Genomic DNA, 137,226 nt, shown 5'->3' on the forward strand with positions numbered 1-137,226 from the left:
ATTAGCCTGAGCTCCCCAGAATCAGCTGATTTTCATATACAGCTTTAAATGTTTCATTTACCTTCATACTATGAGCACACACAGACGGGTGTCAACTGAGAAACAGCTTTAATACTGTGAAGCCACTAAAGCTTAGTAGGACAAGTCAACAACGGGAGACCATATATCCCAAAGATAATGAGGGACGTGGGAACAGGTGGGGAAAACAGCTACAAACACAAGAAGAAACGCTTACCAAAATAAAACAGGAAGAGACACAACGGAACACAAAAAGACAAAAAGACAAAGGTGAAGACTGAAAAGACAGAAATGAGGGAGGCGGGAAAAAAGCCACAAACCAGACTGAAACCAGGAGCAGAAGCTGAAATACAAACGACACAAACCAGGGCCTGCTGTAAGAAAACAGTCACAGGGACAGCTGAACATTCAGTGCTGCACTTTGTAGACGCTCCCTGCAAACAGTCCAGAGGTGTTAGTGGATATGAGAGGATGGGGTATGAGTTTTCACCCCAGAATTTTAAATTTGTGCATTTATTCCCAAAAAAAGAAGCCATGATGATTTTTTTCTTGTAAGCTTGCTTGTTTTTTTTCATGAAAGTGTCTTTTTTCACAATAATCTGTTGTTTTAAAAAAATAATAATAATAATTTAGCCTTTTTTTCATGTAAATTTCACTTTTTTTCAAAATAAAAGCCACTAAGACTCACATTAACACATTAAAGTTTTGGTGTTTGGAGCTAGGACACAGGCTTATTTTAAAATGAATGTGTGGATGTCAACATGCTGGAGTGCAGAGACGTGAGTCTCTGTTAAATATGTGTCCCTCTCTTTCTGTATCTAAATCAGTCAGACACTCTCATCGCTGATCCAGAGCCTGAAAATTTTTTTTTACACATATTTTAGTCATGAAACATGAAACTTCAGACATGTTGACACTGCTGTGTGATTGAGTGAATGCGTGTTTCTGTGCAGAGGCGTCAGTATGCACGGGTCAATACAGTAGCTCTGAAAACGAATGTCACTCCACTCCTGGCAGACACGTTGATATGGTAAATATTGGAGGAAAGGCAAATGACGCATGTTCTACACCAACAGCCTGCAGAAGTGTGAACTCCACCAAAATGTGTCTGCTTAACCTCAAATGACTTGATCTGTCACACTGGTGGAACGTAAACAGGGACAAAATAGTAAAGGTGACTCTGACCAATGGTACAGACAGCAGATGAGTTTAATAAAAAGGTCATAAAAATGCTTTGTTCATGTAAAAGTTAAAAACATTTCTGGCCCAGTTTGGTCTGATATCCTCGATAAATATGGCTGAAAACATCTGCATCTGTAAAGACATTCCTGCTGTCTAATGTCTGACGGTTTAGTTTACATTAAAATGTTACATTACAGTTAGAGTTTAACACAAGATTCATGTTCCACCTACAGGACATTGACTTTATGATTACATATGACTTCGATATACTGCATCAATGAACTTAATACTTGACAAAACATGACAAAAAATGGGTGGGACCAGAGATGGGCAGTAACGCGTTACTGTAATCCGATTACTTTTTTCAAGTAACGAGTAAAGTAAGGGATTACTATTGCAAAAACGGTAATTAGATTACCGTTACTTTCCCGTAAGCCTGCAGATCAACAATGGATAATATATCGAGTGCGGCAGATAGTATGAGCGTGCAGCGTTTAAAGCGTGGAAGTACTGACCTTACTTTGAGTTTGATTCCATAAAAAGTGACAAAAACATTAGCGTCCATCGTGCGTGGGAAGAAAACTTCTTTTTGCAGCGAAAAAAACCGCTAAACTTCCGAGCAAGCACCGAGTAGCTACGACGTAATGGGAAACTCACAGAGAAACTCGCAGATTCTTTAACTGACCGCGGCACACCTGCACCAGGGCAAACCTCCGCCTGCCCCACTCCTGCTTTACAGGTGAAAATAGAGCAACGGGACCGCTGAGTCTTTGACTTTATTTATTTTCTGCTGTTTTACTTGCATCTATTTGAAAGAGTGAGTGTAAGCACAAAAAAATATTTTATTTTATGTGCTGGAATGTGCAGAAAATTTCTTCCAGTCAGAGAATGTTGCATATAATAAAATTTTTGCTTGATGCATAAAGTTAAAAGATTAAAACTAATAAAACAGGTTTTAAAAAGAGACTTTTCCATTTGATTACATTTTGTATGATGGATTATGCAGAAAAAGTAGAATTGGGCTGAAAGATCTATCGCTTTATCACCTCTTCAGGTTGTAAATCGTGTTTTTAAAAAGTAACTAAGTAATTAAGTAATTACTTTTGAAAATAAGTAATCAGTAAAGTACATATATATATATATATATATATATATATAGATAGATAGATAGATAGATAGATAGATAGATAGATAGATAGATAGATAGATAGATATACACACACTAACTACACAAGATCTGTGCTAAGCGTTGCAAATCTGCAAAACAGAATTGTTAACGTATTAATTTTAATTTCAATTCAGGTTTGATTTTTTTTTTGTGCGCAACGCAGATTTTCTGTGCAGAGACCGTGCCAGCAGTGTGCAATTGCGCATGTGCGCAGCTTAGAGGGAACATTGGTGGGACCTGAGATAAACTCCTCTAAACTGCCAGGATGCTGTTGATGAAATACGGTAGGAAATACATTAGATGTTACCCAGGCAACAGGTACAAGTGACCAGCTTCAAAAAGATGTGCAGCGAGCCAGAGCAGACGCCCGCGCTACACTGTTACAGGGCAGGCTCAGGGATGGGCTGTTGTAAAGGCCGAGTGGGTTTTCCATCAGTGCACCAAACAGAACTGGAGATGGTGTCTTAAATGTGGCCATGAGTGATGAGGCTGTGATACTGATACTTGTGTCGGGATGAATATGTAAACGTTAAAGTGGTGGACTGAACAGCGTGAGATGGCAGCGGGATGCATAAGGTGGATCTGAGCTTTCATTTCCTCCAGGCTCTCCTGCCCTCTGTCCAGCTTCACCTGCTGCCAGTGGCTTCCTGCCCACCTTCTGTTGGTGTTTATTTCTAGCTCAGACCTCCTCCCTCCTTTTCTCCTCTGTTCATCTGTCTTCCTTGCCTTTCCTCCCCCTCGTCGCCCCCTCCATCTCCACCTTCACCTCTTCGTAGTTCACATTTTCGATCTCATTCATTTTGTCCCTCTGTCACCAGCCCTTTCTCCCCTCTGTGACCTGTTTTCCATTCTCTCTTTGCTTTCTAACTCCCTGCTCACATTTCTCACTGTCACTCTTTCCTCATTGGCATTTGTTCCACACATTGTTTACCTTCCTCCCCCTGCTGCCATCTTTTTTTTTTTCTCTATCTCACCTTTAACGCTCTTTTTTCTCCTTCTCCAACTTTATCCTCTGTTACCTCATTGCTTCTGTGTTTCTTCAGTCTGTCCAACCTTGGCCTGGAAATCCTGGACATGGCCCCGGGGAAACTTCTGCTCACCTTCTGATGCAGCACTAAAGCGAGGACAGTAGTACAAAGCTCTGTATATACATATACATGTATATGCGCACCAATAGTGAGCAACACTAACTTAAATTAGCCCAAACAATTTAGTCTATTAATCACTAATATCAGCATAGAACCGGCACAGCACAGACTGGAACACAGACTTCAGTTAAAATTTGTTTTATTTATATAGCGCCAAATCACAACAAAAGTCGCCTCAAGGTGCTTTATATTGTACAGTAGATACAGAGAAAAACCCAACACCAATTCTCAACACCAATGAACCCAATTCAGGGAATTTAAAATAGAAAGTAGCTCGTCCACAGAAGGACTGGTAGCTCCCCTTACGATAAGGGTTCAGATCGCGCGAACAGGTGTGGGATTAGAGCTCTGGGTAGCTCCCCAACTGGGTCTAGACTGGGTCTAGAGAGTATTTTAAATTCAGGGAATTTAAAATAGAAAGTAGCTCGTCCACAGAAGGACTGGTAGCTCCCCTTACGATAAGGGTTCAGATCGCGCGAACAGGTGTGAAATGTGTGTGTTTAGTTAGTTTGTTTGTTTGCTTGTTTTAATCAATTTTAAATCATGCTTTTTATTTGCTTTTGTTTCTAATGTCTCTGTAAAGCACTTTGAATCACCTTGTTGTTGAATTGTGCTATACAAATAAATTTGCCTTGCCTTGCCTTGCCAACAATCATATGACCCCCTATGAGCAAGCACTTTGGCGACAGTGGGAAGGAAAAACTCCCTTTTAACAGGAAGAAACCTCCAGCAGAACCAGGCTCAGGGAGGGGCGGCCATCTGCTGCGACCGGTTGGGGTGAGAGAAGGAAAACAGGATAAAAGACATGCTGTGGAAAAGAGACAGAGATTAATAACAGATATGATTCAATGCAGAGATGTCTATTAATACATAGTGAGTGAGAAAGGTGACTGGAAAGGAAAAACTCAATGCATCATGGGAATCCCCGGCAGCCTACGTCTATTGCAGCATAACTAAGGGAGGATTCAGGGTCACCTGGTCCAGCCCTAACTATATGCTTTAGCAAAAAGGAAAGTTTTAAGCCAAAGCTTGAAAGTAAAGATAGTGATCTGGCATCAAGCTGGCACTTCCGACTGACTGGTGTCATGGCAGAGTGTATTGTCAACCAGATGTGGGCCAGGTCTGGCAATGATGCATTATTTATGCTCCTATTTAACTATTTCAGTTAGAAGACCCAAATGCCATGTTGCAATACTATACTGCTATGGTAGCCAACGTTTCAAATGCATGTTTGACAGGTTTGTGAGTGTACACTTTATCCAAAACCTAGTGAGGGTTTACTCATCTTTGCCAGTGGGTGGCTGTAGCTCAGGCGGTGGAGCAGGTCACCTACTGATCGGAAGGTTAGTGGTTTGATCCAAGGCTTCTCCAGTCTGCATGTTGTGTGTGTGAATGTAGTTAGGAAGCACTCAGTTAAGAGAAAGTGTGTGACTGGGTGAATGTGGCATGTTCTATAGAGTACTTTGAGTAATTTGGGAGAGTTGAAAAATGCTATATATGAATCAGTCCATTCACTGACTAAACAGAGTTTTGTCATGCTACTTTTGCACTATTATGCACATGTTGTTATCACATGGCTTAATTAAGGTACACATTAGGCTGACATCTGGGGCCAGAGCTGAAACTGTTCGGGGCCAGAGCTGAAACTGTTCTGGGCCAGAGCTGAAACTGTTCTCGGCCAGCACAGGGCCAGCAGTGTGTCTGCAACTGACCCGTGGTTGCACACAACTTACACATAGTCCACATATCGCAAAGAATGATGGCCTTTTGGTGGTCCAGATCTGGTTTGCCAGAGGTAATCCACACATGGGCCAGCACAGGACCACCAGTGTGTCTGCAACTGGCCTTGTGCTGGCCCATGTCTGGGCCACATTTGGCAAACCAGATCTGGGCCACCAAAGGGCCATCATTCTTTGCAGTATGTGGGCCATGTGTAAGCACATTGTGTGGGCCATACCAATTTTACTATGTGGGACATTAATAAAGAGAACACAACAATAAATTGGATCTAAACCAGCAGGCTGAGAGTGAAGTGCTCTGTTGGGGTGATACAGTGATTATGAGGTCATGGTCAAGATGGGATTATTATAAGAGCTTGAATATGAAGAGAAGGATTTTAAATTTGATTCTGCATTTAACAGAGAGCCAGCTAGCTTAGCTACACCGCCTGTGTAGATGGCGTTGTCACATGAACTTTCTCATCGTTGTAGCTGTACACGCCAGGCGCTCAGGCGCCAAAGCATGCAGCAATGTTTTATTCTGGTCTCAGAATGGCTCAGTACTTCTGTTTGCTCTCCATCCACCCATTCTCTTCTGCTTAAGGGTCGTGGAGCCCATGCAATCTGCCATATGGTAGCTGTTTGTTCTGCTTACCTGAAATGATTTCTGTCACAGTCACATCTTTTCCTTCGGAGAGACGAATTATAGCAAACAAACTGCATAAAGCACAGGTTTATTTGGCTCACACAATGATCCCTCTTTGTGACTTCTCCTTCCAACTATTTTGACTTCAAAAAGAAAACTACAGAGGATCATTATTGCTGATAGTGTTATCATTACTGTATTATACCTCTCTGTAATAAGTTGTACTGGAGTCGACCTGTGCTGACAGATAAGTGTGATTTGTGTCCCTCACAGGCCACGGTAAGCCCTTTTCCATTTTTCAGAGTTTATATGACAGGAGAGACTTAATACGTCTTTATTCAGTCATGTAGCACAGAGCAGATACCACCCCCACAGCCCTGATTGTTCTCTGTTTCATTTCCAGCCATTAATGGCCCGGGGCCAGACGTTTGAATCTGTATGCACTCAGATTATTTGTAGTGTTTGCACAGCAGTAACACAAAGCCCGCCGATTCTCTGCTCCAACTGAAGACCACAATGACTCAACTGTTAGTCTCACCCACCACTATCAGCAAGGCAACAGAGTCACAGTCAACTTTGTTAGTTTTTTAGTAACAAGAAGGAATCGGTGGTAAAACTAAATTAAATGCTGAGCCATGAAAAAGAAAATAATTAGATGTTATAAACATTCTAAAAGCCTATTTACACAATTGCAGTCTATGTACTTTACAGTGCAACAAGAGGGATGCAGAGGACTTCTGCTTACAGTCAATCAGACAACTAATAACAGCTGTAGTATGAATCTGTCATAATTCAGTGAAATTTGCTGAGCAGCTAACTATTCATCAGGATATCAGAATATTTGGTTATGATTGTCAGGCTCACGTGCAGCCCTGTGTCACATTACAGCTTTATCATGTGGAAGGAGTGGAGCTGCACAACAGTTTAAACATAATTTTGTGTTTTGCAAAAATATTGTACTAAAGTAAAATATGTAATCCTGCTTATACAGTTCCGATTGAAAGTTTAAGACCACTTGAAAAATGGCAAAAAACATAATTTGCATGGTTGGATCTTAACAAGGTTCAAAGTAGAGCTTCAATATGCAACAAGAAGAAATGGGAGTGACACAGAACATTTTTTGAGCATGCAGTTTAATGAAAACAACACTTAAACTACAACAGATTTTACAGCTGATCAAAAGTTTAGGACCACACTGCCAAAAAAACCCCTGTAAACCCCCCAAAACAGAAATCAAAGTTCCAAACATGAACTCAGTAATGAGTAGCTCCACCGTTACTGTTCCCAAAGTTGTTGATGCAAGCATTGTCATGAGGTGAGTGGGAACATTTCTCTAAATGGTGAAGACGGCCGCATGAAGGGCATCTACTGTTTGGAACTGTTGTCCATTTTTGTAAACGTCCCTTGCCATCCATCCCCAAATGTTCTCAATTGAATTTAGTCAGGGGAACAAGCAGGATGGTCCAAAAGAGTGATATTATTGACATGGAAGAAGTCTTTTGTCCTGCGGGCATTGTGTACTGTAGCGTTGTCCTGCTGAAAAACCCAGAGGTTACCACACAGGTGAGGGTCGTGAGGACATGCTCTCTGCAACATCTGGACATAGCCAGGGGCCGTTTGATTCCCCTGCACCTCCTGAAGCTCCATTGTTCCACTGAAGGAAAAAGCACCTGTAAAATGTTCTCATTATGTAAAAATCAAACACATTATTGGATTTTTATTACCCATGTATTGCTGGGCAGCTTGAACTATATTACTGTTATTTATCACAAACAATGATGGTTTAGGCAACAAAGGACTCTTTGACTCTGCTCACATTAGATCTCTGGTTCACTCTTGTTTTATTCACTTTTTACCAAGCTGAGTTCCTCTGTGTCAGGCTCTGAGGTGGAGATTATTATTGGTGCCTTTATTTCATCACATCTGGATTATAGTTAATCACTGTGTTGTCTTTACCAACCTCCCAGGTTGTTCAGAGTGCTCACATTCAGACTTGCTGCCCATCAACCCATCAAGCCCACTTTAAGATTCTGCTATCGACTTTCAGACCTCTGCATGGACAATCACCAGAGTACATCAATGAGCTTTTACATCCAAACCTCCTCAGCAGGTCACTGAGGTCACGTGATCAGTGTCTCAGATCTGTGGATTAAACAGAAAGTGTTATCGAAATGTTTTACTGAATTCTGGGTTTGGCTGAAGGTCTGTGAGCTCTGTCCTCAGATTTGTTTTTACCCTTCAGGAAAAATCATATTTGCAATAAGAGAAATGTTAAAAATGAAGAGACTGGATGTACAGGATCAGAAACACACACATATGCACTCACCACAGAGGCTCAGTGCTGGCTGAGGCCCAAAGGCCTGAACCCACAGGCAAAGAAAGGGGGGGCAGCCCACGATCTGGGCACATGGAGGGTGTGTGTGTGTGTTGCACTGACAGAGAGGAGGGACAGTGCAAGAAGTGGGTGGAGATGAGATCCTGAGGGAGTGCTGAGGTGTGTGTCTGGTGCAGATCCTCTGAAGGCGCTCAGGCTGAGACTCACTCCTGTAACTCTGCATGTTTGTACACTCGTCTTCTTTTTCTCATGAACTTTGCACCAAACTGTGATGGGAGGACGACGGCTGTCGCCGTGCGAGCAAAGGATTTCTTTTAAAGTTTCCGAAGCGTGACGGGAGAGGAGAAAGAGGAATTCCTGGAAAAGACGTCTAACTGGACGTCAGGTAAGGTTTCCACGCTGCTTGCTGTTTATTGTGAAGAATAATACCACTATTTAGCACCTCAGTGTCACAAAACAGTAGCCAGGAGGAGCTTTAAACAGGACAGAGGAGCTGAAAACTACATGAAGCTCACATGTGAGAAAAGTTCAGTTTTTGCTTCAGTTTTAAAGCACATGTAGGTTTTCTCCGAGGGGAGGATGTCTGAGGTTTAACACAGAGAATAAATGACACGTTTTAGAAAAGAGATGAAAGTGTGAGTGTGTGAAGTGTGTGATCTGACAGGTTTCGCTCCGAGCGTTTGTATGGGAGGAGAGTGAAGGAGCACATGTCAGCGCATGCAGGCTGACGTCCTGAGCTTCAGCCAAAGTTTCTCGGCCTTGTCTTCATATTTGTCCTCAAGCTGATTTACTGTATGAGCAGTTAAATCAGCCTCTGCAGTGCGCTAATAATTTGATGGTTTTGAAATAAGGGTTAGAAGGCGCTGAGGTGCTCCCGTATCCGCCTGCAGGGTCTGCCTGCAAACTGAGTCATGGTGTTTGAAACCGATGGAGGCGAGATAACCTTTAAGGACAAAAACACATAACTTCTCTAAAAGCACACTTTCCCTTTTGCCCTGAACCTGGCTTGACCTCACAGAGTCTGTGTTGTGTCCAGTTGTAATTTGGCTGCCGTGACCCTGGAGAACAGCTGTATCTCCTTCTTGTTCTTCTTCTTCTTTTGTTCGATGCCTTAGCGGATTTGGAACAGCAGCTTGTCTGCCCGTTCTCTGGTCGGCATGTTTGACTTGGTAAGGATTTTACCCTGGATACACCTGGAGCCAGGCCGGCACATGCTGTATGTTAGCTGGTGATCCTGTCAGAGGTGGAGTAACCAGATGCCACATCTCTGATGGGATGTAATAGATTTACTAGAAATCTAGTAAATGGAGTTTCGTGTTTTTTAGGAGTGGATGTTCTGCTGGTATTTCAAAGCCAAGCGCTCCGTCTGGACCAATGGGTCATTTCTCCAGGGCCATTTAATGACAGCGTTGATAACACGGTTGTAATGACTTGTTGAGATAAAGACGTAGCTGGAAGGGTGGCTGAAACTACCCGCCATAAATGAGAGATGGATAGTTAGCTGGGAGCTATTAGTCCAGCCTGCTGGGCTCTTGATGGGACTGAGCTAATGTCTCACAGAAGATTACACAGGATCAAAAACCAGTGCTGAGAGGGCAAAATGAGGTTACATGCACCCTGATTCAAACACACACATGCCTACCAGAGCAGCGACACACTTCTCCTCCTCTTCCTCACCAAGTCCGAACGAGCCTGATTGACTGATAGCTGCTGCCTGTTAGCATCCTGTGGAACTTCTGTAAATACAGTGCTGTGAGGCAAGAGTGACCCTGTGTGATTTAAACAGTCCCGCAACCTCACATCACATGACTCATACCTTCACACAGTGGCTTCGTACCTGTTCAGGTGATCTGTTTTGGTAAACGCTGGGTGCAAAGGGGTTAAAAATGTCTCTCACAGCCACTGTAACACACACACACACACACACACACACACACACACACACACACACACACACACACACACACACACACACACACACATATCTGTGACGTGAGAGTTTTTATGAGGGCCTTCAGTGGTGCAGCGCCACATCTCTCACAGATGCTCCACCAGTAAAAGCTTTGATTGTAAAACAGAGCTCGAACAGAGTTTAACAGCAGCATGTAAAAGCTGTGGCTGTCGGGCGTGGGTGGGAGGGGAGCTGCTCCTAAACAAGGAAAAATGTCTTATTTTGATCACAGATGTCGTTAGTCTGCAGACAGAAAAGGACATGAAGGAAAAACGTGTGATTGTGCAACGCTGCAGTAACGTTCAGTTTAAAGGAAAAAAAACAGGTTAGTGTACTTGGGGCAGATTTTTGGCAAATTAAATAAAAGTGCACACAGTCGTGGGGGCTGGTCGAGTGTCAATCACATGATTTTTGAGTCATTAGGACAGCAGATAGCTGAAAAAAACTCTGAAAATTGCAGGTACTGCTATAGTTTAGTCAGACTTTTCTCCAAAGGTTGATTCTGTTCATCTGGACGTAGCGTTTTGTGGGAGAAACGTTTCGTCACTCATCCAAGTGACTTCTTCAGTCTCAGCTGACTGCAGGTTTCCCCAATCCCCAAAACAGTACATGTGCATAATGACTGAAACCAGCCCACTGAAGGAACAATGGGCTGGGAGGTCACCTTCATCATAATTATGCAAATTCTCATGACCATTGATCAACAACCACTGATCAATGACCACTGATCAATGACCACTGATCAATGACCATGAGTACCATTCACAGAGAGTTGGGGAATGGCTGCAATCACAGCACTGTAAGATGGTGAAAGATGTACCCTTAGGCCCCCTCCTCGATTCAGAGATGGTCTTTCCCTTTTCACGTAAATGGCCTCCTTGACTCTCCTGGACAGATGTACAGATGTGTACATCCTGGACAGCCTGCCTTTTGAATGCAAAATAATGCATTCTGGGTAAACTTTGAGGGGTCGTGTTCAGTGGGATAGGTGTCTGAAAAAGGTTCATTTTTACCAACACATGATAGCAGCTGTTATCCATGAACCCTCATTAAGTTGCGAAGGCTCAAAAATAAAAATAAAACCTTCAAAGGCTCCAAACAGTAAAAAGATTTGGAGGTAAAAGTTTGCATGGCTTCATTAAATATGTTAAAGATAGTGTAGGTCAGGTGGGGAAGCTCTGGTTGATTTATCAATCTTTGAACTTCTCTGGCCGTGTCAGCGCACTGTGACCACACGTGTGTGTGTGTGTACTTGAATAAAGCTCATTTGATTTGGTGGACACACACAGCCCAGTTTGACGTTGCATGATCCTGACCACTAAAACCAGAAAAACCTCTGAAAATGTTAACATTTAATAAACCACCAGTTATAAAACTGAACAGTAGAGCTCAGATTTTCCACATCCAGCCTGTTTAGTGTCTCTCTCACAGAAAACTGTCTCCGCGCAGCAGGCCAGGCCACCTTACTTTGCCCGGTATGGCAGGCCGAGGCTGATGTCCGGACCGCAGCTCTCATCTGCCTTTGGTCACGATCACCTATGACTCAGAACGGTGAGGAGTCCCACGTGTACGCTGAACCGGGGAAGATTGGACGTTTCTCTTTGAAACCCCCTGCTGAGGTTAGCGTCTCTGCTTTTGTTGTAGAGCAGAGCTCAGAGTAAAGGTCGGACACATTTCTGATCAAACCCAGAACATTAAATCATTTCACTCACTCTTTCCTCAACTCCTTATTTCTGACGGACTCTCCGTTTGAGGTTTCACTCACAGATGTCGGTCATCGAGGCCGGGTTAAGTCCTACCACACTGTAACTCACTCAGATATAACCGTTCAGCTAAAGGCCTCCACGCTCCAGCTTCACTCTGGGTGTGAATGGGGTTAGTTTGGAGGCCATGACCTTTCCAGACAGAGGTCACCATTGTAGCCTCACCCTGACGAAATCCAGCATCTGAATTTCAGCTGTGAAAGCTGCTTAAAGGGCTTAACATCTGCTTTTTAAGTTAAACACACCCCAGAAAGGCCCAGACTGCTGATTTTCATCAGATTACTGTGAGGAAGCTGGACTTTCAGCTCAAATAAAAAAACAAGCTGCCCTGCCACGAAGCTCACAGAGTAACGTTACTCTCAGCCTCATTATAAAGTCCCCCTAATAAAGCCCCGAAGCACTAATTTATATATGAGAACAGGTGAATAATTTGGGATGGTGACTGGAGCTGACCGTGCAGGGGTCAGGGGTCACAGTCATTGAGCTCTGCTAACGATCACGCAGGAAAAAAGCTATAAAGCGAGAGCAGAGCTGTGAGGCAGCTTCCATCAAAAAGAAGAAGTCATGGGGGTGGGGAGTCAGTCAGTCATACCTCCGACTGGCAGATGCCCAAGAGCCCGATTTTAATTGGTACCTGGAAGTAGGAGCGCATACAAGAGCAGCTGTCTGTTCTTATTTGAGTATTTTTTCACTTCATACCTCAACAGCCCTCAAACAGCGGAGCACGTTTCACTTCTCCTGTGAAGGTCCAAAAACACTCTGCAGACCTCTGGCTGTAAAAGAAAAAAGCTGACTGACACTTAACACCATGTAGAGTTTAAAGCCCTCCTAACCTGACACGTGGAGCCATCCTGCACCTGGTTGGTCCCTGAACTTAACCCGAGGTCTTTACAGATCTACGTGATGGAGGGATCTCTGTTCTGGTTTTGTCCTCTGAGGAATAAATCCAGTTGACCAAATGTGTCACACTGACAGAGTCTGCACTGTGTGCTGGTAGAGTCTCGATCAGTCGGACTGTTTCAGGAAACTGAGATGTCTGAATAGCAGAGAGGATGCAGGTGAAAGACAGAATCGCGTGTAAAGACGGGGCATGACTTCATGAGAAAACACAGCGTATGTATGAAAGCACCAATAATGCTGCACGTTACTGAGACAGCAAACAGATAAACTGCAGCTGCACGTGGCCGACAGGGTGGCTGTGGAAGTTCTGCCTTGTTGATAATCACTGATCACTGTGGGGTTGGCTGGTATTCGCTCTTCTTCATAGTCAGTTTCAAGTTCCAACAGGTTTGGCTTCATTGAATCCAACATTACAGTTAGGACTAGCTTTGCAGCGTCTGAGTGTCGGCCTCATTCTGGGCCACAGTCCAAGCTTCTGGAGGTTTATTTAAAGTCATGAGCCAGTGGTCGCTCTGCTGTCTGCTGCTTCATGAATGTAAACGTGAACCAAGCTGCACATTTTCACTTTTCAGAACAGTTAATCAATAATAACCTATGGTTTTTCCCTGATTGTTGGGGTTCTCTCTGCATTACTCTAGGTCTTTACCCACAGAATAACGTACTTTGGTGCAACTGCTGTTGTGATTGAAATAAAACTGAATTGAACTGAAACTGCCAGCCAGAGTCGGCGAGAGCCTTTCCCGTCATCTGTCCATCCACGACTAACAACAATCACTCTCGGCGATGGTCATGTTCGAGATGGTGTTCGTCATTTTTACAGCAGTAGCCTGTGAACTGTGACAGATCCATACCTGGACGATTCCTCTGAAATCACCTCACTAATCTGTCTGAGATGAGCCTGTAGGTGTTTTCGCATCAGAAACTATGAAATGATTGTGTGAGGGACACACACTGTGCATAGATGTTCTGCAAACAGCAGGCATTTCAAATGGCTGCTGACAATTTGCAAACAGTGCACCAATACAGGGATTAGCGGGGATTATAATGGACAACTCTTCAGGATTAATAAGAAGACCTTGAATCCCCTCTGAGGAAACTGGACCTGGCGTCGATGTTATTTTAAATGTAACTTATGATTCATGAGACATCTTCTTGTTTCATGTGCTGCGCTCTGATTGCTGTTCTTCATCAATTTTAAAACTCTTTCCATCATTAAGCTGCAACGATGTGCTGCAGAGCTGCACGTGTCACAGAGCATAAAGCGACCTTTCGTCTGAAGGCGAGCAGCTGCTGGAGCACCTCATTGTCAAATTTGACATTTGGGGCTGATTTTGCTCTTAAAGGAGGAGGAAGACATTCTTTACGCTTTGCAGTCATCAGATCTTAGGTGTTTTTTTCACCTTAAAACAAAAATGAGTACTTAATAAAGTGGCAGCGGGCGAAGCCTCCCCATCCATCACGGTCCGGCGCTGCAGCCCAGACTCATTACTGTGTGAGATTGTCCCAGTGTAACGACCCTCTGTTGTTCTTTTTAATGGCTACCAAGGAAATTGAACTCTGCAATTATGCAAATGAAGATGAAAGTCTGAAAGTAAGTTGAGTTTCTGGCAGAGGAAAACATGCCGCTGTGCCTCGGCCCAGACGACTGAGCGCATTAAAGGATAAAAACTTCAAACCGCATTCTTAGTGTTTGTGTGGCTTCAGAAGAAAAAGGCCGCCACGTTACCGGCTCACTGATGTGCAGCTGTGGGCATGCTGGGACACTGGGTGATTAGTGTCAGTAAGTGATTTGTACTCAGCTAATTACTGATTGGTGGCACAGGTGAAATAACGTGAGCCAATCAGGCTTAAGCTTCAGTTTGAACTGTCTCCAGCTTCCTGCCTGAGCTTTCGGCTGTGCCGAGTTTGCTCTGCACAGAGCTCAGCTGTTTGTCAATAATAAGAACGATCATTTTTAGCTTTAACACAGCGGTTGCTTTGTGAAGCTTTCACTGATTTCTCATCCTGAATTTGTGCACTTGTCATGGCCTCGTATTTATATGTAAACAAGTACAACATAAATCAGGTAAAAACTGCTGATGGGAACTGTTCTCAGACTTAAATACATGGTTTTGTGTATATTTCTGAACCTGCATCCTGTCGGGGTCTCAGCAGGACAAACCTCCGACCTGCTGAGCCTCTCTGTCCGTTTCCTCCGTGCGCCATTAGCAGATGTCCCACACCTGGACCGAACAGGTCGACTCACCATAACCAACACTGGATCCAGCTTTTAGATACGGGATGGCAGTGATAGGTTTGTCTGAACTTTGTGTCTGTTTAAACTTCCTGGATGAATTAACAAACCTCCACGGGAGCTCTAATATCTAACTTTACTTATGTTAATTGAACACTAGAAATGATCGTAGGTCTGCTTATTATGGGCCTAAAGTCAGCTAAAAAGGCTCCCGTGCTGTGCATGCAGTGAGACTAAAGCTCTATGTGTACCTGGGTTTGTAGTATAAATGGATGATTTAGCTGTTAGAGAAATAAATAAAACACTGTTTTCATTTATGGAAGTGAACCTCAGCTCTGTGAAACACCTACACCTCAGCAACTCCTTTATGTGAAGACTGGGATATTAAATTTCAGGGCCCTCGTCTCTGCTCGCTTTTTTCAGAATGGGGGTGTAATCACTGACAAAAAGCAGGAAGTGGGTTGGTGGGATTAATACACTCACAGAGGGAGCAGGAGGAAGAATAATGCCAGATAGTTTCCAGTGACAAAAGGAAAACCCTGAGATCCTTTCACTCGCTCTGCGTTTCACTGCAGTTTCCTGGAGGAGAAGCTTTTGTACAAACATATGGCCGTAATTATTGTGCTCTTCAGGCTGAAACAATGTGCCCTGCCCTCCTGTTATAAAATACCCTCAGGTTTTCACAGCCAGACTGGCAGCTCTGCGGATCCATGATTCAACTTGTTGCAGGAGTCGTCACACAGGAAACAAACTACTACCTTCACGCTCAGTGAAGTGACTCATGTTCAGCTCCTCGTAGCATGGATGAGTAAGAACATAAGAGCAAAAGGCTTAATTTATAATAAAACTGAACTAGACAGAGCAGGCTGGAGGAGGGTTCCACTTTATGCAGGAAGTCAGACTATAAGAATAAACCATTTTTAGAAACGTATCACTTTTCAAAGCAAAACGAGGCCTGAAAAAGAGAAAAGTGTGACGTATTTCAAGGATGAGGCCTCATGTAGTTTTTTTCTTTCCTTGAACAGATGAGTCAGATTTAATTTTTAATTTAATTTTTAATTTTGAATGAGTCTGAGACGGTCATGATCAGTTCAGGAGGAGATAATCTCCATGTGAGGACACTTTGTTCCTCTCACGCTCCCTCTGCCCAGTATATCTGGATTTTTTTCCAGAGGCCTGTGGCAGTTCTATGAATCCAGATTCAGTGATAAGACCCGCCAGCTTCCTTGTGTCTGATGGTGTGGAGGAAGTCATCTGGTTTCAGGAACTGTTTACTCTGACATGCAGCTGAAACCTTTAACTGAGTTTTCTACAAAATGCCCTCAAAGTGGATCTCTTATTTCTTTCTATGACTTTTCCAAAGCAGCTTTGCATGATTAATAGTTCAAAATAATCCTTCTTTGTGCCCCACAGCTCCTCCTCATTATTAATAAAGCTCTTTCAGCTCTGATTGGCTGCCCCCTGCTAACAGAAGTTTTAAACAGCAGGTAGGTGACGAGACCACATTAGAGAAACCTGCTCTATGTGACATCATCCAGAGCTTGGAGTGATAAAATGAGTGTTTGTATTACAGCACATCATCAGAAACATGTTAACGTCAGCATGAACCACTGGGACTCAGAGTTTTTTACATGAATGCAAATTATTCCGATTTTAAATCGGCGTGTTGAAAGGTTGCCCAGTTTGAGTTTTAAGAAGTGTTTGTGTCAGTTTAACTGAGCAAACGTTGTTGATCAATTGATTTTTTTTTTGCTTTATACTGTGTTGCCAGGAAGTTTACATCTGATAAAATGCGAGGAAATTTAAGATGAAATGAAAAGATTATGCTAAAAATAAAAACCGAGACACAGCAAAGTCGAGAAAAAATAACAAAGATCTTACAGATTGCTGAAAAAATGTACCAGCATGCACAACTGTGTTGAACTTAGCACTGCAGATAAGATGCACATCAGGCCTCTGTGCTAAAAGTGCTGAACAGAGGCGGCGACCATTAAAGACAGGAAGCTGTCTTTGACCCCATCCAGCTCGCACTGACTGACGGGGCGGGACCAGGATGCAGATGCTGCTCTGTTTGAGCCCTGAGCCATAGGGGTGATGTGGAAATGTAAGCCATGCATTTGTTTGTGCCCCAAAATGAGGTCTGAGGGGGAAGCGCTGAGCTCACTGAACGGACAGTTTGCCATTTCCTGTGCAATGGGGCCGTTTGCTTTCAGAGCAGATCATCTCTCACATTCCTTTAAGTGATTTTCGCTCAAGTTCTGCTAGGATTTTGAATCCACATGGAATTAAATTGTACCTGAGGTGTTCTTACTGATCAAAGAGCTGAGAACTTGTGGTCCTCCTCATGCATTTGCCCTTCTCCCTGACCTGCGCTTCTGTGAAGGATGACATGTATTCCTTCATTTCCTTTGCCTGTAAATTTCAACCAAAAGCACTCCGTGTGTTTTTTAAACCTTAGTCTGTTAGAAATAAGACAGCTTAAATCATCAGCCCAGAATGCACTACAGATCCAGCGTGCACGCTATCCTTCGCAGGTCAAAATGTATGTTAAACATTTACAGTTTATGGCATCCTAAGGCCCACACAGTGGTCCGTTTATCCAGTGTTTGATAAAACAGAGCACCAGTGCCACTGCAGCCCTCTGAGCAGTGTGTATGAACGCGTGCTGATGAAACAAATCATCCTGATTTGTGAGGTTCATTACAGGCCAGCTCAAAGCTCATTAGATTCAAATGGATTTCATAATGTTTTCCAGTTTCCCAGCGAAGGTCGAATCCATCTTCGTCTCCCTGCTTTGGTCCTTTTTATTTCACCACTAGATGAAGAAGCATTAGATTCCTCCTGTGACTTTTAATGTTCCCAAACTGTGTTCAATACTCTAATATGCAGTAATATCAATATGCAGGTGCAGACTGGCACAGAGCAGACTACAGTCGTACGTAAACTCCTTCAACAAGACGTGTTTATTAATCACTCTTTAATAACTAATTTTTAATAGAATACCTGGCCTACTAGTTTCTCCAAAAAAATGCTAAAATTCAAATCCTATTAGAGGACATGCTTGAACCTAAATCTGCATGATCAGGGAATTCCTGTTTTATGCTCAAAATTCCTCTTTAAAAAACACGTTACTCTACGTCCCCATGCACGTGGTTTAAATTTGTATATCTATTTGTATTTGACTGTCTCTAAGTGCTGCTGTACAAATGGTAAATATAAGACTTATCTTGTTTTATCTTATACTAAAAAATTATATTATATATTTATTTGATAAGATTGCTTTAACCTTGAAATATTCAAACTGGACTAAATGAACATGTAAATGTTTAGATTTGACTGACATGAGGCTGAATCAAACAGCTTTGTCTGAGAACACAACGCTTTGCTTTGATGTGAAGATAAAAAATAATAATATATATAAAGACATTATGCATGTGTATAGTGAGATGTTCAAGGGCCTTTTAATAATAAAGGAGAAATTAAATAGAAAAAACAAACACTGAAGAAGAGTCAGGCACATGACGGGAAATCAGATTCAGGCTTCTCCTTAAAACTTATCATAGAAACTAAAGCAGTGAAACGGGCACGTCTGCTTTCACCTCAGCTGAGCAGGTAACACTTTATAATACTGCTCCGACTAAGGGCTTAATTCTCCTGTAATTTATGTAATTATATTTACTTACAAATAGTTAAAGGTAAGACCAGGGGCGATTCTAGGATCAGAGCTTTGGGGGTGCTGAGCACCCAGAGAGCTGCCCATCCAGGCAAGGTAAACTTTCCTCATCACGATGAGACTTCTTCCCTGTCTCTGTCAGTCCCTGCATCCTTAAATGTCTCCCGTTGTCCCGAGTTCCCTCTGACTGTCCCCTTGGTGCATTTAAACCCCTGGTCCTCCCTGTCCTCGTCCTCTGTTGTCTTCATCTCCATTATCAGTCATCACAATTTTACCATCTCTGTGCAAGTCTGCAAATTTCTTTATTAAATCATAAGATTCTTAAATTCATCAAGTCTCTCTGTGCCTGGGTCCTCGTCACAAAACATGACATCACTGTTTTGTACATTTTAACACAATTTAATCCCCACATTTGTGAAAGAAAAGCAAAACACTTTTTTGGAAAGTCTGTAACAAAACCATCAAATCTGATCAAGGTTATTTAAATGCTGCAAAAGAAGAATGGATTGGAATTTTTAAAAAATACATATACTAATAATTGATGGCATTCATATAGCAGGGCCCTCAAAGCACTTTACAATTCTGGTAGAGGCAGGTACACTTGGTGACAGAAGCGAGGCTGCCATATCGCGCCATCGGCCCCTCTGGCCATCACCAGTAGGCGGCAGGTGAAGTGTCTTGCCCAAGGACACAACGACCGAGACTGTCCGAGCCTGGGCTCGAACCGACAACCTTCCGGTTACAAGACGAACTGCCAACTCTTTGAGCCACGATCGCAGTTTCCTAACCTTAATTACTGCGGGATAATAATGAATGATGCTCACTGTGAGTAAAAAGTAAGCTGGGTGCATTTTTTGGACAGAGATTCACTTTTAAAGTGTATTATAATACAATAGAGATACATAAAAATACACTCCAAAAATAGAAGAGTCCTTGAAATGTACAAAATATTATTAAAAAATGTAAAAAAACTGAGACACCTTAGCTTCTGGTACAATGTATACAATGTATGAAAAGATCTTTACTGCAGATACTAATATGGCTCTGCAGATTTTTTCTTTTCTTTTATCCTCTGCCGCCTCAGCTTGAGGTTGGCAAATCTGTCTATCACATTTTGGTGTTCAAGTCTCTCAAGCATCTCTTTCTCAACTGACATCACAGCCAGGTGCTGGAGTCTGCTTTGACCCATGGTCCTTCTCAGCCAGGTATGGAGCTGACTCAAGACACTAAAAGACCTCTCACAGCTCCAGCTGCTAACTGGGTTTGTTAGGACAACCTGAATAACAGTTTTCAGTTTGGGGAAGATCTGATTATCCAGAAGATTGTACAATGTTAACATATCTGGAATGGCACCAGCCTCACTCTTGAGCTTCAAAAAGTCTCTGGCAACCGTGACTTCCTCTGACTTAAGCTCAATATGGTAATGCAGTGCCAGGGCTGACAACCCAGTTTGTTTTGCAGACTGTGTATAGCAGCTTTAATCCGGTTGTTCAGTCTGACGTCACTAGCCGTGTCTGGGTCTAAACTCCGCTGCAGGTCCATATATCAAACGATCACTATGGCATTACTGAGAGTTGAAAAACTGTCTAAAGTCTTTCATCTTTAATAAAATGATCAGCGTTCTGCTCTACCAGGTGTAACAATTGAGTTTAACATCCAGGCATCCATGAAAATGGAATTTATGACATTTAACGGAGTTAGAAGTTAGCAGGGAGTTAGCTCGCTAGCTTCTATCTAAATACAATATAGCATGTCCTGACTGCGGGGTTTTGGAAACAAATTAAAACGTAGCCTACAGCTCTGTTATCACTTCCAGCATAAATGAAGACAGAAAACTAAACAGCAGTGACGTTTGTAGGGTTACTGAAGTTGGGCTAGCTTGTAGCTTTTCCAACTATTTATTTATAAGTGACTTATGTATGTATGTATGTATATATATGTATATATTGTACTATTCTTAGTTAGCGTATTGTCTGTCTTGTCTTAATGTTGGTTTAAAATGGAGCACTGTAACAAAAAATAATTTCCCCCAGGGATCAATAAAGTATTCTGATTCTGATTCTGATATAAAGATGTGCTACGTGACAGCTAACGACACAGCTATGTTAGCATAATATAAACAAGCTAACTTTTTTTCCACTCTATAAAAGTTAACGTGAGTGTTGTCGGTGGTCAGGAACAAATGTAATCGCATGGCAGGATGCTGTAAAAGGACCAAACTTCAGCCAGGAGAACAACTGAGATAATCCATCCACAATACGAGGTTAGTCATTCATATACTGCTGCATGGGCTGGGCTGTAGTTACATCCTAAGGTTTTAAAAACTGAGCTTAAATAAATGATTAGCGGTAATAAAAGCCTAATAAAAAAGAAGTCCTCTCTCAGTTTACTTTTAACCAAAAGGCAAATAAACAAACCACATGTACATCTAATAAAGGATACAAATATTGAAACACTGATCCAACATTATCCTTTATTGATGGATCATTTGATTTTACACTTTTACCTGAATGTGGCTCCTTTTTTTGAAAAAACTACCTCATATCCATTATGAACCTGGCTGTCTCTCTGTACACAAACAAACACACACACACAACAGGAGTTATAAGGTTAATGGGCATCCAGTCAGTTAGCTAGTTAGTACCTTGGGTTCAATATCGGCACATATGACAAAATAACCAGTTTCTCTCATTACATTTAAAACAGGACGGTGGTAACAACAGTAGGCTGCGGACAATGTTACGTTTTACATTTTAAATAGGCTGCATACATTTAAATGGGAGCAACAGGACGGTCAAATGTTGCTGATTTTACTACAAAGCAGGACGGATTGTAGGGTAGCAAACATAGTCGGAAAACACGTTTTCAACACTGCAGGTTACCTGGTGTAATATTTTTCAGCTAAAAAGAAACATGGCCTGACTCCTACCTAACTATATAAAGAGTAACTGAAGGTTAAAGGCAGCTAACATGTCCTGTTTTAAGCCAGGCACTTACACCTCTGCTCCGCTGCGTCTCAGCCACCATCGCTCTGGCAGCAACGGCGCTAGAGCCCGAGCAGGGGAGAGCTGGAACAAACCACTTTGGGAGGGGGGAGGGGTTATCTATACTTTTGTTGTTAAAATGTTCCATCTCAATTACGTACTGTATGCTTTTTATATTTTTAGTAGTGTGTCCCACAAACAGCAAATATTGTCAAAAAAAAGTAAGAAATCTTTGGGGGTGCTTTGATTCATTTTGGGGGTGCTGAAGCACCCTCAAAAATGGGCTAAAATCGCCCCTGGGTAAGACCATTTAAATAAGGAGGTAATAAGTCAGGTTTTAAGTAAGTAAGTTTTAGCGCTTGCGTAACAATATTTCCCAGTTTTACATTATAAGCATGCTTTTACAGGAAAAGAGACATTTGGACTGTGATTATAAAAATAAAGATGTCCCAAAATGTCCACATTTCCAGGCAGCATAAATATTCTCGGTGGAGAGATCAGCGATCTGTGAGGTGTCCTAAAAAAGTCAAGTCAAACCCTGAAGCAGTGCATCTAAAATGTGCCGGTCACAAAATAGACGTGAGCACCAGAAAAAAATGATGGTGCAGAAAGCCTGGCTAAATTACAAAACACCTTGCCTCTCTTTTGAATTCCAAGCTGTGACGTTGGCGTTTGTAATCTGATCAACTGTCACCATGTGAGTGGAGATAACACCCCTCATACCTGTCACCGTCCAGTGAAAACTCCAGCGCCAGCCTACCTGGAGACTCGGGACCAAACCATCAGCGCGTCCGGGAGTGCTGTTTTCCTAAACCCACATGAGTGTGAGATCGTGTGAGATACTGGTATTCATAACTTTCTGCCACAATAAGGCATCTTTTGTCTTGCCCTTTTGTGTGTTCAGATTTGTTGGATGAACTGTCAGAGACGCAGTGAGGATGGTGTGGGCATCCTCATTATTTTCCAGATTCCTTGGACACATCAGACTCTTTGTACTCCTCTAAATAAAGGGAGCTTCACTTTTAAAGCAGTTGTGTGATTCATGGTTTTAGGTCATTTGTGAGTTACTTTTAGCTTTTTGTGTCCTGATGGGGTTGATCTTTCTGCCAGCACGCCGTGTACACACCATCAATCAGAGGCTTGGACCACATGGACATGATGAACCACAGGAAAACATTAGCATAGGTAGATATGGCGATTCCAGAGATGCTGAAGAGTTATGCTACAATGCTGATGTATGGAAACATGGATTAGGTTCAGAAGGATATTGTGGGTCATGATTTTGAAAGACAAACTTTAAAGTGTAAGACAACACTGGCAGTGAAATCCTTAACTTTTGATGTATGTCTTCATCAGATTTGAGTTTTAGGCCTCTACATCATCACGGGGATGTCTTCATCCTAACCCCCTTAAATGATTTCGTTTGTATAAACAAATTGTGAGCAATACATTGGACAAAATGCTGAATGTAGCAAAAATGGAAAAAATCTTTTGATTTTTTTTGCATGATCATCGTCATCATCATCAGGTTTGGTCCAAGTCCATCTTTTCAGAACATGTTCAGCTGCTGCTGCTGTGACTCATTTATGCAGAAAGTGTAAACAGGTTAAAACCACTGTCTTTCCCTAAGGCTAACCTGGTTTAGAGTCTGAAGTTTCCCAGGAAGTCAAAGAGAAAGTAAAAAAAGGAATTATAACTGCACCATATGCCTCCAACCTCCCAACAGACACTGTAGGTCTGTTACTCAGGTCCGTTATTTCTCGCTGCAGCTGGCGCATGAATTGAATCTGATTAAAAAGCATTGTCTTTCAGAACACCTTATAATAAAAGATGCTGTTAAACTGGAAGAATAAAAGACAAAACACATATGTGAGCTTTGTAGAGTTGGACATGAATGTGGGCTGCAGGTAGTGATTGTTGGTTTTATATGTTTAACTTTTTGATCAGGTCTTCCCTGTAAAAGGTTATGGGTGTAGCAGTTTAATGACTCATGCCTCCACGGATAAGTGCTCTCAGTCTCTGAGCCACCCACCATCACCTACCACTCCTCCACACATCGTTGCAATGACTCAAGGCGATTATTGGGACAACTCTGCGCTGCTGATATTCAGCCTCAGAGAAATGATTAGGGGGTATTTGGGCTGCCAACTCTCTGAAAAAGCTTGTTGGCCTGAAACAATCCAGCGTTTTACTGGTTTTACGTTTTGTCAAGACAAGTTAGGACAAGAGTGAGACGCCTCTCCGCAGCCTCCCCTCGGCTGTTGTGTCAATGTGCTTTCTCTGTTGTACTCTTTGTGCTCGAGCTTCAGGGAAGTGATTGGTCTATTTACAAAATAGCTTGGAGTGTACATTTCATGTCTTGTCGTGTGATACAGGCAGCTGTTGTCTCTCCCTAAAGGCTTTTCTTACATGACTTTTATTCTTCTCTTTTCTGTCTTTTTTACAGATGTGAAAATGTTCAAAAAGGGGATTATGATGGCAGCTTCAGGAGCAATCCTTCTTGTTTTTGCCTCAGTCCTCACATGTGTGACAAGATCTGAAGGTAGTTATAGACTGGGAAAAGGCAGTTCTCCTCTGCTGTTTACACACCACCTCTACAACGCTGCCATCAACGAGAACTCAGCCCCGCGGATGTACGTTGAGACGCAGGTGAAGATGGGCATTGAAGTGACAGATCCGCTGTGGGACATCAAGTACAACATCGTCTCAGGTGACGATGACAGCTTCTTCAAAGCAGAGGCAGTCAAAGTCGGAAATTTCTGCTTTCTCAGGATCAAGACGCGCAGCAGCAACTCGGCTCTCCTCAACAGGGAGGTCCGAGACTCGTACACTCTCACTGTGGAGGCAAAGGAAAGCACTTTTGGCTTCGAGGCAATGACGAAGGTCTTCGTCCAGGTGCTTGACACCAACGACTTAAAGCCTCTCTTCTACCCGGCATCGTACAATGTGGCCATCAGGGAGGACGCTCCTCTAAAGTCAAGTGTCACCAAAGTCAGCGCTACAGACGCCGACATTGGGAGCAATGCTGAGTTTTATTATTCATTCACCAGCAGAGCTCATCCGTTTGTTGTTGACCCTTTCACGGGCACGGTGAGCCTCATCAAGAGGCTCAATCACACTCGCGCACAGCGCTACGACCTCACCGTATTAGCAGAGGACAGGACTAAAAAGATATCCGGTGTTCAGAAATTTGGGAATGTCGCCAGGGTCACTGTAAACATACAAAAGATGACCATGGCATCTCCAGTTATCACACCGCCCCCTGAAGCTACAGTGTCTGCAGATGGAAAAATAGATATCAATGTCCATGTGGAGGAAGGAGTTAAGCCAGTGGAATCCCTCAATATCATTGGAGGGGATCCCCACAAGTGGTTTGAGGTAATCCCCTCAGGTGTGCAGGGCAGTGACTTCCAAGTGATCTCTACAAAGAGGATTATCTGGTCTCAGGCTCGTTTTGGGTTGAATCTTTCACTGCAAGCTAAAGACAGGAGCTTGCCAAGTTTCCTCTCTCCAATCACACAAATCCACATTCCAGCCTATCATTACAGCCCACTGGCATTTTTGGAGGACACCTACATTGTGACTCTGAGTGAGTTTTCACCCCCACAGACTCATGTACTTAAGGTTTCTGTCACCTCAGTTCCCTTTAACGTTACCTTTAGTATCAAGAACAATCCAGACACCTCTAACTTTAAGATCAATCCTAAAACTGGGATTATCATAACTACAGGGAAATTTGATTATGAGAGGAAAGATCGATATGAGTTTGATGTAATGGCCAATCACGGTGAAGCTGAAACTCACATCGTGGTGGAGATAACGGATGAAAACGACAACAGCCCAGAGTTCACACAGACATCCTATCAGGCCACGCTGGATGAAAACAGCCCTGTTGGCAGCAGCGTGTTGAAAGTAGCAGCTTCAGACAAAGACAAAGGCAAAAACGGCTTTGTGACTTACGCGATTGCAAATTCAGGCCCTTTGCCTTTTACAATAGATCCATTCACGGGCATCATCTCTACCTCCGAACACTTGGACTATGAACTGATGAAACGGCGGTATCACCTGAGAGTTTGGGCGTCGGACAGCGGCGGCCCCTTCAGTCAGGTCAGCGAAAGCCCTGTGACAATAACTCTGAACAACATCAACGATAACATCCCTCTGTTCGAGCAGGTGGGCTGCAATGTTACTGTACCTCTGGATTTACCTGTGGGACACGAAGTCGCAAAGCTGTCAGCTATTGATTTAGATGAGCTGCAGCAGCTGAGGTATGTCATCGAGTCAGGGAACGAGCTCCAAGTGTTCGGGATCAACTCTGTGACTGGAGTCATTTCCCTGAAACAACCTATCCCTCTGCTGCAGGGTTCATTCACTCTGAGAGTTGTAGCCACCGATGGGAAGCATCACTCTGAAGCATCGGTTGTCAGGGTAACCATTACTAACCGAGGTGAAGATCGAACGCTGCACTGCAAGGAAACTGGCATTGCCAAACAGGTCACTGATAAACTAATCAAGTCAATCAAACCCATTTTAATCAATCAGGAGGAGGACACATTCTCAGATATCCACATCACCAATCGACATTCTCCCAAGTTTGATACAAGCATTCCCAGTTCGATTGATCTCGTCGAGAACCATCCATTAAATTCAACCATTGTTCAGTTCAAAGCAACAGACAACGACTCTGGGTTTAATAGTAAGCTTGTGTACGCCATCTCGAGTGGGAATGAAGATGGCTGTTTCTCCATTGATACGTTCTCTGGTGATCTTCGGCTAGTTTGTCCACTTGACAGAGAGAGAAAGGGGTTCTACATTTTGAACATCACTGTTTATGACTTGGGAATACCGCAAACTTCTGCGTGGAAATTCATTGCCGTTAACATCATGGATGTCAATGACAATCCTCCTGTTTTCGATCAGCCCAGGTACGTGATCCACGTGCCTGAAAACAAAGAGGTGAATTCGGTTATTTTTACATGTCGCACAGCAGACCTGGACTCAGATATGAGTGGTAAAGTCCAGTATTCCCTCCTGACAATGACCGACATGTTCAGGATGGATGAATTCACCGGAGAGCTGATTGTGACGGGTAGACTGGATCGAGAAAGCTCACCCAAGCATGATCTCCTGATTGAAGCAAGAGACCAGGCTACAGTCGGCCCTCAGCTGTTCTCCACTGTCAACCTGGTGGTGATTTTGCAGGATATAAATGACAACCCACCCAAATTTGTGCCCAAAGTGCATAAAATAAAAGTTCCAGAAGATGTTCCTGTGGGCACGCTGCTTGTCTGGGTGGACAGCATGGACTTGGATCTGGGCAGTGGAGGCCTTGTCACCTATAATCTCAAAAACACAGAGAGCGGGATCTTCCATCTCGACTCCTCCACCGGCGCCCTCACCCTCGAGAGAGAGCTGGACTTTGAGAGGCGGCCATCTTACAATCTCACAGTCTGGGCAGTCGACCACGGCCTCCCTCGCTCCTTGTCATCGTCATGCTTCGTGGAGATCGAGGTTCTGGATGTCAATGAGAACCTCCACCGGCCGGTGTTCTCAGAGTTCGTCTATGAAGCTCTGGTAAAGGAGGACTCAGCTGTAGGGACATCTGTGGTAACTCTCACGGCTTCAGACAAAGACCTGGGCAGAGACGGGGTTGTCAGGTACCACATCCATGATGGTTCTGGCTTAGGAGTGTTCACCATTGATGAGGAAGCAGGTAACTAACACTTGGTGATTCAATTTTTGTTGTTGTGATGTTTTTATCTAAAAAGTAGAAAAGCAATGTTAGCAATTTTTAGTCAGATGTGAAGCCTGATCTCGCTCTCATAGTTTAGCTTAGCAGAAAGACTGGGAAAAGGCCTTTGTCCTCTCCAAAGGTTGCACCATTAAATCTCACCTGGTAACACACTAGGTTTCCATATAGAAACAAAGTTTAGGAGCTAAGAACCAATCTGACTGAAAGCCAAAGCTAACCACCTGCTAAATAAAGCACTGTTTAGCAGAGTGTGTCTTCAGTGAAGGGTAAAGATTATAGACTAGTTCTCAGTAGAAAGGTCAAAGGTCAGAACCGTTGTGCTCTGTAAACAGTAATTAGCACTGCAGCATAAATTAAACGGCACAAGTGTTGCATGGTAACATTTGTCTTTTCCACCTCTCTGACACGCCTCGTGCTGCATTGAACTTTACAGCTGTATGCTCATGTGCTCACTCTGATAGAACGGGACGTGTACTTGCTTGAAGAAGCAGTTCTTCGTCTGGGGTTGTTAAAGTAGTTTGTATATTTTTCCATCAGCATATCCTTTGCAGAGGATACCCTGCGACCTTGCAGCGTATCACAATGTATTCCATTGGCCTGCTGCTGTACTTAAGACTCAAATAAAATCAGACTGAATGGCGTTCACTGTGACAAAAGAGTTATGCTGAAATATGTCTTTGTCTCCACGTTGCTGCTTCATTATCTCTCACTTGGGGCATCAACATTTAAACAGCCTCTTCAGACCACTGTGCAGAGGAGTACATTTCCATTGTGTTCAGGCCTCTGTGCGGGCCTCTTTTCTAGCGTATTAAGCTAACACAAATATGTCACACATTTTGCTGAACAGGGAATAACTTAAAATTTCACAACCCACGTCTGGGCTCCTTTCCAGATTTTTTTTGAATGCAAAGAGACACCTTAAGCTCAGTGACGGCGCAAGTGGCTGCTAGTTCCTCCCGGGCTGTACAGTGATTAAGCATGAACAGATTAGATGGATAAGTGATTCATTCCTGAGGCAGGGCAGCATGTTTGAAACATGTGAATACCAGTGTAGACAACAATGATTTAACTGTACCGTTGGTGTGTTTAGGTGTGATTCGTATGACAGAGATGCTGGACCGCGAGACGGCGCCTCATTACTGGCTCTCCGTCTACGCCACCGATCTGGGGACTGAGCCTCTGATCACCTGGACTCACGTCTTCATCGAGGTCCTGGACATTAATGACAATGCTCCCGAACTTTCCCAGCCGATGTATTTTGCATCTGTCCCAGAGAACGTGGACACGGTCGAATCCGTCATCAAGGTGTCGGCCACAGATGTGGACACGTCCTCTGAGGGGAAGCTTTCCTTCCAGATGCTGGAATCTCACCGATTGCACTTTGACATCGATCCTAACACAGGTGAATACTCTTCAATGAAAAATATAATCAAAGGAGACCTTGATGAATTTCAACATGTCACAGAAAGTTTTCCTGGCTCAGAAAGGTAAAACAAGGTGATATCATGTGAGTTATCTCAGTCGCAAACTGAGGCACAACATTTTAACACCAAGTTTTGAATGGCAAGCTAACCTGGAGAATTTCTTATCCATCCAGACCTTTTCTTTAACTTGTCCAATTCAAGGCTGCAGCGTCACAGGGCGAGCGGCAGAATACACTCTGGACACTTTGCTAGTCTGTCCCACAGAGAGACACACACACACCTACAGTCAATTTAACCTCAACAGTTTATTTAACGTCAGGGGTGTCCAACTTGAGAGCTACTGTCCTGCAGCTTTTAGATGCATTCCTACTCCACCACTGCTGAATAAAATGGTTGGATTACCTCTTCAGTATGCCATCAATTTTGGCAAAGGCCTGATAACAAGCCATTCATGTGATTCAGGTGTGTCGGAACAAAGACTGGAGTTGGACACCCCTGGTGTATGTCTTTGGACTGTGAGAGGAAGCGTGAGTACATGGAGAAAGGCCAAACTGCCCCCAGCTGTACAAAGAGTGTTTAACCTTAATTATGAGTACTCACCAATAAAAACATGGTCAGTACTCTGAACTCTGTCCTTAAAGTTCCTAAACCTTCATAAGATTGAAAAAATAATTTCCAGACCTAGCACTTATTCCATCCAACAGGTAGACATTGTGTTTTTAATTGCAGCTATAATTATTTTGTTATTGAATTTATTATTAGAATATAGTACAAAAGTACAATTTTCCAGTTTTCCAGCTTTGGCTCACGTCTCCTCCCTCCCACTTAAACATTTCTCACCCCTGAATCATGGTATTGAAGCATTCAGTGAGCAGCATATGTGCAGGCAAAAATACAGGAACTCTGGGATGTAATTGGATCAAGTTGCTCAGCGTCATTCTGGCATTTCACGAGCAGCTCGAGCAGAAAAAGAGACTTCATGCTCTCATTGCAATTGATTTACATCTTGATTCAAACTCCCTTTGTGTGTGCAGGACATCTGGCAGGCCTCTGTTGCAGAGTGTTTTGGTATATCTGTACGTGTTACATTTTGATTCATGGGTGAAAAGCTAACAAGCATATGCATGCTTGCAAATGCAGTGTTGCAAGCATGAGTGCAGTATGTGCTGCGGAAGCTAGGTCTGTCTATACCTATACAACAGGGAGCTCCCTGAGAGTCACTCACAGAGTCAGTCACGTGCGACCTGAAATAAAAACTGAGTTAGCATGACGGGAACAATGAGGAAGCCTAAACATCTCTGCCTTCCTCGCTGACAGTTGAAGCTGAATCACCTGGCGAGGACTTTGAAGTTAAAGCTATTGAGCGCAGCATTAGCTGTGATGCTACCAGCCGCTACCAGCCCTGTCCTCGTCCTCTAACATGCTATTTGTCCACGCCCCGAGGCCAGTGTACCGAGGGATTACAGAGATGTCGCTCAGAGACGGGGCAAAGGTTTGCTGCCAGCTGGAGTGTGTCACATTCAAACAAGTATTTTTCTATAAATGCAGGTGTATTTGGTATCCATTTACTCATGCATAGAAGCACAGGATGAATAGTGTTTTGCTGAAAAGGGGTTATTAAATCTCTGTGAACCTTTTTGTATTCTGAGGCTGCAGGCTGAGGACAGCTGACTGACACTGACCCAAATTCTTGCAGAACTGACCGAAGTTTTATTTTTTTTTATCCCTGTGCTGCAAACTAAAAATAATTAAAGTAAAAAAACTCCTAAAACCTGAAGTTCCTCTAACATCTAGCAGAGGCTCCAGCAGTGATAATAAACGTGCAAAAATAAACGTGCATTATTAGGGCTGTGGTCTCTTTGACTGACGGGTGGCTGGTGACCAGTGTTGCCAACTCCTCAGTAAGGAAAATCGCTATTGGCTGTCCTAAAAGTCGCTAGAAGTTGCCAAATGACGTCATCGCCTAATTTGCATAATTGTTCATGCTAATGTAATTGTAACCTACGGTGTTTTAGAGAGAAATAACATCGTGGAAGAGACAAAGTGAGTAAAAAACGCGTTTTCATGTCAAAAAGTCGTCATAAATAAGTCTCCAATACCACCAGAAAAAGTCGCCAGATTTGTCGCTAGTTGCTTTTTAGAAAAAAAGTCGCTAAGGTGATCTGAAAACTCGCTAAATATAGCGACAAAGTCGCTAAGTCGGCAAGACTGCTGGTGACACAAGTGGCTGTAGCTGCTAGCTGCCTGCTAGGCTTCTCCTCAGCTAGCTGGAGTTCCTGAACTGGACCTGTGGACTAGGGCTGGGTATCGTCACTGATTTCTAGAATCGATTCAATTCCGATTCACAAGGTCCCGAATTGATCCACGATTCGATTTAATTCGATTCGATTTAATTCGATTCGATTCAATTCGATTTGAATCTGGGAAATTTTGACAGTCAGAAATATTATAATTCAGATCAGTACATTTACATATTTTTGTATCTATAAAAAGGAAGCTGACACACGCAAGACTTTATCAAAAGTGTGTGCATCACAGCAGATGCCTTTAAAGGCATCTGCTGTGATGCACAGAAACACAGAAAAACATGAAGGTGATTTTCCTGGCCTGGGATTTTATAAAAATATTCTGCAGTACATCATAAACGAAAGAAATCCATTAATCAATAAATGAACATTACCTCTGAAGTTACAGCGGTTTTATTAGAGACACAGTTAAGTGTTTTGCATTTTGCATACTTTTAAAAAGTTTAAATTTGTTCAGTATTGAACGGCAGAAATTAGGTTTTCTTTTTGGAAGTATATAAAACGGAAAGAAAAAAAACGTCGGCCGACAGCGCTGTAAACAACGGCAGACTTGTGCGTAACAAGCAAGCGAATAATGAAGAAAAACTGTTCTTGAAGTACAGAGAGAGAGAGCTGTGCATCGTGGTCGAAGCAAAACAGTAAAAGTAAGAGTGAATACATGACGATGTTTATGTGAAGCGTAGTTTGGATCTTCTTTTGCTGCTGGTTCGGTCAATATTGTTTGGAGAGACATCAAACTAACAGCTTTAGAATCAGCGCATAAAGGGCGTGAACACAAAGCGCGGACCTGCCGACAGATCAGAATCAGCGAGCTGTCGGCTTTCAGCCCCGACTGTGAGAAAGGCGACATCTGACTGATTCTGATCCGCGGGTTGCGCTGTGTGTGCAGAATCCATGTTCCTGCTCTCATTTACTGTCTTAGCTGTTTGGTGGTTGTTGAAATTTTGTGAGGTTTCACCTGAGATTCTGGCATTTCGGGCAAAATAAATTTATATTAAAAAATCGATTCAGGATTTTAATGAATCGATTTCACGTTATCCAAGCCAGAATCGATTTTAATCGATAAATCGATTATAAAAACCCACCCCTACTGTGGACCACATTTGTGCTGTTGGAGCTCTTACTAATAGTTTTTACATTAAATCGCAGCTTCCACAGGTCCAGTAAACATCAGAACAAATGCTAAACAGGCTTTTTGACTTCGAGGTCTGCAACTGGTTTTTGTGGTTCACTGAAGTCCAAATCAACAGGAAACCTAGTTGCCATTTTGTGGCCTCTAGAGCTCTGACCTCAGCTTCTTTCAGCTCATACGGGATGAACTGGACTCGAACTGGGACCTCATCTTCTGCCTTCAGTGGTCACTAACACTCCTGGAGCCATGTCGGAGCACAGGCTGTCATAGCTTAAATCAAACAGACTTTTAGGATGTGCTGACATCCTCTCTGACTTTTACTTGTAGACAGCAAACTGAGCTGTCCTTAAAATCCTTTGACAACAAAGAATCAAAGAAATATCGTGTACTAGCTTATATAGATTAGAAAAACGGCGTAAGCAGAGGGAGATCATGTTACCTGGAACCTGTTCCTCTTTGGAACATGACCCACCTTGTCTTACTGTTAACAAATGAACCTCTTATTAGTAATATGAGGGTGAAACCACTCGTGCCTTGACAAGATGAAAGTGACTCATGACCACAGCGCTGTGTCCGTTTCAGGCGAGAAGAATCGAGGAAGCTTCGTGCTTTAATGCAGAAATGCACATGAAACATTGTCGTGTGTGTTTTGAGAAAAAGCATCTCGTGGAACACTTCATTATGTGTTTGTTTGTTGACAAGGCCAGGCAAGTCAGGAATGTGCCCACTTCATTAGCATTTTGCAACAGCAAATTCCTCAAATGGCTGCAGGCTGTTGATGATTCAAAAAGTGATATGATGCGATTGTGTATTTTATATTCTTGACATACACAAAGCACTCACCAAGATGTATGATATTTTTCTTACTATTAACAAATTTACATGAAAAAGAGTCCAACACCTGAGACCAACTTTTATATGAAATCTGTCTTGGGTAGCACATTCTCAGTCTCAGAGCCTGAGACTGAATTATTACGTCTATCGAGACGGGAACGATACACTGTGTAAAGGAAGGATGCAGCCAAAAGCCCAGCTTTGAAGCCTTAATGTGTTTTGGCCGTTGCCATGTTGGCTTTTCGGAGGCAGGAGTGACTGTATGTGGATGAGAGGTTGGAGTGCCAAGGCTCCACCGACCTTGTTATCAAGCTGAATCCACAGACTCAGTGGGAATGTCACACAGACACAGATACCTGCTAATTACCCCTCAGTAACATACAAACAAAAATTCTCAAACTTTTTTCTCATTGGCATTTCTGAAATAGTTCTCAGAAATTTGCGATGTCTGAATTAAAAAGCAAGTGAAACTAGTCCACATTCAAAAAAGAAGAGACGTAAAAATGTGATGTGAATCCTGCGAAAAAGGAATGAACGGCCCCTGACGCAGAAGCAGCTGTTTGTCCTCGTGTGGTTTTGACAGGCGTCCTGGATGGCTGAGTGAAAACAGGCGGTGGGGAGGGACGAGGCTTTAGCCGTGATTCCCACATCTGCACTAATGACAGGAACACACTTTCTAACGTTCCCACCTGTCCCTCCCAGCAGGGCTTGTTTGCTCTGTCATAAAAGGACTCGATGACGCTCAGTGGGGCCTCTTTTGCAGCACTTACGACCCCCTCCTCTGTCTGCAGCTCCCACACCTCTTTTGGTTGGAGACACAGAGACTTGTATTTTCCCAGCCTGTTGCTGTGTGTCTAGGACGCTTCTCCCAGCAGCTGCAGACACTTAAACACGCTGATTCAGCAAACTGTCAGCCGCGGTTTCCCTCGCGGTGTCTGATAATCACCTGTCACACAGTTCAGAGGCCGACTGAGCTCAGGCGGATGCGGCGGAAGCATCTGATTGGCTGTGAGTGACCCCTCCTCCCAGTGATCAGTCAGTGTTGTGCTCTGAGTGTAAGGTGACCCAAATTGCTAATTTCCAACTGTAGAGCAGCTTTGGATGACAAAATAGTGGTTTTGTCTTTCAACAGTAAATTCCACTGGTCCTGTAATGTGACACAGGTGCTTCCCGTATCTCCCAGCCATGCTGAAGGTGATGCCCTCCCCTTATGAGCAGCCGCTCTATGCTTCTGTCTCCTGTTGGTTATTTTGAGTTTATGGGCCTCCAGTTTTTTCCTGTTCTGCCAGCATCAGTACCGACAGCTCCAGTTTCTGTGAGAAAACGATCGAGTCCGGACGCCCCAGCCTTTGCCTGGTGGCAGCGGGATGGGCTCCAGCCCCCGCCCCCACGACATTGAAGTGGAGAGCGGAAGGAAATGGAGGTTTTTTAATGTCTTCTGAAAGTTTATTCTTGATATTAAACAATGCAAAAAAAATGGATGCTGTTTCTTTTTTTAGACAAACAGAAGAAAGTCCTTTGCAAAGCTCCTCGATGCGATCTCTGTCGTGTTGAAGGCGGCTTGTTCTCTGCTTCAGAAGTTTATCACGCGATCCATCGCTCACTCTGTCCCTGTTTGATATCTGTATCAGTCTTTATTCAGGTCGACTTCACCTCAGCACTGCATCACACCGCCATCATCATCATCATCTTTTTTTTAGCTGTTTGTTGTAATTTTTTATAGCGACATAAACAAACATTGAGTGACCCTCAAAAACAAAAACAACAGAAACAACATCAAGAGCTGTAAAATACAATGTGTTTTCTTCTGTTACTACTCAGGGACACCCGCCTCCATTCCCAACCGCCACAACACACACACACACAAAAACTCCCAACTCTGTTTGTTTATGTGTAACCTGCACTCTCACTTCCTGCTAACAGCACCTGTGTTTGGTGTGTGTGTTTGTGTTTGCAGGTGTTATCAGCACTGTCTCAGCTTTGGATCGAGAGGATAAACCGGAGCACAGTATTGAGGTGAGACTCTGATAAACAACATTTTCTCTTCCCATCAGATCGATGCAGAAACAGGAACACAAATCCAGCTCTGCTGTGAATCGCCGACGTTCCCATAAATCCAGAATACACAGCAGTGCTCGCTGCTTTACTGACACGCTGAGTCAGGAAATAGCACAACCCCCCCACACATAACGATTTTTTCGAGAAAGTTTTCAGACGAACAAATAAAACTGAAAAAGGTTTTTTGCCCCGTCCGAATGTGTTGTGATGATTATTATTTATTTATTTCCAATATTTTTTTTTTAAAGGCCAATAGTTCATCTTTTAGTGTGTCTCTGTTGGTTTGTGTTGTTGGCTCATGTTAAATATTTAAGATATATATGGTTAAAAAAAATGCATGGCATAAAATAACCGTGTTATTGTGTATATATTTATTTATATTTAGATTTCTTCATACATTCTTATATAGTTCTATATTGTGTATTGTGTATTTTGTTGTACAGTTATTTTATTTTCAACTTTAATTTATATATTTATCTTATTCTTCCCAGTTAAATTTACCTTTCATTCTAATTTGTGTTGTACAGTTATTTCATTTTTAACCTTAATTTATATTTTATTCCTTCCTAGTTAAATTTACCCTTTTTAATTTTTCATATTTATTTCCTATCTTATTCATAGCCTTTTCCTTTTTTGATCTCTTTAGGTCACGAGCAGTTGTCCAAGCATTTCACTACATATCGTACTGTGTATGACTGTGTACGTGACAAATAAAATTTGAATTTGAATTTGAATTTGAATTAAGAGTGCATGAGGCTGAGAGTATGAAAACTGGAATTCTTCCTCAGGGAAACAAGCTTTACTTCAGTTGGAAGCTCCACTTTAAAACTTCCACAGAAATGGGAATCAGTGCACAGTCATTACATTTAATTATGTTGTTGTTATGTGGACAATCGGAGGTGTGTAATGAGATAAAAGCAGAAAGAAAAGGCATGTGACTGGTAACATTTAGATGCTGGTTCAGATATTTCAACATCAGAAAATCAAACCACATTTCTGGCTACCGACTAAAAGAAATGTATCTCAGCTGCTTGGAAATTAATCTTCCTTAACTGGTGTGACATTTCAGGACAGACCCAAAGTTTCAGAGATTTGAGCCGTCCATCTGAGACCATTTTTATTTTTTCTGATATTATCTATTCAAATCAGTTTTATGTATAGAGCTCCAAATTAGAACAACAGCCTTCTCAGCCTTCTCCATTTTTTTGTAATGATACTACAGAGAAAACAACAACAGGCAGATAACTCCCCTATGAGCAAGCGCTTTGGCGACAGCGGGAAGGAAAAACTCCCTTTTAACAGGAAGAAACCTCCAACAGAACCAGGCTCAGGGAGGGTCAGGGGGAGGAAGGTGGGACAAAGACAAGCTGAGGAACAGAGCCAGAGATGAATAATAACTAATGATTAAATAAGACAGGTGCATGACCACATGGAGAACATCTCCACCCCAACCTCCCCCACTCCTAATAAAGGAAAACTCTTAGCAGCAACACAAAAATACCCCCGCCTCCAGCAATCTTTGTCGTAGCTTTAAAACCCCAAGAAATTCATTTAGTGGTTTAAAATTAAGTCAAAGTAAATATAAAGATCAATCGTGCTTTTATTATTCTGATGTTAACCCTCCAACTCTTTTTCACCTTCAGGTTATCGTGTCGGATAACGGATCTCCGGCTCTGAGCTCCACCGCCACCGTTGTGATTCAGGTTCTAGATGCCAACGACAACCCTCCCAAGTTCATGGAAAAACGTTTTGACGTCAAGCTGCCTGAACGGCGTCACGACGGTGGCAAACAGGAAGTCTGCAGGATACTCGCTCAGGATAACGACGAGGGCCCGAACGCGGCAGTAACCTACAGTCTGCAGGAAAACGTGGACGAGCAGTTTGAAATCGACCCAGTGACGGGCGTGGTCACATCGCACGGCGACTTCTTGCCCGAAAGCTACAATATTCTCACAGTAGGTGCTGCAGAAATTTTCACCACAGCAAGTTTACTTGTCCCGTCAACGTTTCATACGGCTGATGAATCTGAAGCTGTTACAAACCTGTTGTTAACGCAGTGTTTACTCATTGGATGAATTTACTGCATGTATGATTATTTTATCAAGCTCAATTTTTCCGATGTTTTGTGATGCAAACAGATCTGACCAATCAGACCACTGCATTTGGCAATAAGTGCACTCACAATACGGAAATAGTAAAATAATCGTAGGTTACCTCTGCTCCGGCTCAGTCGGCTCTCTGAACGGATTATTACATTTCCTCAGATGTGTTTCCACCTCTGACATCCTTAAATCAGGACGTCAGGATCTCATCATCACTTTTTTTCACCGTTGTTATTTAAGGATTTTTTTTACACACACTTGCGATTTGTGTCCCAAAAATTAGGAATTTCATGTCTTTTTTATTTTTCAGAATGCGCTCGTTGTGCAACACCTTCAGTCTGTCAGCATCTATGTGTTGATCCTGACTCAGTCAGAGCGCCCCCTAGAGTCAAAATGACATAAGCAGTATGCGATTGTTATTGTATGTGGCACGACTGTTACCATAGTTACCATAGGTAACCAGTGAGTCCAGGCCCTCAGCTGTTAGTTCATCTGACGCGGCGACATGAGTGACGGTGTAATCGTCATTTTTGGTGAATCTGAAGAAAACATCTGGACGTGAGCTGGAAGTGTTTTCAGTTACCTGCTGGACTGGATGTGCAGGTGTGTCACAGCTTCCTGTTTAGTTTCTCTGTTTATTCCAGATTAAAGCTACAGACCAGGGCAGCCCGTCCTATTCATCCACCGCTCGACTCAACATCGAGTGGATCGCCCTCCCGCCTGCCTCTGCGGAACCAATCGTGTTCGTCGAGCCACACATCAACTTTGCTGTCATAGAAACAGACCGCGTCGCTCAGATGGTGGGCGTCATCTTGACGGAGCCGCATCGGGAGAAGTGGTTCGATATCGTGGGTGAGTGGAACCACACACACACTCTGAGGTTTGACCTTTGATGGAAGCCGAGCATCACACAAATGGCTGTAATGACCTTGAAAGTAAGACAAATGATGGGGAGAAGTGCTGCTTACATTCACGCCTGCAGAGCGCCCACTTCCACAAAGAAAACAAATTAGAGGAATCACCTGCATCAGAGCTGGCTGAGCTCATAGTAATGATTCAGAGTTTCTCCGTCTCCGCTCCTCCCGCTAAACTCTGCGGCCATGGAAATGATATTTGACGTTCGCCATATTTCCACTTAGCCCAGAGTGCTGACTCGGAGAGTCACAGCTAACAGGGTCTCATCATTTTACAATCAATCCTCATGAGTTTCCAGATGAGCTGAAGTAGTGTGATTTTCTTAAGGTCAACCAATATAATGCAGCCCGTGCAGGACGAGAGCACCGGAGGAGGGAAATGTTTAGATGTTGGTGATTTATGTAATTTTCCTAAATGTGCCTGCTCGGCTTCAGCCAGAAGTGCCCCAGAAGTGTGTCGGCTTCACTGAAAGGCCGACATTCCCATGCGACATAACTCGACCCGCATGAGCAGAAAAGTGAGCGAGTGGGTTCATTGCTTGAAAAACTCAGAGTGACAGTCGAACCGAACCTGACTCAAGAGATCCAGTCACGACGTTTATTACTACAGTCATGTTATTGCAATAAAGAAAATTGATGCAGGCGTTTTTTTTACGTGAAAACATTTGATTGATAACTGAGGCATGGTGAACTGGTCCCAGAGCCGTGACCTGTGTTCACTCAGCGAGATGAGAGACCCCGGAGCGAGTCATCTGTGGGATAATGTTTTCAGCTTCTCCCTCTTCTCTTGATCGCCGATGTTCAGGGTTTATTTCATCGATCAATACAAAGATTGCATGAATGATTCCAGCAGGTGGCGAGGTGTCAGCTCCAGTGTTGGCATGGCTTTTATCTCGTGTGTGTGTTTGTCAGATATTTGTGATGACACTGCAGCTGGATGTCATCACCAGGGGCCAGTGTTAGAGATGGTGTGGGGTCAGGTTTACGTCATCAGTCCTTCAGATGAGCTGCTGCAGTGAGGACAGAAGTCAGAATGTAGAAAGATTTTCCTGGTGATTAAATCAAACAAAGTCTGTGCTTCTCAGTTTTCCCCCTCCTTTTGTGCTGGACTTCCACCAATCAGCAGCTTACTTTCAATTCAGCCTGTGTGTTTTCTGTTTAAAAAATCCCAGGAGTTAGATGTGACTCAGAAGGACAGATTCATCCTTCCTTTTCTGATTCGTCAGTCATGTAATCACTGAATAAACATGTGAAATTATGCTGTTACATACTGACATTTGCCTGGCGGCATCTCAGGCTTCTGTCTGTGCACAAGTGAAAAATCTGCAGTGCTTTCAGAAAACAGGTAGAAAAACTAGCAGCGGATAAATAATGCAAAAGGCCGGCGCTGCCTGAAGAGGGGGAAAGGATGGAGGAGAGGAAAAAAAGGTCTTGGTGTCAGCGGTATCAGCAGGACGTTTCTCTCTGTGAGCAGGACACAGCAGAGCTCCTCTCATCACCTGCCAGATCCCCACTGCAGGGACAACTGGCCTTTCCTCCTCTGCCTCCTCTCTCCTCTCAGGAGGCCGCCACGGACAGCTCTACAGAAATCCATGAGAGGCATGACATCACATTCAAGTGGAAGTCATCGCTGGCTGTTCCCTTTGAGGCTTGCAGGAAAACACATCAGGGTTTTGCCAAGTGCTTCCTGCCAGGCGGGGCGACGCGTGCAGAGAAAGACCGAGCTTCCTCCTGCTCGGCTGGCTGCGCCGAGCTCGGTCTGAGCCAGAGCCCGGGCGTGACCCTGTGCGTCCCAGAGGAGGCGCTCGGGTCTGCTCATTCTCACATTTATTGTGATGGAGGAGCTTGTACACACAAATTCAAATTGTAAGAGTCATTTTGTCTGAAAAAAACTGATAATCTTTATAATCTTCACCCTGTGCCTCCTCCTCCTCCTGTGTTTGCAGGGTTCCATCTTCTTCTCTTATTTTACTGTTTGGCACATGGGTGCTGATATCTGATGGGACAGATATCATCAGGTATTTATTCCTCTGATTTGCCCTCCCCCCATCAGATGTCTATCGCCGTGCTGTGTTAAGGGCCAAGTGGAAACGGCAGCAGTGGGATGTTGGCTAGCAGGCGAGGAATGCAACCCGGCTGTTTGTGGATGGATGTGGCGCCCTGCAGGTTCACTGGGCACTGATCTGAGATCTGGGTCCTGGATCGGGTCCCAGCCGGGTGCATTAGGATGAGGCTCCAGCTTCTGTTCAGACAGAGCAGTTTATAAAATGTTTATCCCGAAAGGTGACATTTAACCCAAGACATGTTTCACTGATCAGGCTTAGGAGGAATGAAAAAAGAAAACCACATATGCAGTAAAAATCCAGTCATGTCATGTTAGAGGTTAAAGCTGTGCTCACACAGCTGTTAGCGGCTTATTGTCGATGCTTTTGCAGGATTTAAGTCTGAAATAAATCGTGCACATGTGATTTACTACTTTGCTCCTGATGTGGTTTTAAGCTTTAAGCTACGAGTGTTCATTGTTTTTGGAGTGACAGACGTCATCAGAACAAGCTCAGGTCTTGCTCTGTCCTGCAGGTGAAGACCTGCAGGACAGAGCAGGTCCTGCAGGTGAAGACTTCACCCACATGTTTCTGAGCACAGATGATAATTTGGGCTGAAGTTGATGTGCAGTGTGGGCGGGAGGACGTGTCTGCAGGAGGTTGTTTTACAGCAAGCAGAGCGCTGTGCGCAGAGATGAAGGAAACTGTAGAGCACAAACAGCTCAGCAGTTCTCTGCAGGATCACGTCAGGTACACAAACAGAGACGTTTGCAGCAGTGAGATTACGTTAGTTTAAAGTCTGAATATGAACGTTAATAAAGACGTACAGCCGGCAGAGCGACAGCTTCATTTAGTTACAGTAACTTCGGCAACACGCAGCTCGTTCTGGTCTTAAAACATCTGATTTTAATGCGTGTTGATGTTCATGAACGGAGGAACTCCTCACTGATGCCTTTGCTTCAGCGGCCTGCTGCTCACAGTCACGTGTTGGTGAGCTGTTGAGCTTTAACTCTGCCGATAACGACGCTTCTCTCATTGTGTGTTTGCGTGCTCCTGTAAGTCATGAATCTGATTTGCTGTATGTCTGCGGCGCCGCAGGAATGAAGACAGTCCATCTTCGTTTTCTGACCCTCGGCCAGTGACTCGCGGCGCGCAGCAGGAGATGTGAGAAAATGAGCTTTTCCTGGTGGGGTAGCTGACCTGACCCCCTCTGCGGCGGCTCGGCCAGGTCAGGAGAACAAGGAAGCTGGCGGCCGAGTTGAGAAATGAAAACTTCCAGGTTTGTGCCTGGGAACAGTTAGACGGGGAAAGCGCAGCAGGACGTCTGTTGCCGGTCATGTTAACTCTTCCTCCTCGATTCGCCCTGAATAGGCGGTGGCTGCAGCTCTGCCGCAGTGCCCACAGGCAGTCATTACTCAGACATTTGTATGGTGATGTAGGGATGACATATCAACTACCACTGAGGCCCTGCAGGACGTTCAGAAGCAGGCTTACCTGTCCAACACTTCACACCTGAAACACAGGAAAGGAAGACACACAGAGACATTCGCATGTCATGTGTTAAATCTTTGCTTTCTGAACAGAGAGGCAGGGCTCAGACGTAAGAAGTTCAGGTGTTACTCACCAGTCTGACATGCTACCCAGAATGCACGTGTGAAGTTTCAGCGCTGGTTTGTCTCCACTACGTCACAGACGTGAAACTGCTTCAATTCGTTCAGACCGATGGATCCATCGGTCTGAACAAGAGCAGATTTAGTCTTTAGTTTGGTCTTGGAGGGCTGGGGTGGGATTTGGGAGGTCTGCAGTACTAATGAGATATAAGGGCTCAAAATCCTAGAAAAAAAGCTTGGCCTTCCGGCCACTGGCACCTTGCCCTGGTCGACATTCACAGGTTATGTAGACGGAGATAAATTCCTGAGATGAAGCTCTTTTTCTTCTGTGGGTCATTCTTTTCTTAAAGAAGCCTCCAGTGTCCGCAGGGATCATATCATTTTTTTCCCTGGAGACGATCAGTAAAGTGAATTGCTTGACCCGATTATCTATCGATCAGGAACAAACGCCAATGAGAGACTGTGTGTGTGCGATGAAGAAGTAAAAAAGAACAAGAGGACATCAAAGGCTTAGTGCAAAAATAACACTGCACTGCCTCGCTCATCATGTTACACAGTAATATCAGTGTGTGTGTGTGTGCGTGCATGCATGTGAAACGAGGATATCGTAATAAACACCATCTGGCTGAGCAGGCATGAGGCTTACCTTTCTCACGTACATCCACAGAACCTGCTGAGAAAGAGAGACAGAGAAGGAAGGAAGGATAAAAGGGAGGAAGTGTATGAAAAGAGCAATAAACAGATGGTGGGAGGGGCTCAGTGAGCAAATGCACAGGTACATCACTGTATGTGTCATAGTTCAGTGATTTGTGACAAAAAAAGTCAAGAAAACTCATTGGATAACCACGGACAATGGGATTCAGGTGCACAGATTAGAAGGACAAACACGCTAAAGTTTCCTCTTCACCGCAGAGTAACCATCGATGCTACAGCTCATAAGGTTCATACAGAGTTAAACCCTTAAATATCTGGTCTGTGTTCCTCTGTAAAATCAAAAGATAAAGATGGGACTGAAGTGCAGTTTAGTAGCTTTTCACTCCAACTCACAGAATGAGGCCCCAAAAGACATTAATACCAGTGAAGAACTCTGTCGTTAGGCTGAAAAGGGGCAAAATAAAACTCCTGGAGATACTCGAACTGAACGGTGTTGGTGTGAAAGCAGTCCAGTCTGAGAGGAATTTTATTCCCTTCAGCCTATTGTCAATGGCTATGTGTCTGTGACATCGAACACCAGGAGGAAGAGAGATGAAGGTTAATTATAGACGCCCCCTTACTGTTCTCGTGGTGCATGAAAAGATGGAAAGCTGTGATTGGTCACAGCTGTAGTGTGCCATATATCCGTGTCATGTTCCAGCAATAATCAGCTGATTGTGTCCTTTTTACCCTGGGAGGGTGCTGCCATTGCCCGCAGGGTGGATGGGTGGAGGTACACCTACTAAAAGTCTTTTTGATGGGTTTAAAGTTTTCGGACAAGTTTTCTGAAAGTCTTGTGGACACGATATCTCAAGAAATAGGTGACCTAGTGTTTTCAGATTTGGCTGCAGCTCATTAGGTGCAGCAATGCATCAGTTCATTGGTGCTTCCAACCCTGGCTGCTTCAGTTTGCCTGCCAAAGTATCCTGGGGAGAGATTGTGAACCCTGAGTTGTATGTGAGTGTTAGATAGAAAGAACAAAGTGCTTCTGTGAATGAGGCAAGCTTGGAGTGCTGCGGTGGAGTAGAGAAGCACATAAGAACCCTCCTTTAACTGTTTACCGAACCAGAGGTGATACTACAAAGTAATCAACTGGGAATACTTGGAATGGTGTTATTTGAGCAACACATTATCCTTCTAGCTTCGTGATTATGATGAGGAAATGGTTTCACAATCCTATCTTTGTTATAAACAGACACACAGTGTTTCAGCCTCTAATCCTTTATCTGTAAGTAAGACTGAACTCTGTGGATCATATTTCATGCCTCAGACCATGAGCCACTGCAGCACATCCAGCTGTTTTCTGGCGTGGACGCGAGAGCAGACGAACCAGTTTCTGCTCTGTTTGAACTTGAAACAAGCTTCAGTTTAAGCAAACCAAAGGTCACCATCAAAGGGAAGCGATGCATCGGAAAGGTTCACATGTTTAGTATCGAACTGCATGCTGCTCCACAAATCCAACATCTACCGCTGCTGTTGACAGGAAACAAACAGAGATCTCGGACAAGTGGTGCAGACAGGTGAGTGGCTCAGTGGGCCAATAAGAAGGCGTCACAGAGTTGTGCTGTGGACTCTGGTATGAGTCTGTGTGTCCCGCCTTACCAGCGCAAGAGTGTCTGACACACATTTGTTTCAAGTAGAAAGTGACCCGCTCTGCACGCTGCCTCAGTGTGGGTCACATGATGTCATCATAATGGTGATATCATAATGGTTCATAACTGGCTGTATGTGTAATTACATGTAAATGAAAAGCAGCAGCACCAACCCTGAATGCCCCCCCAGAAATTATTGTTAACACAGATTGCAAAGTGAATCTGTGTTAACAATGCCAATAATCGTCACAATCAGCCTAACTGGTAATAACTCAAACCTGTCCCCCTCTCGTCTCTCAGGTGGGGATGAGCAAAAAGACTTTGACATCCAGAAGAACACTGGGAGGCTCTCCATCGCCCGCCAGCTCGATGCGGCCCGGCGCTCCATCTACAACCTGACTGTGCGGGTCACAGATGGGCACCACAGCGCCATCACACAGGTTAGGAACACAAGTGTCTTCTTCTTCACTAATAAACAGATGTTTCAGCGCGCAGATAACAGCAGCACTTAGTGTTGGTGTGTGGACAGAGGAGATGAGATGGTGAATAAAATAAAGGTTGTTCCACTCATTACCAACGGCTGGAGGGCAGAATTCGATTGTTTTTACCTGCCTGTGTTTGAAACAAGTGACGACCTTTGTCTTTTCTGTTTACTGCTATTAGATATTTATATATTTTGATGTTTAGCATCAGGAAATCCTGAGACTAAATCTGCCTCATCGCACTCACATCACACATTTGGAAGCTGTTTGCGAGAAAGAGATAATGAGGCCAGCTAATTATTAGGCTCAGTTAGGCCTGCAAAGTTTTTAGTTTCATTATAATTATAAAAGTATACTGTTAAAAAGTTACACTTCGAAACACATCAGCTCTCAACAACTTCTGCTGAATATCTGTACTGAGGAACCAAAGGAGCCACATTGATCAGCTTACAGAATTCACCCCAAACATCATATGTGGGTGTTTTTGGGGGTTGTCTCCTTGTTACCCCTGGTCTTAATTTCATTAACACCCAGTTTAACAGCCCCCTCTGATACCTGATGCTGTACTTTGTGAGGAACATGACACTTTTGGCTGATACTGAATTAACAGTTTGGGTCAGCCGTTTATTTAAAGGGCCAGTTCGTCTCATTTAGTCTTCTAAAAATAATCCTTGTCTGTTAAGGAGGCACTTCACACAAATGGAGTCTGGGCTGACTCACAGTGACAGTAACTCACAGCTGTTTTTCATTTAATGAGACAAATAAAGGACTGAGACAACGAGCCACTTTTCATGTGAATTTATAGATTTCTGTGTTTGTGAAGCCACAGTTTAAACCACTTGTTTAGTCGAACTTAAACAAATACATCAAAGCGTCCAAACGTCATTTTCTCCCTGTTTCTGACATCAGAGGAAACAAACGGCGTGTCTGATGGCAGCACGCTGTGGCAGCAACACATACAAACATCCTACAACTCCATTTGTGTCTTCATTTTCAGTCTCAGGGTTGCTGTAGAATCTAACTCAAGATCCTGCGGGCAGTCACAGATCAGCCGTTTTGAAGCTTGACCTTTCACATTTGATATTGTTCATGCTGAGAATCCATTTTCTCAAACCCTGTGTGTCCCAACTGCAGGTCTACGTCCAGGTGCTGAACATCAATGAGCATCGGCCCGTCTTCCTGGAGCCGCTGTACGAGGTGAGAGAAACGACAGCCCGCTTGCATGTTCTACAAAAAACTGTGCTTTGTTGTGTATCTGACGGACAAACACCAAACCAGTTCCACATCACTGCTTTCCGCTTTCTCCCTTCTCATTCTCCGTTGCCGCCATGCTTTTTTGGCCATGTGCGTATGAAAATAAAGGCACATCTTCTATCGCGATATTTCATTTTCTTATCGTTGCCTAACATTGTACCGGTATTACCATGAACAGTATAATATGGCCCAGCCCTAATGAGAATAGATTCAAGCATACTGGAACCAGTTAGCGTTTGGAGTCCTGATGATGACGTCAGAAAGTGACGTGAACATTTTGAAATGTGTTTAAAATACTTATTCTGTGAGTTTGGATGAAATTTCATCCAATCTGTGGTTTTGGCCCAACAGTGATGGCCCAACTTGCATTTACTTTACATTTTATTTTAGTGTGTTTAAAAAACTCTCACTGCGCTGTTCCTACTGACTAAAATGTCAGGCTTCTCTGGATTCACTCGATAATAGCTGGTTATGAAGTCTCACAGTAAAATGTTTTGGAAGTCCTCTTTCTCTCAGTTGTTTGTCGGTCACAGTAATCAGCCTCCAAATGTTCTCTGTGGGTTTAAGGTGAGGGTTCCTGAGGACACCTCCCCATGGAAGGACATCCTACAGATCAGCGCTCAGGATGGTGACACCAACAGCAAGCTGGTTTACTCCATCCACAGCAGCCTCCACCCGGACAGCACCAAGCTCTTCCACCTGGACCCGAAGAGCGGAGTGCTGGTGATGACGGAGGAGCTGGACTACGAGAAGATCGCCGTTCATACGCTCACCGTCATGGTATTGAAAACTGCTGATTTACTACCACAAACATGTTTATGGAAGAAGAAACTCAGATTGTGTTTTCCATAATGTCCAACAGCGTGAACTTTGAATGCTGATGTTAATTAGAATAATAAGATGAAAAATAATCTCTTCGTCTGATCAGAACAGTAAAGTAAGACTTTTATTTGTCTTTATTCAACCCTTCAGTTTCTTTGTTCCTCCAGCAGTTCACTATCTCCTCGCTCGTCTGCAGGTGCGTGACCAGGGGATACCAGTGAAGAGGAACTTTGCAAAGGTGGTGGTTCACGTGGAGGACTGCAACGACCACTCACCGGCTTTCCTCAGCCCTCGCTATGAGGTCGGTGTCTCTAACCTGGCCCACGCGGGCACCGAGGTCCTCCGGGTCAAGGCCCTAGACAAGGACATGGGAAGCAACGCCCACATCAGCTACTCGCTGCACTCTGGTGAGCAGGCCTCTCTTTTTATTCATGGTGCTCCCTTTTCTCATTTTGAAAGCTGGAAACCTCTGAGTGTCAGGCACTTGAAGTGAAAGGTTTAAGGGCACAGCGATGATATCCGAGAAATCGTCTCTGTGTATTCACAGCTGCAGTTTCCTCCTCTTCGATCTTTTCTTACCTCACAGCTGAAGCCTGCTTTCGGCCTGCTCTGTAGGTTTTTCTCTGATGCTTATCGTGTGTGTTCAGAGCGGTTATGAAAATGCGTGACGGAGCATGGCGCTCGACCCGAGTTGCCGCAGTGGAATCCTTTATGCCTGCTTGCTGTGTTTCAGACAGCAGAGAACATCCATCTTTACAAGTGTTCTGTCTCAGATTCAGCTTTCAACACTTCTTTTTTTCTTTAAAAAAATGGGCAGTGGGCAAGATAAATGTCTCCCAGAGGAGCTTCTGCTTAAATCACTGCAGCAGATCCAAGAAAATCCCTCTTTAATTCAAATTCTTTGAAAATCTTCCTAAAAGTAGATCGTGGAAACAAACAAAGGTAATTTCACATTGAATACTTTAGCTTTTGTTCACCCACCTGTTTTTGAAACAGAGGAGTTTATATGAGAGAAGTGTGTTCAATATCTTGATATCTAGATTGATAACAGTCTTAAATTTGTTAAACCTGAATGGCTTTTACTTTTTTCCTGAGTTTCTAATAATGATCATTTGGATCTGAGTACATCATGGTCGTCTCAGGCAAACTGTTCCATTTAAGAGGAACAGCCAATCAGAAGAAAACTTTCTTAAAGAGGAAGGGGCTAAAAGATCTTGTTTCAGACATCATTTTGAAAGCTCAGTAATAAAAGGCATGGAGCTGATTAGATTTCTTGGATTGCCAACAATGAAAGGTATTTTTGAGGTATTTTACCAGTGGGATATTTTATTTGTGTCAAACTTCCTTTTCTGTGTCCCTGCAGGTAACATCGACAACGTTTTCAACATAGATCCAGACTTGGGATCCATAAGCGTCTCCAAATCTTTGGATCTGCAGCCTCAGGACCTGTTCCACTTGACTGTGAAGGCCACAGATCAGGGTTTTCCTCAGCGCAGCGACCTCTGCTCTGTCCACATCCACGTCCGGGTCTCTGAACAAACCCCACCCACTTTCCTCTCAGATGATTACCTGACGGAGATCAGCGAGCTGAGCGCTATTGGTACTCCCGTTGTCACCGTGTCAGCCTCAAGCCCAGCTGCGGTGCATTATGAGATAGAAAGCGGTAACCGGAACGGAACATTTTACATCAACTCCTACACGGGGTTGATTTCCACACAGGGGCGCCTCGATTATGAGACCTGCGATTCGTACAAGCTGAGAGTTACAGCTTCCACCACAGCTGGAGCCGTGTCCAGGACGGTCGTTCACATCTACGTGGTCGATGAGAATGATAACGCGCCTGTGTTTGAGCAGAGGGAGTACCAGGGGCAAATAGGTGAGTCCGCTCACATAAACAGCATGGTGATGGGAGAAAGAAACACCCCCCTGGTCATTCGGGCCTCGGATTCAGATCGAGATTCAAATTCCTTGCTGACTTATCAAATCCTTGAACCAGAGGCCCTGAAAGTCTTTAGAATAGACTCGAGTATGGGGACCATCTCCTTAATTTCACTGCTGGACTTTGAAACCAAGGCTGAGTATCACTTCACGGTACAGGTGAAGGACTCAGGGGAGCCATCGCTGTATGCGGCAGAGCCGGCCAAGGTCACTGTTCGCATCCTGGACCTGAATGACTGCCCACCACAATTCACTGCCTCTGTGTATGAGTCATCCATCATCCTCCCAGCTGTCAGAGATGCAGAGGTGGTGTGCATCACAGCTTATGATGCTGACTCAGCAGTGTCATACAGCATCACCGAGGGAAATCTTCATAATGCCTTTTCAATTCACCCCAATACCGGACTCATCACTGTGAACAACGTGTCTGACTTCAGGCCGTTTTATCAGCTGCATGTCAAAGCCTTTGACGGCCTCTACAGAGATTTAGCTATTGTCAACGTAAGCGTAACAAACCTAACGGAGAGTGACCTCAGATTTGAGCACAAAGTCTATTCAGCGAGCGTTTCTGAAAACATAAAGACTGTCAAAACTTTAGCAGCGCTCAAAGTCACAGGATGCTTTTTAAACGAACCTCTTTTATACTCTGTCCTAAACCCAGCAGGCAGGTTCACAATCTGCCCAACAGCAGGCCTACTCGAAACCACAGGAGTCCCTTTTGACCGGGAAGAACAAGACGTTTATGACGTTGTGGTTAAAGTGCAGGACATGAGAACCCCACCGAGAACAGCCATCACCAAGGTCAAGGTTTTCATAGATGATGTCAATGACAACTTGCCACAGTTTTTAAACTTGCCTTTTTCAATGATGATTTCCGAAGACGCGGAACCAGGAGATGTTTTGTATCAAGTGACCGCCATCGACAGAGATCTGGGAGAAAACGGAGCCATTGTGTACAATTTGGAGGAAGACTATGGCCTCTTCAGAATAGATCCAGACATTGGCGACGTGTCCCTTCAAAGACCTCTGGATTTTAATGCCCTGAATAAGTACGTACTAACGGTGTCAGCTATAGATGAGGGCGAGCCCAGTCACAGCATCATGGCTCAGCTCAGCATTCAGGTGAGGAATCGAACCAATCCAGTCTTCCAGACTCTTCTGTATCCGCTAAAAGTCCCTGAAGATGTTCCTCCATTCACCACCATCCTGCACGTCCAGGCGAGGAACCCCGAGGGTTACAGGCTCATCTACAATCTTGAAGAGGAAAACGCTTCAAAACACTTTCACATTGATTTCAAAACTGGTGTGCTGACAGTCACCAACCCCCTCGACTATGAGAGCCAGACCATGCATGTGCTGATAGTCAGAGCTACTGACTCAGTGACCGGAGCTTTCTCAGAGGCCTCAATTGAAATAGAAGTGGAGGATGTCAATGATAATGCCCCGGTTTTCTCAAAGCTAATGCACAATGTGAATATCGCGGAGGGGCTCCCAGTTGACACCTCTGTGATCAAGCTTTCTGCCTCTGATAAAGACTCTGGTAGAAATAAAGATTTGACCTTCCACATGGTGAAAACACACGGAGATGAGAGTGATTTCTTTAAAATAAACTCTCAGACTGGGTTGATTGTTACAAAACAGGTGCTGGATTATGAAAGCAGGAAACATTTTAATTTAAAAATCAAAGCCACAGACAATGGGACCATCCCTCTCAGCAGCGAGACTTTTGTGACTATAAATGTCACCGATGTCAACGATAACCCTCCGGACTTTGACAGCTCCCGGTATAAAGCCACACTTGATGAAATGGCAAAGTGTGGCCACATTGTCATCAAAATCCAAGCTTCAGACCCTGATACTGGTGACCTGAATAACCTCAAGTACAAAATTCTCTCAGGGAATGAAGGCCGGTACTTCAATATAAACGAATCCTCGGGTATCATCTCCTTTTCTAATGTCTGCAGGAGGAATCTCGATCCTCACTATAACCTGACTGTGGCGGTTTCTGATGGCGTGTTTCAGAAAACTGCCCCCGTCAGTATCGATATGATAAACAGCAACAGGCACAATCCATACTTCAAGCAGAGCGTCTATGAAGCAGAGCTGGCCGAAAACGCAGAGGCGGGAACTCGCGTGATCCGGCTAGCTGCAATCGACCCAGATGATGGGCCGTACGGTAGCGTTGACTACACCATCATAAACAAACTTGCTGATGAGAAATTTGCAATCAGCAAAGATGGGCAGATTGTCACAACTCAGCCACTGGACAGAGAAAACCCCTCCCAGAGGGTCATAGCAATCAAAGTCATGGCTAAAGATGGAGGTGGTAAAGTGGCGTTTTGCACTGTCAAGATTATCCTTACAGATGAGAATGATAATGTACCGCAGTTCAAAGCATCTGAATACCAGGTTTCAATCCAGTCGACAGTTAATAAAGGCTCCCCAGTCATTCAAATCATGGCTTATGACGCAGATGATGGCAAAAATGCAGACGTCACCTACCTGGTGGATGAAGCGGAAGAAGTGACCGAAGACATTATTGAGATAAACCCTTTCACCGGAGTTGTGAGTGTCAAAGAGAGCCTTGTGGGCATGGAGAACAAGATCTTCAACTTCAAAGTCAAGGCTCGTGATGGCAGCCTTCCTTTTTATAACTCCACAGTCCCCGTCCAGGTGAAGGTTGTTCCGCCAGAGGTTCCTCTTCCGAAGTTTTCCGAGCCACTTTACACCTTCTCGGCTGCAGAGGACATTCCCATAGGGACTGAAATCGGCGCTGTGAGGGCGGACTCCGACATGCCCCTCATTTACAGCCTGGTGAATGGGAACACCGTTGAAAGCAACAAAGACAAAGTGTTCAGCTTGGACCAGGAAAGTGGAACTTTGTTGTTGCAGAAGAGCATTGACCACGAAAAGACAAAGTGGTACCAGATAGATGTGATTGCCCAGGGGAATCACAACGGGACGGACGTGGCATCTTTGGTTTCTGTCAGCATTCAAGTCCAGGATGTCAACGACAACCAGCCAGTGTTTGATGCAAGTCCATACAGAGCTTTCCTGGCTGAAAACATGCCTGTTGGAACCACTGTTATTCAGGTGAGACACAGGAAGCTTCATTTGATACCCGTCATGGTTTAAGCAAAGTGTGTATAAAAGTCTGAACTGTTATACACACTGAAAAATGCACTATAAACTCGCCCATCCACTCTAGTTACCAGACTGCAGTGTATTATATGTTCTGTCTGAGAAAGGACTGTTTCCTCTGATATCCTTGGGTAAACAGGGAGTTTCCAGCAGGGATTTTCCTTACCTGTTTTTGTAGCAGATCATCATTAGGTTGCTGAGGATGGTCTTACACCCAACGAAGCTGCTTTAGGCGGAAATATTTACCGAAGGTTCAGAAAAGTTAGACTCTGCTTTCAGTGCAACAACTGCATCATTGCATATATAAATATATTCCACACATGTAGCAATTAAAATTTAATGCTATTCTTCCAGCTGCTCTCACAGCGGATTATTTTCAGATTTCATACTATTCATCTTTTTAAACTAGCCCTTTCAATACATTATTGAAAAATGTAAGGGAAACATCACCTGTGATTTTTGGGCGTAGAGCAGACTGAGTAGAAATGGTGTCATTATTGGTTTGCTCTTTCAATAATAGAGTTGAGCAGCCCAAGAGATTTTAAAGCCACTGGAGTCAAGACAAAGCCAAGGCTTTGTTCTCAATTTTTACAGAGGATGACATTTAGGCACGGATGCAAGACTATCACACTTTGGATACCTTGGTTAGCTTACTTCCCCAGGACTTCTACAGTGTGGAAATCCAAATAATACACCATGTGCTGGAGCAACTGCCCCCTCTAAGAAACAACCAGGACAGGAGTTTGTGAGAATCAAAGTTCCTTAAACTGTTCAACACACAAATGAATCCATGATGTGTTTAGGCTGGTTCATAAGTTCAGAGAAAAGCAGTTGGTGCTTCAAATATAACACATACAACATAGTAAACATGGAGTATTTTTCTACTGGCAGTGCCAAAAAATGCACATTAGCATAGATTCAGATACCTGCTAATCAGTGTTCATTACATCCAAATAAAATGCTAGAATTTCACTGTGCACCAAGCCTGGAGCTCAGACAGAGTACAGTAACCTCCCCACAGACATACCATTGGTCAGATAATGTCATTGAAAAGGCTCCAACAGCACAAAAAAATGGTCCAGAGGTCTAGTTCAGGCAGACAGCTAGCTGTTACAACTGCGTGTGTCACCTGTCAGTCAAAGGGGGTGTCCAAATTCATAGGTTGCATGAAGCTGCATTTATACGCCGATTACCTCACAGTGACGCGACGAAGGCTGTCCAAATTTGTAGACTCCGACAAATGCGGCCGACAAATGCGTCCTCCTTTTCCCCAGATTTCAGGATGGGTCGGGTGTATCCTTCGTGGCCCAACCTATCCCTGTGCTTTGACGTTTTCAGAAATGTCTGTTACCCACCAGATTGATAGCTAGCCGGCTCACTAGAGCCGTTGAAAACAGCGGACTCCCAGCACATCGTTTTCAAACCCCCACGGTCTTTCGCTACTCAGGTTAACCATGATATACAGGTCACTTAGATAACTTAAAAATGTTATTGTTTGGGTATTTTCTGTGTTTTATTTGTTTCTGAGTAAATCGGTTTGGCTGAGATTAAAGTTATAGTTTTTACACAGCTGAATAAACATCAAACAGAAAACGGATTAAACAGAAGTGTGAGATGGTTGAGAATTTACGCCAGTGTCCTGTTATATTTTAGATAGCAAGGAGCAGACAGCTGAGTTTATTAAACTACACCGAGACAGATCGTGACACAAATCTGAAGGCTACACTGTACAATTTCACAGCTGCTCACTTCTGGGCTACCCGGCCTTCGGAGGACCCAGCCCACATAGACTGCATCCTCCTGAGGCTGGGTCCTCAGGAGAATGCAGCCTATGAATTTGGACACGACTAAAGAGGCCATGCCCCTAATAATGCAGACAGTAAGCCTTAATCCAATTTAATCAGGTCAGTTATAGAATAATTTTCTCCCCGTGTTTTGGTGGGAGAAATTATCTATAGAGACCATTATAGTTTGAGCATCACACTGTAAACGTGTTTATTCCAACATGGGAGTCTGTGGGACTGACTCTCTGCTGGATCATCTGCTGGATGCCAGAAAAACTGCAGGTTTTGGCACTTCAGGTGTCAGTTTTTTTCAGTTATATCAAAGAAGCTGATTTCGAGTTTACAGAAGCTGTGATGACAGGTAAACTCAGTGCATACCTCTGAAAATGCTGAATTATGGATGTTTCCCTGGTTTTCTGTTTATTAAGCATTAGCATTAGCAAATACAGGCCATTTAGCTTAGCTTAGTGAAATCCTGCAGCAGTGTATGAGCTAAAGAAACACCTGGATTCTGCAACAGCATCCCATGTTCAGATACAGTCTCAGCACAACTCTCTGCACGTATCCACCTTTAGGTAACGGCCAACGACCCGGACACAGACACCAACGGTGTGGTGACCTACACCTTGGAGCCGCTGCCCGATGACACTGCGTTGGACATTACTGAGGTGTTCTCCATCGACGGGGAGAGCGGCTGGATCACCACACTGCGAGAGACCGACTGCGAGGCAACCAGGGTGTACAGGTTCAACGTCGTCGCCACTGACCACGGCGGCAACGCAAAACTGTCATCCAGCGTCCTGGTGGAGGTGATGGTGACGGACGAGAACGACAACCCGCCAAAGTTCACAGAGGAAGTGTACCGCGGCTCGGTGGTGGAGAACAGCACTCCCTACGAACCCATTGTCTACATGACGACCACGGACGCTGATGTGTCGTTGGAGAACCGCCTCATCACGTGTTACATCACAGGTGTGTTCATGGGTGTGTGTGTTTGTAAATTTGAGCCTGTTTGTTTTGCTCTTGCGTGTCTGGGCATTACGTTTGTGTGCGTGTGTCAGCAGTGTTGTTTTGTCCATGTTTGCGTGTTTATCAGCGTCCCGTTGAAAGAGTGGCCGCTCTGTTACGAAGATGTTAATGAGGTGAAATGAGTTACGTGTTAATCACCCCCAGCAGAGAGTCAATATTATTGAGCCTCAGATTAATCGCACTGCACTGCCAGCTAACGAGGGGAGAATACCAACAGGTTGCCCTGCAGCTAACAACAAAACAAAGCCTCGAATTAATGCAAATCCTGTTTTCCCCCAGACAGTTAAACCGTTCTAAAGGAGCTCTCTGTCACACTGCGGTTTTCCTAACAGACGAGTATTTGCTTTGGAATAATTTATAATAGAAGGTTTGTCTGATGCTGACATTTGCTCTGCTCTAAGAAGCGAAAACAGAAACAAAGCCTGCCCACCTCTGCTGTGATTGATGAGAGGATTTTACTCCCATCACCACAGGACGATTTTCTATTCTGTTTGTTTTTTCCTCCTATATTTAATTCCTTTAACTTTGCAATTGCACAAACATTCACATTGTTGTTCTGGGGGCTGTTTGAGACGCTTCACGCTGTAAAAATGCTAATCTGGCTCCCAGTGAAGGCAGCAAAAGACATAAAGAACGTCCTGTGTAATGAGGACATGACTTCAGCGTCCTCAGCAGCAGTGCAGACTCTCAGCTTTAGTTCAAGCAGGTTAACTAAATGCTAACTGTTCAAGAGTGACAGAGTTCCTCCCTCTTTATTGTAAAATCATTTTAAATGTTAGGAGTTTTTTCCCCCTGCAGTCTCTCTCATGAACACCTCGAAGAATACCCCATTCCTCTGTGTTGAGATGCTCTCAGGTTGCTTTTGCAGTTTACTTTGGGTAATTATCATCTGTTCTGCTGTGAAGCTGTGCAGAAGTCTGTACACGTCACACTTCATCCTGCTGTTTCTATTAGCAGTGAGATCATCATAAATCACCAGAGAGCCAGCTCCACTGCAGCCATACAGGCCCAGGCCATAACACCGCCTCCGCCATGTTAGACAGAGGATTTGGATGCATGCACTTTTCTCTCCATCATTCTGCTTCATCTTCATCCTGTTTTCATCTGTCCAAAGAGTTTTACCAGTACTAAATAATAAAAATAAAAAATATATAATGAAAAGAATAACGATATAGAGAAAACCTTTCTTCACTTCTGTTTCTTTAAAAAAAGTGACAAAAATATGAGGTAGTGCTGAATTCCTGCCAAAATAGTGCACAGATTATTTTCCAAATACAGAAACAAAAACATCAGAAGATTAATTTAAACTCTTTATTAGTCAGCTGTGTGGAGACCAGTGTTGGGTAAGTTACTTTAAATTAGTAACTTAGTTACATTACTAGTTACTTCTATCAAAAGTAACTCAGTTACTTCAAGTTACTCATTACTTTCAAAGTAACTAGTTATTAGGAAAAAATAACTTTGGTTTTACTCAGAATTCTCTTGTTAATGTATTGCTTCCGTAACTGGATACCAAGCAAGATTGCCAGTCTTCTAGCTTGCTTACTTGCCACAAGTGCACTGTGCCACCTACCAATAGAAAGGAAAAAATAATGTGCATATTTCCACAAGAGAAATCCCACGCCTGGACCGTCGTTGTCCGCCGCCATGATTCTAGCACAGCGTCATGTGCACTTTTTACATCCAACACAAAAAGTGCAGTCGTGGTGCTTTCGATTGTACTCAGAACTCGGGAATTCTGCCTTCTGAATAGGAAGATGTAGGTAACACCAGACTGCATACAGGGCTGGACTGTGACAAAAAATTGGCCCGGGCATTTTGACTAGAGACCGGCCCACCATTATAGGAAAAATCATAAAGCCTTTGAATGAAAATAAACACTGTTGTGACAGTGATGTACACTGTTTTGATGCTATATATGTATCAATCTAACAATCGTTTGTTGTAAGATTCAGATAATTATTTTTTAAAAGCTAGAAATTTTAAATGAGAATAAGAAAGAAAAGTATGTCTTTGTGCCCCCCTTTCCCTGTTAATGCCCTACATGCCCCCCTGGCAAAACTTTGCTAGACCCGCCCCTGCACAGTTACCAGCTGTCAGCTACGTAAAAAAGGATCCTGGTTTTATTTGTCTCTCAGAAACAGTTCATAACTTCCCTTCAACTCATTCATGTCACCTAAAAGGTAAACCTGTTTCTCCATCACCTGTTCAGCTCTGATGATCCAGTAAGGACATCTCCTGGTTTCATCTTCATGTTTCCCTCTCACCAGATAACCAAACCATATCATGACCAGCAGCTTTACAGCTGTGGCTCCAGCAAACATCAGCTGATACTAGAAAGTAATATTAAATAAATTCTAACAACAGCTGACCAAGCTTAAACGTGCTGCTGTTGTTTAGCGCGACATCCGCTGGTTTCCTCTTTCTGGCACAGAGTGGGAGATAAACAAACAAGAGAGAAAAGCCGATCAGCTGATCACTGATCAGTTTCATGATTGAAGTAGAAACAGGAGAGGGAGGGGAGAGAATGAGAGAAGAAGAGGCAGCTGTGCAGCAAAGACACAGAATAACTCCAGCTTTGTGTCTTTTTCATTGTAGCTGAAGTCCGGGACAAACTGTTCCTTTTCACCTCAATAAGAAACGCGTAATATTTTCTCTGAATACCAGACGATTCCGTTTTTTACGGGATGGTTGGCAATTAGAAACTCCGTCATGCTAGCTAGTACCCAGTACGAAAAAGTCAGCATAACGAAAATAATCTCCACCTAAACTTGGTTTATGTCTGACCCAGATAGACTGCAGACTCCTCTTGCCTCCCCTTTCCGTCATTCACCTGCTGGCCTCCAACACTTGCTAATGTTACTGAATCTGTGGAAGCTCCACGATAGCCACCACATGAAGTAACGAGTAACGACCCTATCTAAATCCCAGTAACGATTAACGCGTTCCTGGTTTTGGCATAATAACTAGTTACCGTGCTCGTTACCACAATAATAACGTAGTTACTGTAACGCGTTAGTCCCAACACTGGTGGAGACAGAGCAAGGCGGTTGTTTCTCAAATCCATAACATGAAGTCTAACACTTTTATCTTCAGACTGAAACGCTGACCCATAAACATCAGGAAAAAGTTTTCAGAGCAGAGTGTGTCTGTGTTTTTAGGTTCTGTCTGTAAAAGTGTTGCTACTCTCACATTATCATGTATTTAATATTTTGGGGGATTGCTCTGAGTATTTGATGCGTGAGTGGAGGGGATTTTTTTTTTGACTGAGTTATAGATACTTAATATTAATGCAGAACATTTAAAAACAACAAGCTGACCCGAGGTGCCTTCAAGTCACAGCAGAGGGTATAAAAATAAACAGGACTCAGATAAAATATATTAAAAAGTTAAACTTAAATGAGAACAACAGATTAAAAATGCAGCAGGACGTATTAGACTGAAGTAAGAGTGAAGACTGAGGTCAAACAGCATAAAAACACGATTAAAATAAAAAGACTGGAAAAGAAATAAAAGGAATCAAATCAGAAATTAAATAAATATTCAAACTTCAGCTACAGGGAGTCAGGAAAGAATTAAAAGTTGATTTTCCTTCACACCAAATTGTAAACAGGGATACACAGGAGGGTCTGACTGATCTGATAAGGTTCAAAATGGGACAGGTTAGTCAAAATTCATCCATGCTGACCATGTCGACCCCTTCCAGAGTGAACCGATGAACATTTATCCAAAAGTTTGAGTCACAAAAGAAAAGATCAGAAGAGAAAAGCTGAATTCACGCTCATTAACGTGATCACACGTCTGATGCTTCAGCAGAATGAAGGACAAAGCAAGCTTTTCTGGTAGAAGCCTAAAGCAACAGTGCTCACGGCTTTCTACCTCTGAGAGCATGACGCCAGGCCTCTCTGCTGTCACTCACGTCCTTCTTGCTCCTGCAGCCGGAGACCCGCTGGGTCAGTTCGCCATCGTGCAGGTGGACGAGGGCCAGTGGGGTTTGATTGTGAAGGAGAGTCTGGACCGAGAGGCCAGAGACAGATACGCCTTGAGAGTCACGGCCACCGATGGCAAGTTTGAGGCTCCCATCAGCGTGGACGTCCATGTGCTGGACATCAATGACAACAGCCCGCTGTGTGAGCAGGTGAGTACAGGTTACTTCAGCTCTGCAGTTAGATGCATGGAAGCCACTCAGAGTGAAAATGGTAAGGGGAAGTGGACGCTGGGCTGTTTTTGAACCTTTATTTTTTAAAGCGTTTGTTTTTCCTTTAAAGGTGCTTCTGGGAATATCTCCACATTAAGAGTAAAGACAAAAGCTGCTGCTTCCTGTACAGGCTGTAAAGCCCCCGAGGCTAATTTATGAAACTGAGCTATTAAAAAAAAGATTAGTCTTGACTTCGTGTAACATTTAATATTAAAGATGGTTTCAGTATAAAGCCAGTATTTCTCCCTGTCTGTTTCCTCACAGTCATTACTAGAGTTTAATGGAGACAGATGCATGAAATGTTCACCATCATAGATCACGTATCATCCAGCAGCCAGGAGAAATATTTCTATCATAATAACATATTGTATAACTGAAACCAGGTAAATAACATTTGCATGAATAATCTTTACTTAACAGTTAATAAAGTCCTTTTAAGTCTTTATAAGCCAGTTATAAAACTGGCTTTGACACAAAGTCTTCTTAAAACAAGACTTTATGGAGTATTGCATCATAAGCAGTTAATAAGTAAAAAATAATTTATTTATTACGCTTGGAAGGTTTGTGGTAGGTTTGTAACATGAATATTAAACAGTTAATTGTGACATAAATCCATCCATCCACCCCCTCCATGTATACATCCATCCATGCATCCACCCATCCATGTATATATCCATCCATGCATCCACCCCCTCCATGTATACATCCATCCATCCATCCATGTATACATCCATCCACCCATCCATGCATCCACCCATCCATGTATACATCCATCCACCCATCCATGCATCCACCCATCCATGTATACATCCATCCACCCATCAACCCATCCATCCATCCATCCATGCATCCACCCATCCACTCACCCATCCATCATGCATACATCCACTTATACATACATCCATTCATCCACTTATCCATGTATACATCCATCCATCCATCGATGCATCCATCCATCGATACATCCATCCATCGATACATCCGTCAGTCCGTCTGTCCCTCCCTTCCTCCTTGTGCCATATGTTATGGTGTCAAAGTTCAGATGTAAGTAACAACTTACTTAACGTGACCTTTTTCTCAGCTCTGTAGGTGTGTTTCTGCTGCTTCCTGTTTTTTCTCTTTTAATCCAACGCTGAGTAGCTTAACTGAAACCCACCCAGTAAATGCAGGCCTGATTATTGTTATTATCCTCCTGCTGCAGCTCGTGTACAAAGAGGTGGTGATGGAAAACTCGCCCTCCAGCGTGTTTGTGCTCAAGGTTTCAGCTTCCGATCCAGACGTGGGCACTAATGGCCAGATTTCCTACACACTCCACGGGCCAGATGCCGACAAGTTCCACCTGGAACACAGGACAGGTATGATGGTGTCTGTTTGACGTCAGTGCACGGCATCCCTGTCAGCGCGCGTTTGAGGGTGCAATAGCATGAACTGACATCCATCACCTGATATCTTCACCACCTGCTGAGACATCAGTCAATCTTTTGACCCACTCACAGGTCAAAAGCCGCTCTTGTCATATTGTGTGTAAAACTAGAGGTTGATTTTATACTTGAATATAGAAAAGTAACACGTGCATGGATTTCCAAAAGTTCAAAGCTGCTTTAGATTGAAAGTTGATTGTATCATGATGTGAAATTTGGGCACTTACAGCCCCAGACTGTACAGACTGTTCAAATCTTGTCCAAACAATCCTCCTCTAAGTGTCCACCTCGTGTGGATACTTAGATCATTTAAAATATATATATAATATAATAAAGAAATGAATGTTCTAAGTGGGGCTTTTAAAGTTCAGAAAAGCAAGAACACTACCACAGAAAGTTCTTGGTTGGGCTTGAAGGTAAATCAAAGCTCCTGAACTTCATGGAAGAGTCATTAGAAGAAAAGCTTTCCTCTGGAAGTCTGAACATCAGAAGGATCCCGGTGCCTTCGTGAAACATTTTCAAAAGAAAGTTTTTGTTAGAAAGACGTTTGGAGAACAAAGAGTACAGGATCTATGAAAAGAACTCCTCTCTGTGGGGGTGCATCAGGAAGAAATGGAAAGCCTCCATAAGTGGATGGCTCATAGCAGAGCACAGTGATCCTAAACACACCTTAGCATCCACTGCAGACTAAAAAAACACAACGGGCTCAACCCGAGGCCAAGCTGAAGGCATTAGGATTGAAAACCTAGACTTCAAAAGAGGCGCACCATAACGCCGTAAAGCCCATGAAGATGAGAATGTGCCCAAAAATCCTAAAGCAGGAATTCAAAGACTCTCCGTTCCCTGTAAAGTCTTTACAAGCTGTGATACCTGCAGCAAAATAGAATCCAAAATAATCAAAGAGACATGCTCACACCTTCACGGGAGCCAAACTTCAGCAAGGTGTGCATGAAACACTAAAACACCGACGGGGACAAGCTGGTGATGTGTTTAGGTTCCGCTGGAGTTTAGCATCCTGCCATTCACGCGACAAAACACCAAAAAGTTTTAACATTTGACTGAGTAATATAAGTTTATAATACTCGGGCCTAAAACTGTCACCTGTAAATGAGCCGCACCACAGTCACACGATGTTTGTGTCATGGCGATGAATAACGTGTGCGGCCTCTTTAAGCTGCTCGTTAGCGGAGGCCTGTCCTTCGTGGCTGGGGTATTTCCTGAATATTTTATTGCTTATCAAATGTTCATAAAGAACAGGAAATGCAGACACTTTTGTTTAGTGAGGCAAAGCAGTGTGACTTATCTGACTCCATGCAGACCAGTTGGACTTTGTCTTTTTGGAGGGAGTGACTATCAGTTTTAAGCAGGAAACACCATGCTCACCTGCTCACACCTCAAATATTAAAATAACACCTCACAATATTCATCTCAACACGCTACATCTGACCTGAAGATGACTGCTGATACTTTAATTATAAGACATACGTCATCATCTGCATGTGCATCACCAACGTGTGGAGATGTGTTGGCCTTGTTTTGGGGATGTTTGTGTTCCGCGGTTTGATGGTTGTGTGTCGTACACCTGTCCCAGGTGAGCTCTTCACGCTGGCCGTGCTGGACCGTGAGAGGAACGTGGAGTTCAACCTGGTGGCGAAGGCGACGGATGGCGGGGGTCGATCCTGTCAGGCCGACATCCTGCTGATGGTCCAGGACATGAACGACAACCCGCCCCGCTTCTCGTCCAGCCACTATGAGGTCACCGTGTTCGACAACACCACTGTCCGCACGCCGGTCGCTGTGGTGTATGCCAAGGACCCTGACACAGGTGAGCTGCTGCTGCTGAGTTTGACGTGTCGCTGTGGGTGCAGCGAAGGTGGAGTAACTAGACAAACTGAACACGGAGTTGTTTATGTCAGGTCCGAACATGTTGGGACAAACCCTTCATTCTGGTATCAGGTTAAAGCCTGATGCTCAGGCGTGCCTGTGTGTGTGTGTGTGTGTGTGTGTGTGTGTGTGTGTGTGTGTGTGTGTGTGTGTGTGTGTGTGTGTGTGTGGTTTGACTGATCCCAAACATAATAAAGGCAAAGCCGTCCATGAAACACCCACCTGAAGTTCACCTTTGCTGTGTTGTTCCAGCTGTGATGGGAATTATCTGCATCACGTAGCTTTTAACCTTTGACCCCTGCAGCATGAGCACCTCACTCATTTTACATTTTTAGCTTCAGTTATAGCTGACTCTTTCTAAAAACATTGCGCTCTAAAACAAAGAATCCTAATTAATCTGTTTTCATTAGAGTCTGCATTTCAAACCTGAACTTTCACCCTTTAGATTTTTACTGCCACATTTCTGCTTTTAAACATGACATCAGAGCTGCCGCGCTTCCTGCAGTCGGTCGCGTGTCTGCGTGTCCTCATTAATGTGTGAAAATATGTGGGTGTGCCTTAATGACAAAGCAAAACCAAAGGCCACTACAAAAGCAGCTAAAAATAATGTCAGCCATAAAAGCCGTTTAACTTGGCTTTGGTGTCACATTTGGACGTCTGTTATTATTTCATGCAGTGTGGGTAGTCCTGAATTACTGTAAACACTGCCTTTTTTATGTACAGGTGTTGCTTTACCTTTTTAAAATGACAATTAAATCTAGAGAAAACTTTAATAAGACACTTTAATGATAAAAAGTAGTTTTATATGCAGTTTTTGTAGTTATTTTAAGGACAGCCAACGTCTGTGTGAGAGCTCTGATCAGTGTCTGTGGGGTGGGGGGTTTCGGGGGATGGAGGGCAAACACGCCTCTGCTTTGATGTGTAATTTGTGAGTGTAGCGGGAAAAGGTTGGACATGAAACGAAAGACGCTTATTTTTCAGAACCAGCTGCAGGCTGATGGCTCGGTGACGTCATCAGAGTTTCTTAAACATTTAAAGTGTGAACGCATATTCATGCATCACTTAAAACTTTAATGGCATTTCTGCATTGACGCTGCTGTTTACGAGTCGCACGCAAAAGTTTGTCACAAAAGTTTCACTGCTTTTTATTTCCAACACGTAAATATAAAAGAAATACAAAATAACATAGTAACATTAGTAATATCTCTGTGTGAACAGTTACACACGTATGAATACAGAAACACTTTTTGCATCTTTAGATTCATCGCAGCCTTAAACTGTAGGCCCACTGGTGTCCATCTCACACAATATTCAGAATACTTTCTGGCAACAAATGAATGAACTTCAGACATCAGCTGTGCTTTTTTCAGCTCTACAAAATCCAAGAGTTACAGAGTTTATCTTGAACACGAGTAAAGACTCTTTCTTTGTTAAACCTTCTATTTGTATTTTTTTTCCCAAATACCACAAATTTGGTCTTCTTCATGAGGATTTACTTTTGTCAAACCGTTTTTAAATATTATTCATTTCAAAAATCTGTTAATGCTACACTTGTAGGCCGCTTGCTCTAAATCCCGATAAGAAGAGTAAGAAGCAGCCAGTGTTTCACATTGGTTGGTATTATTTGTGCAGAGGTGGAGCTGCGTGTTCACTTCTGTCTTTGTGGTTTCCTTTGTGCTGCTCCTCCTTCCTGTGATTCATGTAAAGCCCGGGGTTTTGTAATCAGCACACGTATCGCTGATGTACCCCAGCCCTCTCTTACTGAGGCGAGCGGCCACACTTTGCTGCAGATTGCCAGTGCAGTCGTAAACACCTTATTAATTAGTTTGAGTGCTGCATGGGTGAAGTCACATTAAAGAAAAGAGCTCGGTTTGTGCAGGTGTGTGTGGTTTTCGATGTGTCATTCAAATGGTGGATCACAGTGGGACTGCACACACACATTAGTTTGTACAAAGGTGGACAGATTCAGACAGGTAGGACACACACAGCCCCAACAGGCTGGCCACGCCTTCAGATGTGCAGCGGCATGTCCTCTTTCTCAGTGCTGACGACTTTCTCACAGATGCCAGTGACTCACACTCATGTTTCCATTTTTTAATGCTTTATTTGCCAGATAAATGGATAAAACCACTTCAGCACGCAGAGAAAAAACTGCAGGCATCAAAACAGAGATGTGGAGTCACATGTGACGGTGAAACTGTGCAGCAGAGCTCGAGCAGCAGACAGAAAATAACCGTAGTTGAAGTGCTAATCCTCTGAAAAACCAACACAAAGTGTTTGACCTTTACCCGTAGTGACATCTTTAGGCTGCTTAGTCTGTTCAGCAGGAGATCAGACAACGAATAAAAAGAGTGAGAAAAATAGAGGCGTTATTTCACGAGCTCTGCGGGAATCTGAATGTTCTTCTTATTGCTCTGGAGTTAGTGGTTAACGAGCCTCCTCATGGGGAGGGTCATTTTTATCATCAGTGGTTTTCATTAGAAACACACATGCTGGGCTTTTCACCCACACACTCCCACTGTAAATGTGTAACTGTGCAGAAACAGTGGGATCTCCTGGATGCTTCGTGTTTTTTCATGTTTACAGCCCGGAGAGTTCAAAGCGTGCGCTGATTATTCTTTCTTTTGATTCTTTTAATTGGCGCTATGTGGAAATCCAGATGTGGCTTAGATAACAGTTTCTTGACTAATTCATATTTTTCTGTTTGGATAAAAGGATCAGTCACACCCAACAAACCAAAGTAATAACCTGACTCTGGATGGCCTCCAGTTACACTCTCGAAACAATTTTGGATAACTCAAAACAAACATGTTGGACTTTCATCTCTGCAAAATCAAAGTCCCGTCATCCGGGGTTTCACAAACTTCCTGAAACACCTTCAGTGGATCCAAAACACCTGAACTCAAGGGGAGAACAGCTTCTGTTCATTGGCTCAGGGCCTCATTTACTGTCAGCCAATCACAGCTGGGATCGGCTGACAGTAAAATGGAGACGTATTTGTTTCTTGATGACCTGAGTATATTTATTTATATAGTTACATTTATTTATATTAACATATTGATTAAAGCCGTCTGCTTATACAGTCTGTCTCTATAAGAGATTTCACTGCTTTAGTCTTTATGATTCTAACCTGAGCAGGATAAGGTCGCTATTAAAAGTGATGACCTGATGCAGAGAAGCAGGTGAGACATCCTCACACACCTTACCTGTCCGTGTTCCTGTGCTCAGGTATAAACTCCGAGGTGAAGTACTCCCTCCTGTCCGGCGATGACGGCTACTTCTCTCTGGACGAGTTTTCGGGGATCCTACGGCTGGAACGACCTCTGAACCCTGAAACTCCGACCACATTCGAGCTAAAGGTGAAGGCCACCGACCGCGGCCTGCCTCGTCACCTCCACTCTGTTGCCACGGTGACAGTGGATGTGGTCTCTCTGGACGACTACCAGCCCGTCTTCATGAGCTCCGAGTACACCGCCCAGCTCCCAGAGTCCTCGGCGGTCGGGTCGGAGGTGCTGAGCGTGTCTGCGCTCACCAGAGACAGCAGCTCCCCGGATCCCATCGTGTACCGTATCATCTCTGGGAACGAGGACGGCCGCTTCCAGCTGGACTCACGAACAGGTCAGAACAGCTGATTACACGAAACACTCGGCGTTTCATTATTGCGCTTAGGCAATAGTGAATGGTGGAATTGTAAAGCGCTTTGAGGGTATCGAAAAGCGCTATATAAATGCAATCCATTATTATTTTTATTATTATTATTAGGCGTACAGGTACAGGTGAGCTTTACACCTGAGCGGCATTTACCCGGCCCCCCAGAAACAAGCCACATATCAAATAATAATAACAACAACAACAACAACAACAACAACAATAATAATAGTTGTTATTATTCTTATTATATAGGTCCTTTCAGCTGGAGAAAAGAAAACAGCAGCAGAAATAATGAGTGAGGGTTAGTCAGCTGAAAACAGACAAGCCAAAACAAAGGGCTGAAAGATGCTAAACCAAATATCAGGTGACCACTCGCTAACAGTAAATATAGACACAAAAAGGATTTCAGAATAAAAGCACAAAGAGAAAATGGACCGTTGGTTGAGATTAATTTATTGTGACAGAGTTTTCTCCACTTTTGTTACTTTACAACAAAACGATACAACTTTTATTGCTATGGGTGACTAGAGGCTCACTAATTAGCTGAGTATTTAAATTCATGACAACGGTAATATTTCCTCTGCATTAATATTCAGGTAAAGGAAATGCTTTGGGCTCAGTCTGAATTTAAACAGTTTAATCATTTTGGACAAATAATCACAAGGTTTAAGTTTTTCTACCTGCAGATGTTTTTAAAAAGGATTAAGACTGTTGCCTTGTTGCAGAGAGGCTTTATTAATGCTGCAGATGGTGCAGCGAGCGCTCGCGAGCTTCGCCCTCTGCTGGGTTTAACAGTCGGACTGAACTGCAGTGTGGGACTCACAGCTCGTTGCCAATAAATCATTAAAGGCCAGAAGAGGTGCACTCATCTGTTTATTTTGAAAAGCCAAGACAAGACGATCAGAATCTCAGCTAGATGGGATTCACTGAGATTGCAGGTTATTTTTGGTTCGTATGACACTTTAAAGCTGAAATGGAAAAGTGTGAAACTGTTGGCTCGGCCTGCACACCAGAGCAAAGAGACCAGCGAGCAGCACCACAGTTCCAGCAGTTTAGCGATTTCACTGATCGATGCAGCCTCTGCAACAACGCAGGTCACTAACTCACATGTCTTTACTTATTCTCAGTTTGAAGCGCTGTCAGCCTGCAGCACACACTCACGCTTGCATGAGTGTGTGACGGTCCTTCATGCAGCTGCTCTCTGGACAGCAGAAATAGTTCTGCGTGTCGTCCCGTTAGGATTGTTTTGTTTTTTTAACAGCCGGCTGACACTAGTTTCATATTTACCCAGCATACAGGATGTGAGAATATGATTGGTCAGCGTAGTTATTTTTAGTTTGGTGAACTTTGAGCTGGTCGATGCTATGTCAGTGAAGAATTCCAGGCGAGCGGGTTGTGTTTGACCTGAATCGTGTGTTTTATGAATGGATCCTTCCCCCTGCAGAAGAGGGAGTGCTGTTTGTGTGTCGGAAGCTCGCACGCCTCCGGCGGGAATCGCCAACAGGAAGAGTTCAGCTTTCTGTCTGAGATGATTCACAAACAGCAGAAGCTCCAGTTTCTCCTGTTTTTCTCAAAGTTAATTTCCAATCAATACTCATCCATCCACAGCACGATTAGAGATGAGTGACTCACTGGCTTGTGGATAATTTATGATTTGAGTTTTTTGATGTCTGCAGAATGATTCAGAATTGAATCAATTATTGATCCTGTGCATCATCCATAAACATCTCCGAGCATATTGTGGAGTACACGGTCATAAATAGTAAATCTCCCTCCGGCCTCTGATCAAATCAGGGGCGATTTAGCCCATTTTTTTAGCCCATTTTTGGGGGTGCTTCAGCATACAGTACATAATTGAGATGGAACATTTTAACAACAAAAGTATAGATAACCCCTCCCCCCTCCCATAGTGGTTTGTTCCAGCTCTCCCCTGCTCGGGCTCTAGCGCCGTTGCTGCCAGAGCGATGGTGGCTGAGACGCAGCGGAGCAGAGGTGTAAGTGCCTGGCTTAAAACAGGACATGTTAGCTGCATTTAACCTTCAGTTACTCTTTATATAGTTAGGTAGGAGTCAGGCCATGTTTCTTTTTAGCTGAAAAATATTACACCAGGTAACCTGCAGTGTTGAAAATGTGTTTTCCGACTATGTTTGCTACCCTACAATCCGTCCTGCTTTGTAGTAAAATCAGCAACATTTGACCGTCCTGTTGCTCCCATTTAAATGTATGCAGCCTATTTAAAATGTAAAACGTAACATTGTCCGCAGCCTACTGTTGTTACCACCGTCCTGTTTCAAATGTAATGAGAGAAACTGGTTATTTTGTCATATGTGCCGATATTGAACCCAAGGTACTAACTAGCTAACTGACTGGATGCCCATTAACCTTATAACTCCTGTTGTGTGTGTGTGTTTGTTTGTGTACAGAGAGACAGCCAGGTTCATAATGGATATGAGGTAGTTTTTTCAAAAAAAGGAGCCACATTCAGGTAAAAGTGTAAAATCAAATGATCCATCAATAAAGGATAATGTTGGATCAGTGTTTCAATATTTATATCCTTTATTAGATGTACATGTGGTTTGGTTATTTGCCTTTTGGTTAAAAGTAAACTGAGAGAGGACTTTTTTTATTAGTGATCTTAATAGTATTTTTTAATCTAATTGAATACAATCTATTTGTGTATGATTGTCAGTCCAAAGAGGGAGAGAGGAAAGAGGAGAACATGAGGAGAAAGTACAAGGTCAGGAAGAACCAGGTAAGAAAACAGACAGGGAGTACTAACAGGCACAACAGAAACTGTTAAACTGGCAAAGAAAAACTAATTTTACTCGTACAATCTGGAAGTTGTGTTCTCCCTATGTTAAAGCTGCTATACACAGTCTGCAAAACAAACTGGGTTGTCAGCCCTGGCACTGCATTACCATATTGAGCTTCATTCAGAGGAAGTCACGGTTGCCAGAGACTTTTTGAAGCTTAAGAGTGAGGCTGGTGCCATCCCAGATATGTTAACATTGTACAATCTTCTGGATAATCAGATCTTCCCCGAACTGAAAACTGTTATTCAGGTTGTCCTAACAAACCCAGTTAGCAGCTGGAGCTGTGAGAGGTCTTTTAGTGTCTTGAGTCAGCTCCATACCTGGCTGAGAAGGACCATGGGTCAAAGCAGACTCCAGCACCTGGCTGTGATGTCAGTTGAGAAAGAGATGCTTGAGAGACTTGAACACCAAAATGTGATAGACAGATTTGCCAACCTCAAGCTGAGGCGGCAGAGGATAAAAGACAAGAAAAAATCTGCAGAGCCATATTAGTATCTGCAGTAAAGATCTTTTCATACATTGTATACATTGTACCAGAGGCTAAGGTGTCTCAGTTTTTTTACATTTTTTAATAATATTTTGTACATTTCAAGGACTCTTCTATTTTTGGAGTGTATTTTTATGTATCTGTATTGTATTATAATACACTAAAAGTAAATCTCTGTCCAAACAAATGCACTCAGCTTACTTTTTACTCACAGTGAGCATCATTCATTATTATCCCGCAGTAATTAAGGTTAGGAAACTGCGATCGTGGCTCAAAGAGTTGGCAGTTCGTCTTGTAACCGGCAGGTTGTCGGTTCAAGCCCTGGCTCGGACGGTCTCGGTCGTTGTGTCCTTGGGCAAGACACTTCACCTGCTGCCTACTGGTGAGGCCAGAGGGGCCGATGGCGCGATATGGCAGCCTTGCTTCTGTCACCAACTGTAGCTACCTCCACCAGTGAGTGAATGAATAGTGGAATTGTAAAGCACTTTGAGGGCCCCGCAAAGTGCTATATAAATGCAATCCATTATTAGTATATGTATTTTTTAAAAATTCCAATCCATTCTTCTTTTGCAGCATTTAAATAACCTTGATCAGATTTCATGGTTTTGTTACAGACTTTTCAAAAAAGTGTTTTGCTTTTCTTTCACAAATGTGGGGATTAAATTGTGTTAAAATGTACAAAACAGTGATGTCATGTTTTGTGACGAGGACCCAGGCACAGAAAGACTTGATGAATTTAAGAATCTTATGATTTAATAAAGAAATTTGCAGAGTTGCATAGAGATGGTAAAATTGTGATGACTGATAATGGAGATGAAGACAACAGAGGACGAGGACAGGGAGGACCAGGGGTTTAAATGCACCAAGGGGACAGTCAGAGGGAACTCGGGACAACGGGAGACATTTAAGGATACAGGGACTGACAGAGACAGGGAAGAAGTCTCATCGTGACAAGGAAAGTTTACCTTGCCTGGATGGGCAGCTCTCTGGGTGCTCAGCACCCCAAAGCTCTGATCCTAGAAATCGCCCCTGGATCAAATGCTGTTTGTCACACACCGGACACACAGCACTTTTTCTCTCTTACTGCAGCTCTGTACTGTGAGCCAGAGCGCACAAATCTCTGCGAGCTGTGTAAGCTCCAGAACCAAAAGACAGCGCCATCACACAAATGAGGAAAACCTCAGTGACGTGTCACTTCACGCTTCTGCTCAGGCAAAAACACAACGTCAAGCTGGAAACAAAAGTCTTCCATGCATCATCGTTTCAGTTATAGGATTTGAGATGAACAGTTTATAGCATCACAGTTTGATTCTTGGGCTGGATTAGAGCAGCTTCACATGAGTCACAGTTCAAAATAATCCTTCTTTTTCTCGCACTGGACCTCAGTTCATCCTCTGTCTGAAACAAGCTGTTTAAGCCCTTGAAGCTGGCTTTGTTCTGATTGGCTGACCATTATAAACAGACAGTCTAACAGCTTCCTCTCTGTGATGTAATCCTAATCTAAAGAGTGTTTAGAGCACTCAGGCTTCCCTGGCAGTATGGGGAGGTGATGGGGGAGAGGGAGGGCTTTGCTGCTCAGGGCCCAGATGATAAGTGAAAGAAAATGGATGAATGGATCTATTGGTCTTTATTTTCTTTATTTTCTTGTACTTTTGTCTTGTTTGCCTGACTTTTAGGATTTCTAGGGCCTCCTCCACCTTCTGATAAATATATGAGTTGACTCTGCCCTCCATGGAGACACTCGTGATCAGCATCTTTTGATGCTTCGTGGCCGAGTTGTTGGGGGGTTGTTGGGACCAGAATGAAGACTCTACTGAGCTTGAAGCTGAGCTTGCTGCTTCCAACAGTGCGAGAAAAGCTGCTGTAGAAAACCCCGATGATCCGAGCTGCCTTTAACCTGATTCCGGATGATCCAAGAATTTTCCAGAGGCTTTAATGTTTAGCAGCGTTTGTCTTTCAGGGCTGTGCTCAGTAATGTGGGTGGAGATCTGAAACCAAGCTTCGAGGCGGGCTGCTCTGTTAGTGTTCCGCACATTTCCTCTTAGACTTTATGTCTTTTTTAGTAGTTGTTGGGAAACATTACCATGCACTGAAAGTTAGTTAATGGCACAGAATTGCAGCGGTGACACAAAGGGAGGAAAAAAATAGTAAATCTGCAGAGTAAAAAGTGAAATCGCGGACTTCCTGCCAAGTTTGTAAAATGTGTTTCTGTTACTTCACTGAACGTTACTGATCTTTCACAGGCTGCGAACTTGAGGAATGTGTGAGCTGAAAACGCTCCAAAATCCCTCCTTTGACATTTGCCGGTAATGCGCCATTACGCCCAGAGGTCATTTGTGTCACCAAATCATGTGGGTGAGATCAGAGATGTTAATGAAGAGGGAGACGCACCGTGGCAGCTTCCAGTGAAACGAGTCGTGAATGACAGGACTCGTCAAAAGCAAGCTAGTCTGGACTTGATGTCTTGGCTCTCTGATTATTTTCTTTGAGCCCACACACACCAGCGCACATTAGCGCAGATGTGAATCAACCCGTCAGGAGCTGCTGTCACGCTCTCACATTCTTCATGGTTTTTCTGCTTTTTGCTGTGAATAAAATTCATAATTGTAAAGATTTCATTTTTCACAAAGAAGCTTGGTTTATTTTATTAAAGTCATCAGTTTAAGCTTTTAAATCACGGGTGTCAAACATTTGTCCCGGGGACCAGTGCCGGCCCCTGAGAGGTGCAGCTTTGGTCCCGTGGAGGGTCAGTGTGGATGGAGGGTTGAACTGAAAATGAGCTCTTCATTTAGGGTTGAGTCCAAAGAGGGCAAAACTATGACCCACTGGGAGACTAACTGGAATTATAAGAAACCCACAGTGAGGCTGAGAAACACTAAAAAGGTTATCAGGGAAGTGTAAGCAGCTGGGCAGAATGAGACACCGAACACGACACGGGGGAAACAAAAACAGACGCAAAGCACAAGGAACAGCTTTCAAAATAAAACAGGAAGTGAGGTCCGAGATAAAGGATGTGGTGTAGGAGCAGAGTGGGTGTGAGGAGCGTTAAAAATGTGTCCAAACTCCTGGAGTCGGTTGGTCACACAGGGACTAAATACATACAGACTTTGTGGGGCCGCTTGTGGCTCATGGTGCACACTGAATCGTGGGAAGTCGAGCTCACAAAGCAACCTTCTGATTAGCAGGCCGCCTGCTCTGAGCCACCAGATACAACAGATCAACAGTGAGGAGAGTGAGGGCTCCATCCAGGTGATGTGACCCAGTTACCTGCACCACTTAATTAAAATTGAAAGAGATGTAAAAAGGTTGAGTCCAGTTTACTTTATCTGCCTTTTGGCAGCGCCATTAAAAAGGCCTATCATCCCCAGTTTCTGATTGGTCGAAGGGCTTCATCAAAACAGTAATTATGAAAGAATTCATGTGCCGGTTTCGGTCTTGTACCCACTTGTGAGCGTTTCCCTGTAATGTGTTTGTAACTGCACAGTGTGCGTGCCTCCGCAAACCCTCAGAAATATGAGCAGTGTTTGATCTAATGTACGAGGTGTTCACTTCTCCACTATCAGCTACGATCAGCGCTCTTAAGCAAGGCATTCAGCTTATTGCTTTAACACATTGGCTGCAGAGCTGCTGAGTGGTGATAAAAGCTGTGCAGTGGACTTACTGTCCAGGTGAGAATGCACAGAGGCGTGTCACATGATACCATACACAGAAGGAGGGAAGTTTGTACTGCAGGGAAAGAGGAAGGAAGCGAGGGCACTCTGATTTACTGAGCTCAACTCTTCTCTCCTGTCCCGTGTCTCCTGCTTCTCGAGGCGAGGATGGAATTTTGAGCAAATTTAGCACCAGTGTCGGAGCACGTGATCAAACCAGCCGTTTCCCTTCATGCAGGCCTCGTGACCCTCGTGGCCCCGCTGGATTTTGAGGTTTCCCGGGAGTACTACCTGTCTGTGGAGGGGAGCCGTGGGAAGTCGCCACTCAGTGACATCGCCACGGTCATCATTAACGTGACAGACGTGAACGACAACCCGCCGGTGTTTGGGCGCAGTGACTACAGTGCCGAGGTGTTGGAGGATCTATCACCTGGGCGCCTAGTGATGAAGGTGAGAGGTGTGACTCACACGAGGTCGGTCGTTGTTCTGTATGGAGTCCGCATGCTGGGTTTATGTAGCACATGCTCAAGCTTTTAATTAACAATGTTCCCCAGGTCGTACACAGAGACGCACTGACAGCTTCACAGCTGAGGGGCAATCTGCATGTATTTAGTGCTCATGCAAGCTGATGATCTCATAACACGTGCTAATGTAAAGAAAACAAGTGATGAAAAACATCATTCACACACATTAATAACAGCACGGGAGGAGCACGCACACACATGCAGTTGTTCAGCAGCACGTCAGCGTCATCCTTTCAGGCCAGCAGCAGAGATAACACAGCTCACTGCCTCCCGACGGTCACAGCTGGGCTGCGTGATTCTCTCCTCCTCGTTTTTCTTGTCATTTGTTCCCACGTCGTCAGGCTCACCTTTAAATAACGAGACAGAGGTTCTGGTAGCGGAATGAAAGGATTCGTTAGTTGCAGTCACAGAGGAGGAGAAGTCGGGCGGGACAACTTCAAAACACGGCATTATTCATTTTCAGTCTTTTTTTAATCTATTATCAAGTTTTGACTTTTAATAATAATGTTACAGTCGAACCAACCCAGATTAACTGGATGACTCATTGAAGTTATTATGTTAGAGAGAACAAAAGTATGATAATGATACTGAAGCTGAAGAGGCAAAAATCCAAGTCCAATCTAATCCTCATTTAAATGAAGGTGAGAACGAGTGCGCTGTTGTGAGGAAGATGCACGCTGTGCGGACGCAGCTGCTGAAAGCTTGAGAGGCTGGATGTGAAGAGTCCTCCAGCCAAGGAGCCACATTCAGACCTTCGCACAGAGCTCAGCTCTCCGTGACCTTTGACCCACTCGCAACTCAATTTGTCGGTGTGTCGTGGGGATGTTTTGTGTGACCCCTGACCTCCAAAGAGGTAGGCGCAGTTATTCCTCTCCCGATTTTCATCCTTGCTTTTTCTCCATGTCCAGGTAACTGCCACAGATGAGGATGGCCCAGTCAATAACCTGCTGCGCTACTCGATTGTGAGCGGCGACCTTCTGCAACAGTTCTCCGTCGACGCTCGCAGCGGTGACATCACTGTCCGCACTGCGCTGGACAGAGAGGAGGTGAGCGTGCTCAGGAGCAATGTGAGCTGCGTCGCACTAAAGAAGCAGCAGGTCACGTGAAAACTCTCTCCTCATCTGCAGATCCCTCACTACTCCCTAACGGTGCAGGCAGCAGACGAAGGCAGCCCACCTCTGTCCTCGGCCGTCCTCGTCGCCGTCACCGTCAACGACGTCAACGACAACCCGCCCGTCTTCTCTCAGGTCAACCACAGTCTGCTGCTGCAGGTACAACGACCCGAGCGTCACCCACCCAGGCTGGAAGCCTTTATTCATTTAAAATATTAATGTTATTATTATGCTGACAGATATTCCCCAGATTCCAACTCGTGTTCCTGCTGCTGTTCGAGTTGACCTAGAAAACAAGCTTTAAAATGAGCTGCAATGAGCCCAATACACCACATTTGAGGGGTAATGAGAGAGTCTCACCATGTTCTGTAAATATTCAGACTTTATATTCTCAGGTCAAAGGTTTGCTTCTTAAGTAGTGATTTTAATCTCGGAGAAGTTCTCCGCTGTTTTATCCCTTATGTGTAACTTTCTAAGAAAAACATCCCCATTTTTTTGTACATTTGTTGTTTTTTGATCCAAGCTCAGTGGTCCATATATTCCCCCGCCTCATGCCCAGGTTTATAATCACTCTGTCACCCTGCAGATATGTAATGTGGCTCTGCAGCTTTAAAAAGACACAATCATGACTGCACCACACGCCTGCGTCAGGAAAAAGAGAGTTATGTCGAGGGAAAGAAATACGTGTGTGTACCCAGAACCGGCCAGAATGAATCACCTGTCATTAATAAGCTCGGCTGTCCTCAGGGAGGGCGCCACAGTTACAGTCCTGTGTGACTTTTGACACCTGTGGATAAACACAGACAGAGACAAGCGGTTAAGGCGTCCCCGTAAAGCAGCTGCTCGGCCTAACAAGGTGATAATGGAGACAGATGACCTGATGGCTGCAGGTAATTAAAGAGAGCTCACTACAGGTGACCGTTTATCCACCTGTCAGTACTCTCTGTGACAGGTGGATATATGCTGCTCCGTCATCAGAGCGGTTTCTGAGCTTTCAGGGATCAAAGCGGCAGAAAGACGTCAGCGTTTCGCTCTCACCTGAAACTCCTAATTACGTTGCAAAGTCAAAGCTTTCGCTCCAGTGTGTATTTTTGGATGCTTCATTGGGATGTGGATGCCCACATGCCTGCGTGCGTGGACATGAATTCACGCTGCTGGCAGTCCCATCGCAGCGCCTCACTGACAGTTACTTTTTCCCCCGCCAGCTCGCAAACTTCCATCAAGTCACTGATCCAGGACCGAAACACTGCCAAACCCAGTGTGAGGACAAATCCGGACTCTGGGTTATCGTCCCATCTGCCGACAGCTCCGCAGCCAGCTCTGCCTGATGAAGAAACTCAGAAAGAATGCAGCTTTAAGATAATTGCACGTTCCACCTGCACATTGGTCTTGCTATCATGAAGCTGAGCTTCGTCTCTCCTGCGTCCTGTGAGGCGTGCTGTAGTTGGAAGTTTAAAGGTCCTCTCTCGGAGGTGTTGCACATTTTAGTCCATTAACTCTGATGCATCCTCTCCCAAAGCACGCCGCATGTTTTTAGATTGATAACCTATTTTTCCAGGAAGCTCTGGTTTCTATTAATTCCCTACAATATGAAAATCAGCATGCAAAGCCTCTTAAATTAGTTGAGATAGTAGGTAATCCATCACAGCAAACAGCTGAAGGTCTTCATTATTTTCTGGCACAGTCAGTGGAAACAGGAGGGAGTCACTCTACAAACAGCTTCCATGAAACGACGCCGAAGTGTCTCTGAGCTGTACAGACATGCCAGCTGTTCTTTAAATGACCAGTAAACACGGATGGAGTGCTAAACAGGAAGAGTGTGATCAGTGTGGCTCTGTCCAGCACACATAAGATATTTGACATCCATCCATCCACCCACCACTCTATCAATCCACCAATTCATTCAATCATTCATTTATCCATCCATCCATTCACCCACCAGCAGAGATGGGCAGTAACACGTTACTTGTAACGTGTAATCTGATTACTTTTTTCAGGTAACGAGTAAAGTAAGGGATTACTATTGCAAAAACGGTAATTAGATTACCGTTACTTTCCCATAGGAACGCTGCGTTACTGCGTTACTAAAACCGTGATTTCTTTTTTGCGAGAACATCTCATGACAGTGACGTAAGCGAGTGCGACGTTCGTGACAACAGCTGTGTGCAGATCAACAATGGATCATATATCGAATCAGAACCAGAATCAGAAAGGGTTTTATTGCCAAATGTTGAGCGGGTTTACAACATTAGGAAATTGCTTCAGTGCAAACATACTGTTATAAATACTGTTATAAATTAAGCTTAAATAGACATGAAAATAAAAATGAGAATAAGAATTAAAAGTGCTAAGTAGATAGAAGGATAGAAAGATATATACATGATATATACATGTATGAATGCGGGAGAGAGTATGAGCGTGCAGCGTTTAAAGTGTGGAAGCACTGACCTTACTTTGAGTTTGATTCCATAAAAAGTGACAAAAACATTAGCGTCCGTTGTGCGTGGGAAGAAAATTTCTTTTTACAGCGAAAAAACCCCCTAAACTTCCAAGCAAATACCGAGTGCGCAACGACGTAATGGGAAACTCACAGAGAAACTCGCGGATTCTTCCACTGACCGCTGCCGCACACCTGCACCAGAGCACACCTCCGCCTACCCTACTACTGCTTTACAGGTGAAAATAGAGCAACAGGACCGCTAGTCTTTGACTTTATTTATTTTCTGCTGTGTTTTACTTGCATCTATGTGAAAGAGTGAGTGTAAACACACACAAAAAAATATTTTAGAATTTTTGGAATGTGCAGAAAATAGGTTTAAATATTAAACAAATTTCTTCTAGTCAGAGAATGTTGCAGATAATTTAATTTTTGCTTGATGCATAAAGTTAAAACTAATAAAACAAGTTTTAAAAAGAGACTTTTCCATTTGATTACATTTTGTATGATGAATTATGCAGAAAAAGTAGAATTGGGCTGAAAGATCTATCGCTTTATCACCTATTCAGGTTGCAAATCGTGTTTTTAAAAAGTAACTAAGTAATTAATTACTTTTGAAAATAAGTAATCAGTAAAGTAACGGGATTACTTTTTGGGGGGAGTAATCTGTAATTAGTTACTGATTACTTTTTTCAAGTAACTTGACCAACACTGCCCACCAGTCACTGAGCCTAAACAGGCCAGTGTGAGTGAAATGGATGTGAGCCGAGTGTGTTTGAGTATAATCAATGCTTCACATGTTCCTGCAGACAGAACATTTCTAACTGTCAGATTAAATCCTGCAGAATGAGCTGGATGACGTTGCAGTGTATCTCCCATCACATGCTTGATGTCATGAAATAGGCAGAGCAACTATACAGGCAGTGTTGCATGTGAATGATTTAACATGAGGTAGAACATACTAAATCTCTGGTTAATGGGAGCTCTGAGGTCGATGTTGGAGCTCTGTGGTGCTGGGATAACGAGAACATCCTTAGAAGCACAAAACTGAATAAAAATGTGTCCCGCAGGAGGGCGAGGCGGTTGGCAGCAGCATCCTCCAGCTGGTGGTGACGGACAAAGACACCCCAAGGAACGGCCCGCCTTTCTCCTTCCACATTGTCAGCGGGAACGAGGACCGCCGTTTCCATGTGGACCAGGGCGGCCTGCTGTCGCTCTCTGCTCCGCTCAGGAAGAAGGTGAAAGCTCACCATCAGCTCAAGATACAGGTGAGAAGCTCTTGTCTTTCTCTCACAAACTCTCACTGCAGGAAAGACATCTTAGAAAGTTTGTCTCAGCTTTGGAAGTGCTGAGCGTCGCTCCCGGCCTCAGCCACTGTGCTGTCCAGAGAGGTGAAGAAAAGTTAGAACAAAGTCGTCTTTATGGTTTTCTGTGGTTCTGAACTGTCAAGACTGACCCTGCACACCCAGTAATGATGACTGAGTTTGAATACAGGAATTATTTAAGCTGGAAAAATGAAAGTCAGAAGAATGACCCTGCTTCAACTCTTCACTATAATCCATTTACAGAAGGGGTTATTCTGAGGGTTCAGGCTGTTTCAGGTTGCAGCTGATGGTGCATATTCGTGTCCTGCACTGTATGGATTTTGTTGGCTGGAACAAATATATTTTGGGATGCTGAGAGATGATACTTTAGTCCAAAATGCTCCATTTTTCATTTTGTTCTCTGCTGTCAGAGGGAGAAAAAAATAAATCACAGTGGTTGGACAGTGTTTGGTTGATCACAACAAAGAAACAAAAGGATTAATATGAAATGTGAAATACAAATGTTTTTGCTTTGATTGCAAGTGAGAAAAAGGTTTATTAGAAAGCATTAGAGAGGAGGGAGACACACACCTGCACACCTGTAAATGCATAAGGAGAAACAGACATGTTACCTGTCCCAGCTTTTACATTTCAATGATATTTCATAAGAACAAATCAAATCATTTAATTTTTTGTGCTCCACCTTTGCCCAGGTGACAGACAGCGGCCACCCTCCCCTGTCCTCCATTTGCGTGGTCAACATCAATGTCACCGAGGAGAGCAAGTATCCTCCGTCTGTGGTGCCGCTTGAGGTCTCCATCACCACCTCCGGAGGGCTGTTTGCAAACCGGGTTGTCGGCAGGCTCCACGCCTCAGACCAGGATGTGCAGGACGTCCTGACCTACAGCCTGGTCTCGCAGAGTCCCGACGGCAGGAGCTTCTCCGTAGACCAGGCTGACGGCAAAATCTGGGCAGACGAACACCTGGAGGAGGGCTCGTACGCGCTCAATATCAGCGTGAGCGACGGGAAGTTCACCGTCTGGACCGGGGTCAAAGTTCACGTGTGGGTGGCCACTCAGCAAGCGTTGGACTCTGGACTGACTCTGCAGCTGGTCGGGATGTCGCCGGAGGAGTTCCTGGGCGATCACTGGAGAGGCCTCCAGCGCAGCCTGGGACAAGAGCTGGATCTCCCCCGGCAGGAGCTCCACCTGGCCAGCCTACAGCAGCGGCCTGACCCCCGGGCCCTGGAGGCCCTGCTCATCTGGAGGCCTCAGGGCGGCCCCGTTCGGCCCCTGCCCACCAGCAGGCTCGCAGGTGAAAGTGCTGCATGATCACACGTGGTCAGTGAGGTCAGTGTTCAGTATGTGTGCCATCTGACATGTTGGACTCTTTGGTACAGGAATTATATCGGACATCGAGGACTCTCTAGGCCTCAGCATCCTCAGAGTGAGTCACAACGGCTGTCTGGGCAGCGGATGCCCACCGCGAGGCTGCAGGAACTCCGTGCGGCTGTTGGGAGAGAGGCTGGGCCATTTCACCACCGCCAGAGCTACTTACATCACCCCGCAGCACACCTGGGAGAGCGCCTGCCCCTGCAACCGTACGTCCACCTGTCTGTCTGTACTCAGAGCATATGTACGTATGAGTGAGCTGACAGGGTGCAGCAGCTGTTTCTGACATCTTCTGAAGAGCAGCATGTTTGAATCGTAAAGTTCGGGCCTGCAGGTTTGCAGGATAAGTGTGCTGCAGTAGAGTCATGTGACTGAACACCCACAGAGGGCACAGCGTCCTCCTGGGTTATTCAGCTGTGGTGTAACTGAGCGAACCTGACATGAGGCCGGTTCAGCTCTTTATCGAGTCCTCTGTCACACGTGTAGGACTAGGCTTCTAAGCGAGCTTTCTGTTCGTGGAGGCTGGTGACTTTAAAGTGAACATCGTTGTAGGGTCTCTACCTGGAAAACGATATATACTGCATGCTTACATGCTGTGTTATGATGACGAGTACACTGACCTCCTAACCCCTGACGTCACTCCATATTCAAAGAGCTGCAGAGAAAATGATCTTTTCATGCTTCAGTGTGTGCAGCCGGAATTTCGTCCTTTTCTTCCTGAGATCTGAGGATGAGGAGGGTAAATATTCTCACCAGTGTCAGCCTGTTCTGGTGCATCATGTCGTTCAGGTTAACCTCCCTGCGGTTACACAAGCTGAACTGAGGGAGTAAATCCCCGGATTTCATGAATGGCTGTCAGTATTCCCTCAGCGGGCCACATTGGGATTTGTGCAGGCATTCCTGTATGGATTATAGCTGCAGGGGGTTTTCCTCTGGCTCTTCTTGTCACCAACATGTCTGACTCTACTTTTTAACCCTCTGCTCTTAAAACCAGTAAAGGCTGAGTTTTGTGCCAGATGTGCCACACTGCAGGTCCAAATGAAACTGCTGCCACGTGTTTCTTCTGCAGCTCAAAATTCACAAGTTCAGTTTAGAAAAAAGGTAAAAATCAGAGTTCCTGGGCTCTGATCGACTTTGGTGTTGTTAGTAAACCTCCCCACAGGCATCATCAAAGTTTAATCTTAGACCAACTAAAAAACAAAAGCAGAAGAGAAATTTGCTCATGGCTCTTATTTGCTCTGGGTTGCCAGACTGGACTCGTGGTTGCCGTCTGTGCCTGACTCTTTGCTCCGTTTTTTTCCTTTTCCAGTAACAACATCAAATAAATTTTCTCTCAGATCAGAGATCACACATTACAGGTTACCACCTCGTTTCATCTGAAGGTGTAAAAACATCAAAAGAGCCGCGCCTTTTAACACAGATTAGGATTATTAAAGATAAGTGGATGCCTAGCTGATTTGGTGAGAACTGCTCTGCAGGTATTTAGTGAGACAAACATAAGATTCCTGATCTCAGAAGCTCGCCGCGGTGGCACCCTCATGGTTGACGCGGTTAAAGTCCGAAAGACAGAATACGTAGAAGTCATCCAAAAATAAAAATCAGATGATTAGCACATTTACTCAGGAGAGGATAAACCAGGCAAACGCCTGGCCAGCTCATTCTTCTGTGTGTGACCTCTGCTTGTGTTTCCTCTGTTTGTGTCTCAGAGTCGGCGCTGAGGTTCGACAGTAGGTCCTACCTGAGGTACCTTCACCGTAAGGACGAGGACAACCAGGACTTCAAACTGTCACTGAGGTTCAAGACGATCGAGAAGCAGGGCGTCATTGTGTCCACCAACAGCAGCACCGGCTGGGGAGCTTTACAGGTATGGATGCATCTGCGGTGCTGTCATCAGAGAGCCGGACATCTTTGGTTTTACAACTGATGTAGTCTTCCTGAGAACACTGTTTCAGAAGTGTGCAATGAACTATGTCTGCCTGATCCTGTTGAACACTGTTGCAGTGTAGGGGTTTGTGTGAGAGGTTACCCAGAATGCACTTCGTTCCAGTTTATTCCGACTCTGAGAGAAGCTCACAGAAAGGCTTGAGTGGCTTCGTTAAATACACTAAAGTCATTGCTGCGGATTAGAGGGGTCACATGACCAGATCAAACCGGGACCTGCGTCATGCGCCTCCTCAGCCAGCGTAGAAGCTTCATGCAGGTCTGCGATTCAGAACCGCTTCTGAAATTCAATCAGGCATTTAGGACATGAGCACATGAAAGTACCTGTCACGCAGAGATACAAGAAAGGAATACCCGATATGCTCTCGATTTGTCGGGAGAACCAGCATGATGGTGAGGAGTTTTATTTCAAAGCAGTGACTAAAGAAAGCTGAACATCTCTACAACAAACTCCACTCTCACGCTGGCCTGCCTCGTCAGCTCACAGAGGTCCGGGACATCGCTGGAATTTCACACCGAAGAAGGCAACGTCGTCTAAAAACAGGCGGACTGACCCAGATTCACCACAGTGAGAAGAACACAGACCAGCAGCTCGGCGGGTATCAGATACTTCACACACACACACGGCGGCCGGCAAACAGGAGCAAATCAAATATCGGTATTTACGATGATGTGAGTGGGGATGAAGTGAAGCACCAGGTCATATCTGTGAATCATAGCTGGAAACTTTCAGGGTAGGTGTAGAAAAGAGGACTCGTATGCAGGACTCCTTTGGGAGAAGACAGTGGATGTATTTACAGTGCGGTAAAGGTGTAACAGTATATAAGTGAAAACACACGTAGTGACTCCTTCCAAACAGTAATCCCGAGTGGCGGTCCAGCTCCCGTGATCTCTCTCTCCGTTTCCCTCCTGGTGGCAAACACACAAACACACACGGAGTAACTAAACAATCCTCAGATCAACGTAAACTGCCACAAAAACCATCCGCGCTGCTCTACCGTGCTTCACACAATGATCCAGCGCTGACCGAAGCTCGATCGCCCTGTTAAGTAGGCAGCCCGGGAGATGGCGGATAATTGGCTACAGCTGGTCGGCTCCGATCAACAACAGGTGCGGCCAGTCTCTGCGCAGGAATGCCGTCACAGCTCGGAGGTAAACAATCCCGTTACGAGAGAGAGAGAGAGAGTGGGAGAGAGGGGAAGGGAGCGACATGCACACAATAACACATGGGCAGGCATCCAGGCGAGGGCTGTCGGACCATGACAGAAACATTTTGGGATGAAAAGCCTCACTCGACGGTCCCCACAGAGACCCGCCTTAAATCAACTCAGCGGCTCTGCTGCTAAATTAGTGTCAAACAACGTTATTAAACATTTGCCAGCTGAGATGCCCAGCTCAGGGGAAACTTCCTGTGAATGAAGGAATCAGAAATCCTTGTTCCGCCAAATGCTGCAGTTTTCTTTCTTTGTGTCTCAGGAGAGCAGCAATAGAGACACACACGTCTTCTTACCTGCTTGACTTTGTAAAAGAGGAAAATGCGAGCACGCTGCTTATCGTGCACGTCTGTGTAGGAACTGTATTTCATCTCGATGTGTGAGTGTGGAGCAGGAATCAGTTCACATCCAGATCACAACAACACTCACCTTGGGTAACTCTACAAATGCAAAAACTGAGCGAGAGGGGCTGCTATTGTGTGTGTGTGTGTGTGTGTGTGTGTGTGTGTGTGTGTGTGTGTGTGTGTGTGTGTGTGTGTGTGTGTGTGTGTGTGTGTGTGTGTGTGGATAATAGCAAACACTGAAATACATTTTTGCACGCAGGAATGAATTTTGTTCACTCAAATTTAGCTTTTCTTCGCTAAATTTCTCCTCAAAATGCAACACTTGCACCTGCAAACTTTTTTTTACGTGCGCTCAAATTTTTTTTACGTGCGCTCAGGATAGTGGCACAAAAATATCACCATAAACCTGCAGAGTTTCACAGGCTGTAAGTTTCTGAACTTAAAAAAAGAAAAATCTCCAACATTTATTGCCTCGTTTCGTGGAGCAGTACAGGAAGCTTTATTAAGCTGACTGAAAACAATGAGACCTGAACAGATAACTCATGACCCAAACCTGGTTTGATGATGTTTCCCCTCCTGGGCTTTCCTCCTCTATGAGCTCTCCGGCTCAATATTCACTCGCTCTGATTCTCAGGAAATTTCAAAAGCACCATTCAGCCTTTCCCAGCGTTCTCCCTCCTGGGCTTTGGATCTCGGTCCCTGCCCGCTTCATTATGAGCAGAAATGGCTTCAAAAGGAATTTCTGAGCAGCGAGAGCTCCCTCACCTGGGTTTGGTTCAGAGAAACTTCCTGAACATACGAGGCGCTATTCATACACCTGATTACCCGGGAGGACTGAGCGGACTGTATGAGTGTACTCTTCCACACCTCATCAGTATTCTCTGTCAGCTTTCACACCTGTGGGACAGGAAATGCGTGCTCACCTTCAGACCTGTTTGCTGCAATTAATTTCTTTGCTTCTGCATGCATGCGCTTGGAATCGGCTCCTTTCAAATGAAAATGTGTGAGCATGTGGATGAAAAGCTGCCAGGGTGAGAAGTGTAGAATAGGAAGAGGTGATTTGTCACTCCTGTGTGATGAGGAGTGTCAGTGAACACACTCCATACACAGTTGGTGTTTCTGCAGTGACACAAAATGCCTGAAATGTCAGTTTAGGCTTTTATCGCGGTGAGAGAGCAGCAGGGAATCCTGCTCACAGTCTCATTCAGCAGTCGTCCCTTTGTTTTATTAAATTCCACCAGTGTGGGTCTGCGGCGGGCGAGGCTCTGAGGTTTCTGTTGCTCACTTTGCTCCACAATCAGAGCGGAGGAGGCGATTTACAGAACTGAAGAAAAGGAGAGCTAAGCTGTCTGCGTTCCAACCTGCAGAATGAGCTGGTGGTGGCATTTGATCACTCTGGAGCCTCTTAGACGAGGTGTTTTCTGTCCAGCTGGGAGGAGCCTGGGCCGTGCTCAGGAAACTCTGGGGAGATTATATTTATTTAGGAACAACTGAGAATTGAGAAGGCTGTGATGTAGGGTTAGCAAGCCTACCCCATAAAACCCAAATTCCTACGGAAACATTGAAGAGGCTTGGTTTAGAAGGAGGACCTTCACACTGAAGACTAAGGACTTCATATGGTGAGGAAGCAACAGGACTGAAAATCCTTCTTTAAGGAAGATCAACATCAGTGCATGGGAGGAGGAAAGGCAGGCCACAGAAAACATCCGTGGGGTGTCCTGGTTTGTGTGTGTCTTTGTCCATTTCATCACAAAGACTCACACACACATGCGTGAGTAAGTAGGTGTAGGGACAGCTGCCCAGAGGAGCTGGATGGAGGTGCCGCCACCCAGTTGTCAGGCACAGAGGGAACTGTTATGAAGGGGGAAACTATTAACAGGGACCAGAACAGTTTCTCTGTCATGCTGTAAACGTGTTTATTTTAACAGTCGGTGGGAGCTCTTGCTTGGATGGTCTTCGTGTGTTTTAGTGTTTGAGCAAATGCTCACGAACACTGAATGGATGATTATTAATTTTCATATTTGGAAAACAGTCGCGTCTCCCTCAGGAGGAGTTTGCAGCTTTTTCTCAGTGCTGCTGAATTTTGATCAGGTGCAGGGCAGACAGTGATGAATATGTCCAATACTCTGAGGACGACATGAGTGAAAATGTAATTACATGTCTCCCAGGTTGAGTCACTATTTATCCCCAAAGAGAGTAAACAAAAGTTAATGCACTTTTATGCTAAATGTGAGAGCATTGCTCCTGATAAACATCGCGTTAGTGACATCAGCTTTTAGCCTCTCAGACTCTTGGCCCGTTTAGCCAGCCTGATTCTGAGCAGTCTGAACTGCTGCCTTTCATCCTCCCAAAATTCTCTCCCAGGTGCTGAAACATCACCTGCAATCTGCAGACTGTTAAAGACCAGCGTTCCTTAAAAACACTGGATTTATATCCAGGATGTGAGGATGCACACTCTCTGTCAAGTAGCTCAATTGGACAGGTATGCAGTTTCCTGGCTGTGCAGCTCTTCTCAAAGCCAAGAGTCAGTCCTGATGCAAGGAGCCTCTTTGAGTTTCATACATACCTCTGTTGTCCCCGTCCAAGTGAAGACACGCAGGATCACAAGTGTGAGCAAAGCTGAAATCCAGCCCCGATTCACTCACTTTAATTAACATAGCACCAAATCACAACAGCAGTCATCTCAAGGCACTTTGTATTGTAAGTTAAAGACCCCACAATACTACACAAAACCTCCACAATCAGACCACTCCCTTTCAGCAAGCACTTGGCAACTGTGGGAAGGAAGAACCATACAGGGAAAGGGGTGTGTCCAAGGGTTTTTCCTTTTTTTTTTAAATTGGAAACTTCTATTTTAATGTTTGAAGCGCGTCAGATTGCTGAGTTTTCCTTCTTTGGCCTGAGCTCGGCCTTCTCCCTCTCTGTCTCGGTTTGACACCAGCGCTGTAGTTTGCCTGCGTGCAGTCGCAACACACATCACACGCTGCGGGCACTCTCCAGTTTATCAGCAGCACTGACAGGATGTGATATATAGAGGCGTGAAGCACTGATGCTGCAGAGCTGAAGTCTCTGAGGAGCGGGATTCGACTTATGCTGCGCTGGTGCTGTAAAAGCCCGAGTGCATCATCTCCCTCACACGGCTGCCATAAATCACACCCAGAGTCACAGGAACGTACATGATACAGAATAAAGACGAGCAGCACAATTCAGCCCTCAGCTCCCTCCTTCAGCCCCGTGGGCTGTCATTAATCCATGAGAAGAGTCCTGCAGGTCCGGCCCCTCCGATATGAATCACTGCTGAAACTTTTTACTGCCACAAGAAAGCAGAGAGAACATGCGGCAGCGATAGAGAGCAGTGCAGCATCACCCAGAGGACGGCCTGAACGCTCTAGAGGGCTGCAAATAAAGACAGGAGCACGCCGAAACAGACACAGCAGCTATCAATAATGCCTCCGGTGACCAGCGAGGCCAAAACATCCATGCTCCTTGGAAGTTGGAGTAGCATGGTGTTACATGTAGAAAACATGACCTGGCTTTGGGAACGCTGAGCGTGCAGAAACTCTGAGAGGACGCAGAGTGCACAGCATGACACAGTGAAGGACCTTTGACCCAATATTTTTGGCATTCATTCAAAATCTGAAACATAAGTCACAGCACGAGCGCCTAAACGAAGGAAGATGAATTTAAAGCATTTTGAGACTTTTTTCTAACAAACTACAAAACACTAAGTGATGGAACCACTGAAACGAATCTGAAAGGAGCATTAAATGTCAGAGCTGCTTCCAAGCAGGATGTCGGTGGTTAAATAATGTTAAATAATGTTGTTTCTTCATTTAACAGTTCCCTTTCAGTCGATTCACTCGGTACAACACATAAGTATGGGATATCACGCCCTCGCGTGTCCTGGCTGAAGAAACCTTTATTCACGCCTTTACGGCAGATGACGTGTGATGACACGCGCAAGGCCCCGCCCGCACATATAGCCGCTGCCATCACCGTCATCCCTCAGTTCTTACGCTCTTCACCTCGCTGAGAACACCTCTGCTGAGTTGGGCTAGCTAGCTACTGCTAGTTAGCTCCGTTGTCTGCCAACTTGAACCTAGCTTAACTGCCCCTGTTGGTGTTAGCCTCCACCGCCCAGCTGGTGCGTAGGCTGCCCGCGGAGCGCTATTTTCAAGTTTTTCTTGTGCAGCGTTTCGCTTTGCGTTTTGGGAATGGACTCCAAACCGAAGCGAGCAAAGCAGAAATCTTCTGTTCGCCCCTGTCCTCAGGGATGTGGTTTCTCTTTGCACGACAGCGACCAGCACGATGCCTGCCCTGTCTGCCTGGGGATCGTCCACGCTAGGAGAGCGTTGACGGAGCCCGAAGCTTGTGCGTTTTGTCGCCAGCTCCGACGCTCGACCCTGGAAAGACGGGTGACGTTTGTGGAAAGAGTGCTGGGACGCTCGGCTGTCGCACGGCATGACCCTCTTCTTTCCGAGTCTGGAGCCCCGGCTTCGTCCGAGTCCGAAGACGAAAATTTTCAGGTCGATGTCCCCGCGATTAGCTGGGCTGACCACATGGAATACGTTGACGGGTTAGCCGATGACGGACCGGAACCATGCAGGAGCGCTGACGGGCTTCAGCCTGGGTTGAAGCCCGCCAGCGCTCCCCAGGAAGACGATGACGTGCTGGACATCGGCCTGGACATCCATGGTTTGTCGGAGGATGAGCAGGAGAGCTCATTGTCGACCCAATATGCCGCCGCTGCTGCGCCGGTCGGCCACGATGACACCTCTCTTTTCTCCCTGTTTCGCCGTGCCGCTGAGAAGCTGCAGGTGGACTGGCCCTCTCCTCCACCAGCTCGGAAGCCGTCGCGGTTTGCGGGTTTTTTCCTTCCACCGGAGCCCGCAACGGCCAAAAACTGCCTCCCCATGTTCCCAGACTTTCTCTGCGAGCTAACAGCGTCATGGGACAAACCTCTGTCTACCCGCGTCACTGTGCCCGGCTATGGACAGTACATGGAATTGGACGGCGCCGAGGGAGCTGGTTTAGCTAACCCACCCCCTATGGAGCCGTCTCTGGCTGCTTATCTGGCCCCGTCCCATAACCATGGTGTCGGTGGCCCCGCAACTCTGCCGTCCAAGCACTGCAGATTCTCGGCCTCGCAGCTGGAGAAGATTTATCGGGCTCAGGCCGGCACCGCTCGAGCCATGAGCTCCGTCACCATGCTCCAGACGTACCAAGCAATGTGCCTGGCGGAGCTTGGATCGCTGGTTCCGGAGGACAGCCCGCTGTCACCTCTTCTTAACGAGGTTAGAGTCACCACGGATTACATCCTCCGTGCGTCTCGCTGTGCAGCGCTCTCCCTGGGCAGAGGGATGGCTTCGACAGTGGTGGCGCAGAGGCACCTGTGGCTGACCCTCTCCGACGTCCCTGATAGAGACAGAGCTGTGTATCTGGACGCACCAGTGTCTGCGGCTGGGTTATTCGGACATTCACTTGAAGCCATTCAGGCTAGATTCGATCTGAGGAAGAAGCAGACGGAAGCTCTGCGCGACATCATCCCCAGACGCCAGCCCCAGCCCAAGCCCACTGCTAGCTCTCACAGGCCCGCCGCTCCTCTGACAGCTGGCAAGAGACCGGCGCCCACTGCTGGAGTGGGAGGGCCGCCGGCGAGAGCACGTACTCCGGCCCGAGCTCCACGCCAGTCGGCCTGGGGCAAAGGCCCTCCCCCGGGCCCCCGACGGGACCCGACGCCCAGGAGGAAGAAGCCTCAGCCCTCCTAGCTGTGATTGCGAGTGGGGAAGGGATCCGGCAGCAGGGAGACGCTGCTCTTACCCCTCTGTTGCCGCACAAGAGGTGCCGCTTAAGTTCTGTTCAGGTTGTCAGCCCCAGAAGGCGCTGCACTTCCCTATCGCGGTCTCCCAAGCACATAACCCCTGCACACGGTTCAGATGTGTTGAATGTTCAAGCGGCCACATCGAGTGTTCCCGCTGTTTTTCATTGTTATGCCCCGGAAAAGGTGCACCCAACAAAATGTATAAATGTACATGTTCCCATGTTGCAATCAATAAAGAGTGTTGTTTACTCTCAAACAATCTCAAATGCTCAACCTGCAGGCGAAATGAGCCAGGTCAGGCAGGGGATGCAGTCCCCTGCAGACACACTGGGGGGCGACGGCGCCCCGCCGTCAGTGCTGCAGGCCAGCCGGCTGGCTGCTCACTTCCCTCAGTGGCGCGCTTGCGCCCCCTCTCCGTGGGTGCTGCAAACCGTTGCCATGGGTTACCGGTTGCAGTTCCGGGTCAAGCCGCCTCGTTTCCAAAGAGTCGTGAACACGATTGTCAACCCCGAGGCAGCCTTGGTACTCAGAGAGGAAATACAGGCGCTATTACAGAAGAGAGCAATACGGGTGGTCCCCGCTTCGGAGACGGACAAAGGTTGGTACAGCCGTTATTTTGTCATTCCGAAGAAAGGGGGAGGGCTTCGTCCCATCCTCGACCTGCGAGTCTTGAACACGTACCTGCGAACGTACAGGTTCAGGATGCTAACACTCAGACAGCTCCTGAGTGCAGTCGGCCCGGGAGATTGGTTTGCGACAATCGATCTAACAGATGCTTATTTTCATGTCGCTATACACCCGAAACACAGGCAGTTTCTGAGGTTTGCATTCGAGGGCGTAGCCTACGAATACCTAGTGCTGCCGTTCGGGCTGTCGCTCGCTCCCCGCACCTTTACGAAATGTGCCGAGGCAGCGCTAGCGCCCCTCAGGAAGAGGGGCATCCGCATCTTGGCCTACCTGGACGACTGGGCTCTCGTGGCTTGCTCCAGAGAACAGGCGGAGACGCAGCTGTCGCGGGTTCTGTCACACATTCAGACACTGGGGTTCTCTGTGAACTTTCAGAAGAGCTCGCTAATCCCAGGTCAACAGATCGCTTTTCTCGGTCTGGAAATATGCTCTCTTTCCAGCCGCGCACGGTTGTCAGAGCACAGAGTGGCCGCGTTTCATCGCTGCCTCGCTCAATTTCAGCTGGGACGCAGACTGCGTTTCCAGACGATATTGCGCTTGTTGGGCATGATGGCATCTATGATCGCCGTAGTGCCGCTTGGGCTGTTGAAAATGAGAGCGTTTCAACGCTGGACTCTCTCTCACCGTTTGTGTGCTTCGCGTCACCTCCGGAGGAGGCTGCCGGTGACTGCGTCTTGCATGCTAGCTCTCCGTCCTTGGAGGGAGCCCGGGCTACTGCACCAGGGCTCTCGGATTGGGAGGGTGTTGTTTCGCAAGGTGGTGTCCACAGATGCTTCCCTAAGTGGGTGGGGAGCGCTGTGCGAGGGTGCGTCAGTGAGAGGGATCTGGTCCGCGGCTCAGCGCCAGCTGCACATCAACCACTTAGAGCTGTTAGCAGTGTTCTTAGCTCTAAAGCGTTTCCGTCCAGTCCTGCAGGGCCAGCATGTCTTAGTCAGGACGGACAATTCAACAGTGGTGTCTTATATAAACAGGCAGGGAGGAACACGCTCTCTTCCCCTGTTGCAGCTGTCTCGCTCTCTGCTGTTATGGTGCAGTGTTCATTTTCTGACTCTAAGAGCCACCCATGTCCCGGGCCACCTGAACCTGGGGCCGGACCTTCTCTCCAGGGGGGGTCCTCTGGTGAGAGAATGGAGGTTACACCCTTCAATAGTGGCTCAGATTTGGGATCTATTTGGCGAGGCGCAAATAGATCTTTTTGCTTCCAGGGTGAATGCTCACTGCCCCCTGTACTTCTCCATAATCGACCACGATGCACCCTTGGGCTTGGACGCGCTAGCGCACCAATGGCCAGACGTGCTCCTGTATGCATTTCCCCCAGTGGAAATGATATCTCCAATTCTGGAGAGGGTGCGTCGGCATTCCCTCTCTCTGATCCTGGTGGCCCCTTGGTGGCCCGCGAAGTCGTGGTATGCAGAAATAATCAGCCTGCTTGCAGCAAGTCCTTGGCAGCTTCCTCTCCGCAGGGATCTCCTCTCTCAGGCGGGGGGGGAAGTGTTTCATCCGCGCCCGGATCTGTGGCACCTTCATGCTTACCTGCTGAGAGGTTAAACTTGGTTGCTAAGGGTCTGCCACCTAGTGTGGTAGCGACGATTCAGAGCGCCAGGGCCTCGTCTACTAGAGGCTTGTACGCTTACAAATGGCGAGCCTTCGAGCGATGGTGCCAGGACCGCCACACTCTCCCATTTCAGTGCTCTATTGTGGATGTTTTGACATTCCTGCAGGAGCTGTTGGATAAAGGCCTTTCGTTTTCGACGATCAAGGTTTATTTAGCGGCTATATCTGCTTGTCATATCGGTTTTGACGGGGTGACACCAGGTGCGCATCCCCTCGCCGTGCGTTTTCTGAAAGGGGTTCGCCGGCTGAGGCCCGTGCTTAAGTCCAGTGTCCCGGCTTGGGACTTGTCTTTGGTGCTGGAGGCCCTTTGTGGCCCTCCGTTTGAACCCGTTGAGTCGGTAGATATGAAACTTCTTTCGTATAAGACCGCATTACTTCTCGCTTTGGCCTCGGCGAAGCGAGTGGGGGACCTTCATGCGCTGTCTGTGCATCCTGCCTGCACACAGTTTTCTCCTGATGGCCGCAAGGTCGTATTGCGTCCGAATGCCGCCTATCTTCCCAAGGTCATGCCTGCATCTTATAGTTCAATGGAGTTTGAGTTGCTGAGCTTTTGCTCCCCTCCTTTTGAATCTGAGGAGCAGAGGAGGGTGCATTCTCTTTGTCCGGTGCGTGCGCTACGCACCTACATTGAGCGCACTCGGGATGTGCGTTTGTGTGACCAGTTGTTTGTCTGCTTCGCTAATCCGAATAGGGGTAGAGCTCTGTCCAGACAGAGGCTGTCCCACTGGATTGTAGAAGCTATCTCGCTGGCATACAGCACCGGAGGTTTTGCGTTGCCCCACGGGGTGGGAGCTCATTCCACCAGGGGGATGGCGACCTCATGGGCTCTTTTTAGAGGGGTGCCTGTGGCTGATATTTGTGCAGCGGCTAATTGGGCGTCGCCGCACACTTTTGTGCGGTTTTATCGGTTGGACGTTACAGCCCCTTCGGTGGCTCATGCTGTCCTTTCTGCTGGGTCTACCACTCACTAAGGATGTGGTGGTCCCGTTCCGGTTCGGTGGCTGCTCTGCGGGGCGTGTATATAGGTCCCATACTTATGTGTTGTACCGAGTGAATCGACTGAAAGGGAACGATTAGTTATGTCTATAACTTCTGTTCCCTGAAGGAGAGGAACGAGGTACAACACAGGGTGGCCCCACTGAGCAGTTGGCTCGGTGAAGAGCGGCTATCGAACTGAGGGATGACGGTGATGGCAGCGGCTATATGTGCGGGCGGGGCCTTGCGCGTGTCATCACACGTCATCTGCCGTAAAGGCGTGAATAAAGGTTTCTTCAGCCAGGACACGCGAGGGCGTGATATCCCATACTTATGTGTTGTACCTCGTTCCTCTCCTTCAGGGAACAGAAGTTATAGACATAACTAATCGTTTCTTCTCCCCAGAAAGAAAGAAAATAACAAGTCAAAGGCTTACACTCAAAAACTGAGTCGGACGTATTCTTCTCTGGTTTTCGTGCATGTGTCTCACTGACCTTTGTCTTCCTCCCTCAGTTGGCCGGCGGAGACCTGCTCTTCAGGTACAGATGTGGAACCACCACCCCTGCCTCACTGCCGATTGGCTCTCATATGGTGTCAGACGGTCGCTGGCACAGCGTCCTGCTGGAGGTCAACTCCTCCTCGCTGAGGCTGACCCTGGACGGGCAGCATCCGGTGTCCGCCTCCTCAGTTGAGCCGTGCCAGATGCTGCGCTCCCATGGAGCGTTGCTCTTTGGTTCTCCTCCAGAGCTCCACCAACAGCCACATAATTTCAGCGGCTGCCTTGAGGGCCTGGAGCTCAATGGGGAGCCAATCAGAACAGGCGACTCGGCGGAATGGAGGGGGTCAGGGAGCAGGAGGGTGTTTGGGGTGTACCAGTGTTGCAGCGGGGGAGGAGCCTGCGACAGCAGCCCTTGCAAGAACGGAGGTGTCTGTGAGGAGGACGCCATGGGGGGTGAGTCGCCAAAAACTAGATTTTATTGAAAGTAAAAAAATAAAACAGAGATTTCGAGATTGTGCACAGAACTTCCTGAAACAGACAAATGTCCACACTTCAGGGCCAAAGTCCCGAGTCCAGCTCAGGGCTCTTACATCATTTAGTTTCCTCTCAGCCTCCAGTTTAGCCCGCCAAAATAAAAGCAGGAAAAATGTGCCAAAACATAAGGAAATACCACACAGTGTGTGTTCCTTTATCATAGTTTAATTAGTGTTTTTGTTATGATGACTTAATAAAATTAGATTAAAACAAACAAACAATGTGAGCTCAGTAACTAAAGTACTAAAGGAGAACAAGTGAAGTACCACAGGAGGAGGAGATGGACCGACGTGCGGATTCAGCAGGAACCCACACCCATTGGAGCTGAGGTTCTCCTCAGGAGGTTCAGCTCCATGTGTCCTCCTCTGCTCCTCCTCTGAGGAGGATTCGAACTTAAAAAAGTTGCTGTTTTTGCCCCTGCAGTCATTTTTATCTCATCACTAGAAGGAAAAAACAAAAATTTAGTGCCTGCAGGTGGTGGAAGTTAAGCTTTTAATGAAGAATCAGCCTCAGTACAGCTGCAGGGCAACGTTCAGTTTGCAACATTTTATGAAACTGTTGAAACAAATATGATTTTTTGTCTGTCCCCATCTCACAGCGTCGTAGCAACAGTCGTCTCAAGGCACTTTATATTGTAAGGTAAACACAACATTAAGGAGAAAACCCCAACAATCAGGTGACCCCATCTGAGAGACCGGTTGGGTAAAAACGAGTGTATCAACATGTCAATCATAGCATAGCCCCACCCTAAATCCTCCCCTGCTTCCTGTCGTTTACAAATCAGGAAAGCTTTATTTTTATGACTCGCAGATTAAGACAAATACAGGTGTATGTGCAGAAGTCAGTTTAGATTGTAGATTAGACACATGATAATGGAAGAGTCGTGATCTCAGCCTGTGTCCTTGATCCCTGCTTCCTCATCCTGGTGGCTTCCCTCTCTGATTCTGGCTGATGAAACATGATTTTTGCTGCCTTCTCAATTCCACGTGCTATTTTCTGCCAGTTATCCGTGGGAGAATAAAGCTTGCACGATTTTTCCCTTTAAACATCAACAAGGTGCTGCACTCTCCGGCCGGACCTTGCTGACCTTTGCTTTGATTATTTCGTGCCTGTAGGGGAGACTCGCTGTGGCTTTGATCAGTTGCTCTTGTCTCAGATGTCTGGGTGTGTTTTATTTGCTCTGCAGAGCCGCGCTGCAGGTGTGCAGGACTCTTCCACGGCGCCCGATGCGAGCTGACCGACAACCCATGCGCCTCCCAGCCGTGCACCCACGGCAGGGTGTGCATGCCCATGGATCAAGGTTACCTGTGCAACTGCTCGCATGAGAACCCTGAGGCAAGGTAGGCACATGTCCACACACACACCTCATTCACCGATGCTTTTAACCATCACAGCCACTTTATTAGGTACAGTGGAGCCTGCCTTTGCCGTTCAAATCAATGTAAGCACAGAGTGTATCCTTATTCTTCATAACTTCTTCATCTGGCCCCAGCCCTGAGTGATGGAGATCCATTCCTGTCGCATCATCCTCTTTATAGTGTGCAGGTTTGTGATCATCTACTTGACTTTTAAGGACTGACCAAACTAAAAATGTCCTCAAAGACCAAACAAACAGGCAAAAGTGATAACTACTTAACTCAGACAAAGGGTGGAAACCAAAAAGAGAGACCAAGACTCAAGTGCATGAACTAAGATCCTGCAACAATAATCCAGAAGAGGAAAGAGAAAATTCAACATCAAGGTCCTGAGACCATGGCAACAAGCTCTTTGAGCATTAAAACGTGATTGGCTGATTAGATATTTGCTTTAGAGAGCAGCTGCTGCACATGTGCCACTGTGCAAAAAGCATTGTGTTTTGGGTGACATATGCTCCAGTGATAACAAACTAGTGTTGTCACACAGCAAGTCACTGAAACTAAACTGAAAACTAAACCTTTGTAATGGTCACTTCAGAGTTGGAGACCAGGTCTGCAACCACTCACAGTCAGCCGCCGTCTTCAAAGTGACTTCGGTGCATCGAGATCTTCATTTTTACCCTCGAGTTCAATCAGGTTACACCCAGTCTGCAACCCGCTGAGTCGAACCCCTGATTGCATTGCGACGGGGTGCAGACTGACTGCAACATGTTGGTAAATGTCTGCATTTATAAGTTAGATGATGATTATTTGCAAACCTTCAAATTTGCCAATCTGTCTGAGAGCGACTGCAGTCACACTGCAACTGATCTACTTCTGGGCTTTTTTTTTTTTTTTTATAGAGCAGTGAAACTAATAAAAAAAACAACTAAAATTGACATTTTGAGGGTAAACTGAAACTAAAGATATAAACACGAACCAAAAAACCCAGTCTGACACACACAAGCTCACCCCCCCCCCCCCCCCCCCCCACAGAGTTACGGCCATATTTGCATCTCCTTCCTTTCATTAAAGCTGCTTCGATCCCCGCGGCTCTGAGCCACCGTCCCTCTTCCAGGTGGGTTTGGTTTAATTCGCTGAATGAAAAATGGCTACTGCTGGATGGTAGTTGCAGGCGGCGTACTTTTGCTTTAGGAAAACATGCAGAGATATTTTATCAAGCTGTCACCAGCGTGTGTGGTGGACAGCAGCACACAACAGGACATTTTATTTAGAGTGTCCAAAGACATTCAGAAACGTTCCTCTGGTCTCCAAAGCAAAGTCTTCCTTCAGATAATAACAGGAAACATGTTTTTCTCTGCAAAGCGCTGCCGGGATACACTCTGAGTGAAGTAAAGCGGGGGACCTGAGCACCGGGGAAATAAACTGAGCTGCGGGCACATTTATGGAAAACAGAGTGCCGGCTTTGTGTGAGTGCTTCCGCTCCAGCACTCAGCAATCAGATCTGTGCCAGCAGGGTCTCAGGGTGGTGTTTCGTGCCCATGCCAGCTTTGAAGCTTATAGGATCATCACTGATTTAACCTCCACCTCTGTGCTCCTCTCCGCTAATGAGCGCTTGTTCAGACATCCTTCAGGACCAAAGAGTAACCTCTGGAGTTTGGGCAGTCTCATCAGCAGAGAAGTCCAACTGAGGAGGGACAGGAGCTGCTGTGTGTGCGGCTATCACCGGAATCTTTTATCATTTTTTCATTTCATTTCCAACATAAATTCTTTTTACAAAGTTAAAAACTGTGGACACAGTCACATGAAATTCAGGTCCTTCTGAAACTAAAGCTGATATTTGCTCTGTGAGCTTTTGGGATGTAAAAGATCAGAACAGGACTGAAAATCAGTCCAGAGGTGCCCGAGGAGACGATGCTGAATGTGAGGTGTGCGAAGTTTAAATGAGAGTTTTGGTTCTTTTCACTCACAGTTTGCTGTTTTTTGGAATATTTTAGTTTTCCATCCTCTGAAAGTGCTTTAATGTTCCTCCCTTTAACCTTTTAGGTGCCAAGACACAGGCTGTTCACCCAACGAGTGTCCTCAAGGGTTCGGCTGTAAAGTCACTAATGGTGCCATCTACTGCGAGCCACTGCCTCTGGTCAGTCATGACGACAGACACACATGACCTTAATGTTCTTTCTTCTTCAGTGGCAGCAGATCAAACTTTAATCATTTTCCCGTTCTTCAGGTCAATCCATCGTTTGGATACATGGAGATCATACAGATTGGTGCCGGTGTGCTCGGATTAGTCTTCTTGGTCGGCGTCTTTGTTTGCATCAGGAAACGACATGTTCAGCAGAAGAAGAAAAAACCCATCTGCGTCCAGGACTCCAACGGGTAAGAGTTTTTATTTCTGAAGTTATTCGTCAACATATTCCATCAGATCTTATTAAATCTCTAACGTCAGCTGCTTCACCTGCAGGTACTTACAGTCCAGTCTGGCCAAGAGCCTGAAAGCAAACTCCCAGGAAGTCAACCCCATTGAGATGAGCTCGCTGGTTGGTCCAACCAATGACCTCGACCACACACCGTTCAGATCGCTACGGCCACGCAGCCAGATCGGTTCGTCGGCGGGTGGGTCTCCAAAGACGCAGGGGCCGGTCGTGTGCAGCGTTGCTCCCAACCTTCCTGTCAGGCCGCCATCGAGCTCTGATAACGACTCCATCAGGAAAAACCACTGGGACCTGGACTATGAGGGTGAGTGTTGGTTTGAATTGGGGGACTGGGAGACTTTCTGATGAAACCTCAGCATGCTCTTGGACATCTGATTGTGAGCATTAATAATGAGAATAAAGCAGGACTATCAGCAGCACTCATGCAGCGCAGAATGTCATTAGATCCGACGCTCCTGGGGTTTATCGCAGTAATTCTTCTAGCTCAACACGAATAGACAGAAGGATGACTCCACTAAAATTCAGTTTCGTCTGTGATCCAGACCCTTCAAACATTTTCAAAAACTCCTTCAGGACCTAAAGTGTGCGATGTTTGCAAACTCTTCCGCCGAACAGGTGAACTGTTCTGCGTTTCACAGCTGTGAGCCGCATTTAGACAGCCAAACACTGAGTGCATTAAAAAAAAGGAGGAAGCAGGGCTATGAGATGATCCTGGTATCAGATGGAAGCAAAAGGTCGTTTTGAGCAGCCACCTGTCCCGCCAACTGATGTGATCCATGAACGTTTACCCACAATACACTTTAGGGATTTTAACAGTGCTGCACTTTACATCATGCAGCATGGACATCATGCATCTTTGGTCTGAAGGTGTGTTGGATTTTGTTGATAGAGGAAACAAAAAGACAGCATAAATGTACGAGAGAAGGCGTTTGGACAGGCATGCAGATAACACCGGCATCCTTGCTGTGATCAATCCAGGGAAGCATGGAGTCTGTTTTAAAGAAGACTTGACTTCAGGGCAATAATTAAAGCTCTGACTCTTTAATAAGAGTTGGAGTTTCAAATAATCCGACTGGAAAATCGTTTGGAGAGATGCCATCTAAGTCACAGCAGCATTTTCAGTCCTGACATATAGAAGGTCAGAAGAGACGCTGTAGTCACTCGATGTCGCCGTAAACACGCAGTTAATTGTGATGTGCAGTGCTGCATCATGTGAAACGTGCACTGTCTGTCAGTACACGGCACTGATTAAACTCTGGGAGATGAAACATTCAATGAGGCGACAGGAAGTGATAACATCGGGAAGCGATTTTTCTGTTTCACTGCTGTGATCACGTCACATCTGCCTCCTCACTGTCTCCACGTCTCGTTCTCGTTAGTACTCTTCCTTCAGTTAGCACCTCTCAGGCTCCCTAAATCTCTACAGCTGTCCCGGGGGTTTCTCCGAGCAAACGTTATACGTGCACATTAAACATGAAGCTGTGTTTCCACCAAGCTGCTGAAAAACAAAGTAACAAAAAGCATCCACAATAGACCGCCATGTTAAATGCTATCTACTGCTAGCAAACACTGAACAGCGTTTCATCGGCGACCTGGAGCTCACAGGCAGCAACATTTATGAGCTCTATCAAAATAAAGGACGTTCTCTCCTCATCCAATCAGCTGCTGTCACTGACGACACTGATGAGCTGCAGTTGTGGTTCAACTTTACCAACACAGCATGAACCCAAAAGTGGTGTTTTCCCGGAAATAAACTCTATTAACAATCATAAAAAAGAACTTAACAATAAATTCCTCAACAACAGTTAAATGTAACTCCTGCACGTTGTTCTGCTTACTGGTTTATATGGAATATAAATAATCATATAAAATAGCTGCTGTGTGGTCCAAGCAGCTCCAGTTTCAGGATTTTATTTGGATGTTATTGATTGCATGGTGCACGGTGGTTAGCACTGTTGCCGCACAGCAAGAAGGTCCTGAGTTCAATTCCACCATCAGGCCGGGGTCTTTCTGTGTGGAGTTTGCATGTTCTCCCCGTGTTTGCGTGGGTTCCCTCCGGGTACTCTGGCTTCCTCCCACCGTCCAAAGACATGCAGCTTGTGGGGATAGGTTAATCGGATAATCCAAATTGTCACTAGGTGTGAATGTGCGAATGAATGTGAGTGCGAATGGTTGTCTGTCCCTGTGTGTTGGCCCTGCGACAGACTGGCGACCTGTCCAGGCTGTACCCTGCGTCTTGCCCTATGACAGCTGGGATAGGCTCCAGCGCCCCCCGCGACCCTGGAAAGGATAAGCGGAAGCGAATGGATGGATGTTATTGATTAGCAGGTATCTGTTTCTGAGTGATGTTTGACGACCAGTCTAAGTGGAAATCACATGAAGATGTGATGTGCCAACTTAACCCCACCATCAGTGTCACACAGACTGATATTCGATGATGTTTAATCTGCGCCTGGTTTTAGTTCAGAGAGTCCGCGTTGGTTCTGTCCCGTTTGCACACCTGAGCTCAGGTGTGGAGCTGTCGTTGTCCTCTTCTGAACTTTTTCATGAAGCAGTTTGAGTAATTCAGCCTGTGAACAGCTCAAACAGGTGGCCTTTATTCTACTATGAAAAGGATTTTCATAGTAGTGCAGGTCTTTATTTTCCTGCTTTGTCGCCGTGAGGCTGGCCGATAAGATAACGCTCCTGTGTGAGGCCAACGTCTGCTTCCATGTTTGTCTCCCTCTCCTGCTGTCGTGCTCATCTGTCTGTAAGCGATCCATACCACCGAGCTGTGAGTCCTGCGTCCGTGGTCGTGTTGCTCAGACAGATGAAGAGGCAGATTGGGTGTTTGTCATGCCATCGCTCCTCAGGCAGCACCCGGCTGGCAGGTCGTTCGTCTGTTCAACCTTACGAGCACAGGAAAGGACACGTTTCTGTGTGAGCCGCTTCATTCGTTGTAAGACTTATTGTTAATGGTGACGCCACCCGAGGCTGCCGAGTGACCTCCATATCAAACTCTTCACAGGATGATAACATGATTTCTGAACTGAGTCAGGCCTGGCTTTAGAACAAAAGGACTGGCTGTGCATCTGTGAGGGAGGTCTCTGCCTCACCCTTGGAAAAACCTGGAAATTGTTCTAATGATCATCAAACCACGACTTTATGGGCATATACTCAGGTGTCAGAGCTCATCATTAAGGGTGCTGGAGAGGTCATCGAATGTTGTCTTTAAGGGGTAAGAGTCCAGTCTGGTCCTAAAGATGGTCAGCATGTGTTCGCGAGGACTGCTTCAGGTTTAAGCAGCACTAATGTTTGAGTTGATACTTCATTTTAATTCTCCATCAAGATTTTATGCTTGAATGAGGATTAAAGCCGCCACTGCTGGTGTGAACACAGCGCCGTAATCTTCCAAACATCATGAGCTCGCTGCTGATATTTGATGTTTTCATTTGTTTTCTGTGTTTCTGGATAAAATCTCAGTGAAAGTTTCCAGCAACACTGATCTGTAGTTAAATCATGCACACAGTGGTAGATGGCAGCCCATTCAGCCCTGAGATGGGATTACCGCCTTGCCCTTGGTCAGCCTTTCTTAAACATTTGTGTGATTTGGAAGCCTCACAGAAAGCCTCCAAAGGGGAATTTCATTACTTTTAATGGTCTTTTCAAGGCTGTTTGAATATCAGACTTTACAAAAACAGCTACAGGGAAACTTTTTGTCCCCAGTTCTCGAATCTTTCCAGCTCAGCAGCAGCTAACCCTAAACCAACATGATCTGCCCACTTCAGGCACAAATACCCATGGCGGTGAATTCTAACACCAATTACAATTTTTGCTTTTACACGTCATTTCACTGATTATAAATAAGGCCCAGAGGCTCTGGACTTTCATCACACATGTGTAAAGAAAAATGATGCAACTCCCCAACAGGACTTTAGTCTGAAAACATTTTCAGATAGAAAGCTTCCTCTAATTCTACCTCAGTAGGAAACAGAAAGACAAAGAGGGAGCTTTAAAGTGACCTGCCGTCTAAATACAACATCATTTATTAATTTGTCAGTAAGCATCCTAAATTTCAGAAAGTCATCCGTGTGAACCATCCTGTTTATCTTTATACATACAGACATTGTTTCAGTTTCTACAAATCCCAGGCCCTTTGGAGCAGCTCGTGCAGTTAGCCTGAGCCACCGATCAGAGTTACTGAACAAAGACTGTTGGTGTGGGTGAACCGTTAAAGATGCTGTCAGGCTTTCATCGCCGAGCTGTGTTTACTTCATCCTCTCATCAGTCACGTCTCTCCTCTCTCACCTTCCATCTGTCCTTTTCATTTCATCTTCCACCCCCTTTCCCCCTCATCTCCTCGGCTTCTCTCCAGCGTTTCCCTTTTGTCTCCTTTGCATTTCCCTCGCTCCTCTTTTGTCTCATTTTGTCTCTGTGTCTACATGTCAAGCAGCCGGGAGTCTGCTTGGTATTCTCAGAGACCAAACTAACAGCAGGAAATCCTCTAAAGTTTGTCTGAGCAAATTGCCGAACACGTCTGCTCTGTTACTTTGAGATTTGGGGATGAAGGGCAGGAATATGAAGTGATAATCCTCGGGAAGCAACTTTGTTTTCTGCTGAGCCCTCGAGTCTGCGGGGGTCTCTTCTGGGACGTTTTGGGACCATTTCCTCGTGATGATGATGATGATGATGATGATTAGTGTGTTGGTATCACTGTTCAGAGGTTTTAGGCACAGACTGGCTTTACAGGTTTCCACTTGACTGCAAGGGATGATTTTCTACCTGTTTTCATGACTGTAACTCCTGAGTAAGGATTGACTGTTTTAAGCTATTTAGAAAGCACAAAGGCAGCCCTGTTGAGTTTGTGTTCTTTGATATTTTCTCATTTTTCGTATTGTATGACAGTATGGGCCCAAGCATCTGCTGAAGGCTTCGTCCAGCGAGGCTCAGGAACCCGGGATCAAGAGCCTGTTTGATGGCAGCACTGTCACATCTGACAGTGTGGGCTACTTTAGCTGTCATCAATCAGCTTTCAAATCAATAAACGTGATGTCACGGCGGCTTTGCTGATGTCACTGGTGTCGGGATGATATCACGGCAGCTGTGATGTTGTCACGGCAGCTGTAAAATGTCAGTCATGTTTAGGGGTAAAGGTCAAAGGTCAGGCAAAAGCAAATAAGAGCTGCAACTCTTTAATTCATTATATGATACATTTATACTATTATTATGTGTAAGCAAATTTAATTAATATGTACTCTGTAGTCTATTTCACTGTGTGTATGTGAGTAAGGACACAAGAAAATAATTATTGCATCATATTGATTTTTATTTTTTTTGTATTTTTAGTGTCCCATTTTATGGCTATTTACTTATTATTTTATTTTTTCTAATGAGTTGAGCTCTTTCTGATAAAATGTTAACCTTAATGAACTTTTTTATTAAAATTAATAAAAAAAATTTATTATTTATTGTTGAATTAATGATCAAATTCAAGTTACAACTTTTAAAAACTTATCAGTGATTACTGTAAAAATGCAGAGCACATCCAGAGCTACAACAGATTTTTATGGATTTACAGACTTTTAGTTTTTACGGTAATTATTATTATTGATGTTTAATATTAATAATAATAACTATGTGATAATATTATAATTAATAATAAATATGAGGTTTGAGGGCGGTGTTTCGTAGCTGAATTATAGAATGCTTTTTACACATATGACTATGTCTGTGATGCTCTGATGAGTGAACTCCTCTTTGTGGAAGTGACGCCGTGCGTGTGCTCATAACCAGATGTGTGTTCAGAGCGGTGACCTCTGACATGACAGATTAAATGTCACCGAGTCACCGCTAAGGTTACGTAAGCGGCACGTTTTCCTCTCTCCTCACCGACTTCCTGCTTGTTTAATAACTAAAGTCTGAAGCAGCTGCTGCACATGATTAAAAATCCTCCTGACGGTCACTTTTGCTTGGGATGAGCAACCTGAAATCACCAAATTAGTATTTCAAGGTTGAGACGTAGCTCGAGATTACAGCGCAGAAAGATGGAGGAGCTAATCTTTAAGGTTGCCCTTGAATTGTTTTAATCTTGGCCATAGAGAAGTAAGGAGGATTATTCTACTAAGGAAGTCATTAGACATGTTTCTGGATCAGTCGCCTGCCTCTAAGTGAAATACGGTGACCTGGGGACGCGGAGCTATTCTCACACACACCCACTGAGTGTTTAATATGCAGATTGTTAAAGCTTTTGAAACCCACTTTCAGCCCTGTGTTCAGTGTCAGTAGATGTGGAGAAGTTTCACTTTGATTTCAGCGTAGTAAAGTTCTGACTCCATCCCGGTGGGTGGGGATTTTCAATCCCTCGTTTCCAGCGAGTTGCTGTCGCTGATGATAGACGACATTGCAGTAAATCAAATGTAAGAGCAGGAGTGGCCTGGGTAGTGTTTGCCTGGGACATTTTAGGTGAAAGTTGGAAGTAAGTGATGATTTTCTGAGCTGATTGTTTGAGTGCGAAACCATCAGTAACCAGAGCTCTTCCTCTGCTTCCTGTCCTCAGTCTACCCCGCAGACCCGGACTATTACGGCCGTCCGGCGGTCCAGGATTTCCCTCAGTTTGACATCGTAGAAGACACTTACTCCACCTCCACCATGGACTCCCGCAGGAACTCTAGGTTTGGTGGCTTCCCGTTCCCGCTGGACCGCTGCGACCGCCGTGCACCCCTGCCACCGTGCTACAGCAACCAGAACCTGGATGATTTCCTGGGTCCAGACGGTCTTCCTCTTCCGAGCTCTCAGTGCCCCAACGAGTACACCGCCATCAGCTACTACCCGACCCAGCACACCCGCAGCCTCGACAACGTCACGGGCTACAAGAGACTCAGCATGCGCCTCAGCGTCGCCATGCCCTCATACGCTGAGCAGGCCAGCCCGCCGCCGGCACCGAACCTGAACCAGGCCCAGCCTCAAACCCGAAAAGCACGACAGAACCCACGCAGCTGCGATGGGTCAAGCATGGTGGAGAGTGACTACGGGAGCTGCGAGGAGGTGATGTTTTAAGGTGGTGACATGTGGGCGTGGTCCTCACACGGCAATCAGAAGAGATCAGATCTCTTCGTCGCTCTGTGTGAGATGATCACAGCATGTGGAATGATTCTTCACACACCTCTGATTTGTTAGACTCTTTAAAGTGTTGCAGTCTTGCTGCGCCAGATTAGACAGAGCATCTCAGGATGGCTCGCTCACCTCCGCAGAACAAGTTCAGCACAAGTTCATCTTCTGTTGTTGGGACACCACCCAGGGTGTTCGCTGTCTCGACAGGGCTGTGAAATCATGGACAATATTACCCAGCGGGCTGTGAACTGCTCAGACTTTTGAAAGCTTCAAAGCGGAAAAGTCTGCCTCTCTGCACTCCAAACACACCTCCCACATTTCACCGTTCACACACACTCGTCTGATCAGCCACACAGCTGGAGCTGTGCTGAACACGGACAGCACATCCTGCTGGGTGTGTTCGCTCATATCTGCTCCTAAAAGTGCAGAAACAGGTTTATGGTATGTCTAAGGATTTCAAATCTCAGCGTATTAAAGCACATTTCATACAGGAGAAAGGTGTCGGTGTTTGTTGTTAGCATTCAGAGGGCTGGATCCTCGTTAGAAACATGAAAGCGATTAAAAAAGTGACGTTATTGTGAAGTGGACTTTGTATTTTTAGCTGTAAGAACTCTGTAAACATCTCTTTGTGGATTTCAATGAGTGAATTTGATGACAGTATTTTCCGTGTTTGTGTATCGCTGCCCTGCATGATAAAGGGAACTCTTAAAGTGCAGCAGGAGAGAATCGTCCATGCAGCCATTTTAAATGGATTGAATGAGCAGAGAAGCTCGGAGTGCACGATGCAGCGTTTTTATAAGTGACTGTTAGATAGTGAAGAGTCGATGTTTAGTTTAGTTTTGTCAAATCAACAGTTTGACCTTTTCTTTTTCCCAAAGAACTGAGCAGAGACGACTTGTTTCTAATAACACATAGAGTTGGTCAGTTCATTGTCAAACTCCCTCCTGCCAAATTACGTGTGAAGGTTATGATCTGAACTGCAGGAAATTACAGAGGAATATTTGGATGTGAGCAGCTTCAGTTAAAAGCTGAAATAATTGTTAATTGTGACTCACAGACTGGTTGTTTCAGTGTTTCTGCTTAGTTTTCAACTCTGTGGTAGCCGTGGCACTTTGTGAAGATAAAACTCTCAGGATTCGCACTGTCCTCCTGCTACCTGCTGGTGCACCGACCACTTCTTTGATCCCCAAAACTCCTAAGTGGTCATCCTCAGCCTCTCCTCTCAGCTGTGTGCAGTGTGTCTGTAAGCTCAGGTTTTAAAAACTCAGTGTACCTACAGCACACGGGGAGCTCATGGTGTCCCAGAGACCAAATATTTGAAGGCTTCAGAAAAGGCGAGCTCACTTTGTTGCGACAGCTGGAAGAAGATCCTCATGGATCATTTTATTGGAGCTGAAAGAATCTGGATCTTTTGTTTGATTTCAGGGATGGAAGGACAGAGTAGAGCAGGTTAAACGATGTCCAAGCCTGAAGTTTTTTTCAATGAGCTCCTCCAGGCGGTTTGTGGATTCCAGGACAGAAGATCAGATCTGGGACACTGAGTCGATCTGGCTGCTGTTTGGTCAGTTCATGTTTCTGTAAACGATGAAGTGCCAGCTGAATATGAGCGCTGTGTTTACCGCTGCCTCCAAAACGTGCCAAGGCTGCAGATGTAAAAATCAAAGCCTGCATAAGCGGCGTATGTGGTGAGCTCTCGGAGGCTGGGGAGATAAACAGTGCACGAGAGCAGCACTTGTATCTGGAACACGGCATTTGTAGTAACGTGAAGGCGTTAGCAGACGGTGATTCGGGCAGGGCTGGTTCTTAATGTCCTGACTGTCCAACCTGTCCCATCTGGCACCATAATGTCAAATTGCCAAATCAAAGCACGCACACTCCACATATGATTACATATTACTCCTGCTGAGCTTTGGCTTTTGGAAGAATTCGGGTTGAAACAGAGACATGGCTACCACAGTGTGATTGTCTCATACTTTTGTTTATGTTACGCACAAAAACCAGGGGCAACCTAAGGGCCAGCCGTGACTAAGGCTGAGGATGTGTGTGTAGATGTGTTATGGACATGATCCTTCTCTCACTGGTGGTTCCACTGTGAGCTCTTTCCCTTTGTTTTGAGTCCTTTGTACAAAAGAGATCCCATAATCCGCTCGTGTCGTGCTGTACAGTCTGTGCCTGTGTGTTGCTGTGCTGAATATGAATCACTTGAATGTATTGACATGTGTTGTTTGTATTCATTTCATCCATAAAGTTTATTTTTGTACCAATGTGGGCATCCCCATGTTTTGCCCTGATGTTTTTCTCTGAGAGATTTTATTAAGATGCTGTCTGTCCATTTGTTTTCCAATATTGTAAAGAGAATATGAATAAAGATATTATCTTCTGTAAACACCGACCATATCACGCTCTGTTCCGGTCAGAACAGGCCAGGTGGAAAAACAGCCCTCATCAGACAGGATTAGTGTTATCACAGGAATTTGATCTTCACATCTGGAATGCAGCACGATGATAAACTTTTACTGTTAAAACTACTAAAATCTCCCCATTCCTCTTTAACAGGGCAAGTGGTGTCCCCCAGAGGTCTGTTCTAGGACCTTAAACCTGTAGTCAAGTTATCAGTTCAATTATATTTTGTTTAAATAGCAGCAAATTGCAACACCAGTTGTCTTAAGGGACTTTATAATGACTTTATAATGTAGGGTAAAGTCTCAATAATATCCTGATGCATGCTCAATCATCCAGGTAAGGATGATTCTGTTCATCTGGACGTTTTCAGTGGGAGAAACATTTCGTCACTCGTCCAGGTGACTTCTTCAGTCTCAGCTGACTGCAGTTTTCCCCAACCTTATAAACAGTGCTTTTGCACAATGACTAAACTAGCACCACTGAATGAACAATGGGCTGGGAGGTCATTTCCATGATCATTAATATGCAAATTGTCATGACCATTGATCAACAACCACTGATCAAAGACCAACGCTGAGGAACGCTGGTTTGAGCGGGCAGTCAAGGTCATTTACGGGAAAAGGGAAAGACTGAATTGAGGAGGAGGCCTAAGGGTACATCTGTCACCATCTGTCACAATGCTGTGATTGCAGCCATTCCCCAACTCTCTGTGAATGTAACTCATGGACATTGATCAACGGGCTTTGATCAGTGCGAAAACCTAATTGTCTCTCAGCAGTTTGTGAAATACCTGTTCAGTTCAGCTTGAGCCAAGATGACTAAAGCTGGGCATACACTGTGCGATTTGTGGCCCATTTTGAGACATTTTTCAGTCATGCGACCATTTTGGGGATCGGCCTGAGTTTTGCCTTAATCGTGTGTCGTGCATTGTGTAGTATACATGGGGTAATGAGAAGCGATTAACACCTCACAACCAGCTCCCGATCAGCAATTGTACGGTCATAAGAAAATCAAACCTGTTTGAAATCCTGGGTGCCCCTCGTGAGGGTATCGCACTGTTGAAGCAGTGCCATGAGCCGATTTAACGCAACCTCTCACGCTGTGCATGCGCAAACAGAAATGGAAGTGAGAAAGATGGAGTAGCACGGCAGTGCAGCGTGTGATCTGGACACAAGCGATGGAGGCCCAACTTGTAGAACTTTGGCAAGCTCATCCGTGCCTTTTTGATGTGGTCTCACAAAATTATCACGACTGCAACAACCGTGAAAAGAGTTGGATGGATGATTGTAATGACCACGGCAGACCCAACAACATGAACATGCTTTTAAGCATCACTTTATTGCACACACTATTTAGTCAAAGGAGCTTGCAAAGAAAAGCGTCTGGACTTCTTTAAGTTGCTTGAAGACGTTTCACCTCTCAGAGAGGTACGATGACCTGGATGACTGAGAACCTTCACAGACGCACGCTATTTACACTTTTCTCACGGATGCTGTGCACACTCGGCTGCAGTTCTCCTGCTGCCAGCCACACACATCAATAACAACAACATGATAGGACTCAGTTCAGCCTTTTAACCCAGCGCCTACCCTGCAGCGGCACCGCTGTTCACACCCCGCCGCATAATTGCTGCTCGATTGCAGCTACCTGGTCAATGTTTTTCAATTCAATTCAATTCAATTCAATTTTATTTATATAGCGCCAAATCACAACAAAAGTCGCCTCAAGGCGCTTCATAGATACAGAGAAAAACCCAACAATCATATGACCCCCTATGAGCAAGCACTTTGGCGACAGTGGGAAGGAAAAACTCCATTTTAACAGGAAGAAACCTCCGGCAGAACCAGGCTCAGGGAGGGGCGGCCATCTGCTGCGACCGGTTGGGGTGAGAGAAGGAAGACAGGATAAAGACATGCTGTGGAAGAGAGACAGAGGTTAATAACAGATATGATTCAATGCAGAGAGGTCTATTAACACATAGTGAGTGAGAAAGGTGACTGGAAAGGAAAAACTCAATGCATCATGGGAATCCCCCGGCAGCCTACATCTATTGCAGCATAACAAAGGGAGGATTCAGGGTCACCTGGTCCAGCCCTAACTATATGCTTTAGAAAAAAGGAAAGTTTTAAGCCTAATCTTAAAAGTAGAGATAGTGTCTGTCTCCCGAATCCAAACTGGAAGCTGGTTCCACAGAAGAGGGGCCTGAAAACTGAAGGCTCTCCCTCCCATTCTACTTTTAAATACTCTAGGAACAACAAGTAGGCCTGCAGAGCGAGAGCGGAGCGCTCTAATAGGGTGATATGGTACTACAAGGTCATTAAGATAAGATGGGGCCTGATTATTTAAGACCTTAGCAGTTTAGCAAAGTTGGTGGTGTGAGTGTGTGTGTCTGTGTGAGTGAAAGACAGAGAGGGAGAGAGAGGGAGAACGAGAGACAGATTTTGTGTTAGAAGATTTTGTAACACTTCATGTTACCACTTCATGTTATTATGCACGCACAGAGTGGTCACGTCAGGTCACGTCAGAGCATCAGGCCGTATAGTATGAGACTATGCATTGTGACCTATGAACTTCTAACCCCTGCGATTCAGTTGTACAGTTTGAGCAGGAGCTGAATAACATGACTAAAAAAATTGCAGTGTAGGCCCAGCTTTAGATAAACAAGATCACTGCACAGGAAGCAGAACTGTCAGTTTCTCTAGTCTAACCTGTGGAGGGATCATGGACTGCCTGCAGTTTGCTTACAAGAAGGTGCTCTTCACAGGTTCACCTACAGGAACCATCGCCCAGCACATCCAATCATATTCCTCGTGGAGGCGTCACACCACACACCAAAGAAGAAAGTGCAACAGGGCTCGCTTTGTGAAGAATTAGAGTAGTTTCCCGGAATGAAAAGTGCATTCATCTAGATTGTTAATGGAGCGTGTTTAAAGACATGAAACGCTGCAAAAACAAGCAGAAGCTGCAATATGATGATGATGAATGATTCCCCACAGACTCAGTCATGTTCCTGAAATGATTAAAGACACGTAGTGAAGAGCAAACGAGATACGAGCACCTTCGTCTGCAGACTGAGGCTGTGAGAGTGTGATGGGACGACAGCACGTTGAGAGATAAATGCAAGACAGCATGTGCATGTTTTAAACTTCCCTTTTAAAACAAATGCTCTTATCTGGCCGAGTCTTGACATTACCTGATAAGGTGTGTCTGTTTTGGGTGAACCTGCTTTCAGCTACTTCCACTTCAAGTTAGTGACTCCTGTTTTCTAAAACTACAGGTGAAACTTCAGCTGATATTGTGTGCACTCATTATCCATCTATGTCTGTCCATCCGTCCATCCGTCTGTCCATCCGTCCATCCATCATTTAATCTGTCTGTCCATCCATCCATCCATCCATCAGTCCGTCCATCCATCAATCCAACCGTCCATCCATTCATCCAACGTCCCTCTATCCATCCAATGACCATTCATCCAACCATCCTTCTCCAGTCCTGAGCACTCATGAGCTGAGGCGTGTGTTCCGGAGCATTAACACCAGGAAGGCGGCCGGGCCAGATGGAGTGCTGGGCCGGGTGCTAAAAGACTGTGCTGCGGACCTGGCGGACGTCTTCACCTCTATATATAACACCTCGTTGTCCTGTTCACTGGTACCATCCTGTTTCAAAGCAGCAACCATCGTTCCCATCCCAAAACAGTCAAATGTCACATGTCTGAACAATTTCAGACCTGTGGCACTCACCCCCATTCCCGCCAAATGCCTGGAGAGACTGGTCATTAAACACATCAGAGCTGCTTTTCCACCATCCCTGGACTCGCACCAGTTTGCATACAGGGAGAACCGGTCAACCGAGGATGCGATCGCCACAGTGCTGCACACATTACTGAAGCACTTGGAACACAGGAACACCTATGCACGGCTCCTCTTTGTAGACTACAGCTCGGCTTTTAATACCATCCGGCCATACAAACTCCGTCCCAAACTCCTCTCTGTGCAACTGGATTGTGGACTTCCTCACTAACCGTAGACAGAGTGTCAGAGTGGGTAAGAACACCTCTTCCACCCTTGTGGTCAACACCGGTGCCCCTCAGGGGTGTGTTCTGAGCCCTCTGCTATACACTCTCTTCACCCATGACTGTATTTCCTCCTGCGCGTCCAATCTCATTGTTAAGTTTGCAGATGACACTACAGTGCTCGGACTTATATCCAACAATGATGAGACAAACTATAGGACAGAGGTGCAACAACTAGAGTCATGGTGCCACGACAATAACTTGGTCTTAAACACCAAAAAGACCAAGGAGATCATTGTAGATTTCCGGAAGAGGGGTCATAACAACCATCTGCCTCTCTTCATTGGCAGTGAGGCGGTGGAGAGGGTGAGCAGTTTTAAATTCTTGGGGGTAACTGTGACTGAGGACCTGTCCTGGGGCAACCATATCACCTCAGTTGCACGGAAGGCCCAACAGCGCCTCTACTACCTGAGGAGACTGCGGAGCGCACACATTCCCAGATCTCTGATGTTGAACTTCTACAACTGTGCCATCAGCAGCGTTCTGACGTATGGATTTCTAGTGTGGTTCCCCAGCTGCACCAAGGCCGATCAGCAAGCACTCCAGCGGGTGGTGAAAGAAGCTGGCAGAATTATTGGAACAAGTCTGCCAGAGATCAGTAATATCTTCCCCACTCGCTGTCTGAGGAGGGTGCAGAGTATCCTGCGGGACCAACATCACCTTGCGCGCCACCTTTTCCATCTGCTGCCCTCAGGGAGAAGGTACAGGTCTATACAGGCCAGAACATCCAGACTGGCCAACAGCCTGTATCCACAGGCTGTGAGGCTCCTGAACTCTCTGCCCCTCTCTCACGGACAATAACCATATCCAACTTCTTAATAGGAATGAACTGGTCTGCATTGGTGCATCATATCTTTATTCTCTTCCCCCTCCTGCCCCCCCCCCCCCTCTTTCTTAAATAGATAACTATCATATCTGATATCATATCTCACAGTACAATAATATTGAATGGGTTGCATTGTTGTATTTCTGTCATGTTTCTCAGGTCTTTGTCTGAATTTCTACAAACATTATTGCTAAGGATTGTCTTATTGCATTGGAGTCACACTGGGTTAAATATGTACACTTGGGTTTTAAGGGGTATTTATTATTTTCTTCTTTTTTTGGGTTGTATGGAAGCCCCAAACGCAATTTCATTGTTCTTGACAATGACAATAAATAAATACTACTACTTTTTCCAGCCGACCATCTATCCAACTTTCCATCCATCTGTCAATCCGTCTATCCGTCCGTTCATTTATCCGTGCATCCATCTATCCGTCCATCAGTCTGTCCATCATCCATCTGCCCGTCCGTCCATCCATCATTTAATCCATCTGTTCATCCATTCATCCAACCGTCCATCCATCAATCCAACCTTCCATTCATTCATCCAATGTCCGTCCATCCATCCAACTGTCCATCTATCGTCTATCTGTCTGTCCATCCATTCATCATTCAATCTGTCCACCCATCCATCCATCCATCTGTCAATACGTCTATCCATCCGTCCATTTATCCATCCATCCATTTATCCGTCCATCAGTCTGTCCATCATCCATCTGCCCGTCCGTCTATCCATCATTTAATCCATCTTCTGTCCATCCATCCAACTGTCCATCTATCGTCTATCTGTCTGTCCATCCATCATTCAATCTGTCCATCCATACATCCATTCGTCAATCCACCCATCCATTCATCTGTCAATTCTTCTATCCGTCCATCCGCCCATCCATCCATCAATCATTCAATCAGTCCATCCATCCATCCATCCATCCATCCATCCATCTGTTATTAAGTCCTTCCACCTGTCAGTCAGTCCATCTGTCCATCTCTCCATCCATCCCTCCATACTCAGGGCAGACTGCACAAATCACAGCAGCTGCATTCTGTGGAAGGTTTTATTTCCGTGGTTAATTCTTTCTACAAAGAGTAATCTTACATTTAACCTCCACACATCAAGCTGCTCCGTCTGCAGTGCAGCAGAGGCTTTCCCACCAGCTGTTTGATGCCCACAGTTTCCTAATTATGTCATCATCCTGACAGCCTGACATGATCTGACTGATTACAATGATGATGTTTCAGCGCCAAATCACACAGACCCCGAAACACTTGCTAATGACTAAGTATCTCCTCAGCCAACAATTTACCCTGCTTCCTTAGCATAATGAGTGCGATATAATACTTCATATAAGAATATGACTCTCATTATTCCTGGTGAGGAAGGCCACACCCTTCCTGCACAGGACACTGCAGGAAACCTGGGAATAGGCTGATTGTTCCTGAACAGTGCAGCAATGTGAGAGGAGGTAAAAATGCTGAAAATCTGCTGGTTAAAATTTTATATTATACAGTGGGGCAAAAAAGTATTTAGTCAGCCACCGATTGTGCAAGTTCCCCCACTTAAAATGATGACAGAGGTCAGTAATTTGCACCAGAGGTACACTTCAACTGTGAGAGACAGAATGTGAAAAAAAATCCATGAATTCACATGGTAGGATTTGTAAAGAATTTATTCGTAAATCAGGGTGGAAAATAAGTATTTGGTCACCTCAAACAAGGAAAATCTCTGGCTCTCACAGACCTGTAACGTCTTCTGTAAGAAGCTTTTCTGTCCCCCACTCGTTACCTGTATGAATGGCACCTGTTTGAACTCATCATCTGTATAAAAGACACCTGTCCACAGCCTCAAACAGTCAGACTCCAAACTCCGCCATGGCCAAGACCAAAGAGCTTTCGAAGGACACCAGGAAAAGTATTGTAGACCTGCACCAGACTGGGAAGAGTGAATCTACAATAGGCAAGCAGCTTGGTGTGAAAAAATCAACTGTGGGAGCAATCATCAGAAAATGGAAGACATACAAGACCACTGATAATCTCGCTCGATCTGGGGCTCCACGCAAGATCTCATCCCGTGGGGTCAAAATGATCATGAGAACGGTGAGCAAAGATCCCAGAACCACACGGGGGGACCTGGTGAATGACCTGCAGAGAGCTGGGACCAAAGTAACAAAGGTCACCATCAGTAACACACTACAACGGCAGGGAATCAAATCCCGCAGTGCCAGACGTGTTCCGCTGCTGAAGCCAGTGCATGTCCAGGCCCGTCTGAAGTTTGCCAGAGAGCACATGGATGATACAGCAGAGGATTGGGAGAATGTCATGTGGTCAGATGAAACCAAAGTAGAACTTTTTGGTATAAACTCAACTCGTCGTGTTTGGAGGAAGAAGAATACTGAGTTGCATCCCAAGAACACCATACCTACTGTGAAGCATGGGGGTGGAAACATCATGCTATGGGGCTGTTTTTCTGCCAAGGGGACAGGACGACTGATCCGTGTTAAGGACAGAATGAATGGGGCCATGTATCGTGAGATTTTGAGCCAAAACCTCCTTCCATCAGTGAGAACTTTGAAGATGAAACGAGGCTGGGTCTTCCAACATGACAATGATCCAAAACACACCGCCCGGGCAACAAAGGAGTGGCTCCGTAAGAAGCATTTGAAAGTCCTGGAGTGGCCTAGCCAGTCTCCAGACCTCAACCCCATAGAAAATCTGTGGCGAGAGTTGAAAGTCCGTGTTGCTCGGCGACAGCCCCAAAACATCACTGCTCTCGAGAAGATCTGCATGGAGGAATGGGCCAAAATACCAGCTACTGTGTGTGCAAACCTGGTAAAGACCTATAGTAAACGTTTGACCTCTGTTATTGCCAACAAAGGTTATGTTACAAAGTATTGAGTTGTATTTTTGTTATTGACCAAATACTTATTTTCCACCCTGATTTACGAATAAATTCTTTACAAATCCTACCATGTGGATTCATGGATTTTTTTTTCACATTCTGTCTCTCACAGTTGAAGTGTACCTCTGGTGCAAATTACCGACCCTTGTCATCATTTTAGGTGGGGGAACTTGCACAATCGGTGGCTGACTAAATACTTTTTTGCCCCACTGTATGTCTTGTAGAAAGACATAACCGGTGGACATATGACCCAGAGCCAGTAAAAATATGTCAGCCAGGTAGGTTAGCCAGCTGCTTCTCTAGTTTCTCAGCTACGAATCACAGCTTTGAGCTGGTGAAATACACTGACTGTGGAAGTGTGACGGGCCCGGGCAAGGGGAGGTAACATGTAGAGAGAAGAATGATGGGATTTTGTCAACGATCCACATCACTTCACTTTTCATGGTTAAGTTGGAAAGAAATTCACATATTTGAGCTGCGGTGATCAATAACTCATAAGAAGCATTATTAGAGCATTATTAAAGGACCAGCAACAGCTCTGAATCTTCCTCTGAGCTGGACCGACAGCACTGGAAAAGAGCACAGACACAATCGGTGATAACTTTGTGTTGATACATTCTTACATTTGGTCCCATCAGTTTCTACTGTAGTCACTGAGTTTTTAATTTTTTGTTCCAATTTTTTTTTTAAATGACCAGACAAAAGAGTGATGTCCCGCTAACTCACCGTGAGGAGGAGATGTGCCCTCTCTGCATGGATACATTCAGTCTCTGGACTGAAGTTTCCAAACTAAGTTATTCTTCTTTTCTGTTTTAACTGACGAGAACTCTCCTACAGCAACATGAAACACATCTTCCTAACGTATGTATTTTGGCTGACACTTTTCACAGTACTGAAATAATACTTTGAGCACTGTATAGCTTTCAGTGGTTAACTGAAATACAAATACTGACAAAATAACCATCATGCAATATGGCGGGACGATAGCGAAAGCTAGCTTACACAGCAAAATAAACAGCGCACAGTTCACCTCTTACAGTGAACAATGACGGACTAAAAGTAACACGAGTTTTGTGCATTGTAATAACCTTAAACAGGAGAAATAGTAGTGGGGGGGGGGGGGGGGGGGGATAAATGAACATACTTGACACACAGCTTTCGCTTTCACTCGTCTGTATTGAATCCCTCTACTGGAGACTTGAGGTATTACCAATGGATCAACACCTAAAAACCTCAATGAATCGAAGTAATGTAAAGAACAGTGACCAAAGTTCCTCCACAGTGAAGCAACAGACTGGAAACATCACTGAACTTATCATGAGGTGGACTCTTCTCTGCCCGGAGTGAGGTACAAACTCTCTGTCACATGACTGTATGAGCATGTGTGTGGAAACAAAATCACATACACTATACTGCCCAAAGTATTTTATTATTTTATGTATTATTAGAGCTGGGCGATAGAACGATAACGATATGTATCGCGATATAACTTTTACTCGATAGAGAAATTAAGCTATCGCGATAGACCTCGCCGCTCTTGTCCTCTTTAAAAAAAAAAAAAAAAAAGGTCAGCCAATCCAAATTAAGTAGCGCAGAGCCGAACCAATCACAGCCGCAGCGTCACGTCGCGTGACTTGTTACGTACAGCACAAGTGCCAAGCCGCACGTGTGTTTGTTTGGGAAGCAGCCAGCGGGTAATGGAGGAAATGAGTGTGCCGACTAGAAAAATCAACCGAGCGTGACCGAAGAGAAAACAGATGATGGTTCCAATGCCGGAGAGATTGTCGAACGGAAGAGCCATAGAAGCTCCGTAGTGTGAAGGTATTTCGGCTATTTCAAGTCTGACAAAAACAGAGTAGCGTGCACTGTAAATTGTGCTGAAAGCAAGTCTGGAAATACAATAAACTGGTGCATGCGTCACACTGTGCGCCACGTTATTGTTTCGGTGAAATGAATTTCTACAATACTGTTACTGTTAATTCTACTCTCTGCAGTGTTTAAATGCTTACACATACACACAGTTACTGTCCCTCCACACATACGACTCGGTTCTGCTTCTATGCCCCAGCTTTGTTTACTTTTTCCCACCGAGGCTTCTAGACTTCTGATTGGCCAACATTTCTGCACGGTTAGGAATCTAGCGCCACCTGCTGCTTTGGCATGTTCATAGCAGCGTTTTCCTTCATTTCTGCCTTAATGTGTGGACGGGATTATTTTTTAAAACGAAAACGGAAAATCTCCGTTTTCAAAAATACCCGTGTACGTGTGGACGTAGCCTCAGTCTCTGACTGGAAGCGCTAATTCGTCATTCGGCTTTTGTCAGACTAAAGTAACTGTTAAAACTGTTTGAAAAGCTCAGCTATACAACAAGGAGAGATTGAGAATTTCCTTTTAGTTCTCAGTTTATTTGATATTGACAAAAGTTAGTCAATTTTGTCTGTTCTTCTGTAAAACAAACTAAGATTTATTTTTAGAATTAATATTTTGTTTCTAAGTGGAATTGACAATTTAGTAGTTTGTTTCGTTTGTTCTATTTTGAAACTTAAACGCTTTAGCGGCTGCCTTTTGTGTAGTTTGCAATATTTGCCTTTATTTATCTGAAAAAGTCTCATGTTCCTTAAGTACATCTACCCTGTTGAACTTATTATGGGAAATAAATATTTAAATAAAAACAAGCTGCTGATTATTTCACATTTTACTTGTGAGCAACGGCACATTTAAATCTTACAAATATAGTTATTTGGCTTATATCGTGATAGATATCATTATCGCCTGAAATGAAAAAAACATATCGTGATATGAAAAAATCTCATATCGCCCAGCTCTATGTATTATATATTATATTATAATAAGAGTATTTGCTTGTCTACCTTCACTTACAGTCTTTATGGCCCATGCTTTGTTCACTGGTGTGAAGTCATGTTGGAATAGGAAGGGACAAACAGGGCAAAGGTGTAAACCCCAGCAGAGCAAACCTGCCATAGTCTGCACACACGCACACGCACACACACACACACACACACTCAAACCATATTAGACGGTGGCCTGCTGGATTTTAGAATCAAGGATCAAATATATAGGGAGTTCATATTTATGTGCACAGGTGTGTGTGTGTGTGTGTGTGTGTGTGTGTGTGTGTGTGTGTGTGTGTGTGTGTGTGTGTGTGTGTGTGTGTGTGTTTGGAAAGACATCAAACATCTTCAATTATTTCAGCACCTCGGGTGTCATTCTCATTATCTACGACCAGTGTGAGAGGGTGTGTTTTCTTTTTTTTCTGTCCCGTTTGGATCTTTAGCCATCAGAATTGTTGTCTTAAGGCCAAGAAAGATGCCAAGCAGATTTATTTTACCAAGTGGATCATCATGGCCTTGCCATATTGGTCCATTTGATTGACCTTTATTATAATTATGAATTTATTTTATTTTCAGTTGCTACAAACGGGACAGACATGACTGGGGGATAGGACAGGGAGAAAGAATGAAAGAAAGAGAGGGAGAGAAAGAAAACCAAAGGGAAGAAGAGACGGTGAGAAGGGGGGGAAGAAAGAAAAAACAAAAGAAAACAAAAAAAAAACACCTGGATCACCTGTATGGAGAAAAAAAACCAGAAGAGAAAGCAAACAACAAAGAGCAACATAATAAAAAAAACTGCACCATCACAATAAACTAGCTAGCAGTAGATAACAGTAGATACTAAATAATAAACGATATTGTGCAGCACGCAAGATAGACAGCGCACAATGTGCTTTGAGGCAGCAGCCAAGAAAGCTGTTTGTCTGTGAACACCCGTGTGTACATCTGTGTGCATACCTGTGTGGATCAGCATGCTTGTATGAGTGGGTGTGTTTTCATGAGCAGCGAGTTGAACAGCTGAGGAGTAACACAAACGTCCCAGAGATACACACACCTGTGCTGCTTTATGGAGCACGTGATGCAGAAAAACATTGTTGGCAATGAAGAACAAGTCAGCGCTGGAGTCAGCAGACTTTCACTGAAACGTCTCCACTCAGACATCTGACCTTAGAGATGGACCCCAAAATGACTGCAAGATTCCACTCAGTTGTGAGCAAAACTTCAACCCTGCACAACTCACATATAATAAGCCACAGAAGTAATTTTAAATCGAGCACTATTACTGAATGTTTGTGGAACTGCTTCATTAATCGTTCATTGCTGTTAGTACAGAAAATAAATGATTGCCTTAATCTTCCACCTCCTGAGGCTTTATGGAGTTTTACAGTAAGTTTCAGCCCTTTGTTGTTTACTTGGTGTTGTATTTTTCAACCACAGCAGGGGACCGTTCAGCAAGAAAAGGCTCGGAAAGCCCACATCGGAATATAGAGAACAAACCATTTGAGAGCTACACATTTCATTTTAATGCCAGAAAGATCATTGTGTATTTAAAAGTGTCTTTACGACGGCTGCTGCAGGTTTGATATGGGACTGAGAAAGAGCATGTGGTACTCACAAATACAGTGATTACCTGCTGATGCCAGGGTGTGAGGATTCATACCTCAGCTCAGGCAACCTTTTCCAATCCACACGGTGACAGGGTGGGTCAGTGAGTGACCTCCTCCATGGTGACGGATTAAAGAGCCTCTCGGATGAGCGCTTACGACTGACACAGCAACTCTAAAACCTAAACTCAAGTCGAACATTTTTAACGAATAAAAAGTAAATTGTCACCATCCATCTGCCAGTCAAAGAGGCCACACCCCTAATAATGCAAACTTTAAGCCTTAATATAATGAACGATATTTGGAGACCAGAGCAGTTTTTATATCAGGCTGCGAACATGCTCCCTCCTGGGAGTCTATGGGACTGGCTCAGTGCTGCCTCTGCAGGAGGTTTGGGTGCCTCAGGCTTCAGCCGTGGCTGCTGATGCTTGTTTGCAGCTAAATATTTGCTTTCATCACGCAGATGAAACCAGTTCTGTATGATCTGTACGAGTTGTTTTTCTGACCTGAGTGGGCATTCATGAGAAATTTCTCTGCTCTGCAGGCACTCAGAGTGACTCAGCAGATTCATTTTTTTCATTCCTTGACCTGAGAGTAGACTTTACAATTGGCCCAGACATTTGTTGCTTTTCCCCCCGCCTGCTGGTCATCATGCATAAATTCCTTATTTCCAGGAGAGCTTCTGTGCTTCTTCTTGATTGAATTTGGTGAGCGGATGCCTCGGGGTCTGAATAAATGCACCCTGAAATCACTGACAGGAATTTGTGCGTGATGCACTGATGCATAGAAGATGTAAATAAGAAGCAACCGATCCCTGGTTGTATCTCTTTCTCTGTGTTTTTCTTGACATATGAGGCTTTCTGTGCCTCGTACAGCAGAGCGACTCTCGCTCATCAATAATAATGTACAGTATAAAGCATGTTTCAGCTATCATCTCAAAGATGCAGGTGTATTTGCATACATAGATGTGTGCATCAAAAGCACTGAATCACATTATTCACAGTGGAGACTCGGGCACCAACAAAGTGCATGTGAGATGAGGCAGACGAGTATTTGGCCTGTTTGGATGAAAATCCAAAGACTTAGTGAGCGTTATGTTTGATGTGGAAATGAAAGATTCAGATTCTCAGGGCGCCATCTTGTCTTCTCACACCTCAGCCTCCACCCTCTTCTTCCTCTGCTCTTGTTTTGGGGGAAGGCGCATGATCCAGATCTGTCTCCTCATTCAGTCCGTACTGTACTTCATTCAAAAACAGGTGAGCTTCTGTTTTTGCTTCTGGTCCTTTATATTTAGTCTGCACCAGTGTTGGGTGTTACGTGTTACTAAGTAACGCGTTACTGTATTTAAATTACTTTTCCACTGAAAAAGTAGAGAAACTAATTACTGTTCATTTTTAGGTATTTTAAATACAATTACTTACAATGTACTTGCGTTACATTGTAAAATAACTAAACTCGCTGAAAATCATTAATCAATTTCAATAATTTATCTTCTAAAGGTAAAAATAAACTCTGCCGCTTTAACATCGCTGTAGTGCAGCTGTACGTCATTTCGCGCCAGTTTGCCGCATAGTCGTATTCTACAGCGGAAGATGTCGGACTCGGCTGAAGCGAGGGCCTGTTTTATGAAATATTCCCATCACTTCACTTTTCTAAAACAAGCAGACAAGAACATTACGGTAATATGTAAGCTATGTCCTGGGGAGAAAAAATTATCGTCCGCTGTCAATAGCACGAGTAATCTGCTGAAGCACCTGACACGGCAGCACAGACAAAGACTTCTGAGTGAGCCATCTTCATCATCCATGGATAACACCGCGGCAACTCCTGCTAAGCAGACGAAACTTGATTTCACTTCAGCAACACAGAAAGTGTCTGAAGGTCAGCTTAAGAAAATGATTGCAGGCTACGTTGTGGAAGAGATGCTACCGCTGCGTACTGTAGAGTCTCCGTCTTTTAGGTGCATATTAAACAAAATACCTGCGTGTGGCAAAAAAGCAGCACTGCATGATCGAAAAACGTTTTCTACTTACTTCGATAAGTGTTATGCTGACATGGAAATGGAGCTTAAAGAGACATTCGAGAGTTTGGAATATATTTCCACGACTGCTGACATTTAGACCAGCCATAACAAAAGTTTTCTCGGAATGACGGCACACTGGATTGATCCTTCTACTTTTGTACGAGGACATGCAGCGCTAGCATGTAAAAGAGTTTGAGGGAGACACACATATGATGTCATCGGCAATGAAATCGAGCAAGTACATTCGGCTTATGGACTGAACTCTAAAGTGACAGCCACCGTGACAGACGACGGGTCCAATTTTATCAAAGCTTTTAGAATGTTCCAAAAATCAGACTCTGATGAGGAATCGGAAGAAGATGAAGAGGTGACATTTACTGATGTCACCTCTTCAGTAAGATCCTCTCCACAGAATCTGAAGGACAGTTTTCTCTCCCTCCACACTTAAGGTGTGCATCACACACACTGAACTTAATTTTTCATGATTTTGAGAAATGGCTTCAAGCAAATGAGGCAAAATTAATCTACAGAAGTGCAACTTCAAAGTGTTCTGCAATGTGGACAAAAGCAAACCGTTCTTCTGTTGGTTGGAGTTGGTAGATAATTTTTTCAAGAAAAAACTCGTAGTACCTGTTTCAACACGATGGAATTCATTTCACGACGCTCTGTCCAGGATCACTGACATTCCCCTTGCTGAATTAAATACTGTCTGCACTCAGTTTGGAATCAAATGCTTCACTGATCGAGAGTATCTGTTCCTAAAGGAGTATTGTATCGTGTTGAAGCCACTCACTGTTGCACTAGACATATTGCAAGGAGAAGAGAACTGCTATTTTGGAATCCTTCTTCCAACTCTGGAGATTCTAATGTCCAGGATGCTGGCACTGCAGGACGAGCTTAAGCTGACAGCATCCCTCCCTGATATCATTGTTAAGGTAATATATATATAGCCTTACCCTAAAATTAATTTTTGTTTTATTTATCATGCTCTTATGTGAAGTGTCTGATGTATTTTTTTCTCATAGGCGATCAAGGTGCGCTTTTCCTCAATGATGGACAATAAAGAAGCTCTCCTGGCTGCAGTCACTTTGCCTAAATTTAAGTTACGCTGGATCAGAGAAGAAGAGAAAAAAGACATGGTTAGGGCAATGCTTACTACAGAGTGCCGTGGGTTGTCTCTTGAAGACCAACAACCTGCTCAAGATCACAAGAACCCTGCTAACTCCACTTATGACTTTTTTTCATTTGAGGAGGACGACTGTACCTACTCTGCTGAAACAGAGGTGATGGAATATTTGAAATCTGCTGGGTCTGAGCTGGGTGTTCTTAGCCAGTTTCTCAGGATTAAGGCCATTTCACTGAGGTACAACACAGCCACACCATCAAGCGCACCAGTCGAAAGGCTTTTTAGCCTCGGCAATCTTGTGCTTACACCCAGAAGAAACAGACTGTCAAGTGAACGCTTTGAGAGACTTACATTAATGAGATACAACAACTTTTTCAAAAACAACACAGCTAAGTAGTACAAAAAATGTTTTGGAAAACATGAGTGCATACAGCATGCAGGAAATATGGTGCTCATTGGTTTGAGGAAGTTTCAGAGGAATTCTGTTTGTTAACCAAAGTTCAGAGTTAACTTCACTTTGATGAATCACATGACATGATTACATACATTATGTATGAATATGTTACTCATTGCATTGAAAATGTAAAAATTTTAATGTTCATTGCGTGAAATATGTCATGTTTAACATTTTTTAAGTTAAGCTTTTTTGTTATTCAGATATGTTGCAGAAAAATATATTTGTTATTCTGGAATTGTGTTTCTTAGCTAAAGAAAGTGTCACGGTTCTGGGTCCGTTGGACCCAGTATTTTGAGTTTATTGTGTTTTGATTTAAGTTTTCATCAGGGATTGTGTTCTTGTTCTCTTGTCGTGTTATGGTGATGATTATGATTTCTATTATTAGAGTTCCATGTTTCTGTTTATCTGGGTTTACGATGTGAGTTTAGTTTCATATGTCATTTCCTGTCTGTCTCTCAGTGTCAGGTCTGCGTCTTGGTGTGGTGTTCTCATTTCCTGTTTTATTGTGAAGGTCTGGGTCTCATGTGAGTGTGTTCAGTTTTACCTTTGTCTCGTCTTGTTGATTATTCCCAGCTGTGTCCACCACCTGTGTGTAATTCCCATGTGGTTCTCTGTGTATTTAAGTCATGTCTTCCGTCATTGTTGTTGCTGGTCCGTCTGTGTATTCCACCCTGCGTCATCTGTGTATCTACCATGTCACATCCGTGTGCTCTCCCTGCTGTCCATCGTCATTCTCCTCTGCTCGTTCTCATTCAGGTTTGTGCTTTGTAGTTTAGTTGTTTCCCAGTATAGTTTAGTTCCAGCTCCATTTGCCGTTTGTATTTACTTTCATGTTCAATAAACCACCTTTACACCTTCACGACTGCCTGCACTTGGATCCTCCTTCATTTCCTCCACACGGCTCACCTCACTCGCCGTGACAGAAAGTTACATTCCTTACTAAAAAATGTAATTATTAAAGAATGTTTTTTTATAGAATGTAATAAAGATGATTCAGGAAGCAAAAAGGCTAAACTATTTCATGTTAACTCGTATTTTTTTTTTAATTATTTATTATTTAAAGAGTTTAATTTCTATTGTTTGTCCACTCAAGGTTTATGGGGATTTTAATAAGTATTTAGTTAAATTACTTATTGAGTAATTAAGTTACTTTTCAGACACAGTAATTAGATAAGTATTTTAAATACAATATTGATTAAGTAATTAGTAATAGCAGTGGCGGTCCTAGCCTGTTTGGCGCCCTGGGCGAACACTCCCTCTGCCCCCCCACCCCCCCCCCCCCCCACACACACACACACACACACAGACAAAACATATTAAGGATTGTACATTAACATAACACTATTGTACACACACACACACACACATATGAAGAGAGAGAGTATGCATAGTATGCAAACGGCTAACAAACAGCCATCATAATTCATCATACAATGAGAACAGGACAAATCAACAATTGACAATGACTAATTAATATTAAAATCTGTAACATAATGTATTGTTTGCAGTTTAGTCTGTTACTGTTGCTATTTTTTACCATTTCTTCTTGGAGCAATTGTAACACACACACAAAGTATTCTGATTCTGATTGTTTCAGGATATATGCCTTTATCCAATGACACATCTGCTTACCTGATAAACGACAGCATTCGCTGTTTAAAGCATGTCTGTCGTAAAGCTGAGTGTTTGTGGAGAAAGACTCGTTTACAGGTTCATCTCTTTCATTTAAAAGACCTTGTAGTTTCTTTTAACGCTTCAATTCGTGATGCAAGGGCTGCTTATTTTTCAAACCTAGTCTCTAGAAGCAGAGGTAACCCTAAGGTTTTATTTGATACAATTAGGGATATTGTTGCTCCGGCTTCTGCTGCTGTCCCTATTTATTTGAATGAAGACTGTGAAAATTTTCTTTCCTTCTTTGTTGAAAAGGTTAGCAATGTAAGGAGCAACATCTCTCCCTCCATGTACCATTTGCCTGTTCCGATTTTACTTAAGTGAGCGACTGTGGCTAAGGGGGTTGGGAAGCGCATCCATAACTGGAAGGTCGCCGGTTCGATCCCCAAGCTCTCTGTCCTGTCGTTGTGTCCTTGGGCAAGACATTTACCACCTACTGGTGTTGGCCGATGGCACGATATGGCAGCCTTGCTTCTGTCAGTCTGCCCCAGGGCAGCTGTGGGTACAACTGTAGCTTGCCTCCACCAGTGTGTGAATGTGAGAGTGAATGAATAGTAGCATTGTAAAGCGCTTTGGGTGCCTTGAAAAGCGCTATATAGATCCAATCCATCATTATTATTATTAAGCCTGTCAGATTTGAAAGATTTTCACCTGACCTATCAATGAGATCCTTGATATTTTATCCGGGTCTTTACTTAGAAATGTTTTTAAGTCTATTGGTCCTAGTGTTCTTAAAATTCTTAATGCATCTCTACTCTCTGGTCAGATCCCTGTTTACTGTAAAAGTGCTGTCATTCACCCACTTTTAAAAAACCTAAACTTGATCCTTCTTTGCTTTCCAGCTACAGACCTATCTCAAAATTGCCTTTTATTGCCAAGATTTTAGAAAAGGTTGTGGCCAAGCAACTCACAGTTGTTCTAGGTGAACATAACATTCTTGATAAATTTCAATCTGGCTTTCGTAAGGCTCACTCTACCGAAACTGCACTTCTTAGAGTGTCTAATGATATTTTGATGATTTATGATGCTGGAGAGTGCACTGTTTTGATGTTGCTGGATCTGACCTCTGCTTTTGACACTGTTGATCATCTTATTTTGTTAGATAGATTAAACCACTGGGTGGGTGTATCTGGTACCGCATTGGAATGGTTTAAATCCTATTTGTCAAATTGATCTTTCTCTGTGGCTACCTCTAAGTTCAGATCCTCCGTCAGCTCTCTTGCCTATGGGGTGCCTCAGGGCTCTGTCTTGGGACCAGTATTGTTTTTGTTGTATTTACTCCCTCTTCTGCAACTTCTTAGCTCTTACTCTGATATTTCATATCATTGTTATGCAGATGATATTCAGTTATATAACTCTTTTAGGCCACCTGATGTTTCTAAGCTCCAAATCCTGCAGTCCTGCTTAGATTCCGTTAGAGATTGGCTGGCTGGTAATTACCTTCAACTAAATGCTGATAAAATGGAAGTCATTATTTTTTGCCCCTGAGAAATTTGTTCCCCTCGTGGTTAAAAATCTAGGCCCTCTTGCTTCTTATATTAAATCATCCATTAGGAATTAGGAACCTTGGTGTTACATTTGATCCAGCTCTGACGCTGGACACACACGTTAAATCTTTGGTTCGCTCTTGTTTTTACCATCTAAGAAATATCGCTAAGCTGAGTCCCATTGTGTCACGTTCTGAATTGGAAATGATTATTCATGTTTTTGTTTCATCTCGCTTAGACTATTGTAATTCCTGGTTTACTTGCTTAAGTAATGCCTCCCTGGAACGACTGCAGGGTGTTCAGAATGCTGCTGCTAGGCTTCTGACAAAGCATCACAAATACTCCCATGCCACTCCCCTGCTGATTCAGCTCCATTGGCTCCCTGTCAAGTTCAGGGTCCAATTTAAGATCATAATCATGACTTATAGGGCCCTGCATGGTGTAGCTCCAACTTACTTAAGTGATCTTCTTCTTTCTTATCACCCCAGCAGGTCCCTGAGGTCTTGTGACCAGGGGTTGCTGGTTGTCCCGCATACAAGGTTAAAAACAAAAGGTGACAGAGCATTTGTATCAGTGGCTCCCAGACTCTGGAACTCGCTCCCTTTGAGTTTGAGATCTGTGGACTCAGTCATGTCTGTTTTCTGCCTCTGTAAAGCACTTTGTGATTTTATCTTGAAAGGTGCTATATAAATAAAATTTTACTTTACTTTACTGTATCTTTTGCTCGTTTCTCTTCCTCTTCTTTTCTCTTTTTTCTAAACTGTAGTGATGGGTCGGTCGCAAACGAAATGGCTCTTAGAGCCGGGTCTTTGACGTGAACGACACGAGCCGGCTCCTTATCGCGAGCCGTGGGGTTTTTATTCTTTCTCTCACCCTCTCTCTCGCACTTTTTTTCCGCTTCACTCCGCATGCGAGCCTTGTGCTTTACGCTGGGAAGAGGGGGGAGGGGCGGTAGTTACACTCAGTAGCACACGAACAGAGCCAGAGGGAGAGAGAGAAAGAGAGCCAGGGACAACAACGTGACATTAGAAAGGTATAGTAATCATCCACAACTATTTTCAGTTGCAGATGATAAAGGATTCAGAAAGTTTATTCATGCAGGCCCACATGACAGAGAATATGCATCTTCTTTTTGTTTTCATATTATAATTTATATTTAATTGTGTTGTGGTTTGCAGTGTTTTGTGTTGTTTCACTTTAAATTTGTAAAAGGAAAAAGCTGAAAATTTAAGTAGCTAAAAGTTGAAATGTGAATAGTTGGTTTTTGTATTATATGATTTATTTATTACATTTTATGTGGAGTGAATAAATAAAAGTATATTTACAGTGGCCCCTACAGACAAAGCACATACAAGCTCCAAAACACGTACAAACCCCGAAGCACGCAAAAACTCCAAAACACGCAAAAACTCCAAAACACGCAAAAACTCCAAAACACGCAAAAACTCCAAAACACGCAAAAACTCCAAAACACGCAAAAACTCCAAAACACGCAAAAACTCCAAAACACGTAAAAACTCAGAAGCACATAAAAACTCAAAACACGTACAAAACACAACAGAAGTGCTCCATGATGCTAGGGGCAGTGTTGAACTTTTGTTACCTAGTGGCTACACAAGCCAGCAAGTACCAACGACCAGATTTGGTGTGTGGTAATAACAGGTAAATGAACTAAATGAACTATATATGAATGCTTGTGTATAAATACACAAACAATACACATATGCTTTCATGCTTTGAATTGTGTAATTTAAGTGATCTAGGTAGCTCTGTTTTGGAAGTTCAGTTCATGCTAGGAAAATGTGTTTTGGAGTTTGTACGTGCTTTTTGGAGTTTGTACGTGTTTTGTCTCTAGGGGCCACCGCATATATATAAATAAAACCACTTTTTTTTTTACATTAGTAATTCCTTTTGTGCATAATTTTATATTATTGTTAATAATAAATTAATTAAAGCAACAAAACAACCTGAAGAGCCGGTTCGGACCGTTAGAGAGCCGGCTCTTTTTAGTGAGCCGAACCGAAAGAGCCGGTTCTCTAAAAAGAGCCGGAAATCCCATCACTACTAAACTGAGGACCTGATGGGTTTGAACTTTTCTTGTCCATCTTCCATCGGTTTTAATTTTGCACTCCAGTACAAACACCCATCCTTCAACCCGAGGATCACCACAACATAACCTAATAGACCTACACCTTAGTTCACAGATTCACTTTGTCTAGGGTGCATTTCTGAGATTTCACACAACCCAGGATTCAAATCATGAATTCATAATGGACTTGGATCTACAGCATCATGAATGGAATGTGCTCTATTTGGAAGCAGCATGGCCCCCCTCCCCTTTCGACGGGTTATGTGTGAGACTTTAAATCATCAAACTGTAAATTTTAAATTGTTATTGATCCCTTTACCCCTAGCCCTAAAGTTTATATTTATTTTCTTACTCTTCTTATATATATTGTTTGTTTACTTGCACTACTGTAACTGGAGCCTCGTCGTCTTGTCTCTCTATGTACTGGACTGTAGCGGAGATGACAATAAAGTTTACTTTGACTTCAGCAGCAAGCAGGTGCACTGAGGGCTCTCGCGCTCACTTTATAGAATTTCAAAAAACCATCGGTCCAAATTATAAGTCTGTATTATAATGTCTGGTGTTTTTGTGTTTGTTGGTTTGCTTTTATTTTGTTTTATTTTGTGAGTTGGTTATTAGATGTAGCTCCAGCCGGTCAGAGAATCCCCCGCCGCCCCGCCCTCTCCTCCCTGCGCCACAAGCAGCAGGTGCACCTCGCAAACGAAGAGCGCCCTTACTCCCAGCAAATGGGCGATAGAAAATCGATCGGTGCCTATGCCATTCACAATATGCACTGGCTAACGTCGGGGCAGCATGAGTACGAGTGTGAGTACAAATATAACCTTGGAACAAAATATCATCCAACAATCAGTTTGTTCAGACTCATGTGTGATTGACCGTTTCAAGTCAAAAGGCTTTCTTGTTTCAGGAATGTGGATCTATGATAAATCACACTGCACTTATCACAGGTAGGCACCTTGTTTCCAGGGGTTCTTTTAATTACAGCAGTCTCTTTGAGCCGAACAACACAGACGAATCAGCAACTACTAAGACAGAAGACACAATTTAAATACACTCAGAGAAACACAGGGAGATTACACAGGGACACAGCTGGGAGTGATTAACGTGACGAGACCAGGGAGGCAAACTGAAAACACTCACCTAAGACCGAGACCTTCACAATAAAACAGGAAACACATACACGTAATGACACAACACACAAACTTAACACAGACTGGGGGACTCAGAACATAGGAACATGAAACGTGAAAAAGGAACACAAAAACCCAGAATAATAATAAACTGAAACATAAACACTGAGTCACAAACTCCGGACCATGACAGGCAAAGCTTCACACAGACACACAGCTCCTCCCCTCACTAACAGCTGAAGTCGTTAACGCTCATAACACCGAACAACCTTTTAGGAGGAAGAAAATGTCCTTTATCAATGACACTGAAGTATCAAACAGTTACATAAATGCTAAGCTGGTCAGTGCACATGTTAGCATTAGCCATTTGACTATTAGTTACACAATAGTTGGCAGTTACAGAAGACGGTCCAGAGCTTGGCAAACTAATCAGAGCAAATAAACAGCGAAACAGTGATAAATCCCTCAACCTCTACAATAATTATATCACTCATAACCAGTGTTGGTCAAGTTACTTGAAAGTAATCAGTAACTAATTACTGATTACTTCCCCCAAAAAGTAATCCTGTTACTTTACTGATTACTTATTTTCAAAAGTAATTAATTATTGAGTTACTTAGTGTTGGGGGAAAACTCTGTAAAAGACCCAGGAGAAATAAAGACACAATGAGACAAAGTTACTTTCTTTATCAAACGTGTACACGGGTGAGCTGCTAAGAACAACTCACACCATGCACAGTGGCTTGGTAATTTTTATAGAACAGGATAAGAAAATACAAAACAAATAAAATAAACAACTCCATATGTGGCGCTAGTCTCGTCAGCAGAGAGCTGGGAGAAGGCTGTGAGAGATAAAACAATCTAAAACAATATGTCCCAGAAACAAGATGTGTTTGCTGGGAAAGTCTAAAAAGATAATTCTAAACTAATCTAACCATAGGCAAAGGGCAGACAAAAGGCATCTTTGTACATTTAAAAGAAGGTAAAGAAACATAGAATCATTTTTCCTGTAACACTTAGTTACTTAGTTACTTTTTAAAAACACGATTTACAACCTGAATAGGTGATAAAGCAATAGATCTGAGAGCCCAATTCTACTTTTTCTGCATAATCCATCATACAAAATGTAATCAAATGGAAAAGTCTCTTTTTAAAACTTGTTTTATTAGTTTTAATATTTTAATTTTATGCAGCAAGCAAAATTTTAATTATATGCAACATTCTTTGACTGGAAGAAATTAGTTTAACATTTAAACCTATTTTCTGCACATTCCAGCACATGAAATAAAATATATTTTTTGTGTTTACACCAGGGGCGATTTTAGCCCATTTTTTAAAAAAAATGAATCAAAGCACCCCCAAACATTTCTTACTTTTTTGACAATATTTGCTGTTTGTGGGACACACTACTAAAAATATAAAAAGCATACAGTACGTAATTGAGATGGAACATTTTAACAACAAAAGTATAGATAACCCCTCCCCCCTCCCATAGTGGTTTGTTCCAGCTCTCCCCTGCTCTGGCTCTAGCGCCGTTGCTGCCAGAGCCATGGTGGCTGAGACGCAGCGGAGCAGAGGTGGAAGTGCCTGGCTTAAAACAGGACATGTTAGCTGCCTTTAACCTTCAGTTACTCTTTATATAGTTAGGTAGGAGTCAGGCCATGTTTCTTTTTAGCTGAAAAATATTACACCAGGTAACCTGCAGTGTTGAAAACGTGTTTTCCGACTGTGTTTGCTACCCTACAATGCATCCTGCTTTGTAGTAAAATCAGCAACATTTGACCGTCCTGTTGCTCCCATTTAAATGTATGCAGCCTATTTAAAATCTAAAACGTAACATTGTCCGCAGCCTACTGTTGTTACCACCGTCCTGTTTTAAATGTAATGAGAGAAACTGGTTATTTTGTCATATGTGCCGATATTGAACCCAAGGTACTAACTAGCTAACTGACTGGATGCCCATTAACCTTATAACTCCTGTTGTGTGTGTGTGTTTGTTTGTGTATAGAGAGACAGCCAGGTTCATAATGGATATGAGGTAGTTTTTTCAAAAAAAGGAGCCACATTCAGGTAAAAGTGTAAAATCAAATGATCCATCAATAAAGGATAATGTTGGATCAGTGTTTCAATATTTATATCCTTTATTAGATGTACATGTGGTTTGGTTATTTGCCTTTTGGTTAAAAGTAAACTGAGAGAGGACTTTTTTTTATTAGTGATCTTAATAGTATTTTTTAATCTAATTGAATACAATCTATTTGTGTATGATTGTCAGTCCAAAGAGGGAGAGAGGAAAGAGGAGAACATGAGGAGAAAGTACAAGGTCAGGAAGAACCAGGTAAGAAAACAGACAGGGAGTACTAACAGGCACAACAGAAACTGTTAAACTGGCAAAGAAAAACTAATTTTACTCGTACAATCTGGAAGTTGTGTTCTCCCTATGTTAAAGCTGCTATACACAGTCTGCAAAACAAACTGGGTTGTCAGCCCTGGCACTGCATTACCATATTGAGCTTCAGTCAGAGGAAGTCACGGTTGCCAGAGACTTTTTGAAGCTCAAGAGTGAGGCTGGTGCCATTCCAGATATGTTAACATTGTACAATCTTCTGGATAATCAGATCTTCCCCGAACTGAAAACTGTTATTCAGGTTGTCCTAACAAACCCAGTTTGCAGCTGGAGCTGTGAGAGGTCTTTTAGTGTCTTGAGTCAGCTCCATACCTGGCTGAGAAGGACCATGGGTCAAAGCAGACTCCAGCACCTGGCTGTGATGTCAGTTGAGAAAGAAATGCTTGAGAGACTTGAACACCAAAATGTGATAGAAAGATTTGCCAACCTCAAGCTGAGGCGGCAGAGGATAAAAGACAAGATCTGCAGAGCCATAGTAGTATCTGCAGTAAAGATCTTTTCATACATTGTATACATTGTACCAGAGGCTAAGGTGTCTCAGTTTTTTTACATTTTTTAATAATATTTTGTACATTTCAAGGACTCTTCTATTTTTGGAGTGTATTTTTATGTATCTGTATTGTATTATAATACACTAAAAGTGAATCTCTGTCCAAACAAATGCACTCAGCTTACTTTTTACTCACAGTGAGCATCATTCATTATTATCCCGCAGTAATTAAGGTTAGGAAACTGCGATCGTGGCTCAAAGAGTTGGCAGTTCGTCTTGTAACCGAAAGCTTGTCGGTTCGAGCCCTGGCTCGGACAGTCTCGGTCGTTGTGTCCTTGGGCAAGACACTTCACCTGCCGCCTACTGGTGAGGGGCCGATGGCGCGATATGGCAGCCTCGCTTCTGTCACCAACTGTAGCTACCTCCACCAGTGAGTGAATGAATAGTGGAATTGTAAAGTGCTTTGAGGGCCCTGCTATATGAATGCAATCCATTATTAATATATGTATTTTTTAAAAATTCCAATCCATTCTTCTTTTGCAGCATTTAAATAACCTTGCTCAGATTTGATGGTTTTGTTACAGACTTTTCAAAAAAGTGTTTTGCTTTTCTTTCACAAATGTGGGGATTAAATTGTGTTAAAATGTACAAAACAGTGATGTCATGTTTTGTGACGAGGACCCAGGCACAGAGAGACTTGATGAATTTAAGAATCTTATGATTTAATAAAGAAATTTGCAGACTTGCACAGAGATGGTAAAATTATGATGACTGATAATGGAGATGAAGACAACAGAGGACGAGGACAGGGAGGACCAGGGGTTTAAATGCACCAAGGGGACAGTCAGAGGGAACTCGGGACAACGGGAGACATTTAAGGATGCAGGGACTGACAGAGACAGGGAAGAAGTCTCATCGTGACGAGGAAAGTTTACCTTGCCTGGATGGGCAGCTCTCTGGGTGCTCAGCACCCCCAAAGCTCTGATCCTAGAATCGCCCCTGGTTTACACTCACTCTTTCAAATAGATGCAAGTAAACCACAGCAGAAAATAAATAAAATCAAAGACTAGCGGTCCTGTTGCTCTATTTTCACCTGTAAAGCAGGAGTGGGGTAGGCAGAGGTTTACCCTGGTGCAGATGTGCCGCAGCGGTGAGTTGAAGAATCCATGAGTTTCTCTGTGAATTTCCCATTACGTGGTAGCGCACTCTGTGCTACGTTTTCTTCCCACGCACAACGGACGCTAATGTTTTTGTCACTTTTTATGGAATCAAACTCAAAGTAAGGTCAGTACTTCCACGCTTTAAACGCTGCACGCTCAAACTCTCTCCCGCACTCGATATATTATCCATTGATGATCTGCACACAGCTGTTGTCACGAACGTGCGACGTTAATGAGACATTCTCGCAAAAAAATCACGGTTTTAGTAAAGCAGCGTTCCTACGGGAAAGTAACAGTAATCTAATTACCGTTTTTGCAATAGTAATCCCTTACTTTACTCATTACTTGAAAAAAGTAATCGGATTACAGTAACGCATTACAAGTAACACGTTACTGACCATCTCTGCTCATAACATCTCTGACTGGAGCACGTGGCGCTCACACGGATCATTTTGTTAAAGAAGCCACGTACATTTTTTTGCCTTCATACTGTGAATGCTTTCAGAGGCTGTTGAAGTGCACAGGCATGGCTCCAGTTTCACTGTTTCTTCCCTCAGATCTTCATGAGGATTTCACAAGATATCTACATGAAATCTTTGGGAGTGAGAAACATTTAAGCTCTGTTAAAGTTTTTACATCGTCCAGACATGATTCCCTCTGCCTCTGAATTTTTTAATTGTTAACGGGAGGATTTGGTGGAGAGACTGTATAACAAAGAAATCAGCGGATTCTGAGGTGGTCAGGTTGGACTGATTTTAGATGGAGTGACCAGGGATGGAACATAGATCTGAGTAATCCAGTTTTCATCCATGTTTGGCCTTAGCAGCAGCAGCAGCAGCGGGATGATGTGTGAGCATACCAAACCCTCTAAGGAAGACAAATTATTTTTATCTTGTGAACGCAGGATAATTATGGATGGGAATGCATTCTAATCTTCTGCATGAAGATAAAAATATAGAGAATATTTTGGTACTTCAGAAGCTCAGCAGCAGATTTTTCATCAAAATCAGGAAATGAGGCCTGTAGCTACATGTTTCACAAACAGCTGTCACCCCAAATCTCCTTTTATACTCCAAAGTTAAATTTGGAACTCTTTGTTCATTTTGGCGACTGTGACAGCTTACAGGAAGTTACAGGACGTGAAGTACCGCCATGACACGGAGCTTCACCCACTCTGTCATTTCTTTGTGAGATTTCTAACTTATAATGTGGGCATTCTTTGCTAAAGGATTTTTAAAAATCAAACATCACTCAGCACATTTAAAGGAGTCATGTTCATCTCCCCTCTGCTATTCGTTCCCCTTCTTATTCAGCATATGGAGATATGACAGATACGGCACAAACTATGTGTGTTTAACAGCCGAGCATCCTGGCCTCATTAAACACACCAAACATGTTTTATTACATTACTGAACGACACAGTATTTGCCATATCAAGAAAAAATGATGGACTCACCTTTCAAAACCTACACAAATCTAAATATGCAAAATAAGTCTGTCTGTAGAAGGAAACCTGACAGAGCACACGCTCAGCCAACTTTTCTCAAATTTGGAGCAAGTGCAACCAAAATAGGAAGCTTACGTGGAGACGGTGTAAGAGGTCAGAACATCAGGACAGAAACTCCAATCAGTATAGCTTAGAATACAAAATGTAGTAGAAACAAAGGAAACACAGACGGGACAGAGCAGGAACCGGTGTTTGAGACACAACTGTCTGAAAGTGGATGACTCAAACACAGAAAAGACAAAAACAAACCAGCACGACGCTAAAGACGAGCAATCGACCGCATGACGCTGGAATTTTTCTCTGACGTCTTTCCAAACAAACAAAGATGACTGAAGATGACTTCCGGTAATGGCGGCAAAGTGAGGAGACCCGTGCTTCGCGAGCTCAGTTGTCTTTTTCGTTAAATACTCTCTGTAAATCCAAAATAGAACTTACATTTTGACATAGTTCGTTTGGGAACATATGAGAACGCTAACATGCCTAAAAAACTGAACAAGGACAAACAAAAAACTACGTCTGAGGCACAAGACGAAAGCGGGGTGGAGGAAGGGCAGAAAGACGCTATGCATGAACACGAACAAGAAAATGCCAGAAATGCCTTCTACCTTGGACCTTTTAAACGCTATTCGATTGTTCAAGCAAGAGTTCCATACTGAAATGGGTGGTATTATGTCAGCAATAGGAGCTGTTCAAGCTGATATACAAAAATGTGGACGAGGCTGAAAAAAGAATCTCCAACGCGGAGGACGAAATCACCTTATTGAAAAATGATATGGAATGCCTTGAAAGACAAGCCAAATTTCTATCTAAAAAGGTGGAAGATTTGGAAGGAAGAGGTCGGCGTAATAACATCCGAATCCTCGGCATCCCTGAGAAAGAAGAAGGTACAGATCCACGTACTTTCATGGAGAAGTTTATATCGGACATTTTGAAAATCCCCCCTCCTGTCCTGGAGAGAGCGCACAGGATAATCACAAGGCAAAGCTCCATTGCAAACCGATCGAGAACTTTTATAATTAAGTGCTTAAGTTACAGAGATCGAGAAGGCATCATGAAAGCCGCTAGGACGACAAAAGAACTGACGTATAAGGACAATAAGATAGCCTTCCTGCCGGACCTGCCTGCAGAGACATATAGACAGCAGCGTCAGTACGATGGTGTGAGGAAGAAGCTGCGGGAGATTGGATTGTGGAAACATCGGATCATTTATCCAGCGAGGCTGCTTTTGACCAACGAGGAACGTACGCATGTATTCGATACACCAGCGGACGTGGACGCCTACATTAAGAGCCTCAATCAAGTACAAGATGTTTGATAAGGTATATGATGGTAGATTACTAACTCTGTTCTAACTGTATTTACGAACCATAATGGACAGAACAATTTATTATATTGCCAAAGGGTTGTTATACAATGCTGGGTTAGACATTGGTTGTTTTGTTCTCTTAATAAGAGTTACTAGTAATTTCACTTATTGTGTCAAATGTGTGAGAGTAAAAACTTGACAAGGTGGATTTATTTCTATTGTTATTATCTTTTTTTTTCTTTAGTTAAATTCTTTTAATCAATTGTAATTACTTTAACAACTGTTGCTAAACGCGGGTGAATAGTTCCTCGGTGTAGGGTGGACATGCTCCGAGAAGAGGGCGGAAGTAGTTTTGGGGTTAAGGGATGCCTGTATGTTCTTACACAGGCTGGGGTGTGGGAAGGGTTGCTCTCTCAAATCGGTAAATTCTCAACATGGTACAATACTTTTCTTTTGTGTATATATATGTGTGTATTTATTTAATAGTACAGTTTTAACATAAATGAATATATATGGCAGAAGTCTTGATTGACTGTGTTTCTTGGAACTGCAGAGGTCTGCGTAAGTTAGTAAAAATAAAACAAGTCATTGGTAGGATTAAGAAATTAAAAGCCAAAATTGTGTTCCTACAAGAAACTCATCTGCTAGGCAGTGAGACAAATAGAATGAAACGTAGATGGCCAGGTCAAATCTTTTCAGCGCCTTACTCCTCCAATTCCAGGGGCGTCATGATAATGAATCACAAATCTATACCTTTTCACGTTGAGCATGTGCTTAAGGATTGTAATGGACGTTTTCTAATACTACAAGGTAATCTACTATCTACTAGACTAAATTTAATTAATATTTATGGCCCAAATGAAGATAATCCAAACTTTTATAGCAATTTATTTCTTAAAATTTCAGACTTGCAAGGTAAATGTATAATTGCTGGGGACTTAAATTGTGCTTTGAACCCACAGAAGGATAAATCTTCAGGCATGGGTAATACTCATAATAGAACACGAAAGGTGATCAGACAATTTATGAAGGAGTTAAATTTAATTGATATATGGCGAGATCAAAATCCAACTAATTTACTATATTCTTGCCGGTCAGGTACACACAAAGAATAGATTACTTTTTGGTATCAACTGAGCTGGCTCATTATATAAAAGATTGCCAGTATAAGGAAATAATAATATCTGACCATGCAGCCGTTATTTTGACTTTCATAGAGCCAAAACTGATTAAAACTCTAATTGAATGGAGGTTTCAATTGAAGTGGATGCAGGACAAACAGTTTCCTGAGTTTTTAGGCAAGCAAATTAATGAATATTTTGAGCACAATTCAGATCAAACATCGGCAAGTGTGAGATGGGAAGCCTTTAAGGCATACTTAAGAGGGCAAATTATAAGCTATTCTAGTAAGAAAACAAGAGAAAGAAACCAAAGGATAAAATATCTGGAAGAAAAAATAAAAATGTTAGAAGAGATCAGCTTTCAATCAGGTCAAAATAATGAGCACATTGTAAAAGAATTATTACTATTGAGAACGCAATACAATGAAATGACAAGTGAAAAAGCAGCTGCAAATTTATCGAGATTCAAGCAACAATTCTATGACCAAGGTGAAAAACCCAGCAAACTCCTGGCTTGGCGTATAAAAAAGCAGGAATCTGAAAAGGCAATTACAAAACTTGAAACTTCAAATGGAAATATCATAGTAGACCC

The 137,226-nt window shown here is 44.2% G+C and overlaps 1 protein-coding gene across 1 annotated transcript; it reads left to right on the forward strand.

Moving 5' to 3' along the window:
- The first annotated feature begins 8,388 nt into the window (after positions 1 to 8,388).
- Positions 8,389 to 106,394, forward strand: fat2 (FAT atypical cadherin 2). The gene is made up of 29 exons (XM_026185187.2): positions 8,389 to 8,600; positions 24,166 to 27,432; positions 28,562 to 28,873; positions 35,125 to 35,183; positions 36,869 to 37,180; positions 37,972 to 38,179; positions 44,479 to 44,618; positions 45,795 to 45,857; positions 46,482 to 46,694; positions 46,933 to 47,143; positions 48,100 to 51,767; positions 54,175 to 54,571; positions 58,567 to 58,766; positions 60,028 to 60,181; positions 61,839 to 62,072; positions 65,360 to 65,749; positions 72,971 to 73,182; positions 74,165 to 74,302; positions 74,384 to 74,527; positions 77,876 to 78,073; positions 78,823 to 79,423; positions 79,509 to 79,709; positions 81,207 to 81,364; positions 92,610 to 93,048; positions 94,316 to 94,469; positions 96,531 to 96,624; positions 96,715 to 96,863; positions 96,949 to 97,223; positions 103,455 to 106,394. The coding sequence occupies exons 2-29, from the start codon at positions 24,174 to 24,176 to the stop codon at positions 103,952 to 103,954; spliced, it is 13,083 nt and encodes a 4,360-aa protein (XP_026040972.2). The 5' UTR covers positions 8,389 to 8,600; positions 24,166 to 24,173; the 3' UTR covers positions 103,955 to 106,394.
- Positions 106,395 to 137,226: the final 30,832 nt, after the last annotated feature.

The sequence above is a fragment of the Astatotilapia calliptera genome, chromosome 2 (genome assembly GCF_964374335.1).
Source record: "Astatotilapia calliptera chromosome 2, fAstCal68.1, whole genome shotgun sequence".
In the NCBI taxonomy this organism is placed as follows: domain Eukaryota; kingdom Metazoa; phylum Chordata; class Actinopteri; order Cichliformes; family Cichlidae; genus Astatotilapia; species Astatotilapia calliptera.

Coding starts and splice junctions, on each gene's coding strand:
- fat2 (XM_026185187.2), top strand. CDS start 24,174: ATGTTCAAAAAGGGGATTATGATGGCAGCTTCAGGAGCAATCCTTCTT. Junction 28,874..35,124: donor TGACATCGATCCTAACACAG/GTGAATACTCTT, acceptor TTGTGTTTGCAG/GTGTTATCAGCACTGTCTCA. Junction 81,365..92,609: donor CCGGCTGGGGAGCTTTACAG/GTATGGATGCAT, acceptor TTCCTCCCTCAG/TTGGCCGGCGGAGACCTGCT.